The sequence below is a fragment of the Miscanthus floridulus genome, chromosome 13 (assembly GCF_019320115.1).
Source record: "Miscanthus floridulus cultivar M001 chromosome 13, ASM1932011v1, whole genome shotgun sequence".
Lineage (NCBI taxonomy): Eukaryota > Viridiplantae > Streptophyta > Magnoliopsida > Poales > Poaceae > Miscanthus > Miscanthus floridulus.
In genome coordinates this window covers 60,343,116-60,487,294 of record NC_089592.1, presented here as the reverse complement: position 1 = coordinate 60,487,294, position 144,179 = coordinate 60,343,116, and the positions used below count along the sequence as shown (strand labels likewise).

General features: G+C 42.3%; 1 protein-coding gene across 1 annotated transcript; it reads left to right on the top strand.

Annotated features, from left to right (window-relative positions):
- The first annotated feature begins 124,821 nt into the window (after nt 1-124,821).
- On the top strand, nt 124,822-127,818 carry LOC136500332 (protein TIFY 6a-like). The gene is made up of 7 exons (XM_066495668.1): nt 124,822-125,192; nt 125,540-125,727; nt 125,833-126,128; nt 126,229-126,313; nt 126,411-126,765; nt 126,893-126,950; nt 127,069-127,818. The coding sequence occupies exons 1-7, from the start codon at nt 125,105-125,107 to the stop codon at nt 127,277-127,279; spliced, it is 1,281 nt and encodes a 426-aa protein (XP_066351765.1). The 5' UTR covers nt 124,822-125,104; the 3' UTR covers nt 127,280-127,818.
- Nucleotides 127,819-144,179: the final 16,361 nt, after the last annotated feature.

Sequence of the window (144,179 nt, the reverse complement as noted above, 5' to 3'; positions counted from 1 at the left end):
GGCAGGGTTATCAGATCACTATAAGAACAACCCGTCAAACAGGAAGAAACGAAGGGCTACCTCGCAAGGAACAAAAGAACCCGGTCATTTAAGAAAGAACTCGGTAATCTCATGAATGACATGGATCATAGCAGAAAAGTAAAGGACAACTCAGAAGACAAGATTCGTTCCATTACAAGCGACTTCAAAAATAGAAGATTACAAATCTTACAAGACCCAACGAACTCGGCACCACGAAAAGCAAAGTAGCAAAGAGGAACACGGACATGGCTAGGCTCTGGAATGACTATGTGTCCTAAATTGCTACTCAGAAGGACAAACCGCCATCAGCTACACTATTTTCTTCAAAGGATGGACGTAGTGCATCCAAGGCGGAAATCGGCAGCACGGCAAGACAACATGGAGCAGAGAAGGCCGATGGGCATCTGTCTACCCAAGACCGATGTGATGCTGGATATGGTGTTGATCTGCACTGGACAGTCTCAGGACAGGCGACGAGGATCAACCCAGAACTGCCAGATGAAGGAACGAAGCCCACATCACAAGACTTCCTCCAACTACCGCCACATACATCCTGGCACAATGCTGTTGCGGGATTAGCCTACCTCTAATCCCTATCACAAGACTTCCTCTAGCTATGACAAGACACACAGGAACTACAAAATATGCCCGGGGGCTGCTCTACTTCACAAACTACCATGTTCATGACCACGAAGGTTTCAATAGAATGTCCAATGGATGAAAATAAGCACTCTGGGACAGTATTTATAGATCAAAGGAGTGGCGTATATGGACTAGGAGTACCAACGAAATAAGCCTAACAAAGAACACAGTGAAAAGATAGGACTCAATAATGGATGACTCAAGCGAGAGAGAACAGTACTCGAAGATGGACATATTCGGAAGAATATACCAGCACAGTACAACCTGTGAACAAAAGGCATTTACACTCAACCACCACCATACAACTACATCTGACAACAGCAGACTATCAAAGAATACGCCAAGACCTCGCATCCGAGTTCTTCCTGAACAAAACAACAAGGATATACGCTCGGAGGCTGCATGCTGTGAAACTACTCGGATGATGGTTTAATCCAAGACTAAAGGGCTGCCTCGGAAAGATGCTGCAAAACTACTCAGATGATGACATAATCCAACTCTCAGGGACTACTTCAGAACACAAATTTTCAAACAACATAAAGATTCAAGACCCTCCAACTTTTTGTTCCAAATAGCAAGAGGCTCGGGGGCTACACTTAGTGAGTGCACTTTTTCTTCAAAAAAGCGCACGTCACCAAAAGACTTCCTCAACGCAGACCACTTCAAGACATTACGACAAAAAGAACCCGGAACGAGTCATATTCGAGTTCTTTTTGATAAAACTTCAACAAACAAACGGAGCAACTTCAAGACAAGATCCTCTAGCTCCTTGTTCCAAATAGCAAGAGGCTCGGGGTCTACAACCAGATGGATGTACTTTTTCTTCAAAAAAGCACTCACCACTCGAAGGTCCCAAGAAGCGCTACAAGGTTTCACTCCAGAAAGCACTCGGATGACATTTGTTCCTACTCAACAAGACTTGAAGGAGCAAAACGAGACTTTCAGAGCTCAACCATGAAGTGCTCGGGGGCTTGTCGATGCGAGACCCACAGGATACCCTGCAAGGGAGAGAGAAGATCTAGTCCAACTAGGATTCTTCCCATGTAATCTTAGTAGTAGTACTATTCAGTAATCCTACTAGGAAATCTCATTGTAAACCGACTAGGACTCTGGCCTCCTGACTATATAAAGGAGGGCAGGGCTCCTGGGAGAGGAGAACAGTAATTGTACAACACAACACTTCACAATCAATCCAACGCAAAGGCTAACGCCGACTGGACATAGGGTTATTACTCGATCTACCATCGAGGGCCTGAACCAGGATAAATCGACTGTCTCTTGCGTTCACCATCGAGTTCAGCATACACTGAAGCCCGAACATACTGCCTCGGGTATCCCCGTGGCAGGCTATCGGTGGTAAAACATCGACAATGGCCTCAAGAACGCTGGTCGGTAAGGCTTTCCAAGCAGGGTTCTATTGGCCGTCAGCAGTAGCCGATGTAGAGAAGCTAGTCCGCCGCTGTGAGGGTTGTCAGTTCTTCGCCAAGAGAATCCACATACCAGCACATGAGATCTAGACAATACCAGCCTCTTAGCCCTTCGCATGCTGGGGACTGGATATGATCGGGCCCTTCAAACCGGCTCCTAAGAATTTTACATGTGTCTTTGTCCTGATCGATAAATTTTTTAAGTGGATAGAATACATGCCTCTAGTACAGGCATCCTCAGAAAAGGCTATCGTGTTCCTCGACCAGGTCATCTACCATTTCAGCATCCCCAACAGCATCATCACTGATCTGGGTACTCAGTTCACCAGGAACGCTTTTTGGGACTTCTGCGATGAAAGGAGCATAGTAGTAAAATATGTCTTGGTGGCGCACCCTAGAGCTAATGGACAGGTCGAGCGGGCAAATGGCATGATTTTGGACGCATTGAAGAAGAGGATGTAAAGAGAAAATGACAAAGCTCCCGGAAGATGGCTCAAAGAGTTGCCAGCCGTGGTCTGGGGCCTCAGAACTTAGCCCAGTCGTAACACCGGTGTCTCACCATACTTTATGGTTTATGGCGCTGAGGCAGTCCTCCCAGCAGATATAGCTTTCAGATCAGTACGGGTAGAGAACTTCAACGAAGGCAAGGCCAATGAAGTATGGGAGCTAGAAGTGAATAGTGCAGAAGAGAAGCGGCTCGATTCTTGTGTACGTACAGCCAAATACCTTGCTGTTTTGCACAGGTACTACAACAAGAATGTTAAAGAGCGGTTCTTCGTGGTTGGGGACCTGGTCCTAAAGTGGAAGACGAATCAGGATGGTGTCCATAAACTCGCAACCCCATGGGAGGGGCCCTTCATGATCAAGGAAGTCACACGACCAACGTCTTACAGGTTAGCTCACCTGGACGGTACGGACGTACCAAATTCATGGCATATCGACAAGCTTAGATGTTTCTATGCTTAACTACTGAGATATGTACTCCTCTTGTACTTTTGATTTAATTCAATAAAGCTATTATGATTTCTCTGACCACTCTAATGTGTCACTTTGAATTTTACGGTTATTCTAACTTAGCCAGTCAAAGCCGACCACCATTCCTTCTAGGGTTTTCAGAGTAGGCCCTGTCTCCGGTTCCTCCCAACGCGTGCATGGGATCCGCTCTCTACGCTATGGGTGATCGGCAGGTCCCCCTGGTTTGACTTGTCCACGTCTACGTGTGCACAGGTCACGCACCTCACACTCCGACCACATGGCAAATTTGGGCCGTACAAACTTTTCAGGATGACGTGTCGAGTAAAATGGTACAACTAAACAGAATGTTAACATGTTCTCACTTAGTTACACCAACATGAGTTTCAAGCTTAAATACGTTTTATACAAAGCAAACAAGCTTATGATGATATACAGTTACGTTATTACAAGCTTGTCTGAAGAGGCCCAAGTTTACAATAACACAACTATGTCCTTCTTCTATAGCTCTAGCCTATTCTATTAGCTGGTCGGGGCACGTGGCACCCGCTGCTCGCTGCTCCCGACATCTTGCTCGAGTCTTGGGCACTCTTATACTAGTCGAGCTGAAGAGGATGGCCCCGCCGATGCCTGGCTGGTCGAGACCACAGGTTTTGCCGATTGGCTCATAATTGATGGCCTTTCTAGCTGACTTGTTGATGGCGTACCCTGGACAGGTGCTGTCCCACCTCCACACAGGTTAATATCACCAATTATCTTTGAAGACAGGTCTAGTTGGGTCATCTGAAGCTCCTCGGCCTTGTCTAGATCTACCTCCTTTGGGTACCCAGCCTCCAGGCACTTGAGATCGATCAGGGGGTAGTGGGCACCCACCATGCTTAGCACATGTGCGCCTATGTACTCACCCGCCTCCTTCACGAACTCTTGGAACCTTCCCCACACCTTTCGGCATCTCTCGACCAGTTCGAGCTGCGTCGTCCTTGGCACTTCTTCTGTAAGCGCTGGGTCGATAAGGTCGAGGACGGGTAAAATGCCAGTTGCCACCTCCTGGCACCGATTCTTCCATGTGTCCTGATCCTCGGTGATCTCTAGGCATCGCGCCTTCCAGCCGTCACGATCTTTCATCACGGCTTCTAGATGTTTCTTGGCATTGATTTTTAAAACTGGAAACCACACAAGACATTAAAATGTCACGCCGCAACAAGATAAGGTGGGCAACAGAATGAGCAAAGTGGTCTAGAACACTTACTTTTCAGTTCCTCCTTCATCTTAGTTGTGCGGTCCCGGAGTTGGGACTGGTCGTGCGCCAGTTTCTCGTTGTCCTCCTTCAGGCGACCACACTCTGCGGCCACACGGCTATTCTCCTCTTGGAGACAGACTACTTCGGCTTCTAAGCCTGCACTACAGCTGTTACTACCAACAATGCAACAACACTTGTCATGCACTTGTTGCGATAAAGTGACAACTTACTTGTTTTTTCCTGCTCTTTGTTACTGAGCTGGACGACCAGGTTCTGGTTCTGTGCCTCTTGCTCTGTCCTTTCCTAGTCGGTGGCTTCAAGTTGGTGGCGCAAGCACTCCACCTCGACCGCCAGTTCTCTATTGCTTGCTGTGATTCCCTCGATCTGGTTGAAGCACTTCTTTCGGTACCTTGCGGTCTTCATCAAGACCTGCATGTAAAAAAACTAAGTCAGACAGTTTGACTGGATAGCAAGATCAAGTGGTCAAGCAAAACATACCTGGACTTCTATCACCAGACATTTTGCCGCTCGTTCAACCTTCATGGTCTCTTCGACCTTTGGGATTTCCTCATGCATAACCCATTGGTCGTTCCACCAGCACGACACATATATATGTTGTCGCTTGTCTTGAGGACGGCCTAGGACCTCTTCTACTTCGTCCTCTTTGGCCTCTTGTTCGGGCAGTGGCGCTAGTCCAGAGTTGGCAGCCTCTGCGATCACTATGGCTTTCCCGCGGACCGTATCATCGGCAAACCTGCTCTGTGCCACCTCCGGCTGCTGCTCCTCGGTTTGCTCTGATACCCTTGGTGCTAAAGTATCCCCCTCAGCAGGGTTAGTGCTCGAAGCACCTGTACTTGGCTTGGCTCTTCCCTCGATCACCTGCTCAGGGACTGTTGTCTGGTCGCTCATCTACTGAGGCTCTGGCGGACCTTCTACTATAGGCTCCTCCATAGCCGGCTGCTGGGAAGTTTTCTCTGGGACTGCTGGCAAAGGCATGCCACACCCGGCTAGTTGATTGGGATTTTCGGTGGATGCCGACCTAATGTATCAGAGATAAGTTCAGAGGACAACAGTATTCAAATATAAATTGTAAGCTTACATCAAGGTTACAAAGACTTACAGCTTGGAAGCATGGAATGATGTGGCGAAGGCACGTCTCTTTGTCCGTGCTTGCTCCACGTGCTCTGCGGGTGTCACCGGGTCTCTTTCCATGACCTGTACCGGCGCTGGGGCTTGGTGTTCGACCCCTTTGTCGCTTGTCCTCTGCATTGCAGTGGTCGGTGATGCGATCCTCGCTGGCATGGAGGAGCCACCCTGCTCCATTGACTCCAGTTGTCTCCTCTTTTGAGGGACGAGTCGGAAGATGTCTGCATCCTCTGTTTCATCATCTAACAGTGGGAAGATGGCCTAACAACGCTTGCTGGCCACCGACCGCTTGCCAGTAGCCCTAGCCGTTGCCTCCTCCCCAACCCTGAGTACGGCCTAGTCGACATCTTCGACCCTAGCACTGGTCTGGGCGGTTGGGCCGACAACTTGTGGCCAATCCACACCAGGGGGTGGAGACACGAACACTGCCGCCCTGTCACGACCATTACTCTAGGAAACATAAAGGCGACAACACAGTCAGTTTTTGTTACAACATAACTCTATAGGTATAAGGCAGCATAATTTACCTTTGGGGGAGGTCGGGCCAGCTTGAAGGCATGCTCGATGTCGCTTAACCTAACATAATTCGGATCAGCTAAGTTGAATAGCTCTCCAATCCTGACTTTGATTTCTATCTTGTCAAGTGCCTCTTGCTTGGTCCTAGTTGGGTCTGCGCTACCTTGGTACTCATAGCCAGGATGTACCCTCCTCTGGCAAGGCTGGATCCTTCGGCTGATGAAGTTCCCGACCATGCTCGGACCATCTAGTTTCTTCCATGGGATCATCTCAAGAAGTTCTGAGATCTACTCCAAGTGCTCAAGCTTCTCCGACCAGCTGTTCTTCTTCTCTGGAATGAACCCCACATCGCACAATGTGATCGTGTTCGGCTCTTCACGGATGTAGAACCACTTCTTGTACCAGTCGTCCAAAGATGTGTTACAAGGGCAGTGCAAGTACTAGGCCTTCATCCCATCACGCAGATTAAGGTACACACCTCCGGCTATCTTCGAGCCACCGCTTCCTTTCTTCCGTAGGCAGAAAAGATGGTGAAAGAAGTCAAAATGGGGCTAGAAGCCACCATATGCTTCACAAAGATGGATGAAGGTGGAGACAAAAAGAATCGAGTTGGGATGCAGATTGCAAATCCTAATCTCGTAATACAAACAGAGCCCCTGAAGGAAAGGGTGCACTAGAACCCCAAAACCCTACTTGAAGAAATCATCAAAAACCATAATCTCACCTAGATGTGGATCAGGGTACCCTTCTCCTTCCGGCGCGCGCCATCCTACGAGTGCCTTATTGTGGAGTACTCCCATGATGATGAGGTCTTCAATGGTCTGCTCGTTGCTTCTTGACTTCCACCACTCCTTCGCCATGACTCCGGCTTTCTTCTGGGCATCACTCTTCGCCATGAATCCGCCCTAGTAGATGGAGGTGGATATGGTGGAGGGGTGATTGGTGATGATTTCGGAAGCATTAGGGTTCACAAGAGGAAGAAGAAGGCTGCGGCGGCGAATGGTAATGGGGATCGGTAAAAAGTAACTTACCAGTTCTATATTATAAATAACCAAGAGTTCTGCCGTTTCATCCGCCTAAGATTCTTGGAGACATGCGCACATGCCGCAGACAGTTGTTTTCACAACCTCGAGATCTATGCCAATAAATGCGCCCCTTCGTTACCAGTGTACGCGCCTCTTCATTGCTAGTGTGAGAGGGCCCACACTGACGCACCTCTTTATAGGTGCCAAGTGACTGTTTGCTAGAAAGGGCAATAAGACAGTATGACGTGCTATACCCATCTACTTTTTTGACCAGATGTGTCAGATTGGACTTGACAGAGTAAGAAGATAAATAAATACACCAAATAATAGTACAAGCGGTGTTTGTTTCTTCGTTGCATGTCTTATGCTCGGGGACTGCTCCGACCACTGCCGTGCTCGGGGACTGCTCCAACCACTACCATGCTCGGGGACTGTTTTGACCATTATCATGCTCGGGGACTACCCAGACCACTGCCGTGCTCGGGGACTGCTCCGACCACTGCCATGCTCGAGGACTGCTCCGACCACTACCGTGCTCGGGGACTGCTCCGACCACTGCCGTGCTCGAGGACTGCTCCAACCACTACCGTGCTCGGGGATTGCTCCGACCACTACCGTAATCGGGGACTGTCCCGACCACTGCTCGGAGACCGTTCTCCTTGGCTACATGTGATTTGTACTCACATACAGTTGAGAGACATTTATTTAGACCTTGCTACAAGGCTCATACTTTGCCTTCTAGCAAGCTCAGGGACTACATCGGTATGATGCACCTACCGGTGCATCTCGTATCGCCTGTACGACGATTGGGTTCTCAACTTATCTAGGAATTCTTTTTGGACCCTGGCACCACGTGCCTACGTCACCTACTACCAGGCTCAGGGACTAAGTGGGCACACTTCACCTTGCGGTGAATGTGTTTGTTTTTTGACTACTACGCCTCTGATGATCAAGGACGCTACGCTTTGAGACGTACTTACATTTCTTTTCAGAAATACAAGTGGGCACACTTCCCAGGATAGAAATCTTTTTCTTTTTTCTTAAGAGCACCACACATTCTTCAGACAACCTACTTCTCCGGTTGAATACGGTGGTCAGAGACGTCAAGAACTCAAGCCTCAATGTTTGGAGAAGGTTAAAATAGGTGTCGCAGCATAATACATGGTGCTGGGGACTAGCTGTAGGGGTATTAACCCCTATACCCTCACAGCTAGGCTTGGGCCGGCCTAGATCAGAGGGTCTAGTCCACCAAAAGACAACGCGCAGCCCGACCAACCTGTTTGGAGTCCTACGCAAGGAGTCAAGACAGATTTGGTGATCAAGCAAGATATTGGTCGGTTAGAATAGAAATCCTTATCCGGCCACCTATGGCAATTGTAACTGGCTAGGATTAGTTTTTAGATTTGTAACCCTACCCCCCAGACTATATAAGGTGGGTAAGGGGCCCCTCTAAAAACATCTTTCATTGACATACAGTAATATAATCAGACGCAGGACGTAGGTATTACGCCTTCTTGGCGGCTGAACCTGGATAAAACCTCGTGTTTGTCTATTACGCCTTCTTACGTCACCGTCTTGTTTGTGACTTGCACATTTGTCTGCCAATAATCTACTACCTTGGGCATACCCCTAGGTAGACTGCCGACCATATTTCGTCGACAATCCATGTAGATATGCACTTTATTTCCCAACAGGTAATGTCTCTAAATTTTTAGAGCATGCACAACCATAGCCAACTCTAAATCATGGGTGGGATAATTCAACTCGAGCTTTTTTAGCTGTCATGAAGCATAAGCTATTACATGTCCATCTTGCATTAGCACGCAACCTAATCTTGTCCTAAAGGCATCACAATACACATCAAAATGGCCTATCAATATCTAGTTGAGCAAGAATAGGAGCAGAGGTAAGAAACTTCTTCAGGGCTTGGAAAGCCTCTTCACAAGCTGGACTCCATACAAACTTGTCATCCTTCTGCAGCAACTTGGTTATTGGTTGAGCTATTTTGGAGAACTCAGGGATGAAGCACCGATAATAACTAGCAAGACCAAAGAACTGACGAATTTGATGCACTGACTTTGGAGATTTCCAATTTAACACATCCTGCACCTTGCCAGGATCCACAGACATGCCTTCAGGTGTTAGGACATGTCCCAAAAACTGCACTCGATCCAACCAAAACTCACACTTGCTAAATTTGGCATACAACTTGTGTTCCCGCAATCGAGTCAGGACTATACAAAGATGTTGTGCATGCTCTTCATTGTTCTTTGAATATATCAATATGTCATCAGTGAACACTACCACAAACTTGTCTAACTCTAGCATGAAGACTGAATTCATGAGATGCATGAGGAATGCTGGAGCATTGGTGAGACCAAAAAACATGACTAGGTATTCATAGAGGCCATACCTAGTTGAGAAAGCTATCTTTGGTATATTGTCTGGCCGGGTCTTAATTTGGTGATACCCAGAACGAAGATCAATCTTTGAAAACACCTTAGCACCAGCCAACTGATCGAATAAAGTATCAATACGAGGTAAAGGATACTTGTTCTTAATGGTTACCGTGTTGAGAGAGTGATAATCCACACACATCCAAAGAGTGTTGTCCTTCTTCACAAAAATAGCTGGACAACCCCATAGTGAAGAACTTGGATGGATGAATCCCTTCTCCAACAATTCCTATAACTGTTTCTTTATCTCAGCCAGTTCCTTTGGAGCCATACGGTAAGGCTACCGTGAAATAGGAGTAATACCAGGTTCTAACTCAATGGCAAACTCCACATCCCTATCTGGTGGTAACCCAAGTATATCCTCAGGGAAGACATCTAGAAACTCATATACCACAGGAATAGAAGCAAGGTCAGGAGAAGCTTCAGTATGAGCAACAACTGGCAAGGCGGGGACTAAAGGCATAAGGAGAGACATTCTATCCTCAGAAGAAGAGAGCTTCAACTCAACAATTCTTTGTCTAAGGTTTAGGACTACCCCATAATTTCTCAACTAGTTCATTCCTAGAATTGCATCTATGCCTTGCCTAGGTAGCACCATGAACTAGAGACGATAAGAGTGAGTTGCTAGCACTAGTCTCACTATGTCTATTCGAGTTTTAACGCATAACTATGCACCCAGGGTTCTAATTCTATAGGCAATAGAATAGCCATAGTAGATATATTATTCTTTTGTGCAAACCCCATACTCATGAATGAATGTGATGACTAGAATCAAATAACACATATGCTAGGAGATAATCAATGGTAAACATACCATCCATCATAGGCTCACCCTATAGAATCTCCTCAGCCTCGGTGAAGTTAACCTATCTAGAGCAGCTCACGGGCACCTTCTTCCTGATGATGGTCCTCTTGAGTAGACGAGAGTTGGCTGAAGGCTAAGAAGACTGAGCAAGCTGGTTCTAGGAGCACTCACGAGCATAGTGGCCTTCCTTGCCACACTTAAAACAAGCACCCCACTTGTTCCCCTATCCCTAACGAGGCAGAACTTGCTATTCCTGAGGCTACTGCACCTGCTGAGCAGGTGCACAGTACTGAGTGGAAGGTGCCTGATAAGTCTGCCGAGTCTAGCGAGACGGCTGTCCACCTAGAGAGTGATAAGACACCCTCCTCACAACCTGTATCTTCTGCGACTGTGGGTGACTAGAAGACCCAGTGATCACCCTCTTGTGCTTCCACTCAGCCTGAGAGTCACGCTGAAGTCCCTCCATAGCAATGGTAGTGTTCATTAAAGCACCAAAAGTCTGATAGTCCCCTGTATACAACTTCTCTTGCAAGATACAAGAGAGATCGCGATTGAAATGGTTCATCTTCTTCTCATCAGTATCTACATGAGTTTCAACATATTGTGTAATATGGTTGAACTTATTCACATACTCCATCACAATTATGTTTCCTTGCTTCAGCTCTAGAAACTCGGATAGCTTGCTGTTCATCAAACCAGTAGGAATATAGTACTGACATAAAGCAGTGGTAAACTCCTACCAAGTCACATGGTGGTCCATAGGTTGCATGGCATTAAAAGTGTCCCACCAAGCACTAGCAGATATCAGAAGCTGCTATGTGGCAAAGCACACCTTCTGCTCATCCGTCACATTGAGCAGCTGAAACTTCTGCTCCAAAATACGAAGCCAATGCTCCATGTCTAGAGGCTTAGCAGTCGGTGTGAATGTGGGTGGGTGTGTCCCCAAGAAGTCCTGATAGGAACAGGGCCTCTCAGGACCACGGGTACCACCCCCGTTCCCACCATTGCCACCTGGGCCTCCACGGGCGAAGCCAATAATAGACTGTGCCAGCATCTCCAAGGCATGGGCTGACTCACGATGAGCAGCCAACATCTCAGCATCTGAGGCGATGGTGGTGGTGGAGGAGGAGGACCAAGGAGTGGGGCCTCATGGCTCTCCCCATTGGCATTGCCATGATCATCGCCACAACCATTTTTGCCTTGGTCTTCACCAAGACCACGACCCATCCTAGTACCGGTGCTCCCATGACCAGACCTCAGGTCCATCTGTAAATAGATAGGAACCCACCATTGGGGACCAGGCCTCCATACTTAGAAATAAACAGTTAGAGAGATGACAAGGCCCAATAAATGGTTACAAGTGAGAACTTTTCTTTAAGAGTTAAAGCATTTCTCTTCATTTCTTATCCTATCAATTTACTACCCAAAATTATACGTGTGGGGGAGTTTTAGTTTACGCAAGATTCTTTCTTTATGATGCATGCATCGACCTATTCGTTCACTTAAGCCAGAATATAGCGGCATTCGCATAGAATTTTTGGCACAACGCACACTCACTTCCCGTATGCTAAATCATTCTTACACAACGTAAGTTAGTGTACCTATGGAAGATTGATTAGATAAAACTAGTGCCACTATCCTAGATAGACCATATTACTAGGGCTTATACTTACTTACATAATTTATCGTATCCTACTTTTCGTAAAGCTTTTGTTAGTCAAATTTTAGGTTTTGAAGAGTTTTTAAACTCGTAGACTCATTATTGGCTCTGATACCACCCATGGCAGAACCACCCGAAATAACACGCTTTCGGAGGCGCTTATTTTCCACTAGACACTAAGCGCCCCAAAAGTTAGCTACATCAGATAGTTCCATCGAGCACACCCCATGGGAGAACTCGAATCAATCCATGTTTTACCTCCACAATCCAATAATGAGTACAAGCTTACAATACTTAGTCCATTTCATACAATAAGAGTTCTTAGAAATTATTTATTACAATACTAGGGTTTCAAGTGTGATAATTAAACAGTGGAATAAAAATAAACATCTAGCGGAAAAGATACAAGAATGCGTCTATGCCCACCAGAAGAATCCTCTACACAAGAGTTACTCCTCAAGCCATACCCGCAACAGGGTAAAATAAACCCTGAGTACACAATATACTCACAAGACTTACCTGACTAGTGGGAATAGTTTCCTGACTCTAAGGGTTATGATAGGCAATATGGGTTTGTTGTTTTCTTTTTGTTTGCAAAAAGTATTACTAGAAGTATGTCCTTAAGATCAAGTTTAATTAGCAGTCATGATTACTTCATTAGCTAACCATTCTAGGTAAGCACCTGTACTACCTTCAAGCAAGAGTTGAGCAATGAGAACCATTTGACCATCTTTCATATTCTAGTTCTTACTACAGTGCTAGACCATAGCCAAGTCATACCGTCTTACAGAAATGGTGATTCGTGAACCAATGTATCCCAGCTGGGTACCCCAAAACACACACCCCGTTTGTACCCCAGGCACAAACAAGACCAACACATTCCACACCTATCATGGGGTCTAGGTCCCTATCCAAACTTGGACTCCAAGCCCCCACACTTGAGATCCGGTCTCAATATGGTGCTTAGACCTCCACCTTTTCCCACCTCCAATCAGTCAGTCCAGAAAGAGCCAGAACCCACAACAAGAGCGTAACGAGACTTCCCGCTCTCATAAGCAAGTATGTGCTCAGGATAATAAGTCTATGACCTAACTACCATCCACAACAATGGATGGTCCTTAATAGACACGGACAGGGGAAACAATGTAACCAAGCTAAGCCCCATGGCCACAGGACAGAACTCGTCACACCCACCATAACCCATACCATATCCCTGCCCGGTCTCCATTTTCCTTTCATCATTTTTATCATGAGAGCAATTATAATAATCACCTATTATGAGTAACGACAGGTTACTCACGCTACCGAAAACCTAAGCATAGCAGCTATGAACCTGCACTAGTAAGACTCATAGGACAGATACATCTATGCATGTGGTTTCCATAAAATTCCTGTAATGTAAATACACATCACATATATATATTTAGTGATTATAAAAAATAAGGGTTATGCACCGGGGCTTGCCTTGGGAAGGCGCAGTGTCAGCTGAGTCAGTCGTCGGTGGCTCTGGGACCTCCTCCTGCATGAGAATCACCTCCTCGTACTCCTCGATGATCTCCTCGAACTCACGATCGTCTGTGGTCTCTATCTCCACCAACTCATTCTCTACATGCATGCGATGATGATGCAACTCTTAGTATTTAGGCAACATAAACTCTTAAAATAAGAATACGCATACTAAGCTACTAAGCTAGCTCTAATGACTAAGGTACTTAGCTAACTACCATCTTCATCAAGCAAAGTGTTGGGTTCAACTAACAAACCCTTAGTTTGGCAATTTAAGGATAGATCTTTATTTCTACTAGTGATTTAATATATATTGAAACAAAGAGCATTTAACTACCCTAATGCTTAGTCTATTCTAAAGCTACAAACATTACAGTGAACACATAATAATACAATGAAACTACTGTAAAAATTTTAGAATCAAAACTATCACCAATTCACCACAAAAATTCATACAATAATCAACTTAATAATATTAAGCATTCTCATACTATTTAATAGCTCCTAGTGTCAACACATATAAACATGAACTAAATATACCAACAGATAAATCACAATTTTAGGAACCAAACAAAATTTATTTCACAATTTTTAGACACTTACATGTTTTTATATTAATTACCAAAGATCAGCTCAGAAATTAAATTAGAAAACTATTTCTAATTCCTTAGGAAAATGAAAAGTGAATTTCCCACACGACCCACACGCGTGGCCCACGCGACACAGCGCCCGCGCAGCGGCTCGCTTCCATGGCCCACGCGTGAGGCGCCCGCGCGCTGACGCTTTAAGCAAAAGCGGCCTCGAACTTCTTCCAAATCATAACTAAGTACTAACACTATTTCCCCCTCTCATAGGCCTTCTCGCTTAACCCCATGATCTTTTCCTAATTCACCCGCATGCAACCCCAGCAACTCAGCGCACGGCAGCGCGGCAGGCGATGATGTGGCCTGACCACGCCACCACCAGAGGCTCACACTGGCCCGTCGGTCGTGCCAACCTTCAACTACGGTCAAATCGCCTACACCAAGCAGCAACGCGAGGCGGCGAGACGTGCTAGAGCGAGCTGCAGCGACACACGACCATCCACGGCAGCGGCACACCTGCTCCGTTGAGCTAGGGCTGCTATGGACCTAATTGGCTAGCGAGTGGGCATCAGGAGACTACCATGGACCTGGACGAGGTGATGGATGGGGAGGAGGATGGCAGAGGAGGGGTGGTCATGTGCAGCCGAGCCGTGCGGTGGCGTACCATGGTGGCACGGTCACGTCAGTGGCGACAGGGAGGCGGCAGCGGTTCCTCTGCCGTGCGCAAGGTGGAGAGGGAGGCAAGGCGAATCTAGTAGTGCAGGTGAACTGGTTTGGGGTGGCGGTAGGAGGGTTGCCATCGACACCTGTAGATCATGGCCTTATCAGCCCAGCGGTGGGGAAAGCTCCAAATTGGAGCTTGGCAGTGCGTGCTTCTTGGCTAGGTGGGGTTGGGCAGCTGGAGAACTCACTGGTGGGGGCATAGACAGGCGGAATTGATTGAAGATGACCACTCGCTGTCTAACGTGCTGGCGTGGCTCCGACGGCGGCAATAGAGGGAAAGAGGGATGGGTCCGAGCCTTGCCCATCCTCACCTTGGCAGCTAGCGGTCGGCTAGACTCGTGATCGTGCCTGCGCACTCGCTATGTGACACGCGACCAGACCACGTGCGTGCATGGAGAGGCAAGTGGGGGCGCGGCCTATGCGGCCACAACGCCTTTAAGGCAAGGCGACGGCGTGAGTGCAGCCAGGACAACCCACGTGCCCATGATGGCAGAGCGAGCGACAGCAGCGTAGCACGGCATCATGGTGGCATCGGTAGTGGCAACGCGAGGTAGGGTAGTAGTGCGCAGACGCGACAATGAGGTGATGGCGCCGACAGTGGCTTCGTCATGGTGCGGGGCGGGGCAGGTGACAGCAGCAGCTCCGCGCGGTGGGACCAGCGGCGGCCAGGCCACAGCCAGGCTAGAGGCAAACATGGCGTGGGGCTGGGCACGTGCGACCAGCGCATTGACGCTGAGCCCCCGTGTGGCAGAACCTCCTAAGTTATAGGGCCCACATGCACCTATCACTGTCCGACGACCTTTGACATTTATGCATATGTTTCCATTAACTTAAAAAGACTGTCGGGTGTCCTCGGGGAACCCCGAATCATCCACGATTTTCGAGTAGGATCATGTTACAGAGTCATTGCAGTATTACAACATTTATTCAAATATCAATACCAGAGTAAAAACAGCGGAAGTCTTACAATAACATAATTTACAAAACAGTAGTTTCAAACCTCGCAACTAGGTTTGATGTTTATTACAAAATGAAATAGTGGAGTGGCATTATAATATAATACAAAACACACAATGAAACTGCCCTGCCCAAGGGCCACACATTTACTTCTCATCGTTATCACAAGGTACAACTATCATGCAGCATGATCCAAAATAGATCTACCAATGAGGCTCACCTACAACAAGGGGTCAACGAACCTTGAGTATAAAAGTACTCAACAAGACTTAACCGAAATAAAACTGATAGAACTCAGGAATGCCGGCTCATGGGATTCAAGGTATGGCTTTAACAATAATCGAAGTTCTTTTGCATAAAAGCTCTTTAACAAAATTCTTTAAATAGAAAACTTCATAAAATCATACACAAAGCTGACACGATCCATGTTGAGATCATGAAACTTCATATCCAACACCTTCACCAGCCTTATTTGAGTTCTAGTTATTAATACTATGATGATGAACAGAGAAGTGAGTCTCCATAACCGAGGAGCAATGACGATTCAAACTGATTAAACCCAGTTGGGGATTCCAGACCACACGACATATGCAGGTCCCCGACCTACATATATCAACCTACTCTCAGATCCTCTAAGGCAAGAATGGGTCCGTGCCACCCGAGAATACAGTACTCCACCAATCTAGCCCATTGCCACGTGGGTACACGCTATTCCCGCCATCTCTCCACTCCTAGTGCGCGAGTAGCCATTCTCGTAATAGAATCGCCAAGTTCAGGCTTACCAGAGTATGTGGTTAGTACTATAAAGTCTCACCACACATAGTTCAACAACGGACGTGCCTTAATCGACCCAGGCAGAAAGAACCCGCTCACAAGACCTCCATGTCTTGTGGCTCACACACACCGAGTCCACCCGGTCTAAATTTATTACTCCACATTCCCGTATCACATGATAACATAAGTTAATCAAATCCTGTTTAAAGTTCGCAGGTGACAGGTAATCACCTGACTTTCATCGTTCTATGCATAGCTAAGCATAACTAGGCATATATGAATTTAAAACTGGTAATATGGTAATTATGGAATAACAAGGGTGGTAATGCACCAATTAGGCTCTTACTTAACTCCTAATCACTTAATGCAGTAACGGAAAGCAAAAGCGAAATTAATTTATAAAACATAAGGTAGTGTTGTATGTATCCGGGGCTTGCCTTCGTTGACGGAAAAGTCCGGTTCCTACGACGTTTCACAAGTATTTGATCCAACCTCAACAGACGGATTAACCTCCTCAACAACTTGATTAACTACCATGTGTTCACCTTCGTTCACTACACGTAATAACAATGACATGTTTAACATGATGCGGAATACGAAACATAATGCTCGATGATGGATGCAAAAATTAACAATTTGAATACAACTTTTCTTCGCGGTACAGTTGCAAGTTAAACAAACTAAATCTTTTTTGTAACACATACATCAATGGCCAAGGATCATTATCAACAAATGACCCAAGGTCCTCAATCAAAATTTCAAACAAAACCTAAATCATCAAAGGTTACTATTTGCTTTTATGAATTAATTATTTAATTCAAAATTATGAAATAAATCAACTTATTCTAATTGAGCTCAAAATTTTAGTAAATGTTCACTACATGATAACTAAGTGGCAAAACAAATTTCATAATTTTTGGATAAATAAATAAGCCTAGAAAAATCATGGAAATCCATTTATTAATAAATTGAGCAATTTTTATCACATTCAAAAATTACTGAAAAACATTATTTCATATTTTTCTTAAATACTATACATCACAGAGAAGTCACACAAAAATTTTCATAATTTTTGGAGCTCTAAATAAATCTACACAAAAATAACAAATTACATCACTATTCATTCAAATCTGAAAATAGAAAAATCCATTTGAACGCTGAGTCACTGGCAACGGGTCCCACCTGTCATCCCTAACCTCGCGCGTTTGACCACGACGGCGACGGCACTGACCGGCGTAAACTCGTCGACGGTGAGTCCAACGGCGACAGCCAACGTACCAAAATGATCACCAAGACTAGGCGCATCGATTAACGTCCCTATCAGCACTGATTACGGCCCTATACTAGCTCGTCGTCGGCCATGGCGGACACGGTGGCACGGCAGCGCTACATCGGCGGTGTGTGACCTATACAACTTAAACAGAAGGCCTAGGAAGCATCAGCAGCTCACCCCAAACGCGACTGAGTAGAGCACAAGGCCAGAGGAGCAACGGAGAGGCATGACGACGATCACGGTGATCACGGCGGAGCAAAGATCGTCGGTGAGGAAGAATCGGCGACTGCAATGATCAAAACGAGCAAGTAACATAGGATTAAGCACCACAGCATCGAGACGAAGCCGTAGGTACACCGATCAAGGCCAACGGCTCACCGAAGTAGGCTGGCCGCGGTGACACGGAGTCTCGGGTGAGGTTGCCGGCCGCGAGGAAGAAAGCGACGAACGGCGAACTCACGGCGAAATCAATCGACCAGAGCTAGCTGGGTAGGTGCATAAGGAAACTGCAAAGCTATCTAGCACTATGCTGTGACGACGTAGATGCAGGTTCGACGGCGAGGGCTCGACGGAGCTACGGCGGCGGTGATTGGAAAACAGAGGAGAAGAGAAAGCAAAGAACGGCGACGGCTTAGGCCTTAAGGAGCGGCCAGAAGCGTAAGGAAGCCACGCAGGAGCCTTTCCCACGCCAGCGCAAAGCCGAGGACATCCACGCGCACGTCTGGAAGCGAACCGAAGGTCGCCGGCGGTGTAGCTACGGCGGTGAACACTGTTCACTGTAATTACAAGTTTGCCATTCGCCAAAATTCACAAATTACTCTCAAATTTTCATAACAACTCAAAAATCTCCAAAAATAAAAGTTGTTCAAAATCAAAAGTTCTACAACTTTGCTTTTATAACCAACTCCTAATTCAGTCTATATTTTGAAATGAACTTTTGAATTCAAATGGGGAAATTTAACGAATTACGCCTTTTTGAATTACTCCAAATTTTACTAAACAACTTGAAAAACTCCAAAAACAAACTTTGCTTAACTTGTCAAGCTCTACACTTTTGCTTTTGGGCTCAACCCCAAAATATGCTTAGATTTTGAAATGGATTTTTAGGGTAGGGTTTAAATACTGAAAATCAGGGTTTTCTGGAAAAATTCAAATCCAAACCAAATTTTGACATGATTCAAACAATTCAATTCAACACTCATAACACAAATGTAAACTTGTTTTAGTGAATGCATATCAAAGTTTGCAATTTGACCAAATGTCTTGCAATGCATATGATGACATGTCATGTTTTTTTTAATATTTAAACACCCGGGGTGTTACAATCCTTCCCTCTAAAAGAAATCTTGCCCCAAGATTCAAAGCCATAGAGTAAGTAATGGAAAAGGAAATGTGTCAGTCCAAAAACATCCAGAACTTGTCCACAAAACAACTGAGGTTCCTTTACAAAACACAATTTGTAGCAACCGAGCTCAACTAACATTACTCTATTTTATATTGACGCTAGAAACTCTGGAAACTTTTCTAACAAGTAATCTTCTGATTCCCAGGTAGCTTCCACTTTTGAATGTTGATTCCATTGTATTTTATAGAACTTGATTGTCCGTCTTCGAGTAACACGATCTTTCTGATCTAACACTCGGATAGGATATTCGGAGTAAGTTAAATCCGATTCTAATTCCACTCCTTCAACTTCAACATTTTGTTCAGGCACTCGGAGACACTTCTTCAATTGAGAAACATGAAACACATCATGCACAGCTGTGAGATGTTCAGGTAATTTCAAGCGATATGCCACTTTTCCATACCTCTCCAAAATTTGATATGGTCCAATGTATCAGGGTGCCAACTTTCCTTTAACACCAAAACAGTTAACTCCCTTCATTGGTGATACTTTTAGATATACAAAATCTCCTTTGTTAAATACCAATGGTCTCCGTCTTCTATCCGCATAACTCTTTTGGCGGGACTGAGCTATTTTCAAATTACTCTGTATTTGCCTAACCTTGTCTTCTATTTCTTTCACAAGGTCAACTCCAAAGAATCTTCTTTCTCCAGGCTCAGACCAACTCAATGATGTTCTGCATCTACGACCATAGAGTGCTTCAAATGGAGCCATTCTAATGCTTTCCTGATAACTATTGTTGTATGAGAACTCGGCCAAAGGTAAGCACTCATCCCACTTATTGGAATAGTTAAGGACACAACACCTTAACATATCTTCAAGTACTTGATTGACTCTTTCAGTCTATCCATCAGTCTATGGATGATAAGCTGTACTATATAGAAGTTTGGTACCCAATAAAGAATGCAATTGTTTCCAAAAGTTGGAGACAAACTGTGTACCCCTATCTGACACAATAGTCTTGGGTACTCCATGGAGACTCACAATTCACTCTAAATACATCTTGGCATACCGTATAGTGGGATATGTATTCTGGACTAGAAGAAAATGTGCTGATTTGGTTAGTCGATCTATAATAACCCATACTGAATCAAATCCCTTTGATGTCTTGGGTAGACCAACAATAAAATCCATACTTATGTCCTCCCATTTCCAAGATGGAATAGGTAATGGTTGTAATTCACCAGCAGACCTCAAATGTATAGCTTTCACCTTTTGACAAGTATCACACTTTGCTATATATGTAGCAATCTCTATTTTCATTTTAGTCCACCAGAACTTTTGCTTCAAGTCATGGTACATCTTGTTACTTCCTAGATGGATAGATAACCTAGTAGCATGTGCTTCATCTAGAATTGACTGCCACAACTCAGGAACCTTTGGTACCACCAGACGATCCTTGAACCATAACACATCTTCATCATCTATGCTAAAGCATTCTGCTTTTCCATTCTTGACTCTTTCCTTGATATGTACTATACCCTTGTTTTCCTTCTGAGCAACAATAACTTGATCTCAAATAGTAGTTTCAACAATTATGTTAGTCAAACTACCTTGTTGAATTACTTCTACATTCAACTTCTCCATTTCTTGACATAGCGTCAAACCCATTGTTCTCACTGCTAGACAATTGCAATAACTTTTGTGACTGAGGGCATCTGCAACCACATTTGCTTTACCCGGGTGATAATGTACTTCCAAATTATAATTCTTAATCAGTTCTAACCATCTTCTTTATCGCATGTTCAATTCTGACTTAGTAAAGATATACTTTAAGCTCTTGTGGTCTGTATACATATGGCATGTATTACCGAGCAGGTAATGCCACCAAATCTTCAGAGCATGAACCACAGCTGCTAACTCTAGATCGTGAGTCGGATAGTGTTCTTCATGTTGCTTAAGTTGCCTAGACGCATAGGCAATGACTCGGCCTTCTTGCATCAACACACATCCAATACCAATACCTGAAGCATCACAATAAACGTCAAACGACTTCTTGATATTAGGTTGGGCTAACACTGGTGCAGTAGTCAATAGCCTCTTCAAACTCTGGAAAGCCTCCTCACACTCTGATGACCAGACAAACTTGACTTGATTCTTCAACAACTCAGTTATGGACTTTGATACTTTAGAGAAATCTAGAATAAACCGACGGTAATACCCCGCCAAACCCATAAAACTCTGAACTTGATGAACTGTGGCTGGCGGTTTCCAATCAAGCACATCCTTCACTTTGCTAGGATCAACTGCAACTCCTTCGGCTGACAAGACATGTCCAAGAAATTGCACTTCCTTAAGCCAAAAATCACACTTGCTGAACTTGGCATATAATTGATGTTCTCTCAAACGAGTCAGAACAATCCTAAGATGTTCCGCATGTTCTTTCTTATTCTTGGAATATACTAAAATATCATCAATAAACACTACTACAAACTTGTCTAGCTCAGGCATGATTACTGAATTCATCAGATACATGAAATGAGCGGGAGCATTTGTCAAACCAAAAGACATTACCAAGTATTCATATAATCCATATCTTGTGGTAAATGTCGTTTTGGGAATATCTTCAGGCTTTATCTTAATTTGATGATACCCTGATCTCAAATCTATCTTGGAGAAAACTTTGGCTCCGGCCAATTGATCAAAAAGCAAATCTATCCGAGGTAAGGGATATTTATTCTTGATGGTCACTTCATTCAATGGACGATAGTCAACACATAACCTTAGGGTCTCATCTTTCTTTTTCACAAATATTGCCGGACATCCCCAAGGTGAGGAACTAGGTTGGATAAACCCCTTCTCAATCAATTTTTGTAACTGAGTCTTCAACTCGGCCAATTCCTTAGGTGGCATCCTATAAGCTCTCCGAGAAATCAGAGCTGTTCTAGGTTGTAACTCTATGTTAAACTGGACATCCCTATCAGGTGGTAGACCAGGTAGATCTTCTGGAAACACATCTAGAAATTCACACACTACCGGAATATCTCTAATCTCTTTGACAGCAGTTACATAAACCTTGCCCACTGATCTTCTTAGGGTTGGAAGTTGGATGAGAAGTTGAGAATTACTATCAGGCAAACTTACTCTTAATGTCCTATTTAAAGCATCTATAACAGCCTTATGCTGATACATCCAATTCATTCCCAAGATTACATCTATATCCTGATCCTTAAGGATAATCATGGTAGTGGGAAAAATATGCCCACCCAGGTTTACGGGTACCTAGTATACCATCTCTTTAGTACACAGACGTCCCCCGGGTGACTGTATAAAGAAACTTTCATTTGTTGCCCCAATTGAAATTTCATGCTTCACGACAAATGTTCTATTGATGAATGAATGAGATGCGCCAGAATCAAAAAGTATAACTGCAGGATGATTGGCAACAGGAAACATACCCATCATCACTGGCTCCCCTTTCGGAATTTCTCTAGCTTGAATATTGAACACCCGTCCTGTCTTCCTCTCATCTTTGCCCTTCTGAGCATTCTGATTGTGGTTCTTGTTTGGTGCCTGACCCTATTGTTGATTGGCAGGGGTCTTCTGATAATTTTGATTAGCCTGCCTAGAATATGGACATTCCCTGGAGAAATGACTAGTCCTTCCACAATTGTAACACGGATAGTTGTGACCTTGGGACGTTGGAGCATTGCCACCAGAAGCATTGGTTGACTGTGAATTCGGATAGGTTATAGCAGGACGGACATTTGACTGTTGCCCGGCTTGGAACTACGGCAGACGATAAGGAGGACGATTATGATGTACTGGATGATAAATCACCCTCTGCCTCTTCTGATTTCCCCAAAAGATCCAGATAGCACACTCTTTTTCTTTTTGAGCTCCTTATGCTGCCGATACTTTGACTCAAAAGCAATTGCAATATTTACGGCCTCATGGTAAGTGACATTGGTGAAAGTTGTCATCATTGTTTGTAGCTTGGTATTCAAACCTCTCATAAACCACCTCTTCTTCTTGGCATCAGTATTAACATGTTCGGATGCATATTGTGACAGGTGATTAAATCTTCCCACATACTGCATCGTTGTTTGATCTCCTTGCTTCAAAGCAAGGAATTCGTCTAGCTTCATAGCCATCACTCCTTCAGGGATATAATGGGCTCTGAAGGTAGTACGGAACTCAGCCCAAGTTATTGGAATGCCAGCTGGTTGCATAGCCACTAAGTTCGCCCACCAAGCACTTGCTACACCTCTAAGTTGTTGGGCAACAAACGCAAGTTTCTGATACTCCATGCATGGAATAAGGTCAAATTTTTGCTCCATGGTTCGAAGCCAGTCATCAGCCTCCAATTGTTCATCTGCCTTGGTGAACACTGGTGGTCTTGTGTCTGTAAAATCAGCATATGTAGCCTCCTGTCTGTTATGGTGGCGACCACGGTTTCCTTGCATCTGATTCTGATTACTTAGAGCGATCTCATGAAGCAAACAGAAATTTTTAGCCGTCACATTGACAAGTGCGGTTATAGCATCAGCTAGATTTGTTGGAATTGGTGGCGGATCTAGAATACCATCCTCATCTTGCAAAGTTCTAGGAACATACGAACTCTATTCACAAGCCAAACTTTATTCACAAGCCTTTATTGAATTGCACAAAAGCTTACTCCAGACACATTACATAGGGTTTACTAATATAAACACCAACCTGTAAGTACTAAAACAAAGATACATAGCTTAACTATAACTAACTATTATACAACTCTACTCTTTTCTGTAATTATTTCAAACTTCAGGCTCGGTATCCATTCCAGAATTATTACCGCCTTCATCATCACTTTCATTGATCATTACTAATTCTTCAGGATCTTCTTCTTCTTCCTCTTTCGATTCATTATCATCGGCAAGGATGACACCGGGATCCATGGCATCAGCTTGAGGCTCATGATTCAGATTTAGTAGATTGCTAAGCCTATGAACTTCCTCATGTAGATAGGTATTATGTTCTTCTAAATCTTCTACATAGAATTCTAGCTCATGAGTTCTAGCTCTAGCTACATTTTCCCTATGCCAAGCTTCATTTCGTCCCTCCACTATACGAACTAACATACTTTCGCAGTTCTTGTGCGCGGTGGTGAGACGCCTCAATTGACCCTGCAATCCTCCTACCTGTATAGCATCCAAAGCCCTATCTCTAGTAGCTTGTGCTAACTCTACAGAAATCCTCTGTATCTCTGCTTGGGGATCAGGCCTAGAATTGCTACTGCTAGCACCATCGTTTCTAGGGGCAAGTTGGTGACGAGGAACTCCTTTGGGTCCAGTGGACTTACGGGGCGTCATCTTGGCACGAGCCATACTGTAGGAAACCAATTTAATCCAAGTAAGACCATTTGACCAAAGTCTAAAGAGTAGCTATGATGGATTACATTACTCAAACCAGTCTCACTACTCAACTCTAGACTAAGAGGTGAATGAAGTAATGAGTGAATTAATAATGATGCATGAATCGTTCTTACGAACCAAAAACATCAAAGTTTATAATGCACATAAACAACATTTATTTTTTTATATATGGCATAGTAATATTACTACTCCACCCCACAAAACCTTTTTAATCAAATATGGAATAGGGAGAAAGAAATAAGATAAGTCAGAAGCAATTTGGACCAAATTATCAAGTTAAATTTAGTCATCCCAAATCAATTTGAAGTTTTTGTAAAACAATACAACAAAAACCTTGCAACGATCGCTCTGATACCATTCTGTGGCAGAACCTCCTAAGTTATAGGGCCCACATGCACCTGTCACTGTTCGATGACCTTTGACATTTATGCATATGTTTCCATTAACTTAAAAAGACTGTCGGGTGTCCTCGGGGAACCCCGAATCATTCATGATTTTTGAGCAGGATCACGTTACAGAGTCATTGCAGTATTACAACATTTATTCAAATATCAATACCAGAGTAAAAATAGCGGAAGTCTTACAATAACATAATTTACAAAACAGTAGTTTCAAACCTCGCAACTAGGTTCGATGTTTATTACAAAACAAAATAGTGGAGTGGCATTATAATATAATACAAAACACACAATGAAACTGCCCTGCCCAAGGGCCACACATTTACTTCTCATCGTCATCACAAGGTACAACTATCATGCAGCACGATCCAAAACAGATCTGCTCATGAGGCTCACCTGCAACAAGGGGTCAATGAACCCTGAGTACAAAAGTACTCAACAAGACTTAACCGAAATAAAACTAATAGAACTCAGGAATGCCGGCTCATGGGATTCAAGGTATGGCTTTAACAATAATCAAAGTTCTTTTGCGTAAAAGCTCTTTAACAAAAATCTTTAAATAGAAAACTTCATAAAATCACATACAAAGCTGACACGATCCATGTTGAGATCATGAAACTTCATATCCAACACCTTCACCAGCCTTATTCGAGTTCCAGTTATTAATACTACGATGATGAACAGAGAAGTGAGTCTCCATAACCGAGGAGCAACGACGATTCGAACCGATTAAACCCAGCTGGGGATTCCAGACCACACGACATATGTAGGTCCCCGACCTACATATATCAACCTACTCTCGGATCCTCTAAGGCAAGAACGGGTCCGCGCCACCCAAGAATACAGTATTCCACCAATCCAGCCCATTGCCACGTGGGTACACGCTATTCCCGCCATCTCTCCACTCCTAGTGCGTGAGTAGCCATTCTCGTAATAGAATCACCAAGTTCAGGCTTACCAGAGTATGTGGTTAGTACTACAAAGTCTCACCACACAGAGTTCAACAACGGACGTGCCTTAATCGACCCATGTGGAAAGAACCCGCTCACAAGACCTCCATGTCTTATGGCTCACACACACTGAGTCCGCCCGGTCTAAATTTATTACTCCACATTCCCGTATCACATGATAACATAAGTTAATCAAATCCCGTTTAAAGTTCGCAGGTGACAGGTAATCACCTGACTTTCATCGTTCTACGCATAGCTAAGCATAACTAGGCATATATGAATTTAAAACTGGTAATATAGTAATTATGGAATAACAAGGGTGGTAATGCACCAATTAGGCTCTTACTTAACTCTTAATCACTTAATGCAGTAACAGAAAGCAAAAGCGAAATTAATTTATAAAACATAAGGTAGTGTTGTATGTATCCGGGGCTTGCCTTCGTTGATGGAAAAGTCTGGTTCCTGCGACGTTTCACAAGTATTCGATCCGACCTCAACAGACGGATTAACCTCTTCAACAACTTGATTAACTACCACATGTTCACCTTCATTCACTACACATAATAACAATGACATGTTTAACATGATGCGGAATACGAAACATGATGCTCGATGATGGATGCAAAAATTAACAATTTGAATACAACTTTCCTTCGCGGTACAGTTGCAAGTTAAACAAACTAAATCTTTTTCGTAACACATACATCAATGGCCAAGGATCATTATCAACAAATGACCCAAGGTCCTCACTCAATCAAAATTTCAAACAAAACCTAAATCATCAAAGGTTACTATTTGCTTTTATGAATTAATTATTTAATTCAAAATTATGAAATAAATCAACTTATTCTAATTGAGCTCAAAATTTTAGTAAATGTTTATTACATGATAACTAAGTGGCAAAACAAATTTCATAATTTTTTGATAAATAAATAAGCCTAGAAAAATCATGGAAATCCATTTATTAATAAATTGAGCAATTTTTATCACATTCAAAAATTACTGAAAAACATTATTTCATATTTTTCTTAAATACTATACATCATAAAGAAGTCACACAAAATTTTTTATAATTTTTGGAGCTCTAAATAAATCTACACAAAAAAATAACAAATTATATCACTATTCATTCAAATCTGAAAATAGAAAATCCATTTGAACGCTGAGTCACTGACAACGGGTCCCACCTGTCATCCCTAACCTCGCGCGTTTGACCACGACGGCGACGGCGCTGACCGGCGTAAACTCGTCGACGGTGAGTCCAACGACGACAGCCAACGTACCAAAATGATCACCAAGACTAGGCGCATCGATTGACGTCCCTATCAGCACTGATTACGGCCCTATACTAACTCGTCGTCGGCCATGGCGGACGCGGTGGCACGGCAGCGCTACGCCGGCGGTGTGCGACCTATACAGCTTAAACAGAAGGCCTAGGAAGCATCAACAGCTCACCCCAAACACGATTGAGTAGAGCACAAGGCCGGAGAAGCAACGGAGAGGCGTGACGATGATCACGATGATCACGACGGAGCAAAGATTGTCGGTGAGGAAGAACCGGCGACTGCAGTGATCAAAATGAGCAAGTAACACAGGATTAAGCACCACAGCATCGAGACGAAGCCGTAGGTACACCGATCAAGGCCAACGGCTCACCGGAGTAGGCTGGCCGCGGTGACACGGAGTCTCGGGTGAGGTTGCCGGCCACGAGGAAGAAAGCAACGAACGGCGAACTCATGGCAAAATCAATCGACCAGAGCTAGCTGGCTGGGTGCGTAAGGAAACTGCGAAGCTATCTAGCACTATGCCGTGACGACGTAGACGCAGGTTCGACGGCGAGGGCTCGATGGAGCTACGGCGGCGATGACTGGAAAACAGAGGAGAAGAGAAAGCGAAGAACGGCGACGGCTTAGGCCTTAAGGAGCGGCCAGAAGCGCAAGGAAGCCACGCAGGAGCCTTTCCCATGCCAGCACGAAGCCGAGGACATCCACGCGCACGTCTGGAAGCGAACCGAAGGTCGCCGGCGGTGTAGCTACGGCGGTGAACACTGTTCACTGTAATTGCCATTCGCCAAAATTCACAAATTACTCTCAAATTTTCATAACAACTCAAAAATCTCCAAAAATAAAAGTTGTTCAAAATCAAAAGTTCTACAACTTTGCTTTTATAACCAACTTCTAATTCGGTCTAGATTTTGAAATGAACTTTTGAATTCAAATAGGGAAATTTAACGAATTACGCCTTTTTGAATTACTCCAAATTTTACTAAACAACTTGAAAAACTCCAAAAACAAACTTTGCTTAACTTGTCAAGCTCTACACTTTTGCTTTTGGGCTCAACCCCAAAATATGCTTAGATTTTGAAATGGATTTTTAGGGTAGGGTTTAAATACTGAAAATCAGGGTTTTCTGGAAAAATTCAAATCCAAACCAAATTTTGACATGATTCAAACAATTCAATTCAACACTCATAACACAAATGTAAACTTGTTTTAGTGAATGCATATCAAAGTTTGCAATTTGACCAAATGCCTTGCAATGCATATGATGACATGTCATGTTTTTTTTAATATTTAAACACCCAGGGTGTTACACCCCAAGCTTGGTGACCGCGTCTACCTGGCGAGCCAGCCCAAGAACGTGTTGTGCACGTATTTTAAAGCACCCATAACAACTAAATGGTTGCTTTAGGAACCAAACCATCTTCACCATGCTCAAGATGGCATGTGAGGCTACCAACCCGAGCTAAAATACGACACCACCTCCTAACTCAATTTCATAAAATAAATCACCAAATATTGCATTGTCTTGCTGTTTATAGACTTGAAAATAGTCTAAGTCTTTGAGCTGAACTTGATTCCAAGCTGTATTTCTAGGCTATTAAAAATATTGGCTAGCAATGTTATTTTTCCACGGCAAGTATTTCATTATCATCTACAAAGTTCATATTCCAAACTTTATTTAAGTGCTACATGTATATTCTATAGTGTTTTTTGTTCAATAAAAATGAGTTTTAAACCCTACTTGATACATATGAGTTATGGAATAACTTCTCATTTAGCATTTTTATTGATCATCTTAAGTTACAAAAATATTATCTATAAATTCCATCACATGCATTATCACATAAACATGATGCTCATGACATAATTTGATAATTTGTTTAGAGCGTAACACCGAGGGTGTTACATTAAACAACCTAAAATATAACACAAAACATGTCAAGGTAAAATATAAAAAAATAGAATATAAAAGAATGATATAAATAGGAAAGGAGAATGAAATACAAAATAAAAAGGAAGAAAACAAAAAAAAGAAAGGAAATGAAAAGAACAAGAAAAATGTATGGATAGCAGAGAGAGAGAGAGAAAGGGAAAATACACGTAGGAAATGAAACAAAATACAAAAGAATGAATGAAACATAACAAAAAGAGAGAAGAAAAGGACAAATAACAAATAAAAAACCACGTAAAGGATGAAAATTTGAAATGAAGAAGGAAAAGAAACATAATGATCAAAATAAATGAATAAAAATAAAAATAAAATTAGATAACATATAAAAAGGAAAAAAGAAAAAAACTTATGGGCAAAAAGAAAATAAAGAGCGAAGAAAAAAACGGGGCAGGAGCTAACAAGTAACTAACACATGATTCATAAAACGCCGAATATTTTGAACATGTTTTTTTTTTGTTTTGAGAAACGAATATTTTGAGCATGTGGGCCAGCTGAAGAACTGAAATTGTGCAGCATTACCTACTGCCCATCTGCATTTCTACGGTCCAACAAGAATTCACTATAGAGATGGTCGGCACAGGCCTGGGACCGACCGGTCCGACCCGATGATTGGCACTGCTATTCGGCACGCTCGGTGCGACGGTGGCTGAGGAGGAGGACCCACCAGTGCTCGGATCCGGCAAAGAAGAGTAGAGGTTTAAATAGGTGCCTCGCTGGAGTAGCTGGGCTTAGGCCCAGTCGGCCCCTGGCCATCGACATGGGCTCCATTGAAGCTCTGCGCTCTTGGGGACGAGTGGATCGGATGACCAAGCCGCCCGCCCGCTCGCCCGCTGCCGACGCCATCATCGACGTTTGGATGGCTTGCTTTCCACGCGGCCACGCCCTTCCGCGCCTCCGGCCGCCGCGCGTCTAGCAACGTCCCCGCCCGTGCACCCGTTTTGATGCAGCGGAGGATGGCGGCAACTCGTGTGGATGGACGAAGGGCCAACGCGGAAACATATATAGCCCTCCTCGACCTCTGCCGCAGCCGCTGCCTCGGTCGACTGCAAGCGGCGGGAGCTCTCCCAGACGCTTGCTCCACGAGCACGGTGTACCCGTGACCCGGCCATGCTCGCCGCGCCTGTGGACATCCGCCTCACCGCCATGGAGCTCACAGAGATATCGTTCCAACAGGAAGCCACTGCTGGTGCCGCCGCCGCCGCCGCCGCCATGCTACTCTCTGTGCTTTCCGCTTCCGTCACATCTGGCTTTATGCTTACCGCCCGTCAAGCCAGCCACGCTCACCACAACAAAGGCGATTTTGCTACCTTGCTGCTCTGTGTTGCTGATAAATGTATTGGACCTTCTTTCAATAGATGTTGTTCATTGCCGTGCTCACCATTTTCCTGTTGTCGCAGACTCGGTACCCCCAAATGACTGCATGCGAACCGTTCATTTGAATAAGATCGGATGGTAACCATCACCTATTATCTCCTCGGAAGTAATATCTGAAACATATAATTATTTACTTTTTTATTTTAAAAAATAGGATAAATAAGGAAAGTTTTATATTTTTTTAGATCTTATTGATGCATGCATAATTTATTAGATGCGGTAGCTTTGGACATATGACATGTTTTGGGTACGTGTTAGCATGTCTATAATTTCACGGCATGTAACACGCTAATCAAAATACAAGGTTGTGGGCCTATAATTCACAGCATGTATGTGTTAACTAACCAACTTTGGACACATTACTTTAAACATCACGTGTTAGTATGTGAGTTTCTCAATCCCAGCACAACTGTTTGTTATATAATGTTTTTTAAGTGACAATGTATAAAGAGAGGTCTGCATGATATGTTACAATGTGACTCCTTGTAACACATTTTTGTTTGAACCTGTAGAGCCCTGCCATGCGAATGCGCAATGCACGCTGCGCGAGCACCTTCTGGTTTTGGTCCCTGCTCGCATGTAGTGCACGCTGATTGGATCAGTAGTTTTTTCTTCTTTCTTGGAAACTACATGCATGCAAAAATATCAGCCGGATCAATTTTAAAATATCAGCCTTGATTTCTTCCAAAAATATCATAGGTACCTAACAATCAGCCGGCCTTTTATCTTTTCTTTAATATATTCCAATAATTTTAATTGTTAAATATTGCTCTTTCCAAAACAAAACAAAAAAAAAATCAATGGCTCAGATTTGTCGAATGATTTTACCTCTAAGGAGTAATGGGTGTACCGTAGCATAGCTGTCGCACCTTCTCTTCAAGAATAGCAGTGCTGAGGTTGAAAGAACTGTTATCTTCTTCAAAGAGAATCTAATGATTGGAGGCCGATGCTAAAAATTTTTGACTTCTCCAACCTTATCTTGCTGGCTTTGCATGCTTAACAAGTGTTCATCTACTTACAAAGATCAATTACCTGCTGAAATATGCACTTGGGTGAGCTTATCTAAATTCTTAAGTATGGCAAAAGTATGTGGTTTTTTATTATCTTGCGATCCCTGATTTAAACCTTATAATTCTTCCTCAGTCATACTTGAAGCACATTCCAACTGGGCTTGATTGCTCAAAACTAAATAGGTCTGACAAAATGCTTACCGTCATTACTTCTGATTGGTTACATACGGGAATACATTTTTATCTTGCATTCCTGTTGTCAGAGTCTGTTCCACACCATGAATTAGTTAAAATATATCTTGCAACAACGATTCTAATTTTAGTGCTCCTGGCCTCTCAGCATGTCCTGTTGGATATAAGATTAGTAAAGCCTCGCATTTAAGGTGGCCTTTTCCCAGCCAAAGAGCTGAAATGTCTCAAGGTGATTGAGATGTGATGAATCTGAGCCCATGTACTAGTCGTATGGTTGTCTGGTTAAAAATATAGTGGACAAATTCTTCTTTCAGAAGTGCTATAAGCTGAGGTGAAACTCTTCCTGTGATCAGCATGTCCTCACCAGTTCTAGCAGATCACCACTACACTCTTACGATATTGTCTCAGCATGTGTATCCATTATCCCGTTAAAATTGTTTAATCTCGAAAATATTTTGCACTAGAGATCGGCTTTCATACCTCCTAGAGGTTAGTGATGACATAGCAAAATGATTTCTCTTCTTCTGGGTAACCAAAGAACAGGCTGAGTAGTAGGTGATTCCGATGTTCTGCTTTTTATTAAGGCTATAAATGGTGATACTGATTTAAACTTTGTGAATAGGTTCAGAACTAGAACCTTACATGCATCTCATTTTTCTCCTTTGACTCAGCTGTCACTGTATGCATTCTTTCTGTTTTCTTATCTGCTAGATTCTTTTTCCCGAGTCAGTTCTTATTCTGCTTATAATTTCCCCTTGAACTGTAGATGACTGCTAATTAATATTAAGTTTATCAGAGACATTTGTATGACTGCTTACGAATATCAAGTTTATTGGAGACACCCTATCTATTCCAATTATCTGTGTTTGGAAACACGTTGTCATATCTCTAGTCCTTTTTCACCTGTTATATGCCGTATGCCACACGGGTGGAGTGCTTCTATGTTTTGCTGGTCAAAATGAATTCAGCTGAAATGCTCTTGCTCAGATAGAGATCATGTTCGTTTGGGCTGGTTTGGCTTATAAGCCATGGCTGAAAGTACTGTTGGCTAGTTTGGTGTGAGAGAAAAATATTGTTCGTTGGCTGATAAGCCATGACTTATTAGCCAAATACGACCAAGCGAACAGGCTGACTAATGCCATCTTCAGTTAGTATTATTTTTGTCAACTTAGTAGAGTTTTGATTTTAAGAAATGATGATATCCTATTGGGAAGTAGTTTTGTTTTGTGCTTCACTTGTATTCCTACTTTAGGTCTAAAAATGTGGAGGGTAGCAGACAAACTGTGTACCTGCATGTTTTGAGTTTATTGGCTGTGACCTCCTGCATGCGAATTAGCTAAACATCAAATTATCAAAAGGTTTTGTAAATTCTAAAGGGGTTCGGCTGATGATTTCTGCGGCTGATAAACCGGCTGAAGCTGATTTGTTGTGAGATAAAAACACTGTACCATTGACTTCATGATGGGTGCAGTTTACCTACCTAATTTTTTCTCATAAATGACAATACCATGTTTCATTCTTACAGTGGGTAAATTATCTCTTCCGTTGGTAATAAAAGAGTTATGTTCTCTCTTTGTTCAGTATCATTTTATTTCTATCGGCAATTGCACATTATTACTCTAAAATTTTGGATCTAAAATGGCCTTCCATGTACTAGGATCTCTCTGTGCTGTCACAAAATGTAGTTAGACTGCGATTTGGTTGCTTTGGAGTTTCTATATTGGTGTGGGATTACTTTATGAACCTTACTGTATGTATCAGGGTCTCATGAAAAGCTTTAGAGCTTTAATTTAATTAGATCCCCAAATCTGTATATTTTACAAGAATGTGCATTTCACGTGTTCCATTAAGAGAGGTTAGTTAGAACCAAAGAAACAAAGGTCGAAAAGACCAAAACTGTACAACCATGGATAGTGTACTGAGACAAGTATGTGTGCCTCTAATTTCCTTGATAAATCTGTTCATCACTGCAGGCAAAGTTTCTCCACATCTGCATTTTAAGACCATCATGTAAAATTTATCAACATTTTGTATTTTTCTCGTTTTCTTTTCTCCTTTGAAGCATAGTTTTGTATCAATGATCCATCTTGAAGTTTTTTCTATTGTATTCAGAGACATTTCCAACAAATTGCTATCACGGCTTCCTTCAAAACTAAAGTTACATGTTTGGTGACCACCAGAACCATGCTCAATTGAAGAACCTGCAGAAGCTGCTGGCCTGCTGCTGTCATCCATGAACATATGAAGATTTACTCTGTTCTTTTCCTGTGTGCCTAGTGATTACAAACTTATAGAAAGAGAGAGATCCATTTTTTGGCACGCATATCTTAACCATTTTATAATCAAGTGAAAGTACTAATGTATGGGAGGAACTATAAAGACCGTGTAATTTTCCTGTTATTAGTAGCTATCTGTTATCGACAAGGCTTCAACAACATCTGCTGTACAAGTGTATAAGACCCTTCCACACTCCCAAATTACTGAGGCCAAGTTCAGAATACCATTCCCACCGCCTTTCCACCAAAGCACAATCACATCCACCTCTAAGCTCCATAGCTCTTGCTAATTTTTCAACAGACCATCCTTATCCTACTTAAGTTATAATTGCTCTGGACGACCTCTGTATAGGGAAACCAGTACACCTTCAAGAAATCAGAGTCATCTGAAAGTCTGAAGCAAGGTACAACAATAGGGAAACCCTACTGCTCCAACATGCTGACACCACCTACAGTGATCGTTTCAGACAGGAAGCACAATCAAAGCTTCAGTTGCCAACCACCGATTTCTGATGACAAGTCTAAATCATCAACACAAAATCATCAGTTGCTACACAGTACAAGTCACATAATTGATTTAGAAGGATCACTGTACTCTCCAGGTCTTATAATATGCAAAATCAGCACATGGAAATAGTAGTTTGAACATGCGTTTCTTTTTAGATCATCACTCACAGTCACTCCGGCCAAGGACATTTATTTATTTATTTATTGAAGTTCATGCTTTACCCTCCATCCATACTCAGGGGCCGGAACTGCTCAAAAGAAAGAGGGGGAAAAAAACAGGGGCCAGTGGCCCAGTGCGTACCTTACTATGTAGGAGCGCGAGGCGAAACTGGACTCCGGCTTCCCTTGGCCCAAATGGCCCAAATGTATAGGTGCGTACCGTGCTTCTTATCAGCCCACCTGAGTAGGCATTTGGGCTGACGGGATCAGAACAGGAAACAGGGCCAATCTCAGCATTCTTTGTTTGACAAATAACGTCTAAAATATTTTTTGATAGGCATATTTTATTAAATTTTCAAGCACATTACATCGGGTTGATACAAAGTCTTAAAATAATTCTTCCAGCCTCTGCTTGACAAGAAGCACACAGCCAAATAAAAGAGGAAGCCACACACTCTAGTGACTATCAATCCGCAGACTAGAACACCACCCATGTGCCTAGAAGAAGATAACCTTGGCCACCTGTGCCAAGTACCGGGAAGCCGCCACAGCCAAATCCTATGTATCCGGCTTCTGGAGGATAGCCCACATAAGGAGCCAATAAATGACCAAGAAGATAACCTGTAAAGGAGATGAATATTTTTTCTTTTTTAAAAAAAATATCATTCCTACATAACCAATCGACCAACAGGTGACGGCAGCTCCAAAGGGGCTTTCATTTTCCATAAGCCTTTATTTAAAATACATTAGGCTCTTGTCCTAAAGTATATTGTAGGATAGATAAACCTCCATCAACTAGATGTGGTACTATCCCATTAATCTGCATATTGTCGGTTGCAGTTTTCTGTTGGGTTGCAACATCTGTTGCCAACTGAGAGGGGAATGGACAATGGTTAGGGTTAGGGCCTGTTTGGCGCGCTCCAGCTCCGGCTCCACCTGCAGCTCTAGCACCTAAGCTGGAGGAGCCTCACCAAATGATCAGAGGTGGAGAAGTGCTTCTACACCCGTGGAAGAGGAGCCAGGATCATTTTGCACATATAAAAGCGAAGCTGTTTTTTTGGGCTCTAGCCGAGTGATCCGGCTCCATTGGCGGAGGAACCCTCCAAAGGGGCTCTTAGCATGCCGACCACTGCTATTAGCGCAAAGAGTCATGTATCGGTAAAAATGCAATATATTGTTGTTGTTGTTGACCAAACACTATATCTACTATAGCGACAGCTATATTCGGTGATTTAGAACCTTGTTGTTGATCTACATGGAGGTCACGGAGATTACAAACGCCAAACGAAGGCTAGGCTCCAGGTGTTGGTAGGCATTGCGGAGTGCCTCTAAGGTGAGGTGTGCGCAGTGAAGGAGGGTGTGGTAGCAGATATGGTTGTCTAGGATAAGGTGGGTGGCACATATCACCACAGTGACACGACGTACACACTTCTTGGTGTTAGAGGGACTAGATCCACCACCTGCTCCTGCAGGTTCTTGTGTTAGCTACATCTCCTACAGAGGAGGAATTGGAGTAGGTGTGGAGGAGGTGGGATGCAGGAAAGGAGGTGGAGGGGCAAGGCTGGCTATTCATTGGAACAAGAAGGACCTCATCCTGGTTCCTCTCCTCAACGAGGCCCCTCGTCCGGCCCCTCTCTTTGGTGAGGCATGACTCCTCCCTCTCCCAGATGAGGTTGTATGCTGTGATCTTCTAGTATTGCATAGCTCAGTAGTTTGGAATGTCGAAGAAGATGAGGAATGGGTCCTATTTGGCGGTAAGTATTGGAATAGGTTTGAAGGCTATGCTGGAGTAAATGGAAAAAACTAGACCCTTAAAAGTAAGAGAAGCTTCAAATAGAAAAGTAGAGGCTTGAGGTGGGATGGAATTCTAATATTCAAACAAATACACCCCCCCCAGCCCACCCCAAGGAGGCGGACCTGGGATGTCTATCAACAAATGTTGGCACTAATAAAATAGCCATTCCTTCATTATTATTTGGAAAGAAAGCAAAAGTGTGGTTGGCAAGCGCACCTGATAATAGATTATGGGCACCATGATCAGCACATCATGAAAGTTCACATGATCGCTCTATTTAATTCAATAATCTTAGCCAACTGCTGTACTACGGATCTGGATCGGTACTGGAGGTCAATTCTATTACAATACCAATTAGCTAAGACTATAGGCTATATTCGCTTGTCTTATGAGCCGTACTGTTTCAGCGAAGGAACAATATTTTTTTCTCACAACAAATTAGGGAACAGTATTTTCAGCTATGGTTTTTTAGCAAAGCGAATAGGGCCTGGGCCTAAATGGATTAAATAAGCTCAGGGCAACACCTCTCGCTGGCTATGCTGACAAAAACGTCACAGGAAAACAAGTACAGCCCATAGTTTTGTGCCAAGCTAAACGACGAGGAGAAATATTTTAGCCATAATCAACTATCTTAAAGAGCTTTCTGGGTGCCGAATCTATGCCAGTTTGTTTGCAGGTGAGCTGGTAGTATGCTCCTTGCCATCTATTATATATCTTTTAGTTTCATCTTATATTGGGATCTCATCCTTGATAATTTGATAGCCCTTTTTAACCTACCAAGGTTCAACTGTTCGTGTGGTGGGTGGCACACCACATTTTGTATAAAAAACTGCAAGAACATCAACTGCAGTATTAACTTTATTACTTGACAGAGTGGTCTGCGACTGTTTGTTTATGTTTCTCAATGCAGAATCAAACAGAGTCAGAGAGTTTTGTCAAGACAGAGAGAGAGAGAGAGAGAGAGAGAGAGAGAGTCAGAGAGGTACACCTTAAATTGAAAACAATTGTGCACAGTATTATATACACACCAGAACTATTTTATTTTCTAGTTTCTAGATGCAAACACTTAGTTGTACTCTTCAGCATGTGCTTGTGACTAATTATATGTTGAGATAAGCTGATCGTGGAAGAAAACTATGACTCACGTGAACTATTTTACAAAAGCAAGATCGCCACTTGTCGAAATGTGGTTGATCATTGATCAGAATATGCATATGTATATTATAACTGCATTGAACATATATACCGTGGCCCTATTTATTTGGGGAATTCCTCACATAGCCCTTCTTTTGGAAGAGCCAGCATTTAGCTATATATGCGCTCCGCTGAATGATAGTGCGACATCCGGTCCAAATGTTAATGTGAGTTTGTGGGGAGTTTAGTTTCACATTGCTTGTCGTGGGTAAGTTAAATCAACATATATATAAAGTTTACATAGTCCATATAACCAATTCCGAGTTAACCCTTTTACGTAAAGAAAAAAACAAAAACGTAAATGAACTGGTGAGAGTGTATAGATCACTGAGCATGTAGACGCGGGTCTTTGTAACACTTTTGTGTTGTGTGTATCCTAACTTTGCAGAGACGAGAAGTGATCTTAATTTGATTGTATCATCTTGATATAATTGACTAGGATTAATAAAGCTCCATTTGTATAGAAATTATGTTGAGCGAAGCAAATTGAATCTAAAAGGCAGGACGAAGCTGCTACGCTAGAGTAGTTACTCCGTGCCCGTGGCGTATGAATTTTATTCAAAACCACAACGTTGTCATTGTTTGGCTCTGGATTCATCAGCAATCTTAGCCCCATGCTCTCGTCGCCCATGGCATGTGCTACATTTAGTACAAGCCACTGAATCGTTTGCTGCTAGATAGAATGTGTACAATAAATATACAAGTGGCAATTGCAACATTTCGTACAAGGCCACTCAGTCTTGTTAGGTACAATGTGTACAGTGTACTGGTGACACCGTCCGTCTTATTCCCTACGGTAAACCTTGTCAACGCTGACCTATCCTTGTGGTTCGGCTCGACCAAAATTCCCTCCATCCGAAGTGAGAAAGCAAATAGACAACCATATGCGATCCTGATTTCCTTTATGAGGCAAGTTTCTTTTATAGGGAACTAGCTACTAGTTATGCCTTGTCTTCAATTATGTATATACTCAGGCGTTTTTTTAAAAAAAAAAATCTGGTCAAAATTTGAAACTTCCACTGCTACTGAATTTTAAACATTTACAGAAGACTAAAAATCATACTTCCTCCGTTCCAAATAATATATCGATTGGACTTTTCTACATACATAATTTTTACTATTTATATATATACATAATATATATGTACATAGCGAAAACTATAAACCTAGAAAAACAACTTATAATTTAGAGTAGATGAAGTAGGTGTGCATTTGTCTTCAAAATATTTCCATAATCTAAAAAAATATTATATTTTATAAATGTACTACAAAAATAATGGCTAAACTTGAACCTTAAATAAAGATTATAGAATATGTACAAAAAAAGCATAAAGTATTTTTGACTCAAGATATTAAGGAATGCAGAAAAGAAAAACTAAAAACATTGCTAAAGCCCATTTGTAGAGGCAGCTGTCCAGCCGCTTCTACTCTTTCATTGTTAGAAATGAGCGATTTATAAAGGAGACTAGCCGCCTCTAGAAATAGGATTTCTAGGGACTAGTGTAAATAAAAAAATAATCCACAAGTCATGCAAGTTTTCACGTGAAAATGCGCATTAGTGGAGGTTTAAGCCTAAGGCCTTTGATCTCACGCATATAGGGCATGTTTAGATGCTGCCCTAGAGAGTAGCTGTCTGGGCTGGACGTTGCCTGTGATGTGTCTGTACCTTATTTGGTTGCAACCCTAAACTTCGATCCTGTAGCCTGGCCTGGTGGTAATTAGCTTTGGTTGCCTGGCTCCGGCACATGTTTCTGGACGTCTGGCCACAACCAACCGTATTTGTCTGGCATTAATGGAGGTGATTAGCACCATTCAGTCTTTCTTTTTCTTTCTTTTTTCTTTTCAAAATAATAGACAACGTTGTGACAACACAAATCAATTATCTGATTCAAATATGTATAATTCTCTATGAATAGTTATAGCAATATACAAGACTAATACGCAACATGTCTTAATTAGTGTTCCCAGGCACATGTCTCCAACCAAACACATATCCTTTAAAGTTGACTCACCGGGCAAAAACCATCGAATTTCTAGGCAACTCTCAGGCACCACTTTTTACCAGGCAAGTTGTCCAGGTCCACACCAAAGACAATTGTGTCCATAAGGCATATCCATTGCCCTCGTATTCACTTTTTTGATCTTGAAATGAGTATTTAGGACCCTAAACGGATTTAAATGAAAAAGTTTTCAAAAGCAAAATTTTAGATTGTTCTACAACTTTGGTTTTGGTCATTTCTCCATCTGAGGTCTTTTGAAAAATTTGAATTTCAAATATCATAAATTCAAACCTAATTTTCCTTGGGTAAATGATTTTAAATGAAAAACTTGTCACCTATAAAGTTGCATAACTCTTTGAGATTACAATTTTGGTTTTTGTTGTTTCTCCATCTGAGGTCGTTTCAACAATTCAAATTTTACTGTGCTGCACCTTTTTTAGAGGCGGTTATACATCTTGCCACCTCTAGAAATCCATCTGTAGACGCGGGTATATCTAGAGCTGCCTCTAAAGATAGGAGCATTTGTAGAGGCGGTTGAAAATACAAGCCGCCCCTACAGATGCATTTCTAGAAGTGGTTCATTTCGGAAACCATTTTTAGAGGAGCCGCCTCTATTAAAAAAAGGAAATTTCTTCATAAATCAATTATGTAGTAAGCACCCAAGGCATATTAAGGGTCTTTACTAGAACTTTTGGTATTTTTAACTAATTCAAAGTATGCCACTATATTAGAATGTAGGACCCTTTGAACCATTATTTAACTATAAAAAAATCTTGTGTTGATGGAAATTTGATCCCACACCTAGATAGAAGACTAGCGCACTCAAATCACACGAGGATTGTTCGTATTGCTTGAGAATCGAACTTACAGTGAAACAAGGAAAGCAAGCCTAGCCAGGTTTGGAACCTGACTTAGCTGACTTATGTAGAAACGTCGCAAAGACCTATAAACACCCCTTGGGAAGAACCCATTGGGGAGACACGCATAGGGTTGTTCTACGGTCCGCAAGGCTACTTATCGTAGAACATCGGATATGGGCCAAGGGTTGGAAGAGATAGGGTTTGGAAAAGATAAAATAGTAGATTGATTGTGTTTTTGATCGATTTTATACCTTAATCGGTTGTGATCCCTTCCTATTTATAGGGTGGGGAGGTATTATCTAGAAACGTTTACAACTCCAAAGTCACTCATTTTCAAAGTTAACCCGGCCTAGCTAGCTTCCCTGTTTTTAGTCAGGGAACAATTGCAAAGCCGACAGCTGACTCCCTAAACCGACCTGGCTGGTTTTGTTGTCCTAGGCCTAAAATGACTATCAGCATGTGCCTCCCTATTTTTAGGTGAAGTTTGTGCAAATCTAGAAGCATATAATAGTTATAAAACATCTAAGTGCAATGTCAAACAATAATGCATTTTCTAAGAGCGATATTTGTATATATCGTCCATAATTCTTAGTCAAATTTAAGTGGAGGTAGAAACAATCTAATTAGGCTCCCAGACCTTCTTTATGGACATAGTCTTTGCTTGAATCACCTCCACTTGTTGCTCCTTGATCCTGTATTATACATCTGTTGCAATTTTCTCTTTTGTGTGTGAGATAAGCCTGAGGGACACCATCTCGCTGTTGAGACCTAGAAACTTCCTTGTTGTCCTTCTCACTTGCTTTATCACTTGACCAGTTATTATTGACCATATATTGCTAGCAATAATTAGTTGTGGTGATGAATTATAGCTTAGGTATAATCCCAAGGCGAGTAATTGCAAGGATATTAACTAATGTATGGCTATATATATGCATACTTTTATAATCCCAAGGCGAGTAATTGCAAGGATATAACAAAGTCCACAGAGCAATCGACCCGAAATAGGATATGGTACAACGACACGATTACCTTGTGATTGATGAGCTAGTTGTTCTTGATGTCTTGTCGATGGCTTCAAATCCTTCTTGCTTGGACAACTTTTTTCGCTTATGAGTAGCTCCTTTCTTCTTGTATTTTTCCAAAAGTTCCTCAAAGCTCGGTCTCACCTTGTTCTTGAAGTTTGGATTTTTTTCAGCTCTACTACAAAAGTCAATCAATATATTTAATATCTATTATTGTCCATGATTTGGTCTACAAAATAGATGGCTGTATATTTCTATTTTTTGAATTTATCTTTTTTAGTGTCTACAGTGAGAATTAATGTAGAGGATTAAAACATTAGTCTCTAATTATCTTGGTAATAGTATGAGAGACATTAAAGCATTATTTTCAACACCTCCCAAAGTGTGTTTAAAGAAGAAGCGTGATTAACATATCCATTCTATCCGATTCCACTTCATGACAGCTTAATCATACAATAACATAGGTGGTTCAGTGGCTGTCAACCACGCGTGATTTCATTATACTAAAGGAACGGAGCTATCAAGAACAGAAGAGGATAACAAGACTGACCAAATGCTGCAGATAACTACTATGCAAATATATTACATACAACAGCACGCAATGCAAATTAAATTCTTATGGAAATATAAAAGATTACCTCTTCTAATCAACTCTGTCGCGTGGTTCCTAAAGCGCCTGTCACTATATCTTAATATATCATGTGCGACACACTACGTAAAAAACAATTTTTATCAACGAGTCAAATTTTTTGTAGGGGCGGCTGATGATGGAGCCACCCCTACAGTACCGTGCTTGGGTGCCCAGACACCAGCCGCCCCTACAAATAGAACAGCAGGGGCGGCTAGTGATACGAGCCGTCCCTACAAATGGATCTGATTTGTAGGGGTGGCTCACTCACCAGCCGCCCCCGGCGTTTCTATTTGTACGGGCGGCTGGTGATTGAGCCGCCCCTACAAATGGCCCCCGTATAAATAGCTCCGATTTGTAGGGGCGGCTCAATCACCAGACGCCCCTATAAATGGCCCCCATTTAAATAGCTCTGATTTATAGGGGCGACTCAATCACCAGCCGCCCCTATAAATGACCCACATATAAAACAGCTGCATCACCTTCTTTCTTCTCGGGTCACTCACTTCAACCCGTGAAAGAAAGGTGGGGAGGCCTTGGGCACCTCCAAAATTTGCTCTACTAAGAGGGAAATGTTTTGGTATCAAATCCTTTGGTGGAGAGGTTGTAGAAGGTAAGAAAATGCCATTCCACATTTTTTTGTAGTTTTAATGGTTGGTTAGTGAGTAATTAAAGTTTTGTTTTTCTCTCTCTTCTATGGTGCTTGAGCTACTTATGAAGCAAATTAGACCCAAGTTTCAAATGTACTAGGGTAAATTAGGGAGGGGAACAAGATCATACTCTTATTTGATCCATGTTTCTTAATTTTAGTGAACAATTAGTTAGTTTTATTCATGTAGATCTAGATCTAGGGTATGGGTTTTTTATCAATTTTGTTTTTGTAAATTTAGACTAAGATTTGTATGAAAGATATTGGATAAAATATAATTGTTGCTAATTATTGTCTTTAAAATTGTTTATTGTAATCAATAAATATGTATTTTAATTAATTATGGATAAATGGGCCATTGATTAATTTTCCTCTACCATGGTGTGTTTGTATGCTTCATGTAATTATATTAGATTTATATTCATATATATATATCTGAAGTATATACAATTATTCTCAAGTAATTATTAATTTGATTCATTTTTATATATATCTGAAAAAGTAGTCCTTTAATGTTTGTTTTGTTGTTGTTGTAAAAGATGGAGTTCAGGAACTCTTGGATGTATGGTTCGTTAAGGTTCAAAGCAGGTTTCTGTGATGAGGTGGATAAATTTATTGAAGCCGCAAAGAAGCATGCAACGACATTGAAAGAGAATAAGGATACAATTATTTGTTCCTGTAAAGATTGCAAGAACCGTATGGCTTGGACAGATGTGACTATTATCAGATCATATTTGATTATACGAGGATTTGTTGAGGACTACACAGTGTGGATTCATCATGGTGAAACGGTTATTGTTAACAACAAGGATGAGGAGGAATACGATGACGAAACCATAGAATCACTATCCCAATATTCAGCAGAGCTTGATGCACGAATGGATTTTGAGTTTGGCAATGAACAAGGTGGTGATGCTGGTGGTTGGGATGGTAACGACGATGGTGGTGCCAATAATGATGGTGGAGCACGTGTCAGGGATGAACATGATTTGGAGGACATGATTCGAGCCCTTGGACCAGAGATTTTACTAAATAGCCCGAAAGGTCTAGAAAATTTGGAAAGAGTGACAAAAGCATCAAAGGAGACTGTGTATGGTGTTGAAAGGGGCTGTCCGACACATTGGATATTACTACGTTTTGTGCTTGAGCTGCTCATCCTGAAGGCTAAGTATGGCTGGTCAGACTGTAGTTTCAATGATCTATTACATCTCCTGTCATGGGTGCTGCCACAACCAAGCTCAGTTCCCACCAACACATACCAAGCGAAGAAGGTCATAAGTCTATTGATAATGGGGGTTGAAAAAATCTATGCATGCTCCAACCACTGTATACTTTTTCATGGTGAAACGTTCAAGTCACTGGATAAATGTCCCCGGTGTGGGGCCAGTCGGTACAAGAACAATGACCTTTACGGTGAGGACAAAGCCTCTATGGGGAAAAAGAGGAATAAGAAGGGTACAAAAAAGGTGGTACAAGAATCTCAGCCCCCAGAGGACACTCCATTAGGCAACGATGCAAAGTAGAGAAGAATTCCTGCCTTGGTATTGTGGTACCTGCCAGTGACCGACCGCTTGAGACATATCTTCCTAAACCCTAAAGAAGCCGCACTCATGATATGGTGGGATGATGAGCACAAGGTGGATGATGATAATATTGCACACCCGACTGATTATAGTTAGTGGCAAAGGTTTGATGAGAAGCACAAAGAATTCAGCGATGACTCAAGGAATGTACAGTTTGGCTTAAGCACCGATGGAATGAATCCCTTCAATGAGAGGATGAGCGACCATAGCACATGGCCAGTGATCTTGACCATGTATAACATCCCAACATGGTTGTGTCAGAAGAGAAAGTACATTCTCCTCACTATTCTTATTTCTGACCCTAAACAACTAGGCATTGATATAGACGTGTTCCTCGAGCCTTTGATGCAAGAAATGAAGAGGCTATGGAGGCATGGGGAGAAGATGTATGATGCATTCTGAAAGGAGGACGTCATATGTAGAGCAATAATATTTGTTACTACCAATAATTACCCCGCGTTGTTTACTTTGTCTAGACAGATCAAAGGGAAGACGGGATGCTTGGTTTGCTTAGATGATACTACATGGGTGTACTTGGATGCATCCAAGAAAATAGTTTACCTAAGGAACCGACGCTTCTTAAAGACAAGTCAGAAGTACCATAGCAAATTGTTCTTTAGATTTTATGACAACGCCCCAGAGATTGAACCCCCTCCAGAGAGACGTCATAACGGAGGACACGTGTATAGAATGGTGAAAAACATACACGTTGTCTATGGAAAGAAGAATCCGGATGGGACAAACAGAGATAGAAGCACACCTCCTATCGAAGGCGTACCTTTCAAGAAACAATCGATCTTCTTTCAGTATCTGCCTTATTGGCTAGACTTGGAGGTCCCCCATGCCATTGATGCTATGCACGTGCAGAAGAATGTCTTTGAGAGTCTTATTGCTACCTTGATGGACACATGCAAGTCAAAGGATGGTCTAAAAGCACGAAAAGACATGGTGTAGCTAAACATGATGCCACAGCTTCACCCGATACCTGAGGCTAATGGAAAATATACTCTGCCCACGGCGTGCTTCAACCTAACACCAGACAAGAAGAGAGCTATATGCACTTTCCTAAGGGGGATCAAAGTCCTGACTGGATTTTTAGCAAATGTGAAGAAGCTAGTGTCGATGAAGGACTTATCAATAACACACTACAAGGCTCACGATTGCCATGTGATGCTAACAGTGTTTCTACCTATTGCAATCAGGGCTATAAAGCCAGAGTTCTTGAAAATGGCCATCACCCGCATGTGCTCCTTCTTTTCGAAGATCTCACAGAAGACGATTGACAAGCAAGAGCTGAGTGACCTACATGAATTTGTGGTGGAGACACAAAATCAACTTGAGATGTGTTTACCTCCTGCTTTTTTTGATATAATGCCACATCTCATGGTTCACATGGTTCATCAGATACAGGCGCTGGGCCCTTGCTACTTGCATGAAATATGGTCCTACGAGCGGTTCATGTCTGTTCTAAGTCGATACGTGCATAATTGAGTATACCTAGAGGGCTCTATGATAGAGGGTTATAGTACTGAAGAAGTCATCGAGTGTTGTCAAGAGTACCTAAAAATACAGAAAGGGATTGGTAAACCTGATTCTCATCACAAGGGTAGGCTGGCTGGGATGGGCACCAGTGGTAAAAAAGTGTTCATTGACCATGATTACAAAGAGGTGAGTCAGGCGCATTACAGTGTCTTGCAGAGTACATAACTGATGCAACCGTACATTGATGAACACTTGGCTATCATTATGGCGGAGAGAAATAACCGTTCAGATGATTGGGTCATGAAACAACACAAGCAACGACTAACTACATGGTTGAAGGACCAAAACATACCGCCTAGTGAAACCATAGACTCTATTACCATGAGTAGGTTAGCAGAGGGGCCATCGAGATAAGTGACATCTTGGAATGCTTATGACATCAATGGGTATACGTACTATACCCACACAAAGGATAGTAAATATGTGAACCAAAACAGTGGCGTTCGAATAGAGGCTCTCGATGGATTGGGGCAAAAGATTCAATACTTTGGCATCATTGAAGAGATATGGGAACTTGACTATGGAAGGGATATAACGGTGGCCCTATTTCAATGCCGCTGGATCAAACAATACCAATTGAATGAGATCAGATTGAGAGTCCTAGACCTCGAGAATCTAGGCTACCAAGATGACCCTTGGGTGCTCGCTTCACGTGTCGCACAAGTTTTCTATATGTCTGACCCACAAAGTAACCTCCCCCTGAAGAAGAAGACAAAGCACGTGGTTGCCTCCGGTAAATAGCACATTATTGGAGTTGATGGCGTGGACGATGTTGAAGCTTACAATAACTATGATGAGATGTCGCTATTCATAGACTTTCCTAAGAAGATCAGTATTGTGGAAAAGAACCTCCCCAAAGACATATTGCCATGGGAACGAAAAGGTGTTAAGGGGAAAGTTGTTACAGCGGGATAGCTAGTTGTTGAACGTGGAGTGTTTATATAAATGTGTGTTTGTAAGACTTCATTTATGGATGCGTATGAGACTATATATTTATGTACGTGTGTAAGACTACATATTTTTGTATGTGTGTGAGACTACATGTATGCATGTGTGTGAGACTACCCTTTGAATTGTTCAAAATTAGTGATAAAGACAGATGACTAGACTAAAATGATAGAGCATGATTTTAAAAAATTTTAGGAAAAAAAACCATCATATTTGGAGTTTGTATGAGGGAGAAAAACTAGTTACAAGTTTCTACTACAGATTAAAAAGAGAAATCACACTTGTTCATCATTGATCATCATGAATAGTTGTGCTTTTACTTTTTTAATCTCTAGGTAAAATTTGTAACTAGTCTTTCTCCCTCATACTAACTCCAAATGTGAAGATTTTTTTCTTAAAATTTTCTAAAATCTTGCCCTATCAAGTTAGTGTGTTGATTTGGTCATTCTTTTCATTTGACAAAGTTTGAGCACTTCAAATTTTCAAATTAAAAAAAATAATAAGTTCGAACGAGATTTTCAACCATTAAATGATTTCAGCTGAAAAAGTGATGAATACCAAAGTTGTATCACTCATCAAGGTCTATAACTTTTATTTTGGTTATTTCTTCATCTGACAAAGTGATAATAAACATTGTTCACAAATCAACATGTTTCTCGTATAGTTTAGGAAATTATGAGTCATATGAATTTATGAACAATGTTTACTAATACTTTATCACATAAAGAAGTGATCAAAATAAAAGTTGTAGATAGTGATGAGTTCAACAACTTTTATGTCCACGACTTTTATTGTTGAAATCATTTAAGGTTTTAAAATCTTGTTTGAAGTTGCCAATTATTAAAATTCAAAATTTTAACTATTCAAATTTGGTCAAATAAAAATATGATCAAAATAAAAGATGTACATATTGATAAGTTGTACAATTTTGGTACTCATGATTTTTTCATCTAAAATCATTTACTCTTTCAAAATATTGTTTCAAGTTGAAATTATTTGAATTTTAAAATTTGAATCGTTCAAACAAAGTCACATGACAAGATGACCAAAATAAAAGTTGTACATGTTGATGAGTTATACAACTTTTATGTTTACAATATTTCCATTTTATTTCATTTAATGTCATAAAATTGTAGTTGAAGTTTTAAAATTCAAATTTTTAATTTTTGTTTTTTTGTTTTCTATATTGTTTTGAGTACAATTGTTTATATATATATTTCTTCATATATAGAATAATATAAAATATTATATTTGTGCATATACACAATTGTTTTTATATTACTTTTATTTTGGTCACAATTATTTTATATATATACAATTGTTTTTATAATATAGAATTAATAATTTTAAAAAATAAAAAATACATTTGTAGGGGCGGCTGGATCAGAAACCGCCCCTACAAATGCATTTGTAGGGGCGGCTGGATCAGAAACCGCCCCTACAAATCATCGCGACTATAAAAGCAAGGGCACACGGGTGTTGTTTGCATTTGGGCGCTCTCTTCTCCTCCGATGCCGTTAGGCTGCCCCACCGACGCCGACCCGCACCCCTTCCCCACTGTCGCCGTCCCATGCCCCTTCCTCGCACCCCCATCTCCATGCCACATCCCCGCACCCACGCCCCCTCGCCCCCTCCCACGCCCCCTCCCATGCACCCGCCCTAGGGTTTCTAGAGGAGCGGCGACGCCGCCAGCGAGCGAGGAGCCGCTTCAGCCTCCAGCGGTCCCGCACCCAGCCCCCGGCGCCCGCCCCCGCGCGTCGACGACTAGATTCGGCCGGCTAAACATGGCCTTGCCGACCGCCGCTGCCCTACTCCCAGCTGCCCAGGTCTTTGCCGGACCCTTTATCGGCAACGAGCATCCACCAGTCACACACCAGGTATGCCCGCCCCCCTCTCTTCCCTTCCTTCTAGGCAAAATTGAGCACCCAAACCCTAATTCAAACTAGCTGTATCTAGGATGATGCATTAATCTTAATTCACATACATGTTACAAATGCTGGTGATTAGTCAGCCCAAGAATCTCTTAGTTGATCTGTTGTATTTCACCTTGAACTGGTAGTACCCATGATGAGTTTTAAAAGTTGTTTTATACTCATCTTCAGGTAGTATCCTTACTTGATGGTACCCTGATCTCATGTCAAGCTTTGTGAAATACTTGGCCCCCTCTAGCTCATCAAGGATCTCTTCAATAATTGGCATAGGAAATCTATTCTTGATGGTTATGTCATTTAGTTTCATGTAGTCAATATAGAATCTTTAGGTGCCATCCTTCTTTTTGACTAGGAGGACAAGAGAAGCAAAAGAACTGTGGCTATGGGTGATTAGGCCATGCTAGAGCAGTTTCTTAACTTGATCTTTAATTTTAGTTTTGTGTTGTGGAGAATAGTGATAGGGTCGCATTGACTGGGATGGTTATGTCATTCATAGCTTCTAGAGGGTGGTAGTGTTTGGGGGTCATGGAAAACACTGCTGTGTTTATCCAATATGGCTTCAATGGGTGTAGGCAGGCTGGTGGGGTTATTGTCTTGTGTTTGTTTGGGAGGAGAGGTTTGGTCCACAATGACAAAAGCACATGTGTCATTGCCTTTGCTATCATTATAGAGTTGGGTAGCAGTGATTGGTGTGGCTTGGAGTTTTGGGGAGGTGAGGCCTTGGAGTTTGATGGTTTTGTTTTGTAGGGAAAATTGGATGGTTTTGTTGTTCTAGTCTAGTTGCATGGGGCTGTTTTGCTTGAGTCAATCATATCCAAAGATAGCATCATATGGGCCCACATATAATACAATCATATCACTACAAAGAGTGTGCCCTTGAATGTACCGGTGAAGATTGGATACCTGAGCTATAGTGGTGAGCCATTCTCCATTTGGTAGCTTCACCCTTCTTGTTGGTATGGGAGTTCTAGGTAGCTTTGTAGTGTTGACAAAATTGGAGCTAATAAAGTTGTGAGAGCTCTCAAAGTCCAATAGAATGAGCATCACTTTGTCCTTGACCAGTGTTTTTAGTTTCATTGAGTTATCTAAATCTACATTAGATAGGGCATTGAGGGAAAGTTGATAGAAATCCTATGCAATAACATCCTCAATAGCCAACCGATTCAGGATGTCTTCTGTAAGTTCCTCCTTATCCAAATCATTGATGATGATAGCATTCACTTGAGGTTTTTGCCGTTTAGGAATATTTTCCTAGTGGCCAGGCTCATACTTCTCCCCACAAGCAAAACACAGATTGGTGGCCCTTCTATAGTCTCTGAGTTGCCTCATTCTCTGAAGGTTGTGGGGTAGGTTGTGAAGTAGTAGCCTCTGATCTATTGACATTTGGCTTGAAGAATTGGTTGGGCCGGGTATACTTGTTTCTTGTTCTCTCCAATGTCCTCTGCTGGATCTTGACCATAACATCAACTCTGTCTATAGTGAGAGGGACATGTGGTTCCACTATGGCTCTAATGTCTTCCTTTAGGCCTGCCACATATTTGGTAGCAACAAATAGTTCATCATACCTACTGTTGTGCATGGTAATGCCAAATTGCAAGGCCTGAAAAGCTTTGGTGTACTCTTCCATTGTAGTCTTCAAAGCCAGTAGCTCATTGATGGCATTTCTAAAATCATCAGCTCCAAACTTGGACTAAAGTACTTCACAGAACTGAGACCAAGTGGGAATTTGGTGATTCTGTTTGTAAGCCTACCACCACTTGGCAGCATTACCCTACAACTTTTAAAACTCATCATGGCCCAGGAATCAAATACAGTGCTTGTATATTGCAAGATAAAAATTGGTGCAGTACCTGAGAAGTAAAACTCAGGATCGGCTAGCCTCTGCTTACACATTTGTGAATACTTCAATTTTAATTTTAGGAACCACCTATCGATTATATTCGGTAGAGGCATGCCATGATTTTATCATTGTGCCACGGCATGGAAATAATATCTTTTCATTGTGGTATTGTTTCTGTCATAAGCAAAGTAGTTTGCTTTACTATGCCACTTTGGCATTATAAATTAGCCTATGTGACCAAATTCATTTCAATTTAGAGTCATACAGATTGAAATTAGCCTATGTAAATATTTTGTTAATATAAACTTAGGTTAAAACATATAAGTTCCATTTTACGTGTTAACTTCTCTCTAACCCTGTTATTTTCGTTACTTACTCCACTTCATTTTTTCCCAAATACCTATGTTTTCCCAGGATGACACTGTTTTTATCTTGTAATTCTTAATGAACTGGTGCTTATAGCTGATTGTTTTGGATACAACTGTTTGTATATACTACTACTACTATACTGAACTACTACTACTACTCTACTCTACTGAACTACTACTACTCTACTTGCTACTGCTAGCTACTCCTACTCCTACTAGCTGGCTGCTACTCTACTCTCTTCCCTAGCTACTGGCTGCTACTCTTAACTACTAGCTGCTACACTTCTCTACTCCTCCTCTACTCTACTCCTCTACTATTACTCTATCTACTATTACTCCTCTACTCAGCAGCTATTGCTTTTTTTTACACCTTTTCCTCTCTATGTTTGCTAAGCAGTTGTTGCTTTTTTTTTGCCAAATCTCCCCTCTCCTCTCCTTTGTTTTGCCGATGATGAAATTGTCCAAGTCCATACATTATATGGAATATGAGCTGATGATCAAGAACTTGTGAGGAACTTGGCAACATTAGCAGCCGCCCCTACATTGCCTTCTCCTCTCTTCTCTGTTATGATGCCTTGATGCTCCAAGTTCAAGATTAGATGATGATTGACATGTTTCTGAGGCCTCTACTACTGCTACTTCTCGTTTTTTGACATATTGTTGTTTTATAGGACTACTTTGTTTTATAGAGCTTTTTTATTTCTTATACCTTCTCGCGTACCTAAAGCACACTTTCTTGCATCTATTAGAACAAAGCGCAAAATATTGTCGTGGACACTAGACAGTGCAGCCTGATGCCCCGAGCATGATGAGCAGTCAACCCTTGAGGAGCAAGCACTAGAGGACCAGCTTACTCAGGAACAGTTCGATAATGAGGTAGAAAAGGATCTAGAAGTGATGCTTACTCAGGAGCAGTGTGACGAGGATGAAGGCCTCAAAGGAGAAGCTGCTGAAGGCAAAGAAGAAGAGGATGATGATGACTCAAAAGACGAATATGAAAGTCCCGAGGATCCTTTCCCATGTGAAGCCAGAAGGAGGCCAACAGAGGAAGATTTAGATAATGATTTTGACCCGAACGAGGAGGTAGGGAAAAAGCCTTAGCTTATAAATTTTGCTAAAGCTTTGGCTGTGTTACCTCTACTAACATTTTGACCTATCGTATATACAGGTCCCTCCTAAAACTCAGAAAAGATGACATCGACGTCCACGACATCTCACTGGACAAGACGGAGTAGAGGAAAGGAGAGCAGAGGCAACAGCCACAGAGATGGATCACGATGCCTCTGCTCCACAAACTCAAGACACAACCATGACTACCAAGCCTAAGAGGAAATGAGAGGATAGAAAAGGAAATTTATATGCAGATAAGGCATGCTATGTGATAACGGAGGTTGGGTTAGCAGGGGAGATCCTTGAGCCGAAGGAATTAAGAGGACAATTCCGTAATGCGATTGGGGCCCTAGTAAGAGATAAATTGAACCAAACAATCCCTAACTAAAGAGAGGTACCAGAGAACACAATGAATACACCATGGGATAGGCAGCTGAAGGTCAATTTTAGATTTCCGAAGGGTAAGCACAAATTGGTAAAAAAATGCTATCAGGATGATGGGAGAGTCATTCTGACGTTGGAGGTCAGAGCTCAACACGAAGTATATCCAAAAGGGGTTAACTCCCTTCAACGAGTTCGGCAAAATAACTCCTAGTCAATGGGAGGAGCTCGTGGCTCAAAAGACTTCACCAGAGGCATTGGAGCTCAGTGCCCGTAACACCGAGCTGGCGAAGAGAAATAAATACCACCATCATCTAGGCCCCGGTGGCTACTATGCCAAGGAAGAGCAGTTTAGGAAGATGGACGAAGAGGCCACAACTGCTGGGAATATCGATGTGACGAATTTGAAGGTACGCTCAAGGAACTAGATATATGCGAGGAGTACAGAATCATCCAGTGGTAATCTTAAGTTTGATAAGCCGAAGACCCAAGAGGCGGTATCAAGGATACTAAAATATGCTGAAGACTAGGAGAAGGGCTCATTCAATCCTTCCAGAGAGAGGGACAAGCTTAGCCTTGGCTTGGGAAACAAGGAGCACACAGGCCCAAAAGGTATGATAGCGTCGATTGGTAGAGACTCGACGTTCACGATCTAGGCTTTGAACCAAGACTGATTCGGACCCCGCAACCATTATACCACTGCTCCATTGGTTATCAACCACACGAACGCGATTGACCTCTCTGAGAAGGCTTTCTCGCAAGCAAATCAAGAACACAAGCAAGAACGGAATGAATGCAATCTGAAATTGCAAATAAATATGAGGCTTATGAAAATAAGAAGGAGTTCAAGTCTTTATTTGAAAGGACTAATTGCCACAGGCGAACAAGATCAAGAACTGGGGCCCTGGTTCACAGCAAGCGGCCTTGGCGGCGACAGTTGCAGCAAAATGACATCTGTTTCACGAGGAAATTAAGAACTAAATAAAACCCAAACCCTAAGGGGAGCGATGGCAGCTATTTATAGAGTCTTGGGCGTAACCCCCCTGGACGCGCCCCCTAATGGGCCCAAACACGATACACGGTCCAACGGACCAAAAGACAGTGTCGCAGCACCCTGACAAATTCTGGATGCTGACTTGTTTCAACGATTCCTGTTGATTCCAAAGGTCTTTTGATGTGAAACCACTTGGATTGGCTTCCTTATCAAATTATCTTTCCATCCATATGTGGATCATAAAAAACGGAGTCAGGATGCGTCCTGGGTGACCAGTTTAAGGTAGACTGGTCCTGGAGGCCGAGATGGACTCGAACTTGATTTAGGCCTCCACCTTGGTGACTCGAACCGGATGAGCTTCAGGCCTCCTTCTTGCTTAGGACACCCTCGCTGATCTCCTTGGTCTCCATATGGTTCTCCAAGCATGGTCATATGTATAGAGGTCATGTCCTCACCATCCTCCCTTTCTTGACGAAAAGCCATCCTCGGCGTCGATTTTGTTTGAAGTCGATCCTGCACAACATGAGGACAAACGAGGTTTCCAAAATAATGGGAATGGACAATGTTGTGAGAAAGAATATGACCACATATCCAAGTTTGTATCATGTCTTGTCCTACTGACATGTAGTCTGCTTGATTGAAATACACATAATCTTTGCCAATACTATCCTGCAAAAGATTAGTACTAACAAGAAATATATGCTCCCTTTCTTTGGATTCCATTTGTGTTCGAAAAACAAAACTAGAGGAATATGGCATAACAACAGTGTTGATTTTACTGTCCTCTAGTTGATCATTAATTTGCACAACCAAAGGAGAATTTGGATTTGTACAAATGTAAACTCGTTGTATCAAATATTGCCCTTGGTTGTTATATTTACCAAAAACATGATATGTATGTCTAGAGAACCATGGCAAATCAGCATATGCATAAAGTTTCTCCTCTAAAGGACTAAGATTACATGGAACATCAAATTCAATGTAACCCAAAGTATTTAAAGAAGACAACAAGTTTAGCTCATCAACTTCACTGGCATTATGAATAACAAGTCTATTTTCAGCACAAGTGCTCATTTTCAGCACACATATAGCATGATCATTCTTCAATGATTGCATGGGTATAACATAAATATCATCATGCAAGTCATCTTCGTCACAAAAAACATCAAGCAAATCATCTTGTGACAAAGGTAAATCAAGCGAATGCTCCACTAAAATTTGCTCTATCATATAATGATTGGTGAAAAAATTTAGCAAATCAAGAGAACTCTCACCTTCTATGAGTTTAGCATCATGGGCATTACCTTTGCTCTCATGTTCAGTAGGGGTAATAGTTGATGGTTCTGAATTTTCACATGAGGCTGTGAGCTTCTCATTTTCTGTCATGTCAACCTCACTCTTTTCTACATTGTCCTACAAAAGGTTAGGCATAGCAGGAGGAATAACAACAGACTCTTCCTCTAAATGGTGCACCTCATCATATGAAGTCAAAATAGGAGGTGGATTAACAAAGGTTTCTTGCATAAGAAGTTTCATATCATTCCAAGTTTGAGGCTTATCAGAAGGATCTAAAGACTCCCACCAAGATAAAGCAGAATGTCGCAAAACACTAACTGCATTTTTTACCTTCCTCCTTAGACACATAAAGCAAGTAGCAAATATGTTATCGATAGCAATTTCCCACTCCATGTACTCATCAGCACCTATACCATCATAAGTCGGTGGATACGAACAACCTGTCATTGTTAGAAGACAGCAAAAGACAACATAAAAGTATTATCCCTACCAACTACTTAGGTTGTGGACAAGGAAAAACAAGGCACTCAACTCTCAAGCGTCTTACCACGATCTTACAAGTGTTCTTACCAAAGCAACAGGCGGTGCAATCGGTCAGTGACTGTGATACCGTTGTAGCTTGAGTGTAACAGTTGCAAGGCGAACCTGTACTTGGTTAGAAGAAAGTGGAGCTTGGACAGGCACAATATAGTAGCAAGGAATAGCAAAATTCGCAACTGAATAGCAAAGCTGAATAAGTATCCCAAGTACTTGTCTTAGTTGCTGGCCTACTCATGTTCCAAGTACCAGATGTATCAAGTGATGTGAATAGCAAGAATATGATTAGAAATAAGGTAGAAATCAACACACGCAAACACAACTCAAATGGCGCTGTCTATGTGCTCCTCTAGATATTGTTCCTCTTTTGTCCCTCTTTTTGCTATTTTTTTGGGCTGTTGTTGTTTTTTTAAGAAATTTCAACTTTTTCTTTTTATTTTTTAATATTTTTTCTTCACTTAGGAGCACAAAAGAAGTAACCACAGAAAATATGAGCTTAAACAAGTAAAAGACGTGGCCGGTGGAATTTCCAGAAGACGTGCCCGAAATCGATAAAAACCTTATGACCACGAAAAGAGAATCTTGTGACCACTTTTTGACCAAAAAAAAATCTCTGACCCCAACAACATGGGGGATGGATGGATCCAAAATTTTTTTCTGATCGATTTTGATATATGGAACGTTGAAATCCAAGTTCGTATGCGAAAACTAGACCAGTTTTAAGAACGGACTCCAAATTAGAGGACAAAACGGGAACAATACACGCAAAATTGGTCACGACAGTAATGATTTGATGGAAACAGTGAAGACAAGTGTAGAAAATTAGATGGCATGGACTAGGGTTTGATGGATACAAAGGAAACTCAACAAGACTTGGAGATGTTCACGGATTATGATGAAAAACAAAGGGGAAAACATAAACTGGACTAAAAATGGTCTAAAACCAGCAATCAGAACTTGACCTAGGGCACAAACTCAACAACACGAAATAGAGATGAAATTGCATGGCACAATGAGGCTATAGGATAGGAAATATGTGATGATGTATATTTTTTTGGCTTTTTGTGGACTATAGGTAATGCAAAAATAGTAACAATCTAAAGGGGAAACAAAGTTATACCTAACGGGCAACAAAATCTCTGATACCACTTGATGTAGACTAGGCCCGATCTTCTGAAAGGTATGATAGCGTCGATTGGTGGAGACTTGACGTTCACGATCTAGTCTTTGAACCAAGACTGATTTGGACCCCCGCAACCGATACACCACTGCTCCGTTAGTTATCAACCACGCGAACGCGATTGACCTCGCCGAGAAGGCTTTCCTGCAAGCGAATCGAGAACACAAGCAAGAACGGGATGAACACAATCTAAAATTGCAAATAAATATGAGGCTTATGAAAATAAGGAGTTCAAGTTTTTATTTGAAAGGACTAATCGCCACAGGCGAACAAGACCAAGAACTGGGGCCCTGGTTCACAACAAGCGGCCTTGGCGGCGACAGTTGCAGCAAAACGACGTCTGTTTCATGAGGAAATCAAGAACTAAACTAAACCCAAACCCTAAGGAGAGCGACAATTGCTATTTATAGAGTCTTGGGCGTTACCCCCTAGACGCGCCCCCTAATGGGCCAAAACACGATACACGGTCCAACGGACCAAAAGACAGTGTCGCAGCACCCTGACAGATTCTGGATACTGACTTGTTTCGATGATTCCTGTTGATTCCGAAGGTCTTTTGATGTGAAACCACTTGGATTGGCTTCCTTATCAAATTAGCTTTCCATCCATACATGGATCATCGAAAACGGAGTTTGGATGCGTCCTAGGTGACCAGTTTAAGGTAGACTGGTCCTAGTGGTCGAGATGGACTCGAACTTGATTTGGGCCTCCACCTTGGTGACTTGAACTGGATGAGCTTCAGGCCTCCTTCTTGCTTAGGACACCCTCGCTGATCTCCTTGGTCTCCATATGGTTCTCCAAGCATGGTCATATGTATAGAGGTCATGTCCTCATCAGCTAGGGAAAAGGATGACCTGGAAGCAAGGATTCGAAGAGGACAGGCACATGTACAAGAAACATGGCCAAGACCGGGAGACTAGTCTTGAGCTCCAAGTGAAGGTTCTAGTTGTGAAGGCGCTAGAGGAGCAAGGACTGTCTACGGAGCCACGGATATTAGTGACGCCGCCAGGAGAACTGGCATTAGTTGGTGGCCCTCCGAAAGTTCCTAGCAGCCAAGGTTCCACTACAGCCACAACCCCAGTCGATCGCATACGGGAACCAACTAGTTGCACCTTGGTGTTTCTCAGCGGCCGGCAGAACACTATGATGGAGGTGGCAACGGGTGTGGCACATCCTCCCGGTGGCTTACACCACAATAATAAGATACCGCTGGGCTACACTAGGGTCAAGGTGCATACAGTGAAGCCCGAGTTCATGCAGTGGAGGATAGACTATGCAACTCCTAAGGGGCTAGTGTTACTCGGAGACATTATGGGGCAGTTCATCCTCTGGCACAAATGGGACATTATATTGACTGCTTCTTCGCCGCCTCCCCCTCTCCCAAATTTGGAGCGAGTTGTTGAGGTCGGGGAGATATTTTCACCGTCTCGTGACCCCCATATTCCTGAGATGCCACATTCTTCCCCACCTCCTAGCGAGCATGTGCCTAATGAGATGCCACAACCTTCTCTAGCTCATACCAAGCAAGTGCATCATGAGATACCACAGTTTTCTCAACAAGCACAGTCGATACATGAACAACGAGTGCTTCCTGAAGAAGCTACAGCATAAGAAGATGAGGACGTGCCTGAATGGGAACTTTGAAAGAAGCATCCAATCACCATAAGGCCAGTTTATGTTCCAATAAAAGACATCTCGCGGTGTCCAAGTGGTATTCCCATGACCAGTTCAAGCCTGAGAACCAAGTTAAAAAAGTCCCATCACAGGGTTTTGAGGAGGCCGTCACTAGCAAACTCCACCAAATTGCAAAGCAGTATCCAAATGTTGATGCCATCAAATGGTCAAAGGATTGCCCGAAAACATATAAAAGAGGCAAGCCCTTCCTACCAAACCGGGACATCCAGCGCCTACCACTTGGAATGAGAAGGTTCCATGATTGGTACTTGCGTGTTCTCCCAATGAGCACAGATCTCATACAAGCATGCTTCCCCACTGGCACATTTAGAAGCCTAGCCGAGAAAATTGTCTTTGACTTCAATGACATGCAAACATGCTTTCACCTGGGAGAAATGGAGATGAATCTAATTCGCACGTGGTGCCTGTAAGTCCTTGTCCTCCCGATATGATATGAATGTAATCTTTGAATTTTGTTGTAACTAACCCACGCCGTGATTTATAGAATGCAAGTGCACATTGTCAAACAAATACCAAGTGTGAAAGTCGGGTATGTAGACCCTCAAGCTATAGCCCAAACAAATTTTAATTACCCTAAACGGTGGACACTGGATGCCAAAGAGCTAGCTGCTGCAAAGACTCTTCGGGAGAAAGAGCACATTCGTACGGCGAAACTAAGGGAAGAGCCCCTTAAGGTTGCAGCATACCATACAACTTCGACTAAGTTCAACTCTATACTTAAAGCTTTGTTCGATATATTTTATTCAATGCAAAAGAGCTTATCTAGTTCTATGATTAAATCCATGCAGCAACCACTAGATTTGTATAGCCGTCGATGTTGGGAGGAGCATGGCATGGGTCTTTGATTTATTAGATAGGGACACGGTGACATACAAAGACTTCATATCGATTCTCAAGACATATACATATCGACAATCCTCATTAGCTTATATGTTTGTATACATACTTGTAATGTTTACTTTTGGATACTAACAAGTTGTATTTGCTAAAATAATTCGAACAGGGCATTTAGGTTCTATGTCACTAATCATCATGGAAGGCATGATCCAGCAAGAAAGGAAAAGCTGACTATAAAAACACTATGTGCGGTAAGTGTAACTTACTTCTTTAGTACTCCGTTACATGGCTGTCAAAAGCATTACTTAACATTTTTATATGCAAAACACACAGTGCCCCAAGCAGAAGCCTGAGAGTGTACATTGTGGATATTATATATATTCTATGATGAGTAACACCGGTGCCTATAGGAGACACCCCTTAAAGGTAAGTTTGAACCTCTTCACCCATAGTATAAAAACTTATTCTCTTATAGTGGAGAGAAGAGAAAGGAATGAAAAGAGACCCATACAAGGATGACCGCCTCTTAGAGCTCGTCGGTGACCTTTGCAACTTCATATTGGACCAGATTGTACACGTCAGAGGCGCCTACCATGATCGAGAGTCTGAGTTAGGTATAAATCCTCAGTACCAACACCTTCGTGAGACTGAAAGGCTAGCTCTAGGACGTTGATAACAATGTGTATGGAATTTGTATATTTAATAATGGATTGTATATATTCTTGTGAATTAGACTTGTAATTATAGTTTATAGAATACTCTTGTGCTTGTAGTCGCGGTCGCGGGGCGTTTAGCAATGCGAACGCGGTTCAGAACGTAGGTCACGGGGCATTCGACAACGCGAACGCTGGTCGCGGGGCGTTCGGCAACGCGAACGCGGTTCGGAATGTTGGTCGCGGGGCGTCCGGCAACGCGAACGCGGTTCGGAACGTTGGTCGCGGGGCGTTCAGCAACACGATTTTGAATTGTAAATTCAAAATTTTTTGGCAGGAAAACGTACTGTAGGGGCGGTTCTAGGTTGAACCGCCCCTACAAATACCTATTTGTTGGGGCGGCTGGTGTTTTCAGCCATCCTTACAAATCGATTTATAGGGGCGGCCTGGGAACTGCCCCTACAAATGCATGATTTGCAGAGACCCTTCCATAGAGGCGGCTGGGCAAACCACCCCTACATAGCCTCTGGAGCCGCCCCTAAAAATCATATTCTACGTAGTGACACGACCTGCTGGCAATATGTTTAAAATTTTTCTGTTAAATTATTTTTTTACATTGGCATTTCACAGCTTCATAAAACCATGTTATAATTCCATATGTACTCGGACTCTTTGAAAACTCACATCTCCTTAGAATCCATGATTTTTTTTTCAGGACGGGGAATCCATGGGATATCATTTGAATAACCCATTTAGCTATTTATGGAGGGTTTTCCATCCTTATGTGTGCCTTCCCTTGCTTCCAAATTGGGCCTCGAGGAAAGTTGAGGTATGGGAAACATATATATATTTTGTTCCGAAGTTCACTTACCAGGATTTAATATTGTACAAAACTGTTTCACGCTATAGTTATTCATTATTCATTCTCTTTAAAAGTTCGACTATACATCTATCAGTTGGTAAGGGAGTTTTTGGGTGACAATTGGATGAAGCATGACCATAAGATAGAATTTTGAATTCAAATTCCCTGTCAAATCGACAAGTGCATGTGTTATCATGACGTGTAGACTAGCGCGAAGCAATCTACCAAGGAAAACAAATTTTTTGATTTGGCTTTTGCTTTTGCCACCATGCGGTCACTTTAACATTCTGATGGTGACTAATGAACCAATCAGCATGTAGCCGCCGTCACATGACATGTGGACTCCTTCATATTAAAACATTTTTAGCTTTATATGTGACAAAAATATATCCTTAAAGTTAACTGTAGGAAAGTGTTTAATCTCAATCCCCAAACGAGCGTACTTCTAAATTTGAACTAAGTTATTTTTTTAAGTTTGACTATATTTATATTAATGTGTCCAAATAGGTTTACTATAAAAATACATTTCGTGGTTAATCTAATGATACTTATTTGGTATTATAAATGTTAGTACTTTTTATTTGGTCAAACTTAAAAGTTGTTTGACTCCTTAAAAAACGAGAATTGTAGTCTTTTTGGAGGGAGGGAGTACATGACAGTAACTTTATAGAGTCTATCGTTAATCTATCTGGCAAAGGTCCCGTTCGGTTTGCTGAAACTTGGCTGAAACTAGCTGAAAAACACTGTTCTGGCTGAATTGTTATGAGAGAAAAATATTGTTCCGGCTGAAAAAAGAAGTCGAACAAGCTAGTTTTAAGGTAAGCCGAACGGGGCCAAAATATCTGACCTACATGGAGAGTGATGTAGTGAGTATGGCAGTAGTTTGGGTATATTATGATGTAAGAAATATGGATCCTAGCAAGGGTTAGTGATTTTGCTAGTTGAACGAAAACATAACAATTAGAACTAAGAATGCTTGCATATATACAATGTACTTAGTCTTATGGATGCAAGATATGGACTTGAGCTAGGCTATGATGGATTTCAATGGAATCAACACCTGAAGTGAGTATCAATGGAAGCTTTGAAGATGCGAAAAGACAAGCAAGAAACTTAAGACATCAAAGAAGTGAGTCTAGACAAAAGAACATGAAGAAATGCAAGTCAGAGAGCACCGGACTTACCATCGAAGCTTTCTAGTGGGGTGTGTCTAAGGCAGAAGAGAGGAAGAGTGCACAATGTACTTTTACTGTGTGCACCGGATATTGTATCATAGTTAGTCAATAGAGGAATAGCACTTGGTTTTAACAAAACCAGATACACACTGTATGTTAGTTCAAACAGTCAAATCTCACGCATAGCTACAAATAAGGGTAATATCGAAAGATAATACTCAATATATAATGTACTTAGTATAAATGATATAACTTTAGACAGTAAACAGCGGAAAGACAACTTCGATCTTCGAGTGAAGACTCCAATTCCATAGGGGCAGCTGACTGGTTGATCACAAGCCTAATTCCTCCGAACTCTAGCAATCTGGTACCTATCCGAAATTTTTATCTAATTAATTGAAAAATAAAGCAAGCGTAAGTACATGTCGTACTCAACAAATATGTAACACCCTAAAAATTTCATGCTTTTGAAATAGGGTTAAAAAGATTTAATTTTAAATTTTTATGCTCATGAAAACATAGGGAAGTAATATTTTTTCATTAAATTAAAATTTATCATAAGGTAGCAACATGTTTGATCATACATGCCATTGCATTCTATTTATTGTGGTGAGTGGTTTTGACCAAAAATTCAAAATTGAATTCAAATGTTGTCGAAATGATTTTGAAAAAAAGGAAAAAAAAAATAGGAAACACTCACTCACTCTCTTTAGGCCCAGCAAGCCAGCCGGCTTGGCCTGCCCCTCTCTTCCCCATGGGCCACCTAGTCCCTCTCACGGCCCAAGTCTACCCCCTCCCTAGTCTGCGTGGCCTGCTTCTTTCTCGTGCACCAGCCCAACCCCGCTCGGCCTCCGCTCTTCTCTCCGCAGCCCAGCAGGCCGACCCAGTCGCCCACGCCGCAGCTCTCCATGTCTCTCTCTGCCACTGGCCAGCCAGGCCCACGCGTTAGCGCTCCTTTGTCTTCATCGCGGTGTAGCCGCTAGGACTCCATCGTCGCCGACAGAGTCCACCTCCAAGCCGCCGCGCCGTCTTGCCGTGTACTCCAAGCTCCCCGTCCCCATAAATATCAAGCTCGCACGCGCCGCTTCCATCCCGAGCACCCACCACCCCTCGCATAACCCTAGCGTAGCAGCCGCCTTGAGCTCGCAGCACCACAACCGAGCCAAACCCTAGAGTCGCCATTGCCGTCGCCTCGCCGAGCCGCCGGCCTTTGATTTTATTCGCAGTGAGTTCGCCATGCCCTGCTCTCTGTCCTTGTGCTCTCGGTTCGCTCTGCCATGGCCCGTAGGCCCTTCCCTATGTACACCGGTGAGCTCCCCCATCTCCGGCCATGTCCACCGCCGCCTTCTCTTTCTATTTCGGCACCGGCCACATCTTCCCTCGCCTCTTCTAATCCCAACCGCCCAGATTCAATCCGACGATCGAGATTGCATGGCACCCCTTCACTGTGATTCTTTCAAAAGAACCCCTGTCTTTTCCAAATTTTGAACCCAACGTCCCTACATTCTTTCAAAAGAGCCCTTGCCCTTTTCTAGTATAGAACCCGCAGTCCAAGACACCTTTCATAAATACGTTTTCTCTTCTAGAAAGCGTAGTTTCATTCGGATTAGTTACATAATACGTTTTCTCTTTTAGAAAGCATAAAATTCCTCTGTTAGATTCAAAATACATTTTCTTGTTTTGAAAAATGTAGTTATTTGGATAGATCTAAAATACACTCTCATCTATTTATAGTTTTGCTGTTATTTTCTTTAGGCCATAAAATCTCTGTTTTAACTTCAATTTGACCCGTTCAAGTTGTGCTAGGTTCATAATTGCGTAATCTATATGTTCATCCTACTATTAAATATATTATCAACTTTTGAAATTTGAGGTTAGCTTTAATCTATTATTTTATTAAAAAAATCTTGTTTAATTCATAACTTCTTCATTATAGCTCCGATTAGAGTGCTTTTCGCGTCTGTGTGTTCGTAGCGAGACGTAGATTCATTTTACAAACTTTTCATCTTGATTTTTTTGTTTGGTGTATTGTTCTAATTTGGATCTATTGTTTGCTTCATGTATGATTGCATGGATGCTTGTGTGGTGCTTTATGATCATGTTCAGTTGGTGAGCTTTGCGTTGGTGATATAAAAGAAGTTGGTGACACAAAAGAAGTCCTTTGGAGGTTACAATTCAATAGAAGAAGGATCAGAGTTTAAGGCAAGTATAGCATGGGATCTTCCTTGTTGTCCTATCCACTTTAATAATTTAATCATATGCATGTGTCTACCTTGGCAACCATAGTAATTTTCCTAGCTATTTGATATCCTGGATTCCTTGACACCTTTGGGTTATTGCATTGGGTAGTATAAGGCCAGTGCTAAACTAGAACCATGATCTTGTAACTTGACTAATGGTATATGCAATAAACACTAAAAGATGCTTTTTAGCAACATGGAACAAGGGGGCTAGAGCATTGGGCTATTTTTATGGTGCTCTAGATTCCTCTCCCTAAGAACTTATCTGTAAGCAAACATCCAAGACTTATAGTATAGCTGTGAGGGCTACTTGGCTTTGGCTTTAACTCAGTATGAGGACCTTTTCTAGCTTGTTAGTGGTTACTTTTATGGTGCAAGAGGGGCTCCAATAGGTATGATCTCGGCCTACCAAGAGGGTGCACTTTGGTTTCTTGGTATTTTGTTAGTCACTCTTTTGAGGGGGGTTCATGCTTATTGATGGGGAAACCTTAGCGTCCCTAACTTGTTAGACAAACCTTTGAAAGGCTTCATAGTGAACCCTGCCGACCTTCCTTAGTAGTGGGTCAAGAGGTTGGCCGCCTCAGGCAAAAGGGTAAATTATGACTTATAGTGAAAGTGTACAACATCTGCAGAGTGTAAAACTGGTATATTAGTCGTGTTCACAGTCACAAGCGACCTTGGACCCTTACGGAATAGATGATCATTAATGGTTAATGATGATGAATACTGATGACACTAATGATAAAGATGCTCATTAATGGTTAATTGTTTATGCTATTCATTATTCATGTTTACCTAATCATGTGTTTACATGGGCTGGTGATAAACTTGTTCCTACTCAATTGCTAAAATTGTGACAATTAAAAGCTAATTGTAGTTAAACCAATGTCAGCCTTTTGAGCCTCATGAACCCCATGATATATTTGTTGAGTATGACATGTACTTATGCTTGCTTTATTTTGATTACTTTGGAAAAATCCCGGATGGGTACCAGATTGCTAGAGTTTGGAGGAATTAGGCTTGTGATCAATCAGTCAGTTATCCCTGTGGAATTGGAGTCTTTACTCGAAGATCGGAGTTGTCTTTCCGCTGTTTGCTATCTAAGGTTATATTCTTTATACTAAGTACATTATATATTGAACATTGTTTATTGATATTACCCTTATTTGTAGTAATATGTGAGATTTGACTTCCTAGGCTCATATATGGTGTGTATCTGGTTTTGTTCTTAAAACCGGATGCTATATAGTGGTATCAGAGCAATGCTGACTGTAGAACATAAGCCTAGTAGAAACTGGTCGTTCTAAGATTTAGACATTGCTACAAAAGCCCTTGCTCTATGAACCTTGATATTTTCTTCTCTACTATATCTCTACCCTTACCATTCATCTCTACCTTGGTGTTTATTTTAAGTCTTTGTTCTCATCTTCACTCCTTAATTTGATATGCTTTTAGAACTATTCCTCACCACCTTCTTACGTAATCTGAAGATGAGTCTTAGGATTGTTACCCCTAGTACAATGAGAACGATAGTATCATAGGTTGAGTCAATGATTGAGTTGTGCACCTTTAGTGCTTTGTTAAATTATCATTATGCTTATGCTTGTTTTGAATCTTTGTAATAATTGCAATGATCTTGTTGGGTATTCCCACAATTTCATTTAGTCTATAGGCCTAAGGTATAAGGATTAGTGCAATAAATAGTTGGGTTTGGTTTCTCCTATTTCCTCTATCCTGCCTTTCAGAGCAGCCTGCCCTCTTCAGCTTTTATCTCTGTTTTTGGATGACCAAAAATCATAGAAAAATTCTGGACAACATTAGACTTCAACATATTTCTCTAACCGCAAGAATCATCCCGATAGCTATTATGGTTTGGGAGTTATGAAAATCACAAGACGATGCACCTATGCTGTCTGAAGCCTAGAACAGTTTCTGTTGTGCTTGGTTTTCGATGATCTTAACTACAGAATCTGGAAAAGTGTTCTATATGAAAAATGTAGAGGATTTCATAAGATTTCCAACCATATAAACTACAATGTCATTGGATTAACAGAATAAGAGTTACAACTATTTTACTGCACTGTCATTTTTCTGCTCGTGAGGGATTTTAGGTTTCTTGTTCTTGCCTGTACACAAGAGTATCAATGAGATGTTAGAACATCTTAATACTAGTTAGCTCATCTGGAAGGAGGTGCAAGCTACTCTTTTTGTGTCCCCTAGTTGATCTTTTCTTAAGGGAGGGTAGCCAAGTTGAAGGATTTGTAAGATGAAGTTTCTTACATTCTAGCGCTTCATTTGGAAGTATCAGTTATTTTTGGGGTTTCATCTTCTCTTGTCTCTATTACCATCAATCCTATCTTGTCATCTCTTGAAGCTACAATTAAGGATGTTATGAACGACTGAGTCCTAATTCATACATGTTGAAAATAGATGGTTGCTACCAGGAGAAGTCCTTCGCATGATGATCGAAGGAATCCTGCCAATTCTAATCCACCGCCACCTAATCCTCCATCTATAGAGCAGGCTTTGATGACATAGACTTAGTTATTACAGACTATTGCTCAAAGTGTGTTGAACAACCTGCATCAAGCACCACCTATTGACAAGCATGGTGAATTTATGAAGGGACACCCACCGACATTATCTCATACAAGCAAACCGCTAGAAGCTGATGACTGGCTTAGAGCTGTGGAGCGACAATTGGACATAGCTCAGTGTGATGACTATGAAAAGGTTCTTTATGCTTCTAGTCAACTGCAAGGAACTACCCAAGATTGGTGGGAGTCATTTGAGTATGGGCATCCCAACAATGCTCCTGCTATCACCTGGTAGGACTTCAAGGAGAATTTTAGGTCCTACCATATCTCGTTAGGTGAGGTAGAACTTAAGCAAGAATAGTCCTCAACTTGAAGCAAGGATCTATGTCAGTGAGTGAGTATCATAACCGGTTCACTCAATTGTCATGCTATGCTCGAAAAGAGGTGGATAGTGATGCTAAGAAGCAAAAATGCTTTTTCAAAGGACTGAATGATGGTTTGCAATTACAACTGATGACCGTGGTGTATGCCGACTATCAAACATTGGTGGACAGAGCAATTGTAATTGAGAACAAGCATCGAGAGATGGAAGAGAAGAAGAGAAAGTGTGACCTTCAATGCCAGTTAAGAAATACTCATCTCCATTTTACTACACAACCAGAATATCAGTCACACCCTATGAATCTACTTGAAAGTAATGATCAAGATTAGTATCATCAACCTAATGATGAAGTGCAGCTTTTTAGCTCTCAAGATCCATGTCTGTCATCTCCCACTATCACCTTGATAATGACAAATACTTCTACTTGTAAGGAAGGTTATTATTGTTGTGAGATTGAATCCTATAAGAACAATTGTCTTGAGAAGTTTGCTGAGAGTAATCAAAGCCAGAGTCAATAACAGCAGGAGCTAGAATAGAATGTTCATAAGGAGCAGGTGCAAGGCAATAAGTTAAAGCGAAACTACATTCAAGGCAGGTTGAACAATGTGGATCTGATTATCACTCATGGAGCTAAGGAGGTCGTTTATGGTTTGATTGCAGTAAGCTCAGGCACTGCTATGGTGCTGTTTGACCCTAGTGCTTCACATTCATTCATCTCTAGGGAATATATGAAAGAACATAAGATAACTATGCTTCCAATGAGGAAACCCCTAATAGTTAACTCTCTAGGAGGAGAAAAGAAGGCAAACCGTATATGCCCAAAAGTTAGTCTTAACATAAAAGGGAAGAACTTCAAGGCAAACCTTATAGTTTTAGAGTTAATGAACATTGATGTTATCCTTGAAAAGAGATGATTATCTGCTTGTAAAGGAGTAATTAAGTATACTCAATGTTCAGTGCTACTAACAACACCGTCAGGAGAAAGAATTGAGTATGAGGGTATTCAACCTGCACCTGAGGAAGACGAGAATGACCTATTAGAAGGTGTGTCCTATGAGGATAGTAAAGTAGACTATGAGTCTTCAGATGGCAATGTAGAGGAGCAAACACCTTGGGAAGGAGATATGAGACATCTATAGTTGGTTCTACGTGGACTCACAAAACATCAATGTGACATCATTGTTGGATTGAATCAATCAAGGTTTTAGGACTCGAAAGAGTGCTATCACTTAGAGAAGTGAATGTCGCTACCGATGCCCTTAGCAAGAGAGGGTTATGCTAAGAAGATTCGAATGACACCGTGGACTTAGAATTGTGTTTGAGAGTTGAGCAATTTGATCTAAGCATATAAAGTCATTAATGTTTTAAAGTTGGTAATGGAACCTACTTTGGATCAAGAAAGTAAGAAGGCTCCGTTGGAAGGTGAACATATGAAGAAAGAGGTCTAATAAGTATGGACTAAAAAGGAAATTAGCCTAGTGATTGGAGTTACCTGAGAGTTATTCAAGGTGCCAGTTAAAATTTTGGAATTAGTAGAGCAAGTTGCTTGAGTAAGGTTATTAGGGTATGCAAAGTAAAGTGGAATGTTTACCAAGAAGATGGAGCTACTCAAGGATGTGAAGAAGATCCAAAGGAAAAATATCTACGTCTCTTTTATCACCATCGTCCGAAACTCGAGGACAAGATTCATGTTAAGGGGGGTAGAATTGTAACACCCTAAAAATTTCATGCTTTTGAAATAGGGTTAAAAAGATTTAATTTTGAATTTTTATGCTCATGAAAACATAGAGAAGTAATATTTTTTTCATTAAATTAAAATTTATCATAAGGTAGCAACATGTTTGATCATACATGCCGTTGCATACAATTTATTATGGTGAGTGGTTTTGACCAAAAATTCAAAATTGAATTCAAATGTTGTTGAAATGATTTTGAAAAAAAAGAGAAAAGAAAAAAAATACGAAACACTCACTCACTCTCTTTAGGCCCAGCAAGCCAGCCGGCTTGGCCTAGCCCTCTCTTCCTCGTGGGTCACCTGGTCCCTCTTGTGGCCCAAGTTTGCTCCCTCCCCACTCTGCATGGCCTATTTCTTTCCCGCGCACCGGCTCAACCCCGCTCCGCCTCCGCTCTTCTCTCCATAGCCTAGCAGGCCAGCCCAGTCACCCATGCCACATCTCTTCGTCTCTCTCTCTGCCACTAGCTAGCCAAGCCCACTCGTCAGTGTGCCTTTGTCTTCCTCACGACACAGCCGCCCAGGACTCCATCGTCGCTAACAGAGTCCGCCTCCGAGCCGCCGTGTCGTCTTGCCATGTACTCCAAGCTCCTCGCCCCCATAAATATCAAGCCCGCACGTGCCACTTCCATCCCGAGCACCCGCCGCCCCTCGCATAACCCTAGTGCCATGTACTCCAAATTTTGAACCCACCATCCCTGCATTCTTTTAAAAGAGCCCCTGCCCTTTTCTAGTATAGAACCCGCAGTCCAAGGCACCTTTCGAAAATATGTTTTCTCTTTCAGAAAGCGTAAAATTCCTTTGTTAGATTCAAAATACATTTTCTTCTTTCAAAAAACGTAGTTCTTCGGTTAGATCTAAAATACGCTTTCATCTATTTATAGTTTTGCCATTATTTTCTTTAGGCCATAACATCTCTATTTTAACTCCGATTTGACCCGTTCAAGTTGTGTTAGGTTTGTAATTATGTAATCTACATGTTCATCCTACTGTTAAATATATTATCAACTTTTTAAATTCAAGGTTAGATTTAATCTATTATTTTATTAAAGGAAATCTTGTTTAATTCATAACTTCTTCGTTATAGCTCCGATTAGAGTGCTTTTCGCGTCTCTATGTTCGTAGCGAGACATACATTCGTCTTATAAACTTTTTATCTTGATTTTATGTTTGGTGTACTATTCTAATTTAGATCTATTGTTTGCTTCGTGTATGATTGCATGGATACTTGTGTGGTGCTTTATGATCATGTCTAGTCGGTGAGCTTTGTGTTGGTGATATAAAAGAAGTTGTTGATACAGAAGAAGTCCTTTGGAGGTTACAATTCAATAGAAGAAGGATCAGAGTTTAAGGCAAGTATAGCATGGGATCTTCCTTGTTGTCCTATTCACTTTAATAATTTAATCATATGCATGTGTCTACCTTGGCAACCGTAGTAATTTTCCTAGATATTTGATATCTTGGATTCCTTAACACCTTTGGGTTATTGCATTGGGTAGTATGATGCCAATGCTCAACTGGAACCATGATCTTGTAACTTGACTAATGGTATATGCAATAAACACTAAAAGATGCTTTTTTAGTAACATGGAACAAGCGGGCTAGAGCATTGGGCTATTTTATGGTGCTCTAGATTTCTCTCCCTAAGGACTTATCTGTAAGCAAACATCTGGGACTTATAGTACAGTTGTGAGTTCTACATGGATCTAGCTTTAGCTTAGTATGAGGACATTTTCTAGCTTGTTAGTGGTTACCTTTATGACGCAAAAGTGGCTCCGATAGGTATGATCTTTGCCTGCCAAGAGGGTGCACTTTGGTTTCTTGGTATTTTGTTAGTCACTCCTTAGAGGGGGGGGGTTCATGCTTATTGATGGGGAAACCTGAGCAGCCCTAACTCGTTAGACGAACCTTTGAAAGGCTTCATAGTGAACCCTACCGACCTTCCTTGGTAGTGGGTCAAGAGGTTGGCCGCCTCGGGCGAAAGGGTAAATCGTGACTCACAGTGAAAGTGTACAACCTCTACAGAGTGTAAAACTGGTATATCAGCCGTGCTCACAGTCACGAGTGGCCTTGGACCCTTATGGAATAAGTGATCATTAATGGTTAATGATAATGAACACAGATGATACTAATGATAAAGATGCTCATAATGGTTAATTGTTTATGCTATTCATTATTCATGTTTACTTGATCATGTGTTTACGTGGGCTAATGATAAACTTGTTGCTACTCATTTGCTAAAATTGTGACAATTAAATACTAATCGTAGTTAAACCAATGTTAGCCTTTTGAACCTCATGAACCCCATGATATATTTGTTGAGTACGACATATAGTTATGCTTGCTTTATTTTTATTACTTTGGAAAAATCCTAGATGGGTACCAGATTGCTAGAGTTTGGAGGAATTAGGCTTGTGGTCAACCAGTCAGTTGTCCCTGTGGAATTAGAGTCTTCACCCAAAGATTGAAGTTGTCTTTCCACTGTTTGCTATCTAAGGTTATATTCTTTATACTAATTACATTATATATTGAGCATTGTCTATTGATATTATCCTTATTTGTAGCTATATATGAGATTTGACTTCCTAGGCTCACATATGGTGTGTATCTGGTTTTGTTCTTAAAATCGGGTGTTACATAGTGGTATCAAAGCAATGCTAACTGTAGGACGCAAGCCTAGTAGAAACTGGTCGTTCTAAGGTTTAGAAGTTGCTACAAAAACCCTTGCTCTATGAACCTTGATATTTTCTTCTCTACTATATCTCTACCCTTGCTATTCATCGTCTTGTAATTTTCAAACCTCCATAACAAAAATAGCTATTAGGGTGATTCTTGTGGTCAGAGAAAGATGTTGAAGTCTACTATTGTACAGAATTTCTCTATGATTTTTCATAGTCCAAAGATAGAGATATAAGCCGATAAAGACAGGTTGCTCCAAAAAGGCAGGATAGGAAAATTAGAAGAAAACCATAACCCAACTATTTATTTCATTAATCCTTATACCTTAGGCTTATAAACTAAATGAAATTGTGGGAACACCCAACAAAATCATTGCAATCATTAGAAAAATTCAAAACAAGCATAAGCACCATGACAAATTCAACAAAGCAATAAAGGTACATAACTTAATCATTGACTCAACTTGTGATACTATCGTCCTCATTGTACTAGGGGTAACAATCCTAAGACTCATCTTTAGATTACGCAAGAAGGTGGTGAGGAACAGTTCTAAAAGCATATCAAAACAAGGAGTGAAGATGAGAATAAAAACTTTAAAATAAGCACCAAGGTAGCGATGAATAGCAAGGGTAGAAATATAGCAGAGAAGAAAATATCAAGGTTCATAGAGCAAGGGTTTTTGTAGCAACTGCTAACCCTTAGAACGACCAGTTTCTACTAGGCTTGCGTCCTATAGTCAGCATTGCTTTGATACCACTTTGTAGCACCTAGTTTTGAGAACAAAACCAGATACACACCATATGTGAGCCTAGGAAGTCAAATCTCACATATAGCTACAAATAAGGGTAATATCGAAAGACAATGCTCAATATATAACATAATTAGTATAAGGGATATAACTTAAGACAGTGAACAATGGAAATACAACTCTAATCTTCGAATGAAGACTCTAATTCCATAGGGACAACTGACTGGTTGATCACAAGCCTAATTCCACCATTTATAGAATGCAAGTGCACATTGTCAAACAAATACCAAGTGTGAAAGTCGGGTATGTAGACCCTCAAGCTATAGCCCAAACAATTTAATTACCCTAAACGGTGGACACTGGGATGCCAAAGAGCTAGCTGCTGCAAAGACTCTTCGGGAGAAAGAGCACATTCGTACGGCGAAACTAAGGGAAGAGCCCCTTAAGGTTGCAGCATACCATACAACTTCGACTAAGTTCAACTCTATACTTAAAGCTTTGTTCGATATATTTTATTCAATGCAAAAGAGCTTATCTAGTTCTATGATTAAATCCATGCAGCAACCACTAGATTTGTATAAGCCGTCGATGTTGGGAGGAGCATGGCATGGGTCTTTGATTTATTAGATAGGGACACGGTGACATACAAAGACTTCATATCGATTCTCAAGACATATACATATCGACAATCCTCATTAGCTTATATGTTTGTATACCTACTTGTAATGTTTACTTTTGGATACTAACAAGTTGTATTTGCTAAAATAATTCGAACAGGGCATTTAGGTTCTATGTCACTAATCATCATGGAAGGCATGATCCAGCAAGAAAGGAAAAGCTGACTATAAAAACACTATGTGCGGTAAGTGTAACTTACTTCTTTAGTACTCCGTTACATGGCTGTCAAAAGCATTACTTAACATTTTTATATGCAAAACACACAGTGCCCCAAGCAGAAGCCTGAGCGAGTGTACATTGTGGATATTTATATATTCTATGATGAGTAACACCGGTGCCTATAGGAGGACACCCCTTAAAGGTAAGTTTGAACCTCTTCACCCATAGTATAAAAAACTTATTCTCTTATAGTGGAGAGAAGAGAAAGGAATGAAAGAGACCCATACAAGGATGACCGCCTCTTAGAGCTCGTCGGTGACCTTTGCAACTTCATATTGGACCAGATTGTACACGTGCAGAAGGCGCCTACCATGATCGAGAGTCTGAGTTAGGTATAAATCCTCAGTACCAACACCTTCGTGAGACTGAAAGGCTAGCTCTAGGACGTTGATAACAATGTGTATGGAATTTGTATATTTAATAATGGATTGTATATATTCCTTGTGAATTAGACTTGTAATTATAGTTTATAGAATACTCTTGTGCTTGTAGTCGCGGTCGCGTGGGCGTTTAGCAATGCGAACGCGGTTCAGAACGTAGGTCACGGGGCATTCGACAACGCGAACCGCTGGTCGCGGGGCGTTCGGCAAACGCGAACGCGGTTCGGAATGTTGGTCGCGGGGCGTCCGGCAACGCGAACGCGGGTCGGAACGTTGGTCGCGGGGCGTTCAGCAACACGATTTTGAATTGTAAATTCAAAATTTTTTTGGCAGGAAAACGTACTGTAGGGGCGGTTCTAGGTTGAACCGCCCCTACAAATACCTATTTGTTGGGGCGGCTGGTGTTTTCAGCCATCCTTACAAATCGATTTATAGGGGCGGCCTGGGAACTGCCCCTACAAATGCATGATTTGCAGAGACCCTTCCATAGAGGCGGCTGGGCAAACCACCCCTACATAGCCTCTGGAGCCGCCCCTAAAAATCATATTCTACGTAGTGACACGACCTGCTGGCAATATGTTTAAAATTTTTCTGTTAAATTATTTTTTTACATTGGCATTTCACAGCTTCATAAAACCATGTTATAATTCCATATGTACTCGGACTCTTTGAAAACTCACATCTCCTTAGAATCCATGATTTTTTTTTCAGGACGGGGAATCCATGGGATATCATTGAATAACCCATTTAGCTATTTATGGAGGGTTTTCCATCCTTATGTGTGCCTTCCCTTGCTTCCAAATTGGGCCTCGAGGAAAGTTGAGGTATGGGAAACATATATATATTTGTTCCGAAGTTCACTTACCAGGATTTAATATTGTACAAAACTGTTTCACGCTATAGTTATTCATTATTCATTCTCTTTAAAAGTTCGACTATACATCTATCAGTTGGTAAGGGAGTTTTTGGGTGACAATTGGATGAAGCATGACCATAAGATTAGAATTTTGAATTCAAATTCCCTGTCAAATCGACAAGTGCATGTGTTATCATGACGTGTAGACTAGCGCGAAGCAATCTACCAAGGAAAACAAATTTTTTGATTTGGCTTTTGCTTTTGCCACCATGCGGTCACTTTAACATTCTGATGGTGACTAATGAAACCAATCAGCATGTAGCCGCCGTCACATGACATGTGGACTCCTTCATATTAAAACATTTTAGCTTTATATGTGACAAAAATATATCCTTAAAGTTAACTGTAGGAAAGGTGTTTAATCTCAATCCCCAAACGAGCGTACTTCTAAATTTGAACTAAGTTATTTTTTTAAGTTTGACTATATTTATATTAATGTGTCCAAATAGGTTTACTATAAAAATACATTTCGTGGTTAATCTAATGATACTTATTTGGTATTATAAATGTTAGTACTTTTTATTTGGTCAAACTTAAAAGTTGTTTGACTCCTTAAAAAACGAGAATTGTAGTCTTTTTGGAGGGAGGGAGTACATGACAGTAACTTTATAGAGTCTATCGTTAATCTATCTGGCAAAGGTCCCGTTCGGTTTGCTGAAACTTGGCTGAAACTAGCTGAAAAACACTGTTCTGGCTGAATTGTTATGAGAGAAAAATATTGTTCCGGCTGAAAAAAGAAGTCGAACAAGCTAGTTTTAAGGTAAGCCGAACGGGGCCAAAATATCTGACCTACATGGAGAGTGATGTAGTGAGTATGGCAGTAGTTTGGGTATATTATGATGTAAGAAATATGGATCCTAGCAAGGGTTAGTGATTTTGCTAGTTGAACGAAAACATAACAATTAGAACTAAGAATGCTTGCTATATATACAATGTACTTAGTCTTATGGATGCAAGATATGGACTTGAGCTAGGCTATGATGGATTTCAATGGAATCAACACCTGAAGTGAGTATCAATGGAAGCTTTGAAGATGCGAAAAGACAAGCAAGAAACTTAAGACATCAAAGAAGTGAGTCTAGACAAAAGAACATGAAGAAATGCAAGTCAGAGAGCACCGGACTTACCATCGAAGCTTTCTAGGTGGGGTGTGTCTAAGGCAGAAGAGAGGAAGAGTGCACAATGTACTTTTACTGTGTGCACCGGATATTGTATCATAGTTAGTCAATAGAGGAATAGCACTTGGTTTTAACAAAACCAGATACACACTGTATGTTAGTTCAAACAGTCAAATCTCACGCATAGCTACAAATAAGGGTAATATCGAAAGATAATACTCAATATATAATGTACTTAGTATAAATGATATAACTTTAGACAGTAAACAGCGGAAAGACAACTTCGATCTTCGAGTGAAGACTCCAATTCCATAGGGGCAGCTGACTGGTTGATCACAAGCCTAATTCCTCCGAACTCTAGCAATCTGGTACCTATCCGAAATTTTATCTAATTAATTGAAAAATAAAGCAAGCGTAAGTACATGTCGTACTCAACAAATATGTAACACCCTAAAAATTTCATGCTTTTGAAATAGGGTTAAAAAGATTTAATTTTAAATTTTTATGCTCATGAAAACATAGGGAAGTAATATTTTTTCATTAAATTAAAATTTATCATAAGGTAGCAACATGTTTGATCATACATGCCATTGCATTCTATTTATTGTGGTGAGTGGTTTGACCAAAATTCAAAATTGAATTCAAATGTTGTCGAAATGATTTTGAAAAAAAGGAAAAAAAAAATAGGAAACACTCACTCACTCTCTTTAGGCCCAGCAAGCCAGCCGGCTTGGCCTGCCCCTCTCTTCCCCATGGGCCACCTAGTCCCTCTCACGGCCCAAGTCTACCCCCTCCCTAGTCTGCGTGGCCTGCTTCTTTCTCGTGCACCAGCCCAACCCCGCTCGGCCTCCGCTCTTCTCTCCGCAGCCCAGCAGGCCGACCCAGTCGCCCACGCCGCAGCTCTCCATGTCTCTCTCTGCCACTGGCCAGCCAGGCCCACGCGTTAGCGCTCCTTTGTCTTCATCGCGGTGTAGCCGCTAGGACTCCATCGTCGCCGACAGAGTCCACCTCCAAGCCGCCGCGCCGTCTTGCCGTGTACTCCAAGCTCCCCGTCCCCATAAATATCAAGCTCGCACGCGCCGCTTCCATCCCGAGCACCCACCACCCCCTCGCATAACCCTAGCGTAGCAGCCGCCTTGAGCTCGCAGCACCACAACCGAGCCAAACCCTAGAGTCGCCATTGCCGTCGCCTCGCCGAGCCGCCGGCCTTTGATTTTATTCGCAGTGAGTTCGCCATGCCCTGCTCTCTGTCCTTGTGCTCTCGGTTCGCTCTGCCATGGCCCGTAGGCCCTTCCCTATGTACACCGGTGAGCTCCCCCATCTCCGGCCATGTCCACCGCCGCCTTCTCTTTCTATTTCGGCACCGGCCACATCTTCCCTCGCCTCTTCTAATCCCAACCGCCCAGATTCAATCCGACGATCGAGATTGCATGGCACCCCTTCACTGTGATTCTTTCAAAAGAACCCCTGTCTTTTCCAAATTTTGAACCCAACGTCCCTACATTCTTTCAAAAGAGCCCTTGCCCTTTTCTAGTATAGAACCCGCAGTCCAAGACACCTTTCATAAATACGTTTTCTCTTCTAGAAAGCGTAGTTTCATTCGGATTAGTTACATAATACGTTTTCTCTTTTAGAAAGCATAAAATTCCTCTGTTAGATTCAAAATACATTTTCTTGTTTTGAAAAATGTAGTTATTTGGATAGATCTAAAATACACTCTCATCTATTTATAGTTTTGCTGTTATTTTCTTTAGGCCATAAAATCTCTGTTTTAACTTCAATTTGACCCGTTCAAGTTGTGCTAGGTTCATAATTGCGTAATCTATATGTTCATCCTACTATTAAATATATTATCAACTTTTGAAATTTGAGGTTAGCTTTAATCTATTATTTTATTAAAAAAATCTTGTTTAATTCATAACTTCTTCATTATAGCTCCGATTAGAGTGCTTTTCGCGTCTGTGTGTTCGTAGCGAGACGTAGATTCATTTTACAAACTTTTCATCTTGATTTTTTGTTTGGTGTATTGTTCTAATTTGGATCTATTGTTTGCTTCATGTATGATTGCATGGATGCTTGTGTGGTGCTTTATGATCATGTTCAGTTGGTGAGCTTTGCGTTGGTGATATAAAAGAAGTTGGTGACACAAAAGAAGTCCTTTGGAGGTTACAATTCAATAGAAGAAGGATCAGAGTTTAAGGCAAGTATAGCATGGGATCTTCCTTGTTGTCCTATCCACTTTAATAATTTAATCATATGCATGTGTCTACCTTGGCAACCATAGTAATTTTCCTAGCTATTTGATATCCTGGATTCCTTGACACCTTTGGGTTATTGCATTGGGTAGTATAAGGCCAGTGCTAAACTAGAACCATGATCTTGTAACTTGACTAATGGTATATGCAATAAACACTAAAAGATGCTTTTTAGCAACATGGAACAAGGGGGCTAGAGCATTGGGCTATTTTTATGGTGCTCTAGATTCCTCTCCCTAAGAACTTATCTGTAAGCAAACATCCAAGACTTATAGTATAGCTGTGAGGGCTACTTGGCTTTGGCTTTAACTCAGTATGAGGACCTTTTCTAGCTTGTTAGTGGTTACTTTTATGGTGCAAGAGGGGCTCCAATAGGTATGATCTCGGCCTACCAAGAGGGTGCACTTTGGTTTCTTGGTATTTTGTTAGTCACTCTTTTGAGGGGGGTTCATGCTTATTGATGGGGAAACCTTAGCGTCCCTAACTTGTTAGACAAACCTTTGAAAGGCTTCATAGTGAACCCTGCCGACCTTCCTTAGTAGTGGGTCAAGAGGTTGGCCGCCTCAGGCAAAAGGGTAAATTATGACTTATAGTGAAAGTGTACAACATCTGCAGAGTGTAAAACTGGTATATTAGTCGTGTTCACAGTCACAAGCGACCTTGGACCCTTACGGAATAGATGATCATTAATGGTTAATGATGATGAATACTGATGACACTAATGATAAAGATGCTCATTAATGGTTAATTGTTTATGCTATTCATTATTCATGTTTACCTAATCATGTGTTTACATGGGCTGGTGATAAACTTGTTCCTACTCAATTGCTAAAATTGTGACAATTAAAAGCTAATTGTAGTTAAACCAATGTCAGCCTTTTGAGCCTCATGAACCCCATGATATATTTGTTGAGTATGACATGTACTTATGCTTGCTTTATTTTGATTACTTTGGAAAAATCCCGGATGGGTACCAGATTGCTAGAGTTTGGAGGAATTAGGCTTGTGATCAATCAGTCAGTTATCCCTGTGGAATTGGAGTCTTTACTCGAAGATCGGAGTTGTCTTTCCGCTGTTTGCTATCTAAGGTTATATTCTTTATACTAAGTACATTATATATTGAACATTGTTTATTGATATTACCCTTATTTGTAGTAATATGTGAGATTTGACTTCCTAGGCTCATATATGGTGTGTATCTGGTTTTGTTCTTAAAACCGGATGCTATATAGTGGTATCAGAGCAATGCTGACTGTAGAACATAAGCCTAGTAGAAACTGGTCGTTCTAAGATTTAGACATTGCTACAAAAGCCCTTGCTCTATGAACCTTGATATTTTCTTCTCTACTATATCTCTACCCTTACCATTCATCTCTACCTTGGTGTTTATTTTAAGTCTTTGTTCTCATCTTCACTCCTTAATTTGATATGCTTTTAGAACTATTCCTCACCACCTTCTTACGTAATCTGAAGATGAGTCTTAGGATTGTTACCCCTAGTACAATGAGAACGATAGTATCATAGGTTGAGTCAATGATTGAGTTGTGCACCTTTAGTGCTTTGTTAAATTATCATTATGCTTATGCTTGTTTTGAATCTTTGTAATAATTGCAATGATCTTGTTGGGTATTCCCACAATTTCATTTAGTCTATAGGCCTAAGGTATAAGGATTAGTGCAATAAATAGTTGGGTTTGGTTTCTCCTATTTCCTCTATCCTGCCTTTCAGAGCAGCCTGCCCTCTTCAGCTTTTATCTCTGTTTTTGGATGACCAAAAATCATAGAAAAATTCTGGACAACATTAGACTTCAACATATTTCTCTAACCGCAAGAATCATCCCGATAGCTATTATGGTTTGGGAGTTATGAAAATCACAAGACGATGCACCTATGCTGTCTGAAGCCTAGAACAGTTTCTGTTGTGCTTGGTTTTCGATGATCTTAACTACAGAATCTGGAAAAGTGTTCTATATGAAAAATGTAGAGGATTTCATAAGATTTCCAACCATATAAACTACAATGTCATTGGATTAACAGAATAAGAGTTACAACTATTTTACTGCACTGTCATTTTTCTGCTCGTGAGGGATTTTAGGTTTCTTGTTCTTGCCTGTACACAAGAGTATCAATGAGATGTTAGAACATCTTAATACTAGTTAGCTCATCTGGAAGGAGGTGCAAGCTACTCTTTTTGTGTCCCCTAGTTGATCTTTTCTTAAGGGAGGGTAGCCAAGTTGAAGGATTTGTAAGATGAAGTTTCTTACATTCTAGCGCTTCATTTGGAAGTATCAGTTATTTTTGGGGTTTCATCTTCTCTTGTCTCTATTACCATCAATCCTATCTTGTCATCTCTTGAAGCTACAATTAAGGATGTTATGAACGACTGAGTCCTAATTCATACATGTTGAAAATAGATGGTTGCTACCAGGAGAAGTCCTTCGCATGATGATCGAAGGAATCCTGCCAATTCTAATCCACCGCCACCTAATCCTCCATCTATAGAGCAGGCTTTGATGACATAGACTTAGTTATTACAGACTATTGCTCAAAGTGTGTTGAACAACCTGCATCAAGCACCACCTATTGACAAGCATGGTGAATTTATGAAGGGACACCCACCGACATTATCTCATACAAGCAAACCGCTAGAAGCTGATGACTGGCTTAGAGCTGTGGAGCGACAATTGGACATAGCTCAGTGTGATGACTATGAAAAGGTTCTTTATGCTTCTAGTCAACTGCAAGGAACTACCCAAGATTGGTGGGAGTCATTTGAGTATGGGCATCCCAACAATGCTCCTGCTATCACCTGGTAGGACTTCAAGGAGAATTTTAGGTCCTACCATATCTCGTTAGGTGAGGTAGAACTTAAGCAAGAATAGTCCTCAACTTGAAGCAAGGATCTATGTCAGTGAGTGAGTATCATAACCGGTTCACTCAATTGTCATGCTATGCTCGAAAAGAGGTGGATAGTGATGCTAAGAAGCAAAAATGCTTTTTCAAAGGACTGAATGATGGTTTGCAATTACAACTGATGACCGTGGTGTATGCCGACTATCAAACATTGGTGGACAGAGCAATTGTAATTGAGAACAAGCATCGAGAGATGGAAGAGAAGAAGAGAAAGTGTGACCTTCAATGCCAGTTAAGAAATACTCATCTCCATTTTACTACACAACCAGAATATCAGTCACACCCTATGAATCTACTTGAAAGTAATGATCAAGATTAGTATCATCAACCTAATGATGAAGTGCAGCTTTTTAGCTCTCAAGATCCATGTCTGTCATCTCCCACTATCACCTTGATAATGACAAATACTTCTACTTGTAAGGAAGGTTATTATTGTTGTGAGATTGAATCCTATAAGAACAATTGTCTTGAGAAGTTTGCTGAGAGTAATCAAAGCCAGAGTCAATAACAGCAGGAGCTAGAATAGAATGTTCATAAGGAGCAGGTGCAAGGCAATAAGTTAAAGCGAAACTACATTCAAGGCAGGTTGAACAATGTGGATCTGATTATCACTCATGGAGCTAAGGAGGTCGTTTATGGTTTGATTGCAGTAAGCTCAGGCACTGCTATGGTGCTGTTTGACCCTAGTGCTTCACATTCATTCATCTCTAGGGAATATATGAAAGAACATAAGATAACTATGCTTCCAATGAGGAAACCCCTAATAGTTAACTCTCTAGGAGGAGAAAAGAAGGCAAACCGTATATGCCCAAAAGTTAGTCTTAACATAAAAGGGAAGAACTTCAAGGCAAACCTTATAGTTTTAGAGTTAATGAACATTGATGTTATCCTTGAAAAGAGATGATTATCTGCTTGTAAAGGAGTAATTAAGTATACTCAATGTTCAGTGCTACTAACAACACCGTCAGGAGAAAGAATTGAGTATGAGGGTATTCAACCTGCACCTGAGGAAGACGAGAATGACCTATTAGAAGGTGTGTCCTATGAGGATAGTAAAGTAGACTATGAGTCTTCAGATGGCAATGTAGAGGAGCAAACACCTTGGGAAGGAGATATGAGACATCTATAGTTGGTTCTACGTGGACTCACAAAACATCAATGTGACATCATTGTTGGATTGAATCAATCAAGGTTTTAGGACTCGAAAGAGTGCTATCACTTAGAGAAGTGAATGTCGCTACCGATGCCCTTAGCAAGAGAGGGTTATGCTAAGAAGATTCGAATGACACCGTGGACTTAGAATTGTGTTTGAGAGTTGAGCAATTTGATCTAAGCATATAAAGTCATTAATGTTTTAAAGTTGGTAATGGAACCTACTTTGGATCAAGAAAGTAAGAAGGCTCCGTTGGAAGGTGAACATATGAAGAAAGAGGTCTAATAAGTATGGACTAAAAAGGAAATTAGCCTAGTGATTGGAGTTACCTGAGAGTTATTCAAGGTGCCAGTTAAAATTTTGGAATTAGTAGAGCAAGTTGCTTGAGTAAGGTTATTAGGGTATGCAAAGTAAAGTGGAATGTTTACCAAGAAGATGGAGCTACTCAAGGATGTGAAGAAGATCCAAAGGAAAAATATCTACGTCTCTTTTATCACCATCGTCCGAAACTCGAGGACAAGATTCATGTTAAGGGGGGTAGAATTGTAACACCCTAAAAATTTCATGCTTTTGAAATAGGGTTAAAAAGATTTAATTTTGAATTTTTATGCTCATGAAAACATAGAGAAGTAATATTTTTTTCATTAAATTAAAATTTATCATAAGGTAGCAACATGTTTGATCATACATGCCGTTGCATACAATTTATTATGGTGAGTGGTTTTGACCAAAAATTCAAAATTGAATTCAAATGTTGTTGAAATGATTTTGAAAAAAAAGAGAAAAGAAAAAAAATACGAAACACTCACTCACTCTCTTTAGGCCCAGCAAGCCAGCCGGCTTGGCCTAGCCCTCTCTTCCTCGTGGGTCACCTGGTCCCTCTTGTGGCCCAAGTTTGCTCCCTCCCCACTCTGCATGGCCTATTTCTTTCCCGCGCACCGGCTCAACCCCGCTCCGCCTCCGCTCTTCTCTCCATAGCCTAGCAGGCCAGCCCAGTCACCCATGCCACATCTCTTCGTCTCTCTCTCTGCCACTAGCTAGCCAAGCCCACTCGTCAGTGTGCCTTTGTCTTCCTCACGACACAGCCGCCCAGGACTCCATCGTCGCTAACAGAGTCCGCCTCCGAGCCGCCGTGTCGTCTTGCCATGTACTCCAAGCTCCTCGCCCCCATAAATATCAAGCCCGCACGTGCCACTTCCATCCCGAGCACCCGCCGCCCCTCGCATAACCCTAGTGCCATGTACTCCAAATTTTGAACCCACCATCCCTGCATTCTTTTAAAAGAGCCCCTGCCCTTTTCTAGTATAGAACCCGCAGTCCAAGGCACCTTTCGAAAATATGTTTTCTCTTTCAGAAAGCGTAAAATTCCTTTGTTAGATTCAAAATACATTTTCTTCTTTCAAAAAACGTAGTTCTTCGGTTAGATCTAAAATACGCTTTCATCTATTTATAGTTTTGCCATTATTTTCTTTAGGCCATAACATCTCTATTTTAACTCCGATTTGACCCGTTCAAGTTGTGTTAGGTTTGTAATTATGTAATCTACATGTTCATCCTACTGTTAAATATATTATCAACTTTTTAAATTCAAGGTTAGATTTAATCTATTATTTTATTAAAGGAAATCTTGTTTAATTCATAACTTCTTCGTTATAGCTCCGATTAGAGTGCTTTTCGCGTCTCTATGTTCGTAGCGAGACATACATTCGTCTTATAAACTTTTTATCTTGATTTTATGTTTGGTGTACTATTCTAATTTAGATCTATTGTTTGCTTCGTGTATGATTGCATGGATACTTGTGTGGTGCTTTATGATCATGTCTAGTCGGTGAGCTTTGTGTTGGTGATATAAAAGAAGTTGTTGATACAGAAGAAGTCCTTTGGAGGTTACAATTCAATAGAAGAAGGATCAGAGTTTAAGGCAAGTATAGCATGGGATCTTCCTTGTTGTCCTATTCACTTTAATAATTTAATCATATGCATGTGTCTACCTTGGCAACCGTAGTAATTTTCCTAGATATTTGATATCTTGGATTCCTTAACACCTTTGGGTTATTGCATTGGGTAGTATGATGCCAATGCTCAACTGGAACCATGATCTTGTAACTTGACTAATGGTATATGCAATAAACACTAAAAGATGCTTTTTTAGTAACATGGAACAAGCGGGCTAGAGCATTGGGCTATTTTATGGTGCTCTAGATTTCTCTCCCTAAGGACTTATCTGTAAGCAAACATCTGGGACTTATAGTACAGTTGTGAGTTCTACATGGATCTAGCTTTAGCTTAGTATGAGGACATTTTCTAGCTTGTTAGTGGTTACCTTTATGACGCAAAAGTGGCTCCGATAGGTATGATCTTTGCCTGCCAAGAGGGTGCACTTTGGTTTCTTGGTATTTTGTTAGTCACTCCTTAGAGGGGGGGGGTTCATGCTTATTGATGGGGAAACCTGAGCAGCCCTAACTCGTTAGACGAACCTTTGAAAGGCTTCATAGTGAACCCTACCGACCTTCCTTGGTAGTGGGTCAAGAGGTTGGCCGCCTCGGGCGAAAGGGTAAATCGTGACTCACAGTGAAAGTGTACAACCTCTACAGAGTGTAAAACTGGTATATCAGCCGTGCTCACAGTCACGAGTGGCCTTGGACCCTTATGGAATAAGTGATCATTAATGGTTAATGATAATGAACACAGATGATACTAATGATAAAGATGCTCATAATGGTTAATTGTTTATGCTATTCATTATTCATGTTTACTTGATCATGTGTTTACGTGGGCTAATGATAAACTTGTTGCTACTCATTTGCTAAAATTGTGACAATTAAATACTAATCGTAGTTAAACCAATGTTAGCCTTTTGAACCTCATGAACCCCATGATATATTTGTTGAGTACGACATATAGTTATGCTTGCTTTATTTTTATTACTTTGGAAAAATCCTAGATGGGTACCAGATTGCTAGAGTTTGGAGGAATTAGGCTTGTGGTCAACCAGTCAGTTGTCCCTGTGGAATTAGAGTCTTCACCCAAAGATTGAAGTTGTCTTTCCACTGTTTGCTATCTAAGGTTATATTCTTTATACTAATTACATTATATATTGAGCATTGTCTATTGATATTATCCTTATTTGTAGCTATATATGAGATTTGACTTCCTAGGCTCACATATGGTGTGTATCTGGTTTTGTTCTTAAAATCGGGTGTTACATAGTGGTATCAAAGCAATGCTAACTGTAGGACGCAAGCCTAGTAGAAACTGGTCGTTCTAAGGTTTAGAAGTTGCTACAAAAACCCTTGCTCTATGAACCTTGATATTTTCTTCTCTACTATATCTCTACCCTTGCTATTCATCGTCTTGTAATTTTCAAACCTCCATAACAAAAATAGCTATTAGGGTGATTCTTGTGGTCAGAGAAAGATGTTGAAGTCTACTATTGTACAGAATTTCTCTATGATTTTTCATAGTCCAAAGATAGAGATATAAGCCGATAAAGACAGGTTGCTCCAAAAAGGCAGGATAGGAAAATTAGAAGAAAACCATAACCCAACTATTTATTTCATTAATCCTTATACCTTAGGCTTATAAACTAAATGAAATTGTGGGAACACCCAACAAAATCATTGCAATCATTAGAAAAATTCAAAACAAGCATAAGCACCATGACAAATTCAACAAAGCAATAAAGGTACATAACTTAATCATTGACTCAACTTGTGATACTATCGTCCTCATTGTACTAGGGGTAACAATCCTAAGACTCATCTTTAGATTACGCAAGAAGGTGGTGAGGAACAGTTCTAAAAGCATATCAAAACAAGGAGTGAAGATGAGAATAAAAACTTTAAAATAAGCACCAAGGTAGCGATGAATAGCAAGGGTAGAAATATAGCAGAGAAGAAAATATCAAGGTTCATAGAGCAAGGGTTTTTGTAGCAACTGCTAACCCTTAGAACGACCAGTTTCTACTAGGCTTGCGTCCTATAGTCAGCATTGCTTTGATACCACTTTGTAGCACCTAGTTTTGAGAACAAAACCAGATACACACCATATGTGAGCCTAGGAAGTCAAATCTCACATATAGCTACAAATAAGGGTAATATCGAAAGACAATGCTCAATATATAACATAATTAGTATAAGGGATATAACTTAAGACAGTGAACAATGGAAATACAACTCTAATCTTCGAATGAAGACTCTAATTCCATAGGGACAACTGACTGGTTGATCACAAGCCTAATTCCACCAAACTCTAGCAATCTGATACCCATCTAGGATTTTTATCCAAATAATTGAAAAATAAAGCAAGCATAAGTACATGTCATACTCAACAAATATAACATGGGGTTCATGAGGCTTAAAAGGCTGACACTGGTTTAACTGTGATTAGCTTTTAATTGTCACAATTTTAGCATAGGAGTAGCAACAAGTTTATCACAAGCCCATATAAACACATGATCAGGTAAACATGAATAATGAATAGCATAAACAGTAATCATTAGTGAGCATCTTTGTTAATAGTATCATCAGTGTTCATCATCTATTCCGTAAGGGTCCAAGGCCGCTCGTGACCATGAGCATGGTTGATATACCAGTTTTACACTCTGTAGAGGTTGTACACTTTCACTGTGAGTCATGATTTACCCTTTCACCCAAGGCAGCCAACCTCTTGACCCACTACCAAGGAAGGTCAGAAAGGGTTCACTATGAAGCCTTTCAAAGGTTCGTCTAACAAGTTAGGGCCGTTAGGTTTTTCCATCAATAAGCATGAACTCCCCTCAAGGAGTGACTAACAAAAGACCAAGAAACCAAAATGCACTCAACCTGGCAAGCAAAGGTCATACCTGTCGGAGCCCCTCTTGTGCCATAAAGGTAACCACTAACAAGCTAGAAAAGGTCCTCATACTAAGCTAAAGCCAGAGCCATGTAGCCCTCACAGCTGTACTGTAAGTCTCAATTGTTCACTTATAGATAAGTCCTTAGGGAGAGGAATCTAGAGCACCATAAAATAGCCCAATGCTCTAGCCCCCTTGTTCCATGTTGCTAAAAAGCATCTTTTAATGTTGATTGCATATTCCATTAGTCAAGTTACAAGATAATGGTTGCAGTTGAGCACTAGCGTCATACTACCCAATGCAATAACCTATAGGAATCAAGGTACGGGGTAACAAAGTACTAGAAAATCCTTAGTGGTAGTCAAGGTAGACACATGCAGCATGAATTAAATGAATAAAGGTGTATAGGACAACAAGGAAGATCCCATGCTATACTTGCCTTAAACTCAGATCCTTCTTCAAGTCAAAACCTTCAATGAATTGCTTCTCTATCACACCCAATTTTAAGGGTAAAATTGAATGCACTAACTCATGTGTGCCCAGGGATCAATCACACACACAAGCTGACAAATTACATAAAGTATCATCACGATGTCTCTTACATCAAGAACCATAATATAACTTAGTCTTATACATCACAGCGGAAAATAAAAGGTAACTCCCTCACGTGGAACACCATCATAGGGAAGGTCAACTGGTTGACCACAAGCCTAAAAATCCTCATGAAATTCCTCATACCCGTTGTCATCTGTTACCCATCCGGGATTTTTATCCAAATAAAGAAAATAAACAAGTGTAAGTACTTCCCGTACTTAACAAGTTAACATGGGGTTATGAAGCTCAAAAAGGTTGACACTGGTTTACTGTAGTTAGCATTTTTAGTAAGTCAAGCTTTTATTATCAGGTATTATCAAATTATGCTTAAGCTCCCATTTAATCCCATATGAACAGATATCAGGGTCAAGTGTATCATATATCATCTTAGAACATCTTAAATGATCATCAACAAGTAACCAGTTATTCTGTGAGTTTTCCGGGCCGCTTGTGACCATGAGCACGGCTGTTATAATAGTTTGTAACCCTCTGCAGAAGTGGTGCACATTCACCGCGAGTCATGATTCCCATGTGCCCAGGTTAATTACTCCCATGTCACTGCCAAGGTGAGCGGGCAGGGTACACTATGAAGCCATTTCATAGGTTTCTCTAACAAGTTAGGGCCGCTAGGTTTCCTCGGCAGGCAGATGTAGGAACCCCCCTTTCCTATGGCACATATCCATCGCGGCTATACACATAGGAACAGAGGCAGCCCTATACCCAACGTGGCAAGCCCCTTTTGCAGCCATAAAGGTAACCTCTAACAAGCTAAAAAGGTCCTATTACTGAGCTAAAGTCAGAGCCATATGACTCTCCCGGTTGCACTGTCAGTCCTAGCTTTTGCCGACAGATAAGTCCTTATGGAGGGCCGAGGAGCAACATGATCAAAAGTCATTTGCACCTTCGCCCTATGGATCAGTTGTTATAAATCATGTTATACTTTTAGTTCCATAGAACCATTCATCATCATGTAGATCATGTTCAGTTAGAGCACTAGCAATCTACCCATATGCAATTAACCCATAGGAGTCAAGGGAACAAGTCATCAATGACTAGAATGTCCTTATGGTTACCAAAATTAGACACATGCACATGAGTAAATGATTAAAGTGAATAGGACATCAAGGTAGGCCCATGCTATACTTGCCTTGGTTCACAAACTCTTGCTGGTCCTACTGGTCGTCGAAGAATTCTTGGTCTCCAACGTTCTCCTCACCGTCTGAACGCGACCAACACGGCAACATACAACATTCCAAAGGCATTCATGCAAAGCAAACATTCCTATAATTAGAACAATACACCAATAGTATAGAAAACAAGATAAAATGTTTGTGAAAATAATCTATGTCTCGCTACGATCACGTCAACGCAAAGTTCACGAAAAACGGAGCTAAAATGCGAAAGTTATGATTTAAACGGGATTTCCTATAGCAATATATTTAATTAAATCTAACCATGAAATTTAAAAGTTACAAACTTGATTAACAGTGGTACTAACACGTAGATTATGAAATTATGAAGCTAACGCAATTGGAACGGGTTAATTCAGGAGCTAAAACGATGATTTTATAAGCCAAACAGTACGAATGGCATTTCTGTAAATACTGAAAACGTATTTTAGACTAAAACAGTGAACTTTACGCTTTCAAAACGAGAGAGAGTACTCGGGGAAATACGCTAAGGACGGCGGGTTCTATTACACGAAATCAGAGGGGTTCTTTAGCAAAACTACCCGTGAAGGGGTATCAGCCAACGGTGGCCGGCGGATTAGAATTGAACGGCCAGAAACAGATGGGAGGAAGAGAGAGAGGGGCACCGGCGGTCGGCACAGTGACAGCCACGGCGGCGTAGCCATGGCCGGCGGCAGGGACTCGCCGGAGCACGCGGTATAGGGCCTAGGGGCCACAGTTCGGAGAACCGAGGGCACCGGGGAGTTGCGGAGGAGCAGGGGATCTCGGCTAGGCCTAAACGGCTGCCGGAGAAGAGGGCCGACGGGGTGGTCGCCATGGCCGGCGGCGTGGAGTTCTTCGGCACACACGAACAGGGCACAAACGGCCATGAAATAAGGAAGTAATAGCACTGGAGGAGAGAGGGGAGCACGGGGAATTCTCACAGCGGTGCCAAACGGGGACAGAGGCGGCTCGATGACTGCGGTCGACACGGATGGCGGATAGTGGACCTTGGCGCTTCTTCGGTGCTGCGCGGTTGTGGCCTTTGCTACGCAGGGGAACGCGAGAGTGGAGCGGGGGCAGTAGGGGGTGCGCGTAGGGGTTCGGCTTCGCTTTAAAGAGGCTAGGGGAGGCGGGCGACACACCCACGATGCATGAGGAGCGGGCGCGGTTGTGGCTTGACCACCGCTGCGGTTGCAGGGCACATGGAGGAAGGTGGGAGGAGGAGCTGATAGGCGGGGGCCGGTTGTCGAGTGGCTGGGCGCGGCGGTTTGTCGAGGCAAGCAGCGCGGCTACGGTTGGGCGCGCAGTGTTGGGCCACGGGGACTGGGCCGGTGCGGGGCTTGGGCCGCACGAAGCAGTGCTGAGTTCGGTGTGGGCCGGAGCGCCTGGCGCAGGGAAGAAAGTCCACGGGCCAAAATGAAGAAGGGGAGGGAAGGAAAGAATTTCCTTTTTCTTTTTCCAAACAAAATTTCCAAAAGCATTTTTCAAATAGATTTTTAATTCATTTGAACTTTAAATCAAGACCAATCATCACATAAATAAATATGCAGCAGCATGTATGCATCAACATGTTTCTATTCCTTATATTTGATTTTAATTTCCCAAAAATTATTAATTTCCTATATTTGAAATGCACACTTAATAACATAATTGAATCAATTTTACTTATTTTTAAAAAGGCTAAAATTTTGGGTGTTACAATTCTACCCCGCTTAAGATGAATCTCGTCCTCGAGATTCGGGTGATTGCTTACTCAAACAGTTGGGGATAAGTCTTTCTCAGATCCTCTTCTCTTTCCCAAGTAGCTTCATCCTCTGTATACCGATTCCACTGAACTTTGCACATCTTTATAGTTCGGCTTCTTGTAACTCTTTCGGCAGTTTCCAAGATCTTTATTGGATACTCTTCATATGTAAGATCTTCCTTGACAGCAAGTTCTTCCAAAGGAATTTGCTCTTCTGATACCCTCAAACACTTTTTCAATTGGGAAACATGGAACACGTCGTGCACACCTGACAAACTCTCAGGCAGTTCCAACTGATAAGCTACTTCTCCACGTCTCTCTAGGATCTTAAAAGGTCCTAATATACCTTGGTGCTAACTTTCCCTTCATATTGAATCTTTTCACACTTCTCATTGGTGACACCTTCAAGTACACATAATCACCAACTTCGAAAGTCAGCTCTCTTCTACGAGTATCAGCGTAACTCTTCTGTCGGGACTGAGCCACTCTCAAATTGTCTCTAATCATTCTCACTTGTTCTTCTGCAGTCTCTAAGGACATCGGGTCCAAACACTTGAGTTTCTCTAGTCTGATTCCAGAACAAAGGCGTTCTACATTTACGTCCATACAACGCCTCAAAAGGTGCCATCTTGAGACTCTTCTGGTAACTGTTGTTGTACGAGAACTCTGCGTATGGCAGACTCTTATCCCAACTATCACCATACTGTAGTGCACAGGCTCTCAACATATCTTCCAAAATCTGATTGATCCTTTCAGTCTGTCCATCAGTTTGCGGGTGGTAAGCAGAACTGAAATTCAACTTTGTCCCCAAAGATCTATGTACTTTATGCCAGAATTGCAATGTAAACTGAGTGCCTCTATCCGACACAATTTTCTTGGGAACACCATGTAAGCACACTATTCTTTCCATGTACAACTCTGCTAACCTTGCACCCGTATAGGTAGTCTTGACTGGTAAAAAGTGAGGCAACCTTGGTGAGTCGATCCACTATTACCCATATTGAATCATAACCTCTTTGAGTGCGGGGCAAACCTACGATAAAATCCATACCAACTTCTTCCCATTTCCATTCAGGAATCTTCATTGGTTGTAGCAACCCTGCAAGGTCTTTGATGCTCAGCTTTCACTCTTTGACAAGTGTCACACAAAGCCACATACTCTGCCACATCTCTCTTCAAACCATACCACCAATACTTCTCCTTGAGATCCAAATACATCTTGGTACTTCTAGGATGTATAGAATAAGCAGACTCATGGGCCTCTTGCAGAATTGCATCACGGATAGCCTTCACTTCAGGTACACATATCCTTTTTCCTAAACCAAAGAGTACCATTCTCATCCATCCTGAATCCTGGTGCTTTTCCAAGCACTACATTCTCCGCTATCTCTTTTAGTTTTTCATCCTCCAATTGACCTTTGCGTATCTCTTGCTCCAAAGTAGGCTCTATCACCAATTCCATTGCATTAGTGACAAAACTCAAGTTGAGATACTCCATTTCAGCACACAACTCTGCTGACATAGATGTCATCTGAAGTCCATTGGCATAGCTCTTCCTGCTAAGTGCATCAGCTACGACGTTTGCTTTTCCCGGGTGATAATGCACTTCCAAATCATAGTCTTTGATCAATTCTAACCAGCGACGTTGTCTCAGATTAGATCTGATTGGGTAAAGATATACTTCAAACTCTTGTGATCCATAAAGATATCACTCTTATGCCCAATTAGATAATGTCTCTAGATTTTTAAAGCATGAACCATAGCTGCCAATTCCAAGTCATGAGTAGGGTAGTTCAACTCATGCTTCCTCAATTGTCTAGATGCATATGCCACTACCCTTCCTTCTTGCATAAGCACACATCCAAGGCCCAAACGGGATGCATCACAATATATAGAGAAGTTCTTGCTTAAATCGGGCAAAATTAATACTGGAGCTGTAGTCAATCTCTTCTTTAGCTCATCAAAGTTTGCCTGGCATTTATCCGACCATACATACTTAGCATTCTTTTCCAACAGAGCTATCATAGGCTTGGCTAGCTTGGAAAAACCTTCAATGAACCTTCTGTAGTATCCAGCCAATCCCAAAAAGCTATGGATCTCACTTACATTGGTTGGTGGTTTCCAATTCAATACATCTTGCACTTTGCCTGGATCCACTGCTATTCCACCATTGGAGACAACATGACCCAGAAAAGAGACTTCCTTCAACCAAAACTCACACTTGCTCCGCTTAGCGTACAACTTATGTTCTCTAAGCTTTTGCAAGACCAACCTTATATGTTCAGCATGTTCTTCTTCAGTCTTGGAGAATATCAGTATGTCATCTATGAATACCACCACAAATTTATCCAGAAACTCCATGAACACCTTATTCATCAGGTACATGAAGTATGCAGGTGCATTGGTCAATCCAAAAGACATAACTGTATACTCATACAATCCATACCGTGTAGTGAATGCTTGTCTTGGGTATGTCCGAGTTTCGAATCTTTAGCTGATGGTACCCTGAGCGGAGATCAATCTTGGAGAACACATGGGCTCCTCTCAACTGATCAAACAAATCATCAATCCTAGGCAAAGGGTATTTATTCTTGATTGTAACCTCATTAAGTGAATGGTAATCCACACACATCCGTTGACTACCATCCTTCTTATCCACAAAGATCACAGGTGCCCCCCATGGGGAAGAACTAGGGCGTATGAAACATTTTTCTTGCAACTCTTTTAGTTGTTTCTTAAGCTCTTCTAATTCATTAACCCCCATTCTATATGGACGTTTAGCTATTGGTGCAGGTTCCAGGTAATAATTCAATAATGAATTCAATGTCTCGGTCAGGTGGCATACCTGGCAAGTCATTGGGGAAGACATCCGGGAACTCCTCCACTGACAAGATCTTGTTTATTGGCTTCACCATCTAGCTGGTTCACTATGGCTGTAGGCTGAACTTGCACTACCACTTCTACATAGATTCTATCTCCATTGAGTGATGTCACAACCACAGATTTCTCCTGAACACTGAATCACTGCCCGATGTTGTTTCATCCAATCCATTCCCAGAATAAGATCAATTCCCGCTATTCTCAACACAATTGGTTTCACTTTGAAGTCTACCCCCTTAAGGAAATGCTAGTTGAGGGACTCCAATATGAAGCGAGGCATACTACCTCCCGGTGAATTTACTAGTATGGGGTTTTTCATGGCACACAAAGGTATGCTATGCATTCTAACAAAAGCTTGGGAATAAAAGAATGCGAAGCACCAGAATCAAAAAGTACTAGTAGCAGAGATAGAGTTGACGATTGAACTGTACCCAACATGACCTCGGGCGTCTCCTGAGCTGCATCAGATGACACTATAGTTCACCTTCGTAGTGTGAGGTGGTCAGGCGTTGAACTTCTGATTGCCAGTCTGATTCTGAGGTGCTTGTTGGTTCTGCTTCTTAGGACACTAATGAGCATAGTGACCTACTTCTCCATAGTGGTAGCAGGCATTAGGGGTTATTGGGTGCACCACTCTTCATAGAGCATTGTTGGATGGTCCCTAGCAGTGTTGCCTGGATTGCCAGTCTGTTGCGGGGGACGCTGATTGCCATACTGTTGCTGGTACTGAGGGCATTGCTGGAACTGATTACATTGAGGATACTGACCATGGTTTCCCTGGTTAGATGGTCCTTGATTCCTTTGTTGAAAACCCTTGCTGTGGATATGCACACGGGCGGGTGTTACTTCTAGAAGCTTACTCTTGAAGCCTCCTCTTCTTGGCTTCCATCTCTTTGCGCTTATCGTCAATCACAATAGCGCGGTTCACCAAAGACTGAAAGTTGGGGTAGGTGTTGGACATCAGTTGAAGCTGCAGTCCATCATAGAGTCCCTTGAGGAAATGACATTGCTTATCCTTGTCCTCAGCCACATCATTTGGAGCATAGCGTGACAGTTGAGCAAACTTGTCACTGATACTCCACCACAGTCATGGATCCTTGCTTGAGGGACCTGAATTCCTCCTGCTTCAATTCCATGAGTCCATCCGGGATATGATAAGACCGAAAATTGTCCTTGAATTCCTGCCAGGTGACAGCAGGAGCATTGTTGGGATGTCCATACTAGAAAGAATCCCACCAATCCTGAGCTGCTCCCTAGAGTTGACCAGAAGCATACAACACCTTCTCAAGATCGTTGCATTGTGCTATGTTAAGTTGCTTCTCTACAGCACGCAACCAATCATCTGCCTCCATAGGGTCTGAGGCATGAGTGAACACCGATGGACGACCCTTCATAAACTCTCCACGCTTATCTCTGACCTGAACAGGAGGTGGTCCTCTTGCAGGTTCATTGTCCAAGCGCTGCATCATAGCTTGCATTCAACTGCGCTTGCATTCCCAATATTTGTTCCATGGTCACAGGTGGCGGTGGTGGTGGATTTATGAGAGCATCACGCCCACGACCACTGGCCTCTGCCTCTTCCTCCTCTTGCGGCCATCTGTTTTCCAACAAATGCGTAAAATTTAGAGATTTTCTAAATTATAGAGAGCTTACAAAAGATAAGAAACAATGCTGAGAATTTTCTGGACAAGATTCAAATTCAGCAGTTCAGTAAAACTGTTATAACTCGAGTTTCAGAGATCCAACAGAGGTGTACCAAGAACGGTTGGAAAGCTTAGGAGATTAGCTACAACTTTTATTTAGATCACTTTTACAGATTCTGAAACACACATGGTCAAAAGTAGAGCTAAACCGAATCTGTTCTGGTTCCAGTCAGCGCAGAAACATCAACTTGTGACAGCTAGATCTCACAAACCTGAATAGGATATTGATGTGATTCTAGAGACATTTGAAAGATACAGAAGTCTAGTTATCTCCTACAAAATTTCAGAATTTTTGACAGCCCAGATTTCGAGATACAAGATAAAGAACACAAGGCTGCTCCAGAAATCAGCACAGCAGAGATAAGATAAAGCAAACCATCTGCATTAAGATTTCATCTAATCTTAAGGTTCCAATCTAAGGAAGTTGTGGACATGCCCACAAACTTCCAGCAATCAACCAAACTACCAAATCAACCAAGTTCACAAATTAAAACATCTAATCATCCAAATTCACTAGACCAAACAAGACTAAATATGAAATACGAACTAACGACGTGGTAATCCTAAATCAAGGCACCTAACACCTATGGAGCGGTGTCAATCATGGTGAACGACCGGCGCTTCTTCTTGTAGATCGATGGCATGCCCAAGTTGAGCTCGAAGTTCATCCACTTGCTTCTGGAGGTGTCTCTCAGCCCTCTATGATGCACGCAGTTCTCCCTTGACCTCTTCGTCCACCTCCTGCATGGCATGGACATGCTGCACCATTGCTTCTAAAGTTGGGTCACTCTCTGGTGGAGCCAAGACCTACCAAACACCCTCATGATCATTGCGAGGAAGGAACCTGAAGTGATCCTCCCTCATGGCCTCAAAGCGACGACCATGGTAGTAGATGTAGGCGTCCTGCGCTGCATCATCCATGCCATCCAAGGCATGGGCCCTTCTAGCAATGGCCCGGTGGACAGTCTCCACCTCATGTCCATTCTTGATGTCGTTCCAAGCGGTGACCACCAGCTCTACCTTCCAGAAGGTGGCCTCCAATGGATGCTGGTACTCTGCACAGTGGTAGCTAATGGAGGCGTGCAGGTCGGGGTAGTAGTTGTCCAGCACGTGAGTGAGGAGGGTGTGGTAGTAGGCTGTCTCTGGGGCTAGCTTGAAATAGTACTTGCACTTCCAGCCTATCTCCTCATCCACCACAGGGACAGCTGGGGATGGTGCAGGTGTAGGTGAAGTGGCTGATGACTCCTCAGGTGTAGCTACAACAGGATAGACCTATGCGACAGCTGGAGTAGGAGCAGGTGTAGGTGTCGGTGTAGCCATCTCCTCATCGTCGGAGATGATCACAATCTCCTTCTCTGCCTATGGAGCACGTGGGGTGAACAGGGCACGATAGCCAGCAGTGCTGAGGCGGGCAGTCCTTCGGGTTATGAGACATCTATAGATTTAAAGTGAGATAGAATTAGAATCAACAATTTTATATAATAGATTAAGGTATGAAAAGCATAAATGTTTTAATAAAATAACAAGAATAAGACTAGTAAGCAAGAAACCAGAGGAGCAAAGATGTTAAAACGGACCGTTTCTAACTAGGCTTGCGTCCTACAGTCAACACGGCTTTGATACCAATTTGTCACACCCAATTTTAAGGATAAAATTGAATGCACTAAACTTATGTATGCCTAGGGATCAATCATACACACAAACTGACAAATTACATAAAGTATCATCACGATGTCTCTTATATCAAGAACCATAATATAACTTAGTCTTATACATCACAGCAGAAAATAAAAGGTAACTCCCTCACGTGGAACACCATCACAAGGAAGGTCAACTGGTTGACCACAAGCCTAAAAATCCTCAGGAAATTCCTCATACCCATTGTCATCTGTTACCCATCCAGGATTTTTACCCAAATAAAGAAAATAAACAAGCGTAAGTACTTCCCGTAGTTAACAAGTTAACATGGGGTTATAAAGCTCAAAAAGGTTGACACTGGTTTACTGCAGTTAGCATTTTTAGTAAGTCAAGCTTTTATTATCAGGTATTATCAAATTATGCTTAAGCTCCCATTTAATCCCATATGAACAGATATCAGGGTCAAGTGTATCATATATCATCTTAGAACATCTTAAATGATCATCAACAAGTAACCAGTTATTCTATGAGTTTTCTAGGCCACTCTTGACCGTGAGCACGACTGTTATAACAGTTTGTAACCCTCTACAGAGGTGGTGTACATTCACCGCGAGTCATGATTCCCATGTGCCTAGGTTAATTACTCCCATGTCACTGCCAAGGTGAGCGGGCAGGGTACACTATGAAGCCATTTCATAGGTTTCTCTAACAAGTTAGGGCCACTAGGTTTCCTCGGCAGGTAGATGTAGGAACCCCCCTTTCCTATGGCACATATCCATCGCGGCTATACACATAGGAACAGAGGCAGCCCTATACCCAATGTGGCAAGCGCCTTTTGCACTATAAAGGTAACCTCTAACAAGCTAGAAAAGGTCCTATTACTGAGCTAAAGTTAGAGCCATATGACTCTCCCGGTTACACTGTCAGTCCCAGCTTTTGCCGACAGATAAGTCCTTATGGAGGGCTAAGAGCAACATGATCAAAAGTCATTTGCACCTTCTCCCTATGGATCAGTTGTTATAAATCATGTTATACTTTTAGTTCCATAGAACCATTCATCATCATGTAGATCATGTTCAGTTAGAGCACTAGCAATCTACCCATATGCAATTAATCCATAGGAGTCAAGGGAACAAGTCATCAACTGACTAGAATGTCCTTATGGTGATCAAAATTAGGACACATGCACATGAGTAAATGATTTAAAGTGAATAGGACATCAAGGTAGGACCCATGCTATACTTGCCTTGGTTCACAAACTCTTGCTGGTCCTGCTGGTCGTCGAAGAATTCTTGGTCTCCAACGTTCTCCTCACCGTCTGAACGCGACCAACACTGGCAACAGTACAACATTCCACAGGCATTCATGCAAAGCAAACATTCCTACAGTTAGAATAGTACACCAACTAGTATAGAAAACAAGATAAAATGTTTAGTGAAAATAATCTACATCTCGCTACGATCACGTGTCAACGCGAAGTTCACGAAAAACGGAGCTAAAATGCGAAAGTTATGATTTAAATAGGATTTCCTATAGCAATATATTTAATTAAATCTAACCATGAAAATTAAAAAGTTACAAACTTGATTAACAGTGGTACTAACGCATAGATTATGAAATTATGAAGCTAACGCAATTGGAACGGGTTAATTCGGAGCTAAAACGACGATTTTATAAGCAAAACAGCACAAATGACATTTCTATAAATACTGAAAATGTACTTTAGACTAAAACCGTGAACTTTACGTTTTCAAAACGAGAGAGTGTACTCAGGGAAATATGCTAAGGACGGTGGGTTCTATTACACAAAAACAAAGGGGCTCTTTAGAAATTCTACCCGTGAAGGGGTATCGGCCAACGGTGGCCGTCGGATTTGAATTGAACGGCCAGAAATAGATGGGAGGGAGAGAGAGAGGGGCGCCGACGGCCGGCACAGTGACAGCCACGGCGGTGCAGCCATGGCCGACGGCAGGGACTCATCAGAGCGTGCGATACAGGGGCTAGGGGCCACGATTCGGAGAACCGAGGGCACCGGGGAGTTGCGAAGGAGCAGGGGATCTCGGCTAGGCCTAAACGACGGCCGGAGAAGAGGGTCGACGGGGTGGTCGCCATGGCCGGCGGCGTGGAGTTCTTCGGCACACATGAACAGGGCACAAACGGCCATGAAATAAGGAAGTAACGGCACTAGAGGAGAGAGGGGAGCATGGGGATTCTCACAGCAGTGCCAAACGGGGACGGAGGCGGCTCGATGACAGCGGTCAACGCGGATGGCGGACGGCAAACCTTGGCGCGTCTCCGGTGCTGCGCGGTTGAGGCCTTTGCTGCGTAGGGGAACGCAAGAGTGGAGCGGGGCAGCAGGGGTGCGCGCGGGGGTCTCGGCTTCGCTTTAAAGAGGCCGGGGAACGGGCGACGCGCCCACAATGCGTGAGGAGCGGGCGCGGTTGTGGCTTGACCGCCGCTGCGGTTTCGGGGCGTGCGGGAGGAAGGTGGGGGGAGGAGCTGACAGGCGGGGCCAGTTAGTTAGCGGCTGGGCGCGGTGGTTGTTGAGGCGAGCAGCGCGGCTGCGGCTGGGTGCGTAGTGTTGGGCCACGCGGACTAGGCCGGCGTGGGGCTGGGCGCGTGAAGCAGCGCCAGTTCGGGTGGGCCAGAGTGCTGGCGTAGGGAAGAAGTCCACGGGCCGAAATGAAGAAGGGGAGGAAAGGAAAGAATTTCCTTTTTCTTTTTCCAAACAAAATTTTCAAAAGCATTTTTCAAATAGATTTTTAATTCATTTGAACTTTAAATCAAGACCAATCATCACATAAAAAATATGCAGTAGCATGTATGCATCAACATGTTTCTATTCCTTATATTTGATTTTAATTTCCCAAATATTATTAATTTCCTATATTTGAAATGCACACTTAATAACATAATTGAATCAATTTTAGTTATTTTTAAAAAGGCTAAAATTTTGGGTTTACATTCTCGATTCACCACGTATAGCTCACCGACTGGACATGATCATAAAGCACCACACAAGCATTCTTGCAATCATACACGAAGCAAATAATAGAACTAAATTAGAACAATACACCAAACATAATAGACAGCAAGCAAAAAGGTTTTAAAGATGTTCTACACATTGCTATGAACACACAGACGCGAAAAACACTCTAATCGGAGCTATAACAAAAAAGTTATGAATTAAACAATATTTCCTTTAAAATAATGGATTAAATCTAACCTCGAATTTCAAAAGTTGAAATTATATTTAACAGTAAGATAAATATGTAGATTACGCAATTACAAATCTAACGCAACTTGAACGGATCAAATCAGAGTTAAAACGGAGATTTTATAGCCTAAAGAAAACTAGTGGCAAAACTATAAATAGATGAAAGCGTATTTTGAATCTACTAGAAAGAAACTACGCTTTCAGAATATGAAAATGTATTCTAGAAGTGCGCCATGGACTGTGGGTTAAACCATGGAATCTTGCAAGGGGCTCTTTTGCAAAACGACCGGCCGAACCGGTACAATGCAATCTCGGCCGTCGGATCAAGTTCTAACGGCGCAGATTATATTGGGCGGGGGAGAGACTGCCGGCGACGACGGTGCACGGTGGCACCATGGTTGGGATTCGAGCAAGTTTGCCGGAGCTATTGAAGAAGGGCCTACGGGCTATGGTGGGACGAACCAAAGGCACCAGAAGATAGAGAAGGAAACGGCGATGTCGGCTAGGTGGCTTACCGAGGCGCGAATAAAAGCTCTAGTTTGGTTTTTGTGAATTGATGAAACCCTAAGTGCTAACCTAGTTTATCAATGTGATTATGAGATAGGTAGCACTACTCCAAGTGATGAAGCAATGGTGAAAATCATGATGATGGTGATGGCATGGTGATGATCAAATGCTTGGACTTGGAAAAGAAGAAAGAGAAAAACAAAAAGCTCATGGCAAAGGTGAAACTTGATAGGAGCTTTTTTATTTTGATGATTGAGACACTTAGTGAGTGTGATCACATTTAGGATCGATAGATGTACTATTGAGAGGGGTGAAACTCGTATCAAAATGTGGTTATCAAAGTACCACTAGATGCTCTAACTCATTACATATGCATTTAGGATCTAGTGGAGTGCTAACACTCTTAAAAACATTTGTGAAAATATGCTAACACATGTGCATAAGGTGATACACTTGGTGGTTGGCACATTTGAGCAAGAGTAAAGAAGATAGAGTTGAAAAGGAGTTAGTCACGATGGTCACAAAGTGACCGGACACGTCCAAAATTAGGACCAGATGTGTTCATTATTTTATCCAGTCTTGGGGTAGTCAGACAGAAGTGACCGAACACGTCTGGAATCAGGACTGGACATGTCCAATATTTGGACCCGAGGTGAGCGACTAAGTGAAAGTGACTGGACTCTGGCTCAGTGGAGTGACCAAACACTAATGAGTTACTGTTCAGCATCAAGTCAAAGTGATATAGCCCGATGCAGGATTGTATAGAGCGACTGGACGTGTCCGGTCATCCGGTGTGAACCAAAAAGTCTTAGGTTTTTAGCACAATAATTCATCAGACACTAGGAGCATCCGGTACGGTGTGATCAGACGTGTTCGGTCGGCCTAGAGTGGCTTTGGGAGCTCTCTGGACTCGACCTGATGCTCCGTCTCCCAGGGCCGGTCGTTTTCTAAGAGCGCATTCGATCATGTAGTATTATTGTGCGTAGAGATTGCCATTGGGTGTCAATGGCTAAACAATTTGAAAGGGACACGTGGTGGTTAGGATATGACCAGACGCAGTGACCGGACGCGTCCGGTCACCACACCAGATGCATCCAGTGCACACGGCCTACGCGTCCAGTCGTCCCACAGTCAGCCCAATAATTGAGCCAACGGCTTGATTGTTTGGCCATCTCTAGCTCACTCTCTTGACCATTTGCATTAACATAGCAACCTTATGAGCTTAGCCAAAGCCCTCCCACTCATCTCCATCTTTGATTCATCATCTTTGAGAGATTGGGAGAGAATCCAAGTGCATTGCTTGAGTGTTTGCATCTAGAGGCACTTGGTATTCGTGTTTCGCTATGGGTCTGGCTTATTACTCTTGGTGGTTGTTGCCACCTAGATAGCTTGGAGCAGCGAGTATCATCGAGCGGAGGTTGGTGATTATCTCTGGCTCCGATCGTGGTGATTGTGAGGGGTTCATGACCTTTCCCCATCGGAGAGCCAAAAGGTACTCTAGTAAATTGCTCGTGGCTTGTTAGATCCTCATCTTGTGTTGGTTGTGCGGCACCCTATCGAGGGTTTGGCATGTGATGCTAATTAGCGCGTGAACCTCCAAGTGAGTGAATCGCCACAACAGGGACTAGCTTGCTGGCAAGCAAGTGAACCTCAGAGGAAAAATCATTGTGTCTTGATTGTCTCCTTAGTATTCATTGGTATTCACTCATTGGTCACCTGCCACGACAATATACCTCTCTACCACTCTCTTGTATTTTATTATATATTCATTTGGATAGAGCTAGTGGTAGTTAAGACTAGATAGTGTATCATTTAATTGTATTACTCTCACTAGGTTGATCATCTAGGTGTATATTAGTGACATAGCTTTGTTGTGATATACTAGATATCATAGAAAATAGAATTGGATAGGTGGCTTACAACCCCAAGTATAGTGCTAGCACAAAATTCGCTTTGCCATCTTATTGACTAATCATTTGTCTTAGTGTTGTTGTAGAAATTTTTAATAGGCTATTCACCCCCCTCTAGCCATTAGGATCTTTCAAGTGGTATCGGAGCTGTGGTCACCATGATTTGAGGCTTAACAACCTTCGATATAAAAATGGCTCAAATCAACAACACCAAGAAGCCACCCCAATTTGATGGCTCAAACTATCCCTATTGGAAGGCTAAGATGACAACATATATCAAGTCAATCAATAGGAAAGTTTGGAAGGTGGTGGAGACCAAGATTGAGATAGAGGATTCGAAGAACCCCACCACTGCCGAAGAAGTGCTTCTCCAAAATAATGATATTGCTCTTAGTGCCATTCATGATGCTATTGATGAGAGAACATTTGAGCAAATCAAGAACATTGAGATGGCTCATGAAGCATGGAAGAAGTTGAAGGAATCATTTGAGGGCACTCAAGTCATGAATGGTGCCAAGGCATATATCCTCAAGGAGAAGTTTGCTAGTTTCAAGATGAAGGAGGATGAGAGTGTGCCTGAGATGTTCCATAGGTTACAAGTGCTTGTCAATGATCTCAAAGTACTTGGTGAGAAGGTGGAGGACAAGGACTTCTCCCATAAGTTCTTGAGATGCTTACCCTCAAGATTTGGCACATTGGTCAGTATTCTAGTGAGGAGTGGTTTGGACACCATGACACCAAACAAAGTGTTAGGAGATATAATGACCGATGATACATATAGAGATGATGATGAGAAGAAAGAAAAGAAGGAGAAGAAAAATGAGAAGAAGAAGAGTGTGGCATTCAAGGCCACATCATCCTAGGGCAAGGGAAAGCAAGAATCATCAAGTGAAGATGAAGACTTGAGCTTTAATGAGATGGATGATGAGAAGATGGCTCTCTTTGTCAAGAGATTTGGCAAGTTCATGATGAAGAAGGGCTACCATGCTAGAAGAAAGAAGTCTTCATCCAAGAACAAGGAAGAATCAAGAAGGTGCTTCAATTGCGGAAGCAAAGATCATCTTGTTGCTCAATGCCCATACAATAGTGACAATGATGACAACAAGAAGAACAAGAAGAAGGACAAGAAGAAAAAGAAAGAGAATAAGGACAAGATGATCTTTAAGAAGAAGAAAAAGGGTGGTTCATATGTGGTCACTTGGGATAGTGATGCTTCCTCAAGTGATGATGATGATGATAGCAATGATGACAAGACCACCAAGAAGAAGGCACTTGCAAGCATTGCTATCAATGAGAAGCCTTCTCTCTTCAACACTCCATCATGCTTCATGGCTAAGGCCACTAAGGTACAAACTTGTGATGATGGAAGAGATGACGAACATGATAATGAAAATGAAAATGAAAGTGATAGTGATGATAATGAATCAACTAAGGATGAACTACTTGACATGCTAGATGATGCTAAAGAACACTTTGACATTAAGAGAAGGGAATGCAAAAGCTTGCGTAAGGAACTAAAAGCTCTTAAGCAAGCCTTTGGTGAGCTCAATGCATCTCATGAGAGGCTAGAGGAAGCCCATGAGAAGCTTGGCAAGGCTCACAAGAAGCTTAAAAAAGCTCATTCCACTTTGCTTGATGAGCAAAATGAGAAGAAGCATGTTGAGACATGTAATGTAGGATTAACTTGTGACCTAATTGATGAATCATTATATAAGCCTATCATTATTGCTCCCACTAACCCTTCTTGTAGCACTTCCACTTCCACCTCATCTAATAGTGATGGTTTTACATGTAATGCCTCACTAATGGTTGAGAATGAGACCTTCAAGAAGAAGGTCAATGAGCTCACTCACACCTTGGCTAAGGCCTATGGTGGTGAGGACCACTTGCTTATGTGCTTGGGTAGCCAAAAAGCTTCTCTCTACAAAGAGGGATTGGGCTATACCCCCAAGAAATGCAAGACGACCTTTGCTCCTCACAAGACTAGTTTTGTGAAGAACAATGGTCAGTTTTGCACTAGTTGCAAGTAAGTTGGTCATAAAGAACATGAGTGCAAGAACAAGAGCAAAAATGCTAATGTATCCTCAATTAAGATTAATTCTTTCTATGTGCTTACTAAGGGTACAAATGGTGTGAAAGCTAAGTTCACTGGTACACCATGGATGGGCTCAAAGAAGAAAACTATTTGGGTGCCAAAGAGCTTGGTCACTAACCTTCAAGGGCCCAAGCTATGGCAGAACCACCTGAAATAGCACGCTTACGGAGGTGCTCATCTCCCACCAGACACTAAGCACCCCGGAAACAAGCTACAGCGAGCGGTATCCGTCGGGCACACCCCAAGGGAGAACCCAAAAGATCCACATTTTCCCCAAGGATCCAATAATGAGAATGAGTTACAATACAGGACCATTTCATACATCAGAAGTTCTTAAAAGTACATTATTACATTACCAAATGTCAGAGTGCGGAATGATAAATAGCGGAATTTAAATAAACATCTAGTGATAGGAATGAGGATTCTGTTTGAGCCCACCAGAAGAATCCTCCACACAAAGGTACTTCTCATGCATCACCTACAATAGGGGTAAATAAACCCTGAGTACATAATGTACTCGCAAGACTTACCCAACTAGTGGGAATAACTTCCTGACTCTAAGGAATATGCTAAGCTTTAAGGTTTGCTGGTTTCTTTTGGCATAAAGCAATACTAATGGTGAGTCCTTATTTCTGTTATTAATATCATCCGTATTAAGTTATTACCTATCTAGTCTATATAAGCACTTGTTCTACTTTCAAGCAAGAGTTGAGCAATCAATTCCATTTCTTCTCCTTTCAACTTTTAGTTCTTACTACGATGCTAAACCATAGACAAGCCGTACCAGAACGCCGGCAATTCGTGAATCAATGCCCCTAGCTGGGTGCCCTAAAGATACATGCCCTGCTTGTACCCCAGGCACAAGCAGGATCAACCCATCACTCTTTTGTCCTGGGTGTCCTGGTCCCCATCCAAACTTGGACTCCAAGCCCCCACTCCTGAGTCCCAGACTCAGTGCGGTGCAAGGACCTCCACCATCTCCGCCTCCAATCAATCGGTCCGGAAAGAGCCGGATCCACGATAAGAGAGCAACAAGTCTTCCCTGCGCCCATACCCAAGTATGTGCTCGGGACAGTAGATCTGTGACTTGCCTAGAGCCATATGTAATGACCGATCCTTAATCAACACAGACAGGGAAAAGGTGTACCCGAGCTATGCCCTATTGGCCACAGGACACAACCCCTTACACCCACCAATACCCAAACCATATCCCTGCCCGATCACCATTTACCTTTACAACATTTTATCGTGAGTGATCATATTTATCACCTACTTGTGAGTAACGGTAGGTTACCCATGCTACCGAGATCCTGAGTATAGCAGCTACTCGACCTGTACTAGTAGGACTCATAGGTAGATATATTTATGCATGTAGTTTCCATAAAATGCCTATAACTTAAATGTCTTATATATATATATGTATGTATATATATATGTATATGTATGTATATATATATATATTCAGCGATCATAAAAGAGGGGTTATGCACTGGGGCTTGCCTTGGGCGGGCGACGGGTCAGTAAGGTCAGCACCAAAAGGCTTCGAGGCTCCCTCTTGTACAAGGATCTCCTCCTCGTACTCCTCAATGACTTCGTCGTACTCCTACTCGTCGATGGGCACGAATTCTACCAGCTCGTGATCTACATGCATGAAATGATGATGCAATGCTTAGTAATATAGTAGCAGCAACTCTTAAAATAAAAGTACATCTATTTATCTACTAAGCTAGTGCTACCAACCATGGTACTAGGCTATCTATCGTTACCAATAACAGTGTGAAGTATGACATTCATTATTATAGCAACTACAGGTATTCTTACTCCAATTGCTGATTTACGCTATATATGATAAAGCAAGGATAATAGCTACTCTACTTATCAACTTACTCTAGGGCTATGAAATTTACACCAAGTACCTAATAATCTAGTGAGCCTACTGTAAAATTTTCATATCTATAGCTATCACCATTTTCCCACAAATATTCCTACAAATATTAATCTACATAATACTAAGCTCTTTAGTTTGAATTTATGAATCTACCATTGTCATAGCTAACTGTAATCTAACTGCACTATCAAGTAGATGGTATTTTTGTGAACCTAACAAAATTGGTTTCATTATTTTTGGACAACTACACAATTTATCAAAGTTCAGCTAAAACTTTATTGAATAAACACTACCTATTTTACTAGAAATTGCAAAACGCAATTCTATCGCGTGGCCCACGCGCTTTGGCTCGGCCCACAATGGCACGACGTGTGGGCACGTGCAGCGTAGCCCACGCGGGGGCGCACAACGTGGCCCAACCCCGCCGTCCCACAATAGAGCTGTGCGGCTGGCCCCTTTTAGCGAAAAACCCCCTGTCGAGTACTATTTCACCGAGTCACAGAGTTTGCATCAAGGCCCCTACTCCTCTCTGAATTCACATTTTACGTGGCCCTAGGCTAGATAAACAGGGCCGTGGCCTCACCGGCCAAATGCCGGTAGCACAGCCCCCCTCCGGCACACACCAGCACCCCCATGAGCATCTACGTACCATGCGTGACCGATTGAGGTAACAAATGCATAGAACAATGCACCACGCAGGCGTGGCCACGTGCCGCGGTGGGGTCTGGCCGTGGTAGCTCGACGTCGGTGAAACCTTCTACCCGAATGCCTCTACTGCTACTCGGTGACCATCAACAGCCTAAAAGTAACCACCTTGAAGCCCTAATTGCATAGCTGTTGCGCCCAACTAAGCTAGCCATAGGAGCGGCATCAAAGCCAGTTCAACAGTGGTCGCCCCCATGCTCCGGCGAGCCTCGGCCCTAATTGAGCCAACCAGCTACTCTAGAAGCAAGAGGACCTCACCAGCGATGTGACGGACAGGCTAGGCGAAGTCGCGAGGAACGGCACTGGCCTAGCCACATGTGCGAGGTGGTTCCAGTTCACGCCGGTCGTGAAGAAGATGTTCCCAGTGACCTACTACACTGTCGACGGAACCACTACACGGGCGAGACAGATGAGTCAAGGAGAGGCAATAGCCGTGCTCAATTGAAACAAAAGAGCAAGGAGCAGTGCCCTGGGCTAAGAACTCGTCTTGCCGGCCATGGTGGCCCACTAAGGGGAAAACTCTCCCCATTACCTCACCGAAAGACGTAAGCCCATCGAATTGACTCCAACCGGAGGCTAACTACTCTAGCTATTAGGACGCGCGGTGAATTGGAAGGGGATGGACTATACTTGGCCAATTTGGTAGGTGATGGTGCTCGGCTAAATGGGTTTGACGGTGGGGAAAAATCCAATAGAGGCCCCCGGCACCGTATGGCTGCTACAGTAGTGGCTTGGCACGACGCTAGACATCAATGCGACCTCTAGATGTGCGCACGGGTTTGGTACTCCGACGCGCGACTGCAGCTCCATGACACGCAGGGCAAGGGCGGCATAGCACCGTGCGTAGAGGCTGGCATGTTCGAGAGCAAGGCAGAGTTGCTTAGCATGAAGCGTGAATGGGATAGTGAAGTTAGGTGGCCGGCAAGGCCACGCGCGTGCAGCCACAGTGTCAATGGCAATAGCGGCCATGCAGGCGGTGCACGTGAGCGTGCTTAGGCAAGTGGCGACATCAGTTCGGACGAGCCAAACACGCCGGATGACGCGACGGCGAGCAGTGACGTAGGCGGACGTGATGGAAGGGTAGTGCATCCAAGCCCGCTGGCCCTAGTGCTTGCATGTGTGAGAGTCATGAGCCAAGCGCACAACAGCGGTGATGATCAGGTGGTAGTGACGGCCAGATGGCCAGCGCACTACGACGGCAGCAGCAGTGTCGATAGGGCACATGCGGCGTTGTAAGGTCGAGATGGCGGAGTAGAGGGGGGGAGGTGAATAGTCCTTTCTAAAGTTAATCATGTCGGCTAATCAAAACAAGTGTGGAATTAAAACTATTGGTCTAGCCAAGACTACACCACTCTATTTATGGTTCTCTAGTACCTTCCAAAGATACTAATTAAGCAACAAAGGTGCCAGGCTAGCTAGAGCTCATCTAACCAATTCTAGAAGCAAGGTCATACAAACCTATGCCACTAGTACTTTAAGCAAAAAGGGAGCTCCTACACATGCTAGTAAGCAAAAGCACAAAGCCACCTAAGCTCACTAGCAATGCTCAATAACAAGGCAACCAATGCCAAATTAGAGAGCGCAAATACTTAGCTACACAAACTAAGCAATGTGACTAACAAGGTTACACAAACCAAATTTGCCACACAAGGGAGCCACTTCTATGCTAAACAAGCAAGAAGGTAACTAGTGAGCTACACAAGCTTAACTAAATACAAGAGCAACTAGACAAACACAATGTATATGAAAGTAATTACAAGCTTATGTAACAAGGATGCAAACCAACGGGAAGAACAAGGTTGACATGGTGATTTTTCTCCTGAGGTTCATGTGCTTGCCAACACGCTAGTCCCCATTGTGTCGATCGCTCACTTGGTGGTTTGGTGGCTAATTGGCATCACCCGCCAAGCCTGCATGTCGGGCACCACAAGAACCTACCCCAAAAGTGAGGGTAGCTCAATAGCATGCTTTACTAAAGTTGCACTTCGTGGCTCCTGCGTGGCGAGCACAATGCCCCTCACAAAGCTCTTCTCCAGAGCACCGCACAAGCTTCTTGCGGGCTTCAACGGAGACCACAACTAAGCTATCTAGGAGGTGGCAACCTCCAAGAGTAACAAGCACCACCGGCTTGCAACTCGATCACCTAGTGCCACTCGATGCAACCTCATGATGCAATCGCACTAGAATCACTCTCTCACACAATTGGATGATCACTATCAAGCATATGTGAGATGGAGGGCTCCTAAGCACTCACAAGCATGGACACAAAGTCCCTTGAGGTGCTCAGCACCAGCCATGGCCGAGACCCCCTTCTATTTATAGCCCCATAGGCTAAACTAGCCGTTACCCCTTCACTAAGCATTTTTTGGGTTGACCGGACGCGGCGGTCATATCGATTGGACACTGGACCTTAGCGTCCGGTCAACGGATGCTTGCCTTGTGTTGCCTCCGTTCAACCTTAGTCGCTTGATCTCAATGGTCAAGTGATGACTAGATGTAGCTGCTCAAAGTGATCGGAGGTAGCAACCCCAGTGTCCGGTCATTTTTAGTAAGGTACCAGTCACGACCGGACGTGTCTGGTCGGTCATGATCGGACGCAGCATCAGCGTCCGGTCCTTTTCCAACTCTTCTTCGTCGTCTACATCACCGTACATCAGCCTGACTGGACGTACCCTGCCATCGTCTGGTCACTTCTAGCGCTAGTGTCCGATCGAAGACCGATGCCTACACACTCTCTGCCACCACTGACCGGATGCAGGACCCCAGCGTCCAGTCATGACATGACTAGTGTCCAGTCCACTCTGAGAGACCCTATCTTTTCTGTATAGGGCATCAGTGGCACCGTCGGACTGTCTGCACTCTACGGGCAAATACTCCACCGATGGAGTTTCAAACCCTTCTCGCCTCTGTTTTATCGCCGAGTCGATCCACATCAACTCCAACTTCATCTCCTTTGTAAATGTGCCAACACCACCAAGTGTACACCATCATGTGTATGTGTGTTAGCATTTTCATAATCATTTTCCAAAGGATTAGCCACTCAACTTGCACGCCACTCGATCCTAGCGATGATGCAAAGTTAGATCACTCGAGTGGCACTAGATGACCGATATGCAAACAAGTTTGCCCCTCTTGATAGTATGGCCATCTATCCTAAACCCGGTCATCAACTTCTCTACACACCTATGACTAGTGAAATGAAATGCCCTAGGTTATACCTTTGCCTTGCGCATTCCATTCCATCTCATCCAATGTTGATGCAACACATGCACCAACATGATCAACAATGATATGATCCACTTCATATCATCACGTGATCATATTGGTTCATCAATCTTGACTTCAGTTGCTTTTCACCGTTGCCTTCGTCCATCGGCACCAAGTCTTGCTCAAGCTTCACCGCCACGTGGTCCATCGCTCCAAAGCCTCTGACTTGCCCTTCACGCTTGCAACCGGTCCATCTCGCTAAGTCTTGTCTTGATCTTCTCCACCTTGACCACATGACTCAATGTCATGTCTCATGTGCAATAAGCTCCTTCATCATCACACGTGTGAGCTTTGCAACATCTCCAAGCCATTTTTACCTTCATGGCATATGTTGCTCACACATATGTTCCTATAGACTAATCACCTATGTATCTCACATAAACACAATTAGTCCACCTAGGTTGTCACTTAATTATCAAAACCACACAAGGACCTTTCAATCTCCCCCTTTTTGGTAATTGATGACAACTCTACAAAGATATGGAAATTAAGCTCTTTTGGATTCATGTTGCTTGCCCAAGCAATTATACCATGTGAAAATGATTTTAGACAAGTACCACAAACCCGAGATGGTAGTATTAGCTACCCCTACATATGTGCTAGAGTGTTTGATTTGAAGCTCGCACATATGCATAGATTAAAATTATGGGAGAGTAATTACTACCAAATGATGCTAAGATGTATAGAATAAACCTTTGGAGCATGTACCAATTAGAGTTGCACCTTTAAGTTCATCCTTAGCACCATGGTTAGCTAGATATCACTTGAAAATAAAAGCACTAGATACCTTGTGAGATCAACATTAAAAGCAAGGTACTAGCATTACTTGAAAAGCATACCAAGTGTCTAGCTATCATCCTATGCATGCTAGTTATCAAATCATCATTCAAGTTCTACAACTAGCATACACCACACAAGCATGCATATCGAATTTGAAAACTTATGCAATGCAAGCAAGCACATGAATATGCACATATCAAATGCAATCAATCAAAGTTCATGAGCTTGCTCCCCCTACTTGTGTGCTTCTCTTGTCCAAGAATTTTGATCCATCTTTTTTCTTCAATGTTGCTCCCTCTTTGTCCATATCCATGTCCAACCTCTACTTCTTTGAGCTTTTATATCTTATCTCTCCCCCTTGTATAATCTCAATCTCAAAGCTTTCATATCTTTGTACAATCTCTCCCCCTTTGTCATCAATTTTCATAAAAGACGAGCTTCTCATTGATATAAAGGTATACGTTTGGGGTAGATGGTTGAGGCTTGAATCTTGCATTTTTTATGGACATCACTAGATTGTTGGAATGACACCACTTGTAGATACCACTTGCAACTTGCACCACTTGTAACTTGTACCACTTGTACTTGTGTAGGGCTTCTTGAGATACCACACATAAGATTTTTGATCTTGAGATCAATTTGTGGGACACCTCCCTCTATGTGATAGCATGGGTCATCCATTTGATACACTTGAGCTCTTGTAGGTGAAGGATGCATTCTTCATTTGATGATCACTTAAAGTTGAGGATCACTTGTGGAACCATCATCTTGCATGATTGATACCATGTGTAGATATGATATCACTTGAAAGAATCTTCTAGTATGGAACCACTTGTTGGATTTATCAATAAAAACCATTTCTTGAACATTTGCTATCTTTATGAGTACCACTTATAGGATATCACTTGTGAGTTGATCTAGACATCATTTGTAGATTCTTGATAAAATACTTGAGTCTATATACCACTTGAAACAAACAAACTAGATATCCACTTGCATTGTTGTCTTGTGCTTGTACTCTTATCACTATCATGAGCTTCTATGGTTGACTTGAACTAAATTGATTTGCCTAAGCTTTCAAGTCCAGTTTGAACCAATGACAAGCTTTTTCACACCTCTTGCAAGGGTTATCTTGCTAATGTTGTACTTGTCACTTGTTAGCAATCCAAATTAGATCAAGTATTTGGGATCACTAGCTCATGAACAAATTCATATACTAACCACTAGATCAAGTAATAATTTAAGCAATAGTGGTAGGTTATGAATTTAAACATTTCATTTGTTATGCATGATCCTATGAAGCATGTACTATATGCACTAACCGCATACTAGTAAGGGATGAAATGATCATGCACATTACAGTGATACCTTTGCTATGTTGGAGTAGAGAATAGTCACATAGATTCCAATTCATTACTCCAATAGCAATGTGAAGTCCAATTATAAGCTTGGTGAAGACCAATAGATACTATTTTGAATTCCATTCTTCACCCATATAAAATGAATACCACTTATGATCAAGTGCACTTTCTTGTTGTGGTTGGCTTGCTTCTTCTTTTCACCTTTGCTTGTGAGAGCATCAATTTGAGAATACTACTTGAAATATCATGACTAGCTCTCTTTTGGGTGTTGCTTGCTTTTCTTGATCAACCCTTTTGATTGCTTCAACTAAGTATCTCAAATATTCCTAGGATCACCACTTCCATGTTAGCCTTACAAGTACCACACTTGGTTCACCTACACATAGGCGGCAAGCCCCTACACTAGGGAGAAGTGACCTCTCTCCAAGAACCATTCTTGACACTCACTTGAAATAACTTGATTGATTGATCCAAGTGATGGACTTAACTTGATGAGTAACCTTGATTCATTCTTTAAGTCCTTTTGTTTCTACTTGTTTAACTCCTTTTCTTTCTACAAAATGATCTCCAATCATCTCTTGAACTTAAACTTCATCTTCAACTCGAGTTTGATCTTGATTTTCATCTTGAGTACCAAAAGTGTGCAAAGTACACTCCACAATCAAATAGCCTTGTACTCATATCTTGTCATGCTTTTAGATCATCTCAAAACCAACTTAGGTACCTCAATTATTCTTAAACATGTTATCAATTTGAGGACCTTTCAATCAAAGTGACTCTAGATCAATCCAACGTCTGTCACTTTTCTGGCAGATTCAATACCCTTCAAAGAAATAAGAATATCTCCCAAAGTACAAATCTAAATACCACGAAATTTGGTGGAGATGTGCTTCACTTAGTTATCTAGCAGCTTTAAAAATTTAAGCTTTATTTGACTTCTAGATTGCTACTAGATTTCAATTATTCTACCACTGCTACATGCTGAAAACTGCTGCACTATAGCTGACAAGTTTTACTCTAAAACTGAGGCATCTCTTATCCAATTCTCATATAATTTCTACAGCATCTCGTAACATAAGTCTAGAGCATTTATGCCAATCCAATAAGTTTTGATCACTCAAACATGGCTAAGATCACAGCTAGCTTAGATTTTCAATATAGGACAGATTTCAATCACTTGAGCTATACTTCATCAAGTATGAATCAAACTTGAAACCAACTTGTTTGAATACTTTCACAAGACATAAATCCATTCAATCCACTTACTAAATGTCATCTTATGAACTTATCCAATACAAATCAATCCAAACTTGACTACTAATCAATTATCCATTCAATCATCTCATAGCAAACAACATTGCATATTTATCCAATTCAATCAACTCATATGCACCCAAATGAAATGATCAACACGTGATATACCTTGGTTAGCTCATGATCATCCAACTAGCAAGCTTCAACTCAATTATTTGCAAGTCATCAAATATATCCAATGAATCACCAACAACTTGAATTATAGCACTTGTATGTTGATAGCACTTGGACTTCACTCAATTTTCACTTGGCATTGGGTTTGGATGTGCACTAAGCTTCATAACTTGATTCAACATATGATGAACAATGTGAGATCAATTAAATCAAGTCTCCAATGCCGATGGTACCTACAAATAATCATCCACTTTTTGATGGTACCCAAACTAGTTTGGGTCCTCTCAAGTTAGGAGCAACATACTTAGGCATAGCCTTAGTATGAATAGCAGGATATTTTGCAATAGCAACCATAGAGGTACCATTACCACCCTTCCTAAGTATAGAATCATTATCAATTGAAATAGGCTTAGAAGTTTTACCTAGGGGACATGAATGTGCCATGTGTCCCCTTTCCCGGCATGAGTAGCACTTTCTCTTTGATTGAGCCTTCTCTTCCTTGCTCTTATGGTGCTTCTCATTGCCTTGCCTCTTATGGATTGCTTGAGCCTTCTCCTCAAGCTTGGTAGGACACTTAGAGGCAAAGTGTCCTGTACTTCCACACTTGAAGCACTTGATGTGAGCATAATCTTTCTTCTCATCTTCATTCTTGCTCATCATCTTGGCATCTTGAGTTTGCATTGGATGCCTTGCCTTTCCACCCATTCTTGTTTTCTTTTTCTTTATCATCAAATCACCACCATCTTCATGGTTGATCTTGATTTGCTCTTGGGATGTCTTCTCTTGCTCAACTTGTGGCTTTGGTTGAGGCTTCACTTGTTGCTTTACTAATTGCTTGGTTGGGCACATTGAGGTAAGATGACCCTAAGTGCGGCACTTGAAGCACTTCACATGCCTTAGCCTCTCTTCTTCTTTCTTCAACTTGAGCTTTTCTTTATTGGGGCAACCATTTGCAAGATGTCCCACTTTATGGCACTTGAAGCACATGAAATGAGAGAGCTTCTCTTGTTCTTGCTTCTTCATCTCTCTTTCATATCTTCTCTTGCCCCATGTTTTGCCCTTGATCTTGCTCTTGTTGAAGCCAATGCCACTTATGTCATTGCGGCTTTCTTGATGATTGACTTTGCAAGTCTTGAAGCTGACTTCACTCTTGTCACCAAAGTTTCTTTGAGTCTTCAACATATGCTCAAAGGTGACTTGAGAGTTGTAGCACCTCTCTAACTTGTTGCTCAATTTCTTCACTTGTTCATTGAGCTCATTGTTCTCCTTCAAAAGGTTAGTCTCACAAGACATAGAGGTAGAACAAGTATCTATATGCGAAGAATATGGCATAGCTAATAAATTATCACAAGAGGTGGATATATGCTTCTTGCCTACATCACAAGGGTTAGCAACAATATGTGATTGATCAATTGACCCATGTGATGAGCTCTCACTATTTTTAAGTTTCTTTGTTAACCCTTTAATTAGAGAAGAATGTTGTTCTAATAATTCATCATGAGATGCAAGTAGTGTCTTATGATTCAATTTTAGCTCATCATGTGAAGATTTGAAAGCATCAAGTAATTTCTTATGTTCTTCACAAGAGTTCTTTATAAATGAGTTTTGATTTTCTAATTTCAATGTTTTAGCTTTCTCATTTTCTAAAGACATGGTCATGCTAGCAAGTCTACTAACAAGCACATCATATGAATCAACATGATCAACCACATTATCATTTGATAACTTGGTGTCACCTAGTGACATGAGACAATGTGGTGTAGTTGGAGAGATTGTAGTAGCATCAATCATGGCTTGAGCATGAACCAACATCACCATCAAGTGTGCATGGGGTAGCATCATCATTTGCAACACTTGTGGCATCATCATCAACCTTGTCAAGTGAACTTGTAGTGAATCGATCATCATCATCATCACTTGACCATGAGGTGGAGCAATCTTTCTCAATCACCAAATTGTGATCATGCTCGACACACTCATGCGCCTCCTTCTTAGGCTCATCCTCCTTCTTGAATTTGCCATCATCCCATGTGGAGGAATCTCCGAAGGTGTCCTTGATGGACTCCCATATCTCATGAGCGGTTCCCATGTAGTTTACTTGTTTTATCAAATCAAAACTCAATGCATCCATTAGAAAACAATAAGCATGTGCATCAAGTTTATAGAGAACTCTTTGAGCTTTGGTGAGATTTCTATGGTCCAAGACATGAGTAAGACCACTAGTGACAATCCACCAAAACTTAGGTCCCTTTGCACAAAATGATCAAGCATGTGATTTTTCCAAAGTGCAAAGTTTGTGCCATTAAAAATATGTGTCTCACAAACATCTAGCCCACTAGACGCCATCCTCCCGGGTCGGTGAAGACCATAAATGAGAGACCTAGCTCGGATATCACTTGTAAGGTCGAGATGGCGGACTAGAGGGGGGTGAATAGTCCTTTCTAAAATTAATCGTGTCGGCTAACCGAAACAGGTGCGGAATTAAAACTATCAGTCTAGCCAAGACTACACCCCTCTATTTATGGTTCTCTAGCACCTTCCAAAGATACTAATTAAGCAACAAAGGTGCCAGGCTAGCTAGAGCTCACCTAACCAATTCTAGAAGCAAGGTCACACAAACCTATGCCACTAGTACTTTAAGCAAAAAGGGAGCTCCTACACATGCTAGTAAGCAAAAGCACAAAGCCACCTAAGCTCACTAGTAATGCTCAATAACAAGGCAACCAATGCCAAATTAGAGAGCGTAAATACTTAGCTACACAAACTAAGCAATGTGACTAACAAGGTTACACAAACCAAATTAGCCACGCAAGGGAGCCACTTCTATGCTACACAAGCAAGAAGGTAACTAGTGAACTACACAAGCTTAACTAAATACAAGAGCAACTACACAAGCACAATGTATATGAAAGTAATTACAAGCTTGTGTAACGAGGATGCAAACCAACGGGAAGAACAAGGTTGACACGGTGCTTTTTCTCCTGAGGTTCACGTGCTTGCCAACACGCTAGTCCCTATTGTGTCGACCGCTTACTTGGTGGTTCGGTGGCTAATTGGCATCACCCGCCAAGCCCGCACGTTGGGCACCGCAAGAACCTACCCCAAAAGTGAGGGTAGCTCAATGACATGCTTTACTAAAGTTGCTCTTCGTGGCACCCGCGGGGCGAGCACAATGCCCCTCACAAAGCTCTTCTCCGAAGCACCGCACAAGCTTCTTGCGGGCTTCAACAGAGATCACAACTAAGCCATCTAGGAGGTGGCAACCTCCAAGAGTAACAAGCACCACCGGCTTGCAACTCGATCACCTAGTGCCACTCGATGCAACCTCATAATGCAATCACACTAGAATCACTCTCTCACACAATCAGATGATCACTATCAAGCATATGTGAGATGGAGGGCTCCTAAGCACTCACAAGCATGGACACAAAGTCCCCTGAGGTGCTCAGCACCAGCCATGGCTGAGACCACCTTCTATTTATAGCCCCACAGGCTAAACTAGCCGTTACCCCTTCACTGGGTGTTTTTCGGGTTGACCGGACGTGGTGGTCATATCGACTGGACGCTGGACCTCAGCGTCCGATCAACGAATGCTCACCTCATGTCGCCTCCATTCAACCTTAGTCACTTGATCTCAATGATCAAGTGATGACCAGACGTAGCTGCTCAAAGTGACCGGAGGCAGCAACCCCAGCGTCCGGTCATTTTCAGTAAGGTACCAGTCATGACCGGACGCGTCTGGTCGGTCATGATTGAACGCAACATCAGCGTCCGATCCTTCTCCAACTTTTCTTCGTCGTCTACATCACTGTATGTCAGCCTGACCGGACGTACCCTGCCATCATCTGGTAACTTCTAGTGCTAGCGTCTGGTCGAAGACCGACGCCTACACACTCTCTGCCGCCACTGACCGAACACAGGACCCCAGCGTCCAGTCATCATGTGACTAGTGTCTAGTCCACTCTGAGAGACCCTGTCTTTTCTGTATAGGGCACCGATGGCACTGTTGGACTATCTGCACTCTATGGGTGGATACTTCGCCGGTGGAGTTTCAAACCCTTCTTGCCTCCGTTTCATCGCCGAGTCGATCCACATCAACTCCAACTTCATCTCCTTTGTAAATGTGCCAACACCACCAAGTGTACCCCATCATGTGTATGTGTGTTAGCATTTTCATAATCATTTTCCAAAGGATTAGCCACTCAACTTGCATGCCACTCGATCCTAGAGATGATGCAAAGTTAGATCACTCGAGTGGCACTAGATGACCGATATGCAAACAAGTTTGCCCCTCTTGATAGTATGGCCATCTATCCTAAACCCGGTCATCAACTTCTCTACACACCTATGACCGGTGAAATGAAATGCCCTAGGTTATACCTTTGCCTTGCGCATTCCATTCCATCTCCTCCAATGTTGATGTAACACATGCACCAACATGATCAACAATGATATGATCCACTTCATATCATCACGTGATCATATTGGTTCATCAATCTTGACTTCACTTTCTTTTCACCATTGCCTTCGTCCATCAGCGCCAAGTCTTGCTCAAGCTTCACCGCCACGTGGTCCATCGCTCCAAAGCCTTTGACTTGCCCTTCACACTTGCAACCGGTCCATCATGCTAAGTCTTGTCTTGATCTTCTCCACCTTGACCACATGACTCAATGTCTTGTCTCATGTGCAATAAGCTCCTTCATCATCATATGTGTGAGCTTTGCCAACACTTGGTGGTTCGGCGGCTAATTGGCATCACCCGCCAAGCCCGCACGTCGGGCACCGCAAGAACCTACCCCAAAAGTGAGGGTAGCTCAATGACATGCTTTACTAAAGTTGATCTTTATGGCTCCCACGGGGCGAGCATAATGCCCCTCACAAAGCTCTTGTCTGGAGCACCGCACAAGCTTCTTGCGGGCTTCAATGGAGACCACAACTAAGCCGTCTAGGAGGTGGCAACCTCCAAGAGTAACAAGCACCACCGGCTTACAACTCAATCACCTAGTGCCACTCGATGCAACCTCATAATGCAATCGCACTAGAATCACTCTCTCACACAATCGGATGATTACTATCAAGCATATGTGAGATGGAGGGCTCCTAAGCACTCACAAGCATGGACACAAAGTCCCCTGAGGTGCTCAGCACCAGCCATGGCTGAGACCCCCTTCTATTTATAGCCCCACAGGCTAAACTAGCCGTTACCCCTTCACTGGGCGTTTTTTGGGTTGACCGGACGCGGCGGTCATATCGACCGGACGCTGGACCTCAGCGTCCGGTCAACGGATGCTCGCCTCGTGTTGCCTCCATCAACCTTAGTTGCTTGATCTCAACGATCAAGTGATGACCAGACATAGCTGCTCAAAGTGATCAGAGGCAGCAACCCTAGCGTCCGGTCATTTTTAGTAAGGTACTAGTCATGACCGGACGCATCTGGTCGGTCATGATCGGACGCAAGCATCAGCGTCCGGTCCTTCTCCAACTTTTCTTTGTCGTCTACATCACCGTACGTCAGCCTGATTGGACGTACCCTACCATCGTCTGGTCACTTCCAGCGCTAGCGTCCGGTCGAAGATCAACGCCTACACGCTCTCTGCCACCACTGACCGGACGTAGGACCCCAGCGTCCAGTCACCACATGACCAGTGTCCAGTCCACTCTGAGAGACCCTGTCTTTTCTGTATAGGGCGCCGGTGGCACCATCGGACTGTCTGCACTCTACAGGCGAATACTCCGCTGGTGGAGTTTCAAACCCTTCTTGCCTCTGTTTCATCACCGAGTCGATCCACATCAACTCCAACTTCATCTCCTTTGTACATGTGCCAACACCACCAAGTGTACACCGTCATGTGTATGTGTGTTAGCATTTTCATAATCATTTTCCAAAGGATTAGCCACTCAACTTGCATGCCACTCGATCCTAGCGATGATGCAAAGTTAGATCACTCGAGTGGCACTAGATGACCAATATACAAACAAGTTTTCCCCTCTTGATAGTATGGCCATCTATCCTAAACTCGGTCATCAACTTCTCTATACACCTTTGACCGGTGAAATAAAATGCCCTAGGTTATACCTTTGCCTTGCGCATTCCATTCCATCTCCAATATCGATGCAACACATGCACCAACATGATCAACAATGATATGATCCACTTCATATCATCACGTGATCATATTGGTTCATCGATCTTGACTTCACTTGCTTTTCATCGTTGCCTTCGTCCATCGGCGCCAAGTCTTGCTCAAGCTTCACCGCCACGTGGTCCATCACTCCAAAGCCTTTGACTTGCCCTTCACGCTTGCAACCAGTCCATCATGCCAAGTCTTGTCTTGATCTTCTCCACCATGATCACATGACTCAATGTTATGTCTCATGTGCAATAAGCTCCTTCATCATCACATATGTGAGCTTTGCAACATCTCCAAGCCATTTTCACCTTCATAGCATATGTTGCTCACACATATGTTCCTATGGACTAATCACCTGTGTATCTCACATAAACACAATTAGTCCACATAGGTTGTCACTTAATTACCAAAACCACACAAGGACCTTTCAGGCGTGCGTGATCCGCGCCAGAGCGTGGCGGTAGGAGGACGTAGCCAGCAGCACAGGGAGCCACACACGTGGACGTGGCTGCACAGATGCGATGGTGGCAACATGGCCAGCACGACAATGCTCGCTGGGCAGCTAGTAGCAGAGCCAGGCCGAGCAGGGCGGTGACCGCGACCAGCGCTGGCTTCGTTCGAAAATATGTGACTTGCACGCTTTTTAAAGCTATTGAAAAATCCTACCCGAGGTTCCAAACGCCAAACCAATTCTTCTATACTCAAGAGGGTACGTAGGGCTATCGACCTAAGCCACGACATCTCACCACTTCTTAAGCCGATCACTCTACTAAAATTGCCGAACATAGCTTCGTCAACCCATTTTCAAACTTACTCGAAATGACTTAAACTTTGAACGGTTTTGCGTCGAATTCCTTTTCTGAACTTCTTGATATATTAGCTAGCGAACCTTGTCCTCGACCGTACGCATATCATCGTTACCTATGAAGTTCATACTACAAACTTTATCAAAGTTCGCATAAACATTCTATAGCCTTTTTGTTCAATAAAAATTCGCTTAGAATAATAAACGATATTAAGCGACATGAAGCGTAACATTTGTTTCTTGTTTCGGATGAACGTTTCAAGTGTTGTACATTGATTTATGCTTTATGTTACACACATTTACACATAAGTAAGATGCTCATATAGTATTTTAGCAAAAACTGTACAATGTAACACCGAGGGTGTTACACAAGCAAATTTTGGTACCTAAAAAGAATTAATCTTCTTTTGTAGGTCAATTACAAAGCCAGAGGAAGGCATTGGGTTCTTGATAGTGGGTCCACTCAACATATGACCGGTGATGCAAGAATGTTCAACTCAATCAATACCAATGACAATGATTGTTATGATAGTATCGTATTTGATGACAATGGCAAAGGCAAGGTTAAAGGGCTTAGTAAGATTGTAATATCCAATGATATGAGCATATCCAATATATTGCTAGTAGAGAGCTTGAACTTCAATTTGCTATCCGTGACTCAATTGTGTGATCTTGGATTCAAATGTATATTTAGGGTAGATGATGTAGAGATCATAAGTATAGATGGCTCTAACTTGATCTTCAAGGGCTCTAGATATGAGAATCTATACTTAGTTGATTTCAATGCTAGTAAAGCTCAATTATCTACATGTTTGTTCACTAAGTCTAGCATGAGTTGGTTATGGCATAGAAGGCTTGGTCATGTTGGAATGAAACAATTGAATAGATTGGTCAAGCATGACTTGGTTAAAGGCTTGAAAGATGTAGTGTTTGAGAAAGATAAGCTTTGTAGCTCTTGTCAAGCCGGAAAACAAGTTGGAAACACTCATCCTAAGAAAATCATGATGAGCACTAGTAAAGTATTTGAGTTATTGCACATGGACTTGTTTGGGCCAACTCAATACACTAGCATTGGTGATAACAAATATGGCTTTATGATAGTGGATGATTATACTAAATACACTTGGGTATTCTTTCTAGTAGACAAAAATGATGTGTTTGCAATATTCAAATCATTTGTCAAGGGCATTCACAATAAGTTTGAAATAACCATCAAGAGAGTTAGAAGTGACAATGATAGTGAGTTCAAGAACACTAGAATTGATGAGTTGTGTGATGAATTTAGAATTAGACATCAATTCTCAGCTAAGTATACTCTATAATCAAATAGCCTTATTGAGAGGAAGAATAGAACACTCATTGATATGGTAAGGTCTATGCTTAGTGAGTATAATGTGAGTCAATCTTTTTGGGCCAAAGCTATCACACGACTTGCTATTGTAGCAACTGCCTCTATTGTCACCCATTGAAAGAGAACACATCATATGAGCTCTTGAATGGTAGAAAGCCCAATATTGTATATTTTTGGGTATTTGGTTGCAAATGTTATATCTTAAAAAAAGGCACTAGATTGGGCAAGTTTGACAAAAAAATATGATGAAGGATTCCTACTTGGATACTCAACTACTAGCAAAGCATATAGAGTTTGGAATTTGGATAGTGGTACTCTTTAGGAAGTTTATGGTGTTGAATTTGATGAAACCAAGGGTTCACAAGAGGAGAATGAGAACTTGGAAGATGTTAGAGGCATTCAACTTTCAAATGTCATGAAGAACATGGATGTTGGTGAATTGAGGCCTAGGCAAGTGAATGATAATGAAGATGATCAAGTGCAAGTGCTCTCTAACTCAAATGTGCAAGATGATACAAATTAAGCTAGTACAAGTGGCTCTCATGATAATGAACAAGATGAAGTGGCTAGTGCATTATTTCAACCCATTGATCAAGCAAGTGCAAGCAATCAAGTTCTAATCCTCCAACCAACCAATATTGCAAGGGACCATTCATTGGACACTATCATTGGTGATATTTCGAGAGGTGTGCAAACTAGATCAAGATTGACTTTATTTTGTGAGTATTTCTCATTTGTGTCATCCATTGAACCAAAGAAGATAGATGAAGCATTGAAGGATATTGATTGGGTGAATGCTATGCATGAAGAATTGAATAACTTCACAATAAATCAAGTATGAGAATTGGTAGAGAGATCAAAGGGACACAATGTGATTGGAATCAAATGGATCTTTAGAAACAAGCAAGATCAAGATAGGATGGTAGTAAGGAACAAAGCAAGATTGGTAGCACAAGAATATACACAAGTTGAAGGTTTTAATTTTGGAGAAACATATGCCCTAGTTGCTAGATTGGAAGCAATTAGAATCTTATTAGCCTATGCTTGTGCCCACAACATCAGGCTCTATCAAATAGATGTTAAGAGTACATTTCTCAATGGTTAGATCAATAAAGAAGTATATGTTGAGTAACCTCCTGGTTTTGAAGATGACAAGAAGCCCGACCATGTATACAAGTTGAAGAAGGCATTGTATGGCTTGAAGTAAGCACCTAGAGCATGGTATGAGAGATTAAGGGACTTCCTACTCTCTAAAGGGTTCATGATGGGCAAGGTTGACACCACTCTTTTCACCAAGAAGATTGACAAAAACTTATTTGTGTTGCAAATCTATGTTGATAACATCATATTTGGATCAATCAATCAAGACTTTTATGAAGAGTTTGGAAAGATGATGGTTAATGAGTTTGAAATGTCCATGGTTGGAGACTTAAGTTACTTCCTTGGTCTTCAAATCAAGCAATTGAAGAATAGTACATTTATGAGTCAAGGCAAGTACATCAAAGACATGCTCAAGAAATTTGGCATGAGTGATAGCAAGCCATTAGTACACCAATGGAAACAAATGGCAACTTGGATAGTGATGCAAGTGGCAATATAGTGGGTCAAAAATTGTATCGGTCTATGATTGAAAGCCTACTCTATATGACCGCATCAAGGGCGGATGTCATGTTTAGTGTATGCATGTGTGCTAGATTTTAAGCCTCAATAAGAGAAAGTTATTTGAAGGCTACAAAGAGAATATTAAGGTACTTGAAGCATACACAAAATGTTGGTTTGTGGTATCCCAAAGGAGCAAAGTTTGAGCTAGTTGGTTACTCCAACTTGGATTATGTGAGATGCAAGGTTAAAAGGAAGAGCACCTTGGGCACATATCAATTATTGAGAAGATCACTTGTTTTATGGTCATCAAAGAAGCAAAATAGTGTTGCATTATCAACCGCCAAAGCCGAATATATATCCGTCGGTAGTTGTTGTGAATAAATACTTTGAATGGAGGCCACCTTGAATGACTTTAGAATCAAGTTCAAGAAAGTACCATTGCTATATGACAATGAGAGTGCAATCAAGTTAACCAACAATTCGATTCAACATGTAAGAACAAAGCACATTAATGTTCGCCACTATTTTATAAGAGTTCACCAACAAAAAGGAGACATTTACATTAAGAGTGTGGGCACCAAAGATCAACTTGCTGATATATTCACCAAACCATTAGATGAGAAAAGGTTTTGTAAGCTAAGGAATGAGTTGAACATATTGAATTTCTCAAATATATGTTGATGCATCCCCACTTATATGACATGACTCTCCTTCGAGCAATCTAATGTAAAAGTTGATTGGCATGACATACATCCTTACTAAGGACATGATTAGTGCATCTAGTCATCTTTCACATTTAATAGGCTCATTCATGAAAATCAAATGAATTTGATGATTGTATGGTACCACTGTTGCTTCTATGCTTGACTTGATCTAGTGGTAGCATATGACATATTTGTGGGCTTATAAACCTAGTATTTGATCTAGAAAATAAGCTCTAAGTATTTAACTCAACATGGTACAAGATAACCCTTATTTGGAGGTGTGAAAAAGCTTGTTATACATTTAATGCTCCATGCACATGCCACAAACATTCGATGTGACAGGTACTGTAGCAACTTTTTCGAAGTTGAGGTGGAACTAAACAAGAGCATAATTTTTAATGCTAAATGAAGTGTATTACTATAATACCCTCGATGCGCGCGCACGCCACGTGGGCTCCACCGCCCCACCGAGAGGCGTGCAGGCGCGCAGGGAATCCCGCATTCCCTCGTGGGGCCCACGCTTCGTCCCTCGTGAGTCGTGACCCCGCGCGCGCGGGGCAATTCGGCTTGTGTGGGTGTGGCTCGCTGGGGGCACGTGCCGGATCCCTCCGCACGTGGGCGGTCCCCACGCCACGGCGGCGCAAACAGCCAGACGCGGCACGAGCACGAGGCAGCGGCGCGCGATCGCCAGCGCCCGCCGACGTGCCGGCCCCACGAGAGGCGGAGCCCGCGTGTCATCGGATGCGTGAGGTTCAGCGGAGGTGCGCGCCCCGTGTGGCGTACGTACCACGTGGGGGCCTCGCCTCGCCGGTAGCCGGTCGCCGTGGCGGGGCCCACCGCCACCCGGCGCACCCCATGTCGTTAATTAATGAGCTGGTTAATTAAGCAGCTAATCATCGCGGCTTTCTTCCTCCTCCGCATCCCCTCCTTCCTAAATCTCGCGGATAAATAAGCGAGCGGGAGAAAGTGGTTTAGAGAGAGAGGAAAGGGAAAGCAGCGAGCTGAGGAGGGAGAGAAAGGTTACGGAATCCGAGCTGCGGTGCCGCTTCTTCTTCTTCTTCTTCTTCTTTTCGGCACCGCCACTGGAGCAGGGGAGAAGATTCTTGGGACGAGGCGACGCGGAAGGGATTTCTTTCGCCGGCTCCGCTCCGGTGGTTGCTTTGCTTTGCTTCCATGGAGAGGGATTTCCTGGGTGTGATTGACAGGGCGGGGAAGGGCGGCGTCGAGGTGGTGGTGGAGGAGAGCCGAACGGAGCCAGCAGGTAAGTGCTAACCTCTCTCTCTCCATGCCCTGAAAGCGTGATTAACCTAACCGTAGTATGCGAGCGACGGCGACGCGTTCCTTGTAGTAACGATTCGGCGTGTGGGCCGTCTGATTCGCCGTTATTTGCGGCGAGCTTGAGGATTATTTAGTTCTTCAACAAGTCAGAGAGAATTTATTTCCTCTCGTGGTCGCAACCAAGATTTACTGGCTCTTGTATTATATAGTAAATTAATTTCGTATTCTTTGGTCCACTGCGTCATGTGAACGTGACGCCGCTGGTGCCGCGCGTCAGATTTGACCTGCGCTGTACTGCGAATTTCTCTGAGATAGATTTCGGTGCTACAGATGACCCGGCGGCGACGCAGTGGCAGTTCCCGGCGAACTCCGGCGCCGCACCGGCGTTCATGTCCTTCATGACGGCGAGGGAGGAGGGCTCTGAGGAGTTCTCGATCTCCGGGTTCCGGCCGGCCGGAGACGCCTTCGACGGCATCAAGAAGCTGACCTCCTTGCCTGTGATCTCCCAGCACCAGCAGGCACGCCACTCCCCCGAGCTCGCGGTCACCGTCCTGCTTCTGCGACTGAGGTGCTTGCTGGACACAGAAGCTCGGTAGTCTGAAGTGTTCACTTGGTTTCTGCAGAGGCAGTTCGGGCTCAGCAGCAGCCAGGTCACGGCACAGCATTATCCTGCTGCAGCGCACGGCGGCCAGCGCTTGCAAGGGATGGATTACAGCACGGCGGCGCTTCATCATCTCCCTGGTGGATCCAGGCTAGTGCAGCCGCTGTCGGTACGCCACCCTGCGCCATTCAATCAGGCCAATCTGATGGTCAGGTCGCAGAGCTTCCACAATGGCACCGATGTCCCCTCTAAGAATCAGCAGCCTTTCACCATGAGCAACGGGTTTGGTGGCTCTACAGTCGGCGTGTACGGCGCAAGGTATTGATAAGTTTCTCTGGACATGGTTTCTGCACTCATAATTATTGGGATATAATATGGTTTTTGAGCTCACAAATTGATGGTTGACCGACTTCCTTAGGAACTCCCGGAATCAGACCTCAACGCAGCTGACAATATTCTACAACGGTTCGGTGAATGTTTTTGATAACGTCCCGGTAGAGAAGGTATGTTACCTTTGCTATGAATGGAACACTTGGATTGGATGTCACCACAGCAGTTTCGTCGGTACATTTGCTGATTGTTGTGTTTCAACTATGACAGGCTAAAGAACTTATGATGTTAGCCAGCAAGGCATCTATTCCTAGCCCGCCAAGTGCGTCCCACAAATCGGATTCCCCTATTTCTGCCCCTGCAAAGGTCAACGTGCCTGAGGTTTTCCCTGCTAGGCAGATTGTAATTCAGAAATCGGAGCCTTGCGTGCCTCATTTATCAAGCACTTCAAGTCCAATCGCCATCGTGCCACAAGTTGTGACTCTCTCTAGGAGCACATCTCACTGTACTACAGAGGCCTGCGGTTCGAAACCTGCTGTTCAACCGCCAGTCACTGCTCCTATCAGCCAGGCAACCTCATCTCAGCCATTGGCAACTACAAGTGCTGCAGCTGTTACGCCAAGAGGTATGGTTATCACTTGCTTGCAGTTTCCACTGGATGTGTATTAAGATACAGGAGTAACTAATAATTAGCTACTGCTGTAATGATTCGTACAACACATCTGATTTATCCATGTTTTTGTTTGTTCTAGCTGTCCCTCAAGCTCGGAAAGCATCTCTTGCCCGATTCTTGGAGAAGCGAAAGGAGAGGTAACAATTGTGTCTTGTTATACTTCCTATGCTTTGCTCAAACTTGTTATCATCAACATCCGATCGATCCCTGTGTCAGGACTAATCTTCATTCCTCACACCCTTGTTCTCTCTGCAGAGTAACTAGTGTTGAGCCATACCCGACATCAAAGAGTCCGCTAGAGAGCAGTGACACCGTAGGCAGTGCTAGTGCTCCAACCAAATCTTCATCCACAGACATCACCCCAGCAAGCAACAACGGCACAGAGCCTGTGCGCCTTGGCCAGCCCAGGAACATCAGCTTCAGTAGCGAAGTGTGTCCCAGCACAAAACTGCAGATCTTACTCTGATTGCTGTCCATAAACTACTACTCCGTGAGCGCCTACCCATCAACACGAAAGCTGGATAATATCTTCTTTTGCATCTGGATGAGGCAGGAGGATAGGAAGATACAATGAGATGAGACTATAAGATGTTCGTAAGCTTGAGTATAATTTTGTTTGGCTAGGGCTGTACCCAAATATGTAGTGCTAGCCTAGCCGCTATATAGCTTTTGCAGCACGCTGCTTACAAGAGGGCTGTGACCCACTGGTTTCAGGCTCTTCTTGAATGGTTTTGCCGTGCCCCATTGTATTATTCAACTTGAGAAACAGACGTGCGTTGTCTCTGAATGTCAATAGGATTACAGGCTCCATTCAAGTTATGATGCTCTGCTATTCATGCTGTATGGATTTTAGCATACAGGCTCCAGAGTTGAAGGGCATTGTTATGTAGGTGTCATGGCATAGCCTTTGACATGCTCAATACTGCAGTGGTAGTAAAAATTTTGTGTTTCTTCATGGACCAGTGGTAGTAAAGATTTTGTGTCTTTATGGACATGCAGATGATCTCTTGCTTCTGTAAATATACTGAGATGTGTTGCATGAGATTTATTTAAGTGAGCGCCTTGTGACCGCAGAGGGGTTTCATAGCACTTCTGCAGCAATTTTGCAACCGGATCAGTTCATATGAAAATGAGGAAATTTTCTGCATTCCAAACAAGGGTCCTTAGTTCACTGTAATTGCTACTGATTCAGAAATGGTAGGTGGAGCTGGAGGCCTAGGTTTTGGACAGAATAGACAACAAGTTGAACAGAGATGATCCATAACGCTGCTGCTGCCCAAGGCTGCAATATGCTAGCAAAGTAGCAATGATCTGATTTGTCTTGAATTATATGCCAAACTTTGGCCAACTTGTGGGCCAAAACCAAAATCTTTCAGCAATTTGGATAGCTTGGAAGTTGCATCTGTTTGGTCAAAGATTCAAGAACCAACAGTTTGGTAAAACCACTATCAATCGTGATCTTTTGGCAAGACAGAGAAAAAACTTCCAACAATTCCCTACAATAACTCCACAACCCATCCCTGGTGCGCCTGGTTCATAGCACGTCGTTGTAACACTGTCGTTATCTCAATCTCAATACAATGATGCGCAAACCTTTTGCGTATTTGAGGAAAAAAAAACCATCCGAGCCTAGAAAAGCTTTCAGGCGCAAAAGGACCAGGCCTATCGTGTGGAGCGACGTATTCCTTCACAAACTGGAGTAGCTAGGAATGGAATTTGGGGAGCATGGATTTCGGGAGAAAGCAGAAGAACTCAGAAGAGCAGAGAAGGATTCACGAGACAGTTATCGCATTATTCGTTAACTGATCCCTTTGTTACAATTGGCTTATAAAGCCTTCATCTTCTCCACCGAACTCAACTCATGGGCCGAGCCCCTACGCCTACAAGCCAGACGAAAATACCCTTGCCAACCCAACAGAGTTTGTTTGTCCTCCCAGCAGCCAAACAAGTGGGATAAAAAAAAACCAACACATGCATTTGCATGGCTTTTTTTATTTGTAGTTGGTGCCAATTCATAGCCATATCAGCCAAAAAAATGGTTGAGATTATTATAGAGAAAAGAAGACTTCAAATAACTATTATCTAAATGTAAAATCCAAATCCAAACAAGTAGCTTTACATCTAGAATCCAGATTCTAAAATCTACCTTCAAGAGTCTAGATTCTAAAAATCCCAGGATATTCAAACCGGACCTAAATGTCCTGTCTTTTTTTTTTTTTTTGAGAATGGACCTAAATGTCCTGTTAATATTTCAGATCTGAAGTGGACCTACATCCCGAAAGGACCGGGCCTGAAGTGGCCCAAATCAGCTCGTCTTCTTTCGGTAGGCCCAAATCACCAACGAAAAATGTTCTTTTTTTTTTAGAAACGAACGAAAAATGTTCTGCGGAAACTCTTTTTTTTTAATGTTCTGCGGAAATTCTCTACTTGATTGATAACCACTGCCATGACGTGGTTGCCGTTGTCTACGTCAGAATGTAATAAGTAGATTTCTTGTATAACTTGTTTCTTGATTTCTTGATGCCACTAATTCCCTCCGTATCTTGATGATCGGCCGTAGTCCACAAACATTTTTATTACTGGGTTTAATTTTAATCGAAAATTCATGGTGTTTGAAAACCTTTTCTGTGGTAGTGTCTTCTAGATACTTTACCAATTAGTTAGTCAAGGAACGAAAGAATTTTCAAGCTCGTGTTGATCTATCCCAAAAGAGAAATTAGTGGAAAAAAAGGGAAAAAATGATCTTTCTGAGAGCAAGTTTCAAAAACTGGCTAGGTACTTGAAAACAAGCTGCTTCTTGATAGTTGGTTTATAAAAACGGGGTTTTATAGCTTTCGTGAGAAAGTTTCTTTAACAACTGGGCCTTAAGCTCTAGGCACCTGATTTTATTTTGATCAGGTTGGAGCCTCGCGTGCTAGATTGATCTCCATCAGTTGGCTCAATGGCTAATTGGGCTCTTGATCCGCGCCCTGATCGTGGGCACCTAGCCGTTCTCCTGGCTGATGGCCCCTCGCAGTGCAGCGCAATAAATAGGAGGTGGGGGCTGGGGCTCAAGATACGAGGTTCACCGTAGTCGCCAGCGCCCCACCATGTCCTAGCCCTAGTCCGATCTAGAAGGGCGCGCTGTAAGCGACGGGAAGCGCCATCGCCTTCGTCGTTGCCACTGGACCGCGCCTCCACGTCGCTGCTACCTCGTCGACGGCGCCATGGCCGTGACTGCCTTTTTGGTGAGGTATATCAGCAAGTCATCCCATTTAAGTCAAGTCTTATCCACTGATCTACGCCTAGAAGTACTTTCACCGCGCCATCAATGGTACTAGAGCCATGGTTGCTAGTGGGTAGATCTAGTTTGGGGTACAAAACAGAAAAGAAATCAAGAAAGAAGTGATCCAAATCGGATCAGAAACCCCAACCCTAACCCTAACCCTAGAAAGAATAGACGGAAGGGGGAGAGACCTACCCGTTTTTTCTCGCCGCCGTCACCACTGCCGTCATGCAGGAAGAAGCTCCGCCGCCGCCTTGTCGGCACGCGGGGAGAAGCCAAACCACGCTCGTCGCCGTGCGCGCGAGCCCCGGCCGAGGGCACCATCACAGGATCGTTCGACGGCGGCGCGCTCACCCACTAGGGAGCGCGCGCTCCGGCGAGGGGACCTACGGCGGCGCCGCACTTCGATATAGGGTTTAGGGTGAGCCCTCACTGTAGCGTCTATGGGGACTAAGAGCACCATTGCGGTGCCGCTCGCGGCTCCAGCCGCACGCGTGCACCGGCGAAGGGTGCCAATGCGGCGCCACCACTCTTCTCTCTGGCCGTTTTAGGGTGAGAAGGGGAGTGAAAGCCAGCACCACGATGAAGACAGAGAAAGTGAAGTTAGAGTTTTGGGGAGCTCCATAGGCTCGGGGGTCAAGGGCGTCGCCACAAGGCCGCTCGACTGCAGCGCTCTCACCCTCGGGCAAGCACGTGCGCTGGCGAGGGGCCCCTATAGGATCTCTGGTACACCTAGAGGGAGGATGAATAGGCCTATAAAAATTCAACTCAAACTAAAGTCAAATTCACCCGTGGCACTGCCGCTCTGTGAGTGTGGCACAGCCGCACAACAGCACTACCGCACTAACACAGAGATTAGCTCACAATTCAAAATCTACCCAACGAAATTTAGATCGGATAAATTTCTTAGCTTCCTGCAGGGTAGTAGATCATAGATCGACAACTAAAGGTGGTGGGAACACCACACACAAGTAGACCGGCCTCAAACCCTAGAAATCACCTCAACAACAATAAGAACACAAGTGTAGCAACACAAGTACAAGATGACACAAGGATTTATCCCATGGTTCAGCTCACCACCAAGGCTTGCTTAATTGCACATTGTTGAGGTATACCACTAAGGCTTAGAGCTTTGCTACCCTACCTCATTCTCAAGTCAAGAGAGTGAACTCTTGAGATAAGGGGTGATTTTAATCGCTGCAAGAGGTGGTTATAAACCTCCTAGGGCTGCCACACGAGTTGGCACGCTCCACGGGCGACGCTCTAACCGGCTAGGAGCCAAGCTCCAAGAATAACAAACACCATCGCCGGCTAAAACATGAACCAAGTGCTATTTTGAGTTTGGAAATCAATGAAGCTGCTCTCAAATCAAGTTGGACCCTTTTTCCCTCAAGGATTGATAGGGAAATCAATGGATTTGTTTGGGGGCTTGAGGTCAACAATGGAGTGAGAGAGAGAGAGAGAGAGCTCCTGCTCTATTTTGGGCATGCTGAAGTGAGGAAGAAGAGAGCTAGTATCCGTTGAGGAGGAAATGGAAGGTATATATACCCCCACCCCCAAACGGTCACATGAATCGCAGATAGCCATTGGAGAGGAAAGGGAAAGGTATATATACCCCAGCCCTCAACGGACACCGCACTCAAGGGGTCAGGCGAGCCTCTCTCCAAGTGCGGCAGTGCCGCACCGCGCAAGACAACAAGGGTAATAGTGAAGTATAGACTGTCTTGGCTGTGAATTTGAGGATGCATATGGTTGTTTGAGCACTTGATAGCACATATTAGCTTAAGCATTGTGCCAACCTTTATAGTATGGCTTTTCCTATACTCAAATTCAATATATAAAAGAATTTAAACCTCGTTTGAGTTTGAAGCCATCTACATTTATAATTGGGGGCTCCTCCATTATGTGTAGCATCCACGAATATAAATTCCCTACTTGTCATCTCGATAAATCTCATTAGTTCTCTAATTGCGTGGTTATTATCACCAAAACCCACAATTAAGGCTTGATTGCACTTTCAATCTTCCCCTTTTTGGTGATTGATGACAACCTAATTAGAGCTTACAAAAGATATGAAATAAATACTGAGACTTTTCGAGCCATGGGTGTAGAGCCTCCCCCTAAGTATGTGAATAGAGAATTGAATTCTCAAATTGGCATAAGAAGCCAAAATTCACATTTTAGTGAAATTGATGGGGCTCCCCCTACATCCATGCTCTTGTGGGGTGCTGCATACTGTGTCAGGTATGTGAAACGTGATGCAAATGATAGTTTATGCACAACATGGTTTGCTATTGCAGCTAGGTGCGACACATCCGCACTTGCTGTGATAGCACAAATCAGAACAGACATCACACAACATGTGATACATATAAAGATATACATTCTAGCACAAATGTATCACAAGCGACAACATAGATTAACATATGTCCATATCCCACACAAAGAGTCAAATAGTAGCATTATTTCACATTTTAGAGTTTTTAATGGACATGAGCATGACTCTAGCTGCAGCAACCTCCATGGCGTCAAGAAAGTTGTTGACCCCTCTAATTCAAAAAAAAAATGTTGACCCCTCTAATTTTCTCCCCCTTTGGCATAAAACACCAAAAAGAGAAGAAAAGAAGAAAGATCAATACCTACTCGTCATCTCCCTGGATGTTCGTCCAATTAATATCATCACCTCCTGAATCCCTAGCACCTCCTATAGCAGTCATGGCACCACCATCACCATCATTATCGTCGGAGTTAATACGTGCATGGCCCTGACGGTGAGTAGTGGCGGTGTAGCGAGTGGAATGCCTCGGCTCTTATCTTTGACGGTATCCCTCCAGGGTCTCATTCCAATCTACTGCTCCTCATCATCTAAATCTGCGTCGAAGAGACTTGAAAGGTCATACTATAGAGGAGGTGAAACAGGATGAAGTAGTGGAAGGTCATGTCCATGCTGTTGACGCTGCTCAAGCTATGTCTCATACGCTCTGTCAACTGCATAGGTGCACCTACCGAAGATTACCTTCAACCACTTGCCAAACTTCTTCATCTTGCCTCCTCTACGAGACCTAGAGCAGGAAGATTTAGGGATGTCTACATGAGCATGAGAGCTCCCCGCTCCCTGAGTAGCTGTAGCTGACTGGGTCTTCTCAATTTTGTAGACAGTGTGCATCCCATCCTTTGGAAAATAAAATCTAGTGACCCTCTCAATCATGAACATGAGGAAAAGGGCATAGGACAACCCCCTCCTCCCATCCTCCACTGCAAATCTCAACTCAGTTCACATGAATCTAGGGACATTGAACCTATCCCCACTTGGAGCAAATCTAGCCAACACATTTCTCACATAGCCATTAATATCCGAGGCTGCTCTATCCTTTAGGTTGATGGTGGTCCTGATGAGGTTGTTGAGGATGTAATAGAAGCTATGTAGACCACTCCTCTTATCATCTACAATCCTTCTATCTCTCCACATGTAACTGATGTCATGGATCTCAACTCGAGGCTCATCATGAATTTAAGTGTAACCTCTATGCTCCTCCCCAAAGCCAAGAATCTAGCTGAAAAGTGACAAAGTCAACTAGGTAGTGCCAACCATTAGTCATCCAATGAATCTCATCAGAGGTCTGGTCATAGAAGTATGTGGCATGAAACTATACGAGGACCTCCTTATTCCAGTTATACTAGAAACCCATGATGTCTGAAAGCTAGAACCCATCACAAATTTTGATTACCTTATCAAACTTAGGCTCCTCCTTCTCCTGCATCTCATCCCAATCAATGTACTACATCTTGATGATCTTGGTTTTCTTGGATGCAAGAATGGCAGTGGCATAAAAGTTGGAATAAAACTCATTCCAGAATCTATAATCAATGCCCAAATCCTTACACACTGCATAGGGATTGATCCCCCTTGCCTCTTCCACTAGCTTCCAACTCTTGGAATAGTTAACAACTGCATGCTGGCGGGAGTCATCTAGAGGTCTCATGATGATCTCACCCTCAAAATCTCTCATGTACCTGCTATCAAACTCAGAGAGATGTTGTGGGGTGTTAGGAATGGCATCAATGGTATGACCTATCATCTCCAGCCTCTCCTCATCTTCAATGTATTGCTCGCGCCTCCCCCTATCACCAAGTCCCCTTGGAGCTACACTATTGCCTGCTGCTGTTGACCTCCCTCGACCATGGCGAGGTGGATCCTTGTCTCTTTGCTCATTCATCTTCCTTTTCCCCCTTCGGTCATTATCTCCGTGCTCCATCTTCTCAAAGGAGGATAGGAGAGGAGAGAGAAGAAACTACTCGGGCAAGGGGCAGTAGTAGCCATTAGCGATGTTGAGGGATGGCTAGTAGCTACCGAGGCATTGCCAGAGATGGGCAACATGTGGCCAAGCGACGGCGATGGCACGGGCGTGAGAGGAAAGGGAGGCACGGGCATTGGCGTCGGGGAAAAGAGAGAGGGAAAGAAGTTACTGCGGACCTAAGGATAAGAGGAACAATAAATGGACCCTACAATAAAACTGTTTGGGTCGAATCTCTATTGAGATTCAAAGTGCGGCACTGCTACATGCCTAGCCCAGCACTGTCGTAGAGCGGCACTACCGCACGACAGGTGCGGCACTGTCGCACTCCCAAAAATAGTGGGAGTTATCTATAATCTATATGACTCTCTCTGTATAAGATATGGACACATATCATCTATATACCATGACCAAAAACAAATAATCAATACAGACCATGATCATGATACATAAGTTGCCTTTTATAAATCATTTTCAAGCACAATATGAAAATTTTCAACCCTTTTGCCTAGATACTAGTTTATCAAACAGAGGCATGCTAAAATTCAAACCATGTTATGAGAATCAAGTATATTTAGCTCACTACGCAAAGCACAAAACCTTGACTCGTCGAGGGGTTTTGTGAAGATATAGGCTAGTTGCTTTTCGGTGCTCACATGACGAATTTTGATATCTCCTTTGGTTTCGTGGTCTCTCAAGAAATGATGACGGATATCTATGTGCTTAGTTCTTGAGTGGCTTATGGGATTGTTGGCTAACTTTATGGCACTTTTGTTGTCGCACAAGAGTGAGATTTTAGTGAAGTGACATCCGAAATCTTGAAGGGTTTGCCTCATCCAAAGTAGTTGAGCACAACATGCACCGGCTGCAACATACTCGGCCTCGGTGGTGGAAAGGGCTACACAATTTTGCTTTTTAGAACTCCAAGACACTAGGGACCGTCCAAGGAATTGACATGTCCCTAAAGTACTTTTTTGATCTACTTTGCAACCGACGTAATCAGAATCCGAATACCCAAGTAGATCAAACCTAGAGCCCGTAGGATACCACAAGCCAAGGTTAGGAGTATGTACTAAATATCTCAAGATTATCTTAACGACCACTAAGTGACACTCTTTTGGGTTAGCTTGAAATCTAGCACACATGCACACACTAAGCATAATATCGAGCCTAGATGCGCTCAAATAAAGTAGAGAGCTGATCATAGAGCGATATACCTTAGTATCCACGACTTTCCCTTTAATGTTGAGATCAAGATGTCCATTGGTTGGCATGAGAGTTTTGATAGGCTTGGCATTCACCATGTTAAACTTCTTGAGCATATCATGGGTGTACTTCGTTTGACTAATAAAAGTTCCATCCTTCACTTGCTTGATTTGAAATCCAAGGAAGAACTTCAATTCGCCTATCATGGACATCTCAAATATCTTGGTCATGATCCTACTAAATTCCTCACAAAAAGAATGATTAGTACTACCAAATATTATGTCATCAACATATATTTGACACACAAATATATCTTTCCCAACTTTGTGAGTGAAAAGGATAGGATCAGCTTTGCCTATTTAAAAGCCTTGTTTAAGAAAGAATTTCTTAAGGCATTCATACCATGCTCTTGGTGCTTGCTTAAGCCCATAGAGTGCCTTTTGGAGTTTGTAGACATGGTTGGGAAACTTATGATCTTCAAAGCCCGGTGGTTGCTCAACATAGACAAGTTCATAAATGGGGCCATTGAGGAATGCACTCTTCACATCCATTTGATATAGCTTGAAGTTGTGATGAGCGGCATAGGCTAGAAGCATTTGAATTGCTTCAAGTCTTGCCACCGGTGTATATGTTTCTTCAAAGTCCAAGCCCTCTACTTGAGTGAAACCTTGCCTTGTTCCTTGTCACCACTCCATTCTCATCTTGCTTGTTGCGGAAGACCCACTTGGTACCAATGACATTGGTACCGGGTCATTCCACCAAAGTCCACACTTGGTTTCTTTTGAAGTTACTGAGCTCTTCTTGCATGGCCATCACCCAATCCAGGTCTCCAAGTGCTTGTTCTACCTTAAGAGGCTCCAAAGAGGAAACCAATGAGTAATATTGACAAAAGTTTACTAAATGTGAATGAGTTGTTACCCCTTTTTGAAGACTTCCAAGAATGTTATCAACGGGATGATCCCGTTATATTGTTTGCCTTAGCCTTGGATGCTCAATGGCCTCTTGTTCATTTTCTGGATCTTCATCATCATCTTGCTCAAATATGGGTTGTGGGTTTTGTACATGAGCTGGAGTCGAATCAACTGCTATTGACTATGTAGGTGCAGCACTGCCGCCCTCAAGCGCAGCACTACCATGCTCTGGAGTTGCAGCATGTGTTTGCTGTAGTGTAGCATCAGGTGCGTTAGTGGAAATTGGTGCGACAGCAACTTGAGGAACCACCACTTCAGTGACTTCATCTTCTTGTGGTCTAATATCATCAATAGCCAATTGCTTGATTGCTTCACATGGTGGATCATCCTTTCCTACAACACTTAAATCAACTTGCTCCACTTGAGAGCCATTAGACTCATCAAATGTCACGTCTACCGCTATTTCAACTCTCCTGAAGGTTTTGTTGAAAACACAATATGAATGCTTATTTCATCCATAACCAAGAAGAAAACCTTCATCAACTTTAGAGGTTTTGGGTTTCTTATTAAGTATGAAACACTTGCACCCAAACACTCTAAAGTAGGACACCTTTGGTTTGTTACCAGTTAAAAGCTCATATGAAGTTTTCTTCAACTTCTTGTGTAGGTAGAGGTGGTTGATGGCATGGCAAGCAGTGTTGACGGCTTAGCACCAAAAGAGGTCTGACGTATTGTACTCATCTAGCATTGTCCTTGCCATGTCAATTAGTGTACGGTTCTTCCTCTCTACTACACCATTTTGTTGAGGGGTGTATGGAGTTGAAAACTCATGCTTGATGCCTTCTTCATCAAAAAACTCCTCAACTTGGGTGTTCTTGAATTCAGTCCCATTGTCGCTTCTCATTTTCTTGATGGGGAGACCAAACTCCTTTTGAGCTCTTCTAACAAAAGTCTTCACTTTGTCTCTAACTTGACACTTATCAAATAAGAAAAATACCCAAGTGAAACGGGAATAATCATCAACAATAACAAGACCATATTTATTACCCCTGATACTTAGGTAGGCGACCGGTCCAAAGAGATCCATGTGTATGAGCTCCAATGGTTGCGTCGTGGTCATGATGCTCTTTGGTGGGTGAGATACACCAACTTGCTTTCTAGCTTGACAAGCACTACATATTCTATCTTTCTCAAAATGAACATTTGTTAGCCTAAGGATGTGTTCGTCCTTTTGAAGTTTGGCCAAGTTCCTCATCCCAACATGGGCTAGTCGGCGATGCCAAAGCCACTCCATGCTAGATTTTGCCACTAAACAAGTCTCAAGATTAGCTTTACTTTTGTTGAAATCAACTAGGTAAAGCTTGTTCTTTAAATGACCCGTAAAGATAATAGAGGAATCCTCCCTTCTAAAGACTTCCACACCCTTTTCTGTAAAGAGACAATTGAAGCCCATCTCGCATAATTGAGAGACGGACAACAAATTGTAACATAATGAATCAACATGTAAAACATTTGTAATTGAATGCTCAAGGGTTATAGCAACTTTACCGAGACCAATCACATCCCCTTAGAGTTGTCTCCAAAGAGAATATTTTCATTTGAGTCTATCTTCGGGGTATATGATGAGAACATACTCCTTTCTCCAGTCATATGATTTGTACATCCACTATCAAGCACCCAACTTGACCCACTGGAGGAGTACGCCTGCAAAATAGATTTAGTTGCTTGATTTAGGTCCCCAATTAGACTTGGGGCCTTGCATGTTAGTCACAAGAAATTTAGGAACCCAAATAGAAGTATTCCTATATGTGTTGGCTTCCTTTCCAACATATTTTGCAACCACTTTTCCACTGCTGTTGTTCCTTAAAACAAAACACGAGGTCAAGCTTTGTCGAGGTGGTTGAAACTTTGGTTGATAGGCATACTTGTTCATAGTGCCCCACACTGATTCATTTTGACTTCTATTGAACCTGTTTCTGCTGGGACACCTTCTTCTTGGGCTTAGTTTGATTAGGAGCAGAATTGGTAGCCTTCCCATTTTTACGGGGAGTGGCACTGCCGCTCTGGATTACGGCACTGCTGCTGTCTATGTAGGCTGATCTGTACCAACTCTTTCTTTCCTCTCAAACTTGACACACTCATAGTCATTTATGATCTTTTTTCCATTTGTCTTGGCTCCTGCAGTGTGCTCAAGCCCATGCTTGATTGAGGGGTGTCTCCCTTGCTTGAATTGAGGCACTTTTGAATCATTTGCCTTCTTATCACTTACTTGAGCCTTACCACTCAAGCAGCCCTTGCTAATGATCTCATTGAGTCTAGCAATTTCTTTTCTCATTGCCTCCATGTTTGCAAGGTTAGTGGAATAAGCATTCAAATTAATATTATAATATTTTCCACAACCTTGACTAGTGGAAGTAGTAGAGGCATCCTTTGCCTTAGAGGGATGTGAGTTGCTATCCCAAAGAGTGTTATATTGCAGCTCATGTTCTTTGTGCTTTTCATCTAAGTCACAATACTTTTTCTTGAGAGCAATATTTTCTTTCTTTGTGACTACATGGTCCCCTTGTTCTTTGGCCAAGGCCTTACACAAGGATTCCACCTCACTTCTCTCTAATGCAAGAGCTTCCTTGCTAGCAATGTAGAGATCCTCTTATTGGATAAGAGTTTTCTCTCTAGATTCTAGCTCAGCTTGGACACTCTCTAAGTCCTCCATTAGTTTAGTGATGAATAGTTTGGTCTTTCTATCTAAGTTCTTAGTTAATTTATCAATTTCTTCATCACTAGATCTATCACTAATATCACTACTAGAGATATCACTAAGAGGTGGAGGAGCTTTGGCCTTGGATTTAGATTTTACCTTCTCACCTTTTGCCATAAGACAAATGTGAGAGGAGTAGTAGTCATCATCGGACATGTTGGTGAAGAGTCTTGGTGAAGAAGATGACTCATGGATAGCAATGGTTGCAACTTTCTCATCTTCATCACTTGAGCTTTCAATAGATGACTCATGGATAGCAATGGTTGCAACTTTCTCTTCTTCTTCTTGTTTGGAAACTTCCTCTTTACTACCTTGTACCCTTGCTTCTTCAACCCTTTGTGAAACCTCCTCATAAAGAGAGCAACATCATCCACTTTCTCATATTGGTCATTATCATGTTCACTCTCACTAGAGGATGAGGTGGTTTATACTCTTTCTTGAACTTGCTTGATTGCTCTGGGCTTGCTAATTGAAGCTTGCTTGTTGGTCTTGGATTTGCTAGTAGAGCCTTGCTTGCTTGATTTTTGGCCTTGAGAGCTAGATCCTTGTTGATCTTGATGCATTCTAGCTTTGCTTGCAATTCTCCAAGCTTCCTCCTCTCATTTGCTTCTTCTCTTTGCATGTCAAAGGTCAAGATCCTCCCAAGTATATCATTTGGTGTGAAGTACTCAAATTTCTTCTTGTCTCTAATTAGAGTTACTATGGTCTCATTTCTTGGTGAATAAGCTTCCAACATGATCTTGACAACTTTGTGATCATCTAGCTCATCACAACCATAGCCTCTAATTTTGCCCATCATGGTGATCAACCTATCAAACATCTCTTGTGGCCCTTCTCCATCCAAGATAACAAATCGGTTGAGCTTGGACATCAACAAATTAATTCTTGCCTTTCTCACTTTGTCAACTCCTTCATGTGCAAGATGCAAAGTATCCCAAATTTGCTTGTCAACATTCACACCAATTACTCTATTGTACTCATCACCATCCAAGGCACTAAGTAGCAAACTAGTAGTTTGACCATTGAGGTGGATGATTCTCATTTCTTCCATGGTTGGATTCTTAGGATCAACTGGTGGCTCAAATTCATTGCAAACAACCTCCCAAATGCTAGGATGAAGACCTATAAGATAGGCTCTCATCAAGTGCTTCCACTTGGCAAAGTTAGTCCCATCAAAATGAGGTAACTTGCCCACGGGCACATTGATGAGAGACTTGCCATCATGGTTAGTCATCGACATAGAAGAATAGTTAAATGATACGTGGGCATATTTGTTGTCGTCATTCTTCTTGCCCTTTTCTTTCTTGTCCTTCTTACTATGCACTTGGTAGGACTCATCATAATCACCATCTTTAGAGGTGCTAGATAGCTCACTTGAAGATACATTAGAGGCTTTTGCTTCTTGTTCATTCTTCTTTCTTGCTTCTCTTCTTTTTCTTCTAGCTTCTCACTTGAGTCTTCTTTCTTTTTTTCTTGCTTTCTTCTCTTCTAACCGCTGCTCCTCCTTCTTCTTCTCTCTTGCTTCTCTTTTCTCTTTTCTAGCTGCCCTTCTTCTTCTTCTTCTTCTTCTTCTTCTTCTTCTTCTTCTTTCTTCTTCATTTTGCGCTTTTTTGGCATCGGTTGCCTCTAGCTGCGGGAGCATGGAGTTGCTCGTTGTAGAGGCACTAAGCTCACTACGTTGGTGTCATGCAGCCCAACATCCTCCGGATCGACGTTGATGGGCTTCACAACACCGAATCCTCCCCCGGGTTCCATACCTCATGCGGTGAAGCGCACATGAGATAACATACTCTAATACCACTTATAGGATCTCTGGTACGCCTAGATGGGGGTGAATAGGCCTATAAAAATTCAACTCAAACCGAAGTCAAATTCACCCGCGGCACTGCCGCTCTGTGAACGCGGCACAGCAGCACTACCGCACTAAACAGCGGCGCTGCCGCACCTATAGGAGAGATTAGTTTACAATTCAAAATCTACCAAACGAAATTTAGATCGGGTAAATTTCTTAGCTTCCTGCAGGGTAGTAGATCATAGATCGATAGCTAAAGGTGGTGGGAACACCACACACAAGTAGATCGGCCCCAAACCCTAGAAATCACCGCAACAACAACAAGAACACAAGTGTAGTAACACAAGCACAAGATGACAAAGGATTTATCCCATGGTTCAGCTCGCCACCAAGGCTTGCCTAAGTCCATGTTGTTGAGGTATACCACTAAGGCTTAGGGCTTTGCTACCCTACCTCGTTCTCAAGTCAAGAGAGTGAACTCTTGAGATGAGGGGTGATTTTAATCGCTACAAGAGGTGGTTACAAACCTCCCGTGGCTGCCACACAAGTTGGCAAGCTCCACGGGCGACACTCTAGCCGGTTAGCAGCCAAGCTCCAAGAGTAACAAACACAACTACCGGCTAAAATGTGAACCAAGTGCTCTTTGGAGTTTGGCAATCAATGGAGCTGCTCTCAAATCAAGTTGGACCCTTTTTCCTCAAGGATTGATAGGGAAATCAATGGATTTGCTTAGGGGCTTGAGGTCAACAATGGAGGGAGAGAGAGAGCTCTTGCTCTATTTTGGGCGTGCTGAAGTGAGGAAGAAGAGAGCTAGTATCCATTGGGGAGGAAAGGGAAGGTATATATACCCCCTATCCCCAAACGGTCACTTTAATCATAGATAGCCGTTGGGGAGGAAAGGAAAAGGTATATATACCCCCAACCCTTAATGGACACCACACTCAAGGGGTCGGGCGAGACGAAGCCCGCGGCCTCAAGGTCGGGTGAGATGGAGCCTGTGACCAAGAGGTCAGGCGAGCCTCTCTCCAAGTGTGGCAATGTCACACCACGCAAGACAGCAAGGGTAATAGTGAAGTATAGACTGTCTTGGCTATGAATCTGAGGATGCATGTGGTTGTTTGAGCACTTGGTAGCACATATTAGCTTAAGCATTGTGCCCCCTTTATAGTACAATTTTTCCTATACTCAAATTCAATATATAAAAGAATTTAAACCTCCTTTGAGTTTGAAGCCATCTACATTTATAATTGGGGGCTCCTCTGTTCCGTGTAGCATCCTCGAATATAAATTCCCTGCTTGTCATCTCGATAAATCTAATTATTTCTCTAATTGCATGGTCAATATCACCAAAACCTATAATTAAGGCTTGATTGCACTTTCAGCCCCGTAGCGGCGCCACCACCTCTTCCTCCGGCCACCACAGGCGGCCACCGCATTCGCCGCTCTCTGTCTTAGCACTGAGGAGAGGAGAGGGAAGGAGAATGACAAATGGACCTAGGGTTTCCACGGGGGAGTAGCGTGGCGCTGGTTTTGTTTTGGGTGAGAAGCGTAGGCGACCGTCCGATTTGTAACGATGGCTGAGATCGCTTGGCCCGTTAGCTGGGCCTGTGGGTGACTGCACGCATAGAGTAAAATTCTGGCCTAGGCCTAGGTTGCGGCCTGGGACGCGGAGCACGGCAACACACGTTTTGGCCATGGGCCGGCACGCGCGGAGCGCAGTTGCGAGATGGGCCGCGGGCCACTTGGCCATGGGCCGACACGCATGAGCACCTAATGGGTCAGGCTGAATGCACAGTAAAGGTTAAGAATTTGTTTATTTATTTTTAGAAACGAATTTTGATTAGTTTTTCATCTCTATTCAATTTTGAACCAATGGGATAAATTGTTTAGAGAGTAGATAAGTACATAGTAAAATGCTTCTGAAAAGTAGATAAATTATTTTTTCATATTTTCGCTGCAAAGTTTAATGTTGATTATCTTCCAATTAAATTCGGATCAACGGGAGAATTTAATTCGATGAGCAGTTACATTTAGTAAATTATGATTATGTTTATCGTCTAATTAAATTGGAACCAACAGGAAAATTTAATTTAGAGGAGTAGTCCGATTTATTTATGTTAAATTATGGTATTGCTATTTTCTGACCAACGTTGATGATAACAATATTATAATGAGTTTAAAGTTTGAAGTTTAAATCTCTGATAAATTTTACACCAACGTGATCAATTTTTCAGAGAGTAGATAAGAACCAAGAAATGCTCTTGAACTAAAAGAATGTATTTTATTATTAAGTTTTTGCTGCAATGATGTTGATTATCTTCTAATTAAATTCGAACCAACGGGAGAATTTAATTTTGAAGAGTAGTTATATGTATTTCAAGTTGATTTATGAGTTTAATGCATTAATTCTATTTTCTGCCTAACGGTGATTTAGAATTGATGCAGAAGCACCTTGTTTATTTAACCGACGAAATCACTCGACTGCATGCCAACGGGCTGCAATGTTAGGCTACGTGAATGAAAAAGGCATGAGTCAAGCCAGTTTAGGACTGATTTTTGTTAGTTTATTAATTTTCTGATTAAATTAGAACCAATGGGAAGATTTAATTAGAAAATAAAGTATAAGTGAATATTTTTGTGATAAGAGTTGCAATAAGTAACATGCATGTCTAATTTGACCAACATTAGATTAAGCATGTATGTTTGTATATAGATTTATCCCGCATGGGGAGAAATTTGGCATAGTACTTATGCTAGTCAATCATGTATGGCGGAAGAAGTTTTGTGATGATTCACATGTTTTGTATCCCGCATAGCGAGAGAAGTTTGAGTAGCTCTTATGCTGTCCTAATATTGATCGTGGCATAATAGAAATGCATCATCATGGTCCATACTAACCAAAGGATAAGAAAAGATGCAAGCGTAACTTGCAAAAGTACTGTTAATGAAAGACCTCATTGAGTTTTTGAAGTGAAATAAAGAAAGTGTACTCCTAAATGGATCAAGAAATAACTTTGTTTACATGACATAATCATGTGAATGAAGTAAGTTATAAGAGTCTACTCGTTCACAAGTTTTCTGAATAGTTCTCAAAATTATGGCAGTAAAGTTCATGCCATATTTCGAGGGAGAGAATATT

Coding starts and splice junctions, on each gene's coding strand:
- LOC136500332 (XM_066495668.1), top strand. CDS start 125,105: ATGGAGAGGGATTTCCTGGGTGTGATTGACAGGGCGGGGAAGGGCGGC. Junction 125,193..125,539: donor GAGCCGAACGGAGCCAGCAG/GTAAGTGCTAAC, acceptor TCGGTGCTACAG/ATGACCCGGCGGCGACGCAG. Junction 126,129..126,228: donor GTCGGCGTGTACGGCGCAAG/GTATTGATAAGT, acceptor CGACTTCCTTAG/GAACTCCCGGAATCAGACCT.